Genomic DNA, 144,179 nt, shown 5'->3' with positions numbered 1-144,179 from the left:
ATCAAAAATAAATAAGTAGAGACATTTTTTCTAACCAACCCTGGTGCCATAATAAAGTAGAAAAAGAATGGACTTGGGTGTTTTTTTTTATATTTTCTTATTTGTAAATGGACACAATACCTTTATTTTATTTATTTTTATGTGGTGCTGAGGATCCAACCTAGTGCTTTACACATGCAAGGTGAGTGTTCTACCACTGAGCTCCAGCCCCAGCCCTGGATTTGAGGTTTCTAAGATCTGGATACTCCAAGCTCTACTACTAATAATTGAGTTTTATGGGATAAAGTCACTAAATTTCTCTAAGACTTCTTTCTTTTTTTCTTTCTTTTTCCCAGTGCTGAGGATTGAACCCAGGGACATTCTACCACTGAGCTACATCCCCATTTATTTTTTTTTTTTTTTAATTTTGAGACAAGTTCTTGCTAAATTGCTGAGACTGGCCTTGAACATGGGATCATCCTGCCTCAGCTTCCTGAGTGGCTGTAATTACAAATGTGAGCCACCATGCCTGGCTGAAATTCAGTTTTCTATAAAAATGAAAAGACTGGTGTAGATAATCTCTAGCTCAATACTTTTATTTTAATCACTTTAGAATAGAATTTACCAACAGGAAGCATAGTTAATTCAGAGGCATTTTTATAGAGTAATCCCAGGTTTTTGGTATAGGTTCATTTCATCCATAAAGTCAAGAGAATGCAATCAAGCTGTGTATAACCTCAGCACATCAGACCCATTTTCATAAGGGAGCTACATATTATATCCCAAATAGATAAAGAAATGGCAAAAATAGTAATGAATGGTTTCATCAGTGGATTATGACATTATCTGCTGGCAATATTAGTCTGATTGCTACTGATGCAATAAAGGCAGACAGCTATCTGTGAGAGCAATGAATCTAAGCAAAAATTGTGAATTGTTCTTAGTTTAAACATGGAGTAACCATCTTGCTAACCTAAGAGAAATCCATGCAGTAAATCACTTCAGGAGGAATAAGAATCCAGAAAATTCTGCTTCTAAAGGGTAAAGCATCATTTTCATTTTGAGACCTACTTTCAGATACTAAATTAAATTTTAGATGGCTTCAGCTTTTTTCCTGTTTCTAAAAGACCCAACTCACAAATTTGTCATGCCTCCAGTTTCCAAAAGCTGGCACTGGTAGTCTTTTCTCAGATGAATTCCAAGTCTCGTTCAGCTTGGCTAGTTAATTATAGTCATTATCATGAAAAATACTAGGTCACATTAGTTCCATTTTTTTTCTTTGCAGAAGAGAGTAATGTGTGAATGTTTAGTCAGGTCATTTTGTATTCAGCAACTAACTCTGGCTTTTATTACTCGGCTGTGACATTGGTAGAGGTCACCTGCAAAGCCACGGGCAGGCAGGATAGAGTAACCTGTGCAAGGAATGTGACAACTAAATAATGTTACAGAATTGGTTTGTATCTGCAACACAAATGCACTGAGATATTGGTTCACCTTTAACTCTGTCATCTGCGGAAAATGACTTGGTTTCTCTTTTCCTAAAATGTTCTATCTGTAAAATGGGGGTATAATTTTATTTCTTGAAGATCAATGGCTGAACAAAAAGAACAAGGAATAAAGAAAACATAGGAGAACAAAGAGTCCCCAGCTTCAGAAGAAATTGTGAATCAGGAAATGCATGGCCTTCCTTTTGGTCCTCAAAGCTCCTCTGAAATGACAGAAAAGGGATTTTTTTTTTAAGATAGAAACTTGAAAAGCTAAGTAAAATAGGAGATAATAGCAACAAAATTTGGAAGATGAAAAGCAGTCAGTGGCCTAGAAAACCTAAGAAATCTGAATTGTTAACTGCATAGTGGAAAGCTGTGAACCAAATAGCTATACCGAGCATCATGGGAAGGGCTTTAGGAATTGTTGGTAACAGTGAACCCTGGAAGTTGGGATGAGGGTTGAGCTGAAAGCAGAAGGATTGGATGAAATTGTGTATATGAACCATTTAGAGTCCATATCCCTTACCTAATTCTGTGCAGCATTTGACTGCCCTGCCTGCACTCTAGCAGCAATTGAAATTTGTTTTTTTGAAAGAGAATACATCAGGGGACATCTGAACTGGGGAACACCAGGTACAGTTAAGGTCAGAAGAGCTATATGAAAAATAGGGGATTAAGTAAACATTTAGACGAAATGCTGCTTCTCCTAGCCCTCTTCTTCTACTCTGCTCCTATAGAAATGACAGTCAGACTTGGGTCCCATGTTGCTAACCAAGGTATCTCATTGCCAGTTATTGAATTATACTTTTCCTAACTGAAAGGTTATGTTATAGGGAGATTCTGTAATTCCATCATGAGGCTCATAATGTCTGATTTTTTTGTCTTTTGTAAAATTGCAGACCTGATGACCACAGCCTGGATTCATCATATCATTAGAAATCAAGAAATTATAATATTCTAACTCTATCATGATTTCTTCATTTATGGCTAGAATACCTCTAAAACCAGAAAATTTCCCTCATCAACTATCTGCCTACTTTGACATAAATGTGTACAGGAAAGTCAGGATAAATGGTTGGTTCTTTCCCCTTATTACCAGTTTTCAAAATAATAAGTTGCTTTCCTGGCAAAGATTTAAGATTTTTTGATGTGTTTTAATTATTATTGTTAATATTGATGTCCTCTTTCTTTTTTATAATCATTTCTATTTTATATCAAAGCTATATATGCAGAGTATAGTCAAATCATTTACCCATTTTCCACCTTCCAAAGGGCAGCGATTTTCACTTCTCTTAGCTAATTAGCTTGATATCTCTACCAACCCATGCTCATTATTTTCTTTTCAGTTTTCAGCATTATCTACTGACTTTTCAATACTGAAAATGAGGATTTAGCTCAATTCTACCCTCCCAGCCTAACCCTAACCCTATAATCTTCATATAGTTATAGCATAATTACATTTAGTTCAGTATTAAATGTTTTTATTGACTGTGTAAATATTATTCATAACTGAGGCCCATACAACACCCTGATTATTCTTCCATTTTTGTACATTTTTTTATTTTACCTGGAGTTAATGATTGCCATTTGTTGTTTGCTCACTTAATTTTTTATATTCTTATTACCAATTCAGTCTCCAACTCTCCATTAGCGGCATAAATATTGCGTTAACACTTTTAATGTATCAGGTCCTCTTTCCATGTTGACACCTTGAATAAACTTTCTGAAGTTTTTAGACTGCATCCAACCAAGTCTTCTGGTGTAAGGATGTCATTCTGTGATCTCCCTCACCTGTAAGCTGGTGAGATCCTGTGACCTCTTCAGATATACCCACGGTTCCCTGGCTTCCTTACCTCTCTTTCCTTTGGTGGGTCTATTTCTTACTTTTGCTAAGAATCTGATAGGTTCAGGCATTTGAAAATTCATGTCCTTCAGTTATGGGGCATTTAATTCCCAATTCTTTAATAATATCTTCTCCATTTTCTTTGTCCTTTTTTTCTGAACTTATCATTGATTGGATGCTGAACCATCCAGTTGGTCCTTTAATTTTCTTACCTTTTCTGTATTACCACTTTGTCCTCTCACTCAGCTTTCTGGAAGATTTTCTCAGCTTTATGTTCTCAGCTTTTAATCTCTTTATTACAATTTTAATCTCCAAAAGACTTTTTTTGTTTGTTTGCTCTCTGTTCCTTTTACTGGCACCCTCTTCTTATTTCATAAATGCAATATTCTCTTTTCACTCTGAGGATATTAATGAAACCCTTTTCTTTACAATTTTCTTCTCCTTATAAACTTGATTTTTCCCCTCATTCCTTTAATTGAATGTTTGTTTGGTTTTGTTTGGCCTCCATATTTCAGACTAGAGGATTTCCTCAGAAGATTGCTCTCTTTGGTTTATCTGTTCATACTTAACAATGAAGTATTTAAGAGCTGGATACTCTGTGGAAGCAGGTGGGTTTTTGTCAAATTTAGCTGATATGGTGATGTGACTGGCATGTTCCTTTGGAGTAATCTCTGGTGTCAACATCCACAGTGAAGGGCTATTCAGACATTAGGAGCCTCATGGTGAAAGTACAGAATCTACCTATAAAGTGATCCTTCAGTTAAGTAGGGAAAAGATAAACAATCCAATAAACAGCATCAGGCAGTTGGTTAGCAACATGGGGAAAAACGAGTATGTACCTCACACCATGCACCACATTTTCATGCACTGATAACCAAATGTGAAAAGGCAAACTTTCAAAGTTATGGAAGGAAACTAGAAGATAATCATTTAAAAATTTTCTTTGTAGTTTGATGTAGGGAATGGGTTCTTAAATAAGACATTAAAATTTAAGCCACAGTGGGAAAGATTGATAAATTTAACTATATGAAAATTCAAATGCCTATGTATCCAAAGACACCACAACAATAAGAGGACTAAACCTAGACTGTGAAGAAATTCTTGTGACACATATAACTGACACTATTAGTTATCAGACCATATCAAACACTACTATAAATCAATGTCAGTTGGGGCGTGGTGGCACACACATGTAATCCCAGCAGCTTGGGAGACTGAGACAGGAGGATTGTAAGTTGAAAACCAGCCTCAGCAACATAGCAAGACTCTGTCTCAAAATAAAATATTTAAAAAGGGCTGGGAGTGTGGTTATGTGCCCCTGAGTTCAATACCCAGTACAAAAAAAAAAAAAAAATCAATGTCAGAAAGACAACCTAATAAAAAAGTGAGCAAAAAAATGAAAAATAGAAATAAGGAATACCTAGACTAGGAAAAATTATTGACCAATGAACAGACTAATGATATAATAATTCATCTGGGAGATGAATATTAAAACAACTACGAGATGCCTTGACATCCATCAGATTGACAAAACCTAAAAAGTTTGATGATACCATGGGTTGATGTGGATGTAAAGCAATTCAATCTCTCTGACTTTGATGGTAGTGATTGTAAATTGTCTCAACCATTTTGATTTAAAAATTGGCAATATCCAGTAAAAGGATATACCCATATTTAAGACCCAGCATTTCTGACCCTAAGCATACTCCCTAAATAAATTAATGTGTAGAAATGAGTAGATATTTACAGGATTAGTTTTGTAGGAATATAACTAAAATAGCTGTAATACTCATCAATGCAGAATAGATAAGTGTATGGTGATATAGTAGTGATATATGATGAAATACTATGCAGCTATGAAAATTAACCCACTGGGGTTACGTGTATCAATAGAGACAGATCTCAAGAGCCTATAATGATCAAGAATAATAATTTACAGAAGATAGGTATGGTATCATACTGTTTATATATAATCAACAGGCAAAATAAATGTATAAATTTTATATACATACATACACACATGAAGTATGATGCATTAATGGAAATAAACATCATATTTAGGCTTATGATAATCTCTAGAGTGGGAGGATACATAAGATCTGATAAGGGTATAGTCTTAAAATCATCCAGCTAAAAACAATAATAAGAAATGGCTATAGCAGCATTTTTGAAGTCTCATCACTGATTATATACATGAAGTATTCAGATAATTTTTAATGATGTGATAAAACCACCAACTGCTAGCCTGGATAAATTTTAAAAAGCCATCTCTAGCAGCCCTATCAAACTAAATAACAAGAATTACTGTTCAATTATTGCTAACAATAAGAAAGACTCCTCCTTCACACAACTTAGAGCAAAGCTGATTGTACTCTCTGCCAAATGCTATTTCCATAGCCTGGCTTGAGCTATTTTAAGTATCTGTCAGGTCTTGAGAAATTTCTATATATCTCTTTGGCAACAGTTTCAACATCCAAATTAGCAACTGGATGTTTGAATAACCAAGCAAGATAAAAAAATCATTATGTGAACTTTTAATCTAAACCCCATTTGTCCAAATGGAAAGTAAAATCTAATCCGCCAACACTAAATGTTCTTGTGTTATAGCTCATTTATAGAGTCATATAATTTTCATATCAAGGCCTCACTATAAATATTTGCTTTTAGAAATGAAAGAGACTGGCAGTCTAGTAAAAATTATTTAACTAGATTATTTAAGTTCTATAAAATGTGCTATGATAAGCCACTGATGAAGGAGGAGAAAGGATGTTATGTCTCATCTTCATTTATAAAAATAATTAAATGACTAAATTGGTTAAGATTTTTTTTTTTTTTGGTACCAGAGATTGAATCCAGGGGTGCTTAATCACTGAGTCATATCCTCAGCCCTTTTTATTTTTTATTTTGAGACAGGGTCTTGCTAAGTTGTTGAGGCTGGCCTTCTTCTTGTGATCCTCCTTCCTCAGCCACCCAAGTTGTTGGGATTACAGGTGTGCACCACCATGCCCAGCTAAATTGACTAAATAAACAATAGTAAAGGACTATAACCATTAAAATTCTATTTTAAGGTTTTATTGTTGTTGTTTGTTTCTTTCTTTTGGTGGTACCAGGGATTGAACCCAGTGATGCTCTTACCACTGAGCTATAGTCCCAGCCCTTTTTAGTTTTTACTTTGAGACAGGGTCTGGCTAAATTGCCCAGATTGGCCCCCAAACTTGTGATCTTCTTGCCTCAGCTTCCCAGATAGCTGGGATTACAGGTTTATACCACCATGCCCACCTTTAAGGTACTTTTTGTTAAAAAATATGACACAGTCACAGATACTGTGTAAATGTATAAAATATTATGAAAGGAAATATAGAAAATGTTATATTTCTCTAGGTGTTGGGATTATGGGTTATGTTTTTCAAATATTCTACAATGATGTGCTAATCAGCTTTGCATTGCTGTGACCAAAATATCTGACAAGAACAGCTTAGAGGAGGAAATGTTTATTTTGGGCTTGTGGTTTCAGAGGCTCAGTCTATGACTGGCCAACTCCATTACTCTGGGCCTGAGTACAAGCAGGATGTCACATCAGAAGAATGTGGAAGAGGAAAGATACTCAGCTCATAGCAACCAAGAAGCAGACAAAGAGAGAGCTAGGAGCCAGAGATGAAATATTATCCCCAAGGGTGACCCCAGTGACCTACTTCCTCCAGCTATGTCCCACCTGCCTAGAGCCCCCATCCAGTAATCCATTCAAATTATTAATCCAGCAAATGAATTAATCCACCAATCAGTTTACAGCTCTTATAATCTAATCATTTGACTTCTGAGCATTCCTGCATAATACAGGAGCTTTTGAGGTGACACCTCATATCCAAACCATAACAAATGAATACACATTGCTTTTCTAAATGGAAAAAAAAAATTTTTACTAAGAATAATGTATGTAAATCTTTAGAGGACACACTTTAATCCTAATTACTGAGTTATTAATGAAAGTCTGAATGATTGACTATGTAATATGAAATATCATTTGCATGTCTTAGTAGATTTTGTTTAAATTCATCTAAGTATTCTATTTTAATCAGAAGTGATAGTCCTTCCATTTTTCAAAATCATTTCTTTAACAAAATTATTTATCCTCTCAAGTGTGCTTCTCTGACATTTAAGGGATACTTGGGTCATATATCTGTGCATTTATAACTAACTGTGGTGGTTCTCAGTCTTTGTTGCTTATTAAAATTACTTAGGGAATTTTTTTTAAATTCCAGTGCTTGAGACACACCCCTGATACATGAAATCAGTATATGGGTGGAATCCAGCCATCAGTAGTTTGTAAAGCTCCCCAGGTGGATACAATATGCATCTAGTACTGAGAACCAGTATACTAAATAGAGTCTTATTACTCAAAAGTGTGGCCCGTCGCTCAGAAACTTAAGTATAAAATCTTATGCCCCACTCCACACTTATTAAATTAGAATCTGCATTCTGACAACACCCTAAGATGATTCACGTGCTGTTTAAGGTTGAGAAGCACTATTCTAGAGCGTTCAAATGAATGATTGAGGTTAATAGGATCAAGGTCATGAGTATGACCTTTGTTTCAACAAGTAGTTTTGCTGTGTTTGAGGCAGGTAGTCACTAACATTTGTGTTTACCCTTCTGTTTTTAAGGTCATGCATGCGGATAGTCTTTTGTGGTCATAGGTAGATGTGTGCTTGTAATGATCTCCCAAAGGCCAGGAGTGTTTCTGTTGCTTGTTAGCAGTTCCTCATTACCCCAGGAAATTTGTCAGTTAATGACATTAATTACTCTAGCGTCATTTTGAAACTTTATCCAGCAAGGCCCTTCACAATCAGATTCTACTTGCTATAGTCACATTGTGGCTGAACCCCAAGGTCTTTCACACCTCCATATTGATTTACATTTCACAGTTTGGGGCACAGAGGAAATCCTCAATAAATTTTAGCTGCTACTACTATTATTATTTTGGTGTTAAGGGTTGGAACCAGGGCCTCCTGTGTGCTAAGCACAAACTCTACCTTTGAGCTCCACTCCAGTCCAAAAGTCTTGCCTTGAATGGGAAAACTCCCTGGCTGGAATGTCCTTATGCTTCTTCCTCACCTGGCAAATGCAAACTTAGCCTTCAAATACTGATTTCCTGCATGGCCTCAGTCTTAAGTACTGCCATTCAAGGGAAACATCCTGTGTCACCTTCTCTGATTATAATTCCTCTGCAGTGTGTGCTGTAACCCGCTTCTCCTCTATGCACTTCTGCAGAAGAGGGACTATATATCCTTGAACTCCTAGGGCTCCTAGGTCTTCCATAAATAAGCATACAATGAATCAATGATTGCAACAAAAAACCACCTCCTCTCATGGAGACTTGCCAGGGTGCATGGCAGAGGTTTTACTAGGCAGAATAGAAAACCACTAGAAAGTGTCTGGTGTTGCAAATGATAGTTATGAGATGCATTTTTATAAGACATTTACTGTTTAAAGGAAAAACAATTAAAATGCGTACTTCAAAGTCCTGAAATATAGAGCCTCTTATTTCAACTGTGTGATTTCTAAGGAAAATTTTGTATTATGATTGTTAGACTTTTATCTGTTCCTTGTGCATTCATTCATGCATTCATTAGTAAATCATTTTAAATATCTGCTCTAAGACATTATATTTTTAAGCGACTATAGTAGGCTGTGACAATATGAAGGAATCACACCTTTGCAAGATTAAGTGAAAAGAGCATCATCATATGCTAATGTCTTGCAGTGGGAGACAGTGTCTGTTTTGTTATTAGGCAGAATACCCCATGCTTGCTGTAGAGGGCACAAGGATTCCTTTTTAGGGTTTCATATGTCCCTGCCTCATCTCCAACATGCTTGCCACAGCCAGGCCAACAGCTAGAGCTCTTCTTCAGGAGAAGGACTCCCTTTGGGCTATTGGAAATGCTTTGCAAAAATCATAGATATGGAATCCACACAGACTGCATGTGTAGGCATGAAAGCACAGCTTCTTTAATTTAGATTGGGACAACTCTGAAGTGTGACTGACATTCCAGAGTTTCCTCAGTAGACTTCCTATGTGAGACTTGGCCTAAAAGGGCACTCTTGTTTATTTTCTCTTTTCCCTTTCTTCTTCCCTAGTTCCTATCACTAGCCCCCAGCCCCATAAGCATATCTTTAACCAATCAGTTGTCTGTCAATCTTCTTCTTAGGGTCTGCTTCTAAGGATCATGACCTAAGGGGCTTATTAATGCTGTATTTCCATATCAATATATACATAAAAAGGTTTACATACCCAGCACTCTTTAATTCTTCTTTCATTCTGTCTTTATCAATTAGTCATCTCTACTATTTATGTCTTTGTATTTCCCACTGTGTTAAGGGGAACTATTTTATTCCTTTTGAATCACCTGTTCTCTCCTCTCCTCCCAATCATAGTCTCTCATAGACTCCCATAGATAATAAGTACTCAAAATTTTTGTTTGTGGTTTTTCAAACCAGACAGAATGCACACACATCTATATAGATGAATACATTAATTAAGAAAAGTCAAATGTGATATTTGAAGAATCTAAAGCACATGTTATTAAAGGATTATTTTTCTAAAGAGTCTGAACATATATTCAAAAGTCTATGACTTAAAATAACCAAGTGATTTTTTTTCTTTAAAATGAATTCATCATCAAAAGAGTTTTAAAGTAAGAAATGGTGAAAATAATTATATCCCTACAGAATCTGTCTTTTGGACCCTTGTATGATTAATGCCTACTAAAATTACTCAAATATAATCTGACACAGATTTTTCAAAAAGCCATAATTAAAAATGAAAGAGGAGATAAGAGGTTTCATTAAGTCTCTTTCCCTCACCATTCAAACCAGTCCTACCCAATTCCTTTTCATAAATTGTTTCCCTAACATCCCTTCAACTCAGTCCCATTTGGGACACACACATGCAAAATTCTGACACAGTCAAATGAGCTTGACAATGTAGCTGTCCTGCAAAATTCCCCTTCTCAAAATTGCCCAGCAGGGACAATCCCCAGAGTAAAGGAAGTGGTCCTTCCTGAGTTTGTTTGCTTTGACTCAGTTACCTATAATGCCTTGGAATGTTCTTCCTATCAAGCCCTTCTTGTACATTAAATTTCAGAAGTTGTCCTACAGAGATAAAATGGATCTCCAACTTCAACCAATTTCCATGCAAATTAGGCTTGGCTAAACATGTAGCCTGGGGGGGGGGGGGAAACAAGCTGTTGCAAAAATTCCAAAGACCTAAAGTGTTTTTCATTACTTGTCACATGTAGTAAAGGAAATCCATTTTTCCATGAGCTTTCCCATGCCTGAGTGGCTGCCTCATGGAAGCCCTTTACAAAGGTCCACAGTGTTTCAATATGGCTGCTGTTATGTTCATTCTATAGCTCTTCCTTCATTGTCATGATTGGCCCTAATTGCAGAAGCACCAGAAGGTGTTACTGGAGAACATATCCCCTAACATTAGGGCATGTAGATAAAGGTATAACTTTCTAACCCAGTGCCAAAAAACGATGGTGCCTCTGTGTCAGAGAAGTGTTTCTCATTTTCTGATTTTCATCTAAATCAGAATCATTTTGTTACAGAGTACTATTTGCCTGTGGAGTTGAAGCAATCTTGCCTGTGACCACCAGTTCTTGCAATCTTGCCTGAAGAATTTGAAGTGAGTCACATATAGTAGCTGGCAGGAGTTTATTAGAAGGGAAAAGAAAAGAGAAAAAGGAACATTCTTGTAAGGAAGGAACTGAACTAAGTAAATATAGAGAGAGGAGAGGTGGCTCAACTGTAACATAGATTTTTTTCAGGACAAACCTGAGAAGGGGGGGTCCCAGCAGAAGTTGGAACCTATCTTACGTTTACAATCTAGGAAAGTTATAGGGGAAAAAAGGGGTAGAGTGATTTTTGTGGTTTGGCCATTGCTACGGTGTTGTCAGGAAAGGGTTCTTGAGGTCATCACTATCATTATTTGTGGTGGTCACGGTTCTGTGTCAAATAGGGTGTTTCTCATAATATCAGTCCCAGTTAACAATTCTCATTATAGGATATTGTCTGGGGTTGAGGTCAGGCTGACTATAGTTCTGGGTCAGAGTGACCATGGGATGACAGTTGTTCTAAGGTGGAGCAAATGTTTCAAAATGGTGTTGCCTAAGTCAGGTTCTCCCTAACAATTCTCAAGGGAAAAAAGGATAGAGTGAGTCCTCTCAGAGAGTAGAGGGATGGCACACCTCACTTGTCCTACAGTTTTATTGGAGTTCCTAGGGAAGTTTCCAGAAAATTCCACCAACTCCACCTTTTGACTTTTGATTGATAGCCAGATTTTAAGTCCATACTTCATAGGGTCTAACCCCATGGAGCAGAAACTTTACTATTATAATGACATGCTAAGGATCCAGAGACAATTTGAGGTCACCTTGGCCTGCACTGACCGGTTCTAACTGAAACTTATTCTTATAGATTCTGTGGTTGGTGGACTTTGCTTCTAATTATCATGTTTCCCTAAGTCCTGAAATGTGATCTGTATAAAGGTCAAAAAGTCCCCCACTTCAGGTAACTTGTGTTCTTCTTATTGGAGACAAAGATTCTTTGGGGGGCTGGGGATGTGGCTCAAGCGGTAGCGCGCTCGCCTGGCATGCGTGCAGCCCGGGTTCGATCCTCAGCACCACATACCAACAAAGATGTTGTGTCCGCCGAGAACTGAAAAATAAATATTAAAAATTCTCTCTCTATCTCTCTCTCCTCTCTCACTCTCTCTTTAAAAAAAAAAAAAAGAAAAAAAGATTCTTTGGGCCTGCAGGTTAACAGGCTGTTCGCTGACTTAAGCCAGCACAGGGCCAGAGTGGCCTTAGGCAACTTGTTTTTTAAAAGGAAACATGTGGGGTGTCAGCACAGTAGGCCCAATTTATAGAATTATCCCCTTAACCTCATGTTCCTACCTTTCATGCCTCTGCTACCTATCAACTCAGGAAGGCTTGTTAAGCATGCAAATTCCTATAATACAACCTTTGAATCTAGTTTTCTGGAGATAGAACACTCCCCTTTAATAAAGTTTTATTTGACCATCACTGAATGGCCCAGGGCAAGCCCATTACTCACAGAGCCACTGAGAATTCTTAGGTATTTAAATATGGTGCTCCTGGACTTGAAGCTACATGAAGATAAGGAACTTTGCTTTGTTCTTTGGTGTATCTGGCACCTCGAATAGTGATGTCTATATAGTTGGAGCTTATTTGACCAAATTAATGCAGAGTGTCTCTCTTTGCTTTGATAAAAGAACATTTCTAACTATAAGGCAGCCATCTTCCCCTGTTTTCAAGAAGGACAGAATCAGAATGAGACTCTTCTTGCAATTCTTCTTGATCTTAAGACTCTTCTCAAGTTCCTGATTCTACTTTTCTCTGAAGCCTAGCTGTCTCCCTGTGATTCCCTTGATTTTGTGACCCAATAAATTGCTGAATTTATTGCTCATTCATTTGATTTAGGTTTCTGTCCCTTGCAACCTAAAACATTCTAATAAATACAGCCTGGATCTTATGATCTATTATTTGTAAACCATTTTATTATATTTTTACCACACCTCAGCCAATAGGCAACTCCTGAAATAAATTTAAAAATCTGAGATGCAAAGACGTAGAGAAAACTTTCCTAATGTGTGGAAAAAACAGGACTACATTTTTATTGATGTTTCCTTCTTGGTGAAAAAGAACAGATAGATCAAACTTGGCGGAGATTGAAAGCTTTGAATTGTTTTTACCTTTACTGCTTTCCAATCAGCTTAGCATTATAGCAAAACTGGTTCAATGATGAGGTAAGATTTCAGCCGCGAGACACTTGTAGAAATCTCATTCTACTGCAGACAGAAAATCTGATAAGTTCTTGTCTAGTCCCAGTGAATGTTTCATCTGTCAAGGAGAGAGTGAGTGTAACAAGGGAAACTGCTGCTCCGGACTTAATTATAACCACCAGGAAGAACTGGGAGTGATGGGAGTGATTTCCAAGTGTTATAGGCATTGTCTAACTTAGACCCTGGATATGTCTGGGTGCATATTTAGGAAGTTGAAAATTTAAAATTCTCACAGAAAAGACAGGAAGAAAGTCTTTGACAATTACCCTATAAATGTGAGAATGAAACATTAAGAACATTGGGAATGTTTTGTTTGCCCGGTATCCCCCATCCTTTGCCTTGGAATGAAATACCCTCATTTTCATTGTGGAATCACTTGTCACACATTCCCAAAACGATGTTTCCCACTCCCAGGTCATATTACCAAGCATGAGCTTGTGACCAAAGTCTGGTCAATCAAATTGGCTCTTGAAGAAACATGCACCCAAAACCAGGCCAAAGAGAGTCAGAATCTTAAGAGGAGTACTCGTTTTCTTTTAGGATTGCTAAGCTATAGAAAGAGTCTACCTGCAGTGGACTTAATCTGACCTAACATTCTTATGTACATATATGAATACACCACAGTGAATCTCACCATCATGTATATCCACAAGACACTGATCTAAAAAGAATCTATAAGTAAATAGCAGAAATATCAGTGGCAGAGGAAGATCAGCTAAGGGAACAGAGGGTGGGAGGAAGGGAGGGTTAGGGGAAATACTGGGGACTGAATTAGAAGGAATTATATTCCATGCTCTTATAATGATGTCAAAATGAATCCTATTGTCATGTATATTTATTTTTTTAAGAGAGAGAAAAAAAAATTTAATATTTCTTTTTCTTTTTTTTTTTTTTTTTTTTAGTTATCGGCAGACACAACATCTTTGTTTGTATGTGGTGTTGAGGATCAAACCCAGGCCGCCCGCATGCCAGGCGAGTGCGCTAACGCTTGAGCCACATCCCCAGCCCTGTCATGTATATTTAAAATGAACCAATATATGTATTTAAAAAAGAGTCTGTCTCTGGTGAGGAGGAGGAGAAGAGGGATTTAACATTATTTTAGCACTTAGTTCAAACCATGACAAGATCTTTTGGTTGTGAGCCTTTAAGTTCCCTTTTTGAAACCCAGCTTTGAGTTGGGTTCCTGCCCAGCACAGAGAGGCATCTGAAGAATCCAACAAAGTTGTGGAGAGAATTTGCCAAGCAACAAAGGTTTTAAAATTGCAAAGACAAGATGGGACCAACTAACCAAACACAAATATAAAGGAATAATATAAAATCTTAAGAATGGCATTAGGGAAGACAGAGTTTAGGATCACTAAGTAAATGTGCAAAAACAATGCACAATTCCTTTTTTATTATTTTCTAAGAAGATAAAGGAAGTTACAGGAATATTAGTTGAGCTGTAACAGTTGATGGAAGGAAAGAAAAACTATTTCATTTCTTTTATGTTTCTATTTATTTTTCCATTAAAAAATAATTTCAAATTGAAAAGGTTAGAGCAGCAAAGATCAGAAGAAAATAGAAACCCTGGACATTTATAGAGATTGGAGGTTATGTCAATCTGAAAACAACCATGGTTGATTCGAATAGAAAAATAATTTACCAAAAGGAAATTGGGTAGCTCATAGTTCTAGCCCTCTGGGAGGGCTAGAAAGCTGGGAAGAGGCGAAAGGCCAGGAAAAGTGACCTGAATCTCCCCACAGAACAGCCTATTATAGACTCTGCTGCCACCATTACTGTGTGGTGAATGCTATATTTTGTGCCTCAACTATTGGACACTGCATGCTGTTATAGGATCCTGTCTCCTTTGCCCTGGGAACTTGATGTTGACATAGCCGTACTTTGTACCTCAGATGAATCTACACAGCTACATATTTTTTGCACAGGTGGCTTCAATTCAAAGTCTGATTGTGTCAACAAGTGTATTTGGTTAGCAGAATATAGTCACATGGTCACATTCTAGCTTCAAGGGATGCTGGGAAAACTCTATGTGGCATTTTCAATTCTATAGGAGGAGACAGTGGTAAATCCTCAGAGAATGGAATTCAGCTAGTGTGTAGCTAAAACAACTGTGAAAAACCCTTCACAGAGGGCAGACCACACCTGAAGAGGTTTGTTCACTCTGGGGAGGGCTGATTCTTAAGAGGGTTATTGACAATTGAAATTCTTAGAGGGCTAGAAGCATCTTGAAACCCGTTTATAAGGAAAAAATTGAGGGAATCAGTAAAATTTAGTCCGAATAATCAACCCATTTCCTTTAGTTTTAGAATCCTAAAATGACAGCATTACTTTCCCCAGGGATGCTGTCCTGTGCATACTCCATATCCATCCATCACCTATTCTCTTCTTCCTTATTGGTCTATTGCTAAAATTTTTCTAGTAGACAAAACTGAGATAAGTGGAGCCTGCTCAATATAGATAAGACATTTTTAGCATATAAATGTCCTTTTGTAGAATGGCCTATCTTCAGATTCACAATGATCTCCATTTCCAGAGAAATGCGTCACAAAAAGGCTAAAGGTTTATAGCATGTGGCGCATATGGCAGTATATTCTATGTGAGTCATAGAACCTATCATACTGTCTTTTTCCCCATTACTCCTTAGTAGTACAACCTGACTTTGTGTACAGTAGCAATACGCCTTACTGTATGATTATTTTCCAGCCATCCTTAAGTAAGATATAGCACTATGACCGATCTGTGGCCAATTAGAACAAAAGAAATATTCTGTGGGATATAATATCTGTGGGATAGAATAAGAAGGCAACTTTTAAGGACTGACTCAGGTTAGAAAAACAACCTTTTTACCCTCCTCCAATTTTTCCCTTCTGCAAGGCTAGAATATAGCTTTTGTGACTGGAGCTATAGCAGCCATCTTCATGAAGTCCTTGTTGACAATATGGTATCACCATATCACACCTATCTCTGTACTTTGGGATTTTATTTATTGTGGTTTAAAAGAAAAACCAAACATGGAATCTACCCTCTTAAAAATATTGAAATATATAGTACAATATCATTAACCATAAATACAATGTGCTATAGATTTCTAGAATTTTTCATTTTTCATAACTAACTCTATATTCATTAAACGAAATAACTCTCCATATCCTCTTCCCTCCAGCCCCTGAAAAGCACCATTCTACTTTCTGTTACAATGAGTTTGAGTACCTTAGATATATCATACGAGTAGAATCATGTAGTATTTGTCCTTCTGTGACTGTCATGTATCACTTAGCATAATATCTCAAGGTTCGTCCATGTTGTAGCATATTTTCTTTATTCATTAGTCAATGGACATTTAGATAATTTCTGCCTATTGGCTGTTGTGAATAAATGTAATGAAGATGGAAGTGCAAATATGTCCTCAAGATCCTGATTTCACTTCTCTTGGATAAATACTCAGAATTGGGATTGCTGGATCATATGATAGTTTGGCTTTTATTTATTGGTTTATCTATTTACTTACTTATTTATTTTTTAAAGATCCTCCATACTCTTTTCCATAGTGGCGGCACCATTTTACATTCCTAAAATAGAGCACAAGGTTTCCGATATTTCCCCTTCCTCACCAGCATGTTATTTTCTTTCTCTCTCTCTTATTTTTTTTTTCCTGTATTGGGGATTGAACCCAGGGTACTTAACCACTGAGCCACATCCCTAGCCCTTTTTTATTTTTTTATTTTGAGACACCATCTTACTATGTTACCCAGGCTGAACTCCAATTTACAATCCTCCTGCCTTAGCCTCCCAAGTAGTGGAGATGATAGGCGTGCCCACCACACCTGGAAGTTTTATTTTCTTGTAATATCTTTTTCTGGCTTTGGTATCAGGATAGCTCCATAAAATAAGTTTGGTATTAATTTTTAATTTTTTGGAAGAACTTGAGGATTGACATTAATTCTTCTTTAGATATTGGGTAGAATCATTGTGGAGCATAATCTTTTTTTCTTTTTTTAACATTTTTTTAAAAATTTATTCTAATTTGTTATATATGACAGCAAAATACATTATAATTCATATACATATATAGAGCACAATTTTTCATATCTGTGGTTGTACACAAAGTAGAGTCACACTATTCGTGTCTTCATACATGTACTTAGGGTAATGATGTCCATCTCATTCCACCATCTTTTCTACCCCCATTCCTCCTCTCTTCGCCTCCCACCCCTTTGCCCTATCTAGTGTTCATCTAATCCTCCCATGCTCCCCCCACCCCATTATGAATAAACCTCCTTATATCAGAGACAATATTTGGCATTTGGTTTTTGGGGATTAGCTAACTTCACTTAGCATTATATTCATAAAGCATAATCTTGAAAGACACAATCCTGAATGCTATAATCATAAATGTTGAAATCCCAAAAGATCAAAATCTCCAAAGTCTCAAATACAAAATGATGAAATGTGGAAAGCTGAAAAAAACACAATTCTTACTTTTTTATTTTGGGAAACAAAAATCTATGTAGAGTAGAAAACAATTCTGGGAAAGGGATTAGTGCATTTTGGTATACACAGTATAGTCACATCATGTTAGGTGAAATGACTATCTAGAAACTTGGTAATGTTTTTGGTGTGTCTGTGAGCCTATGTTCAGAGGAGGTTAGTGTATGAATGAGTGGACTAGATGGATAAAGATCTGTCTTCAGTGTGGGCAAGCACCACTCCATTGACCCAGGCCTGGAGAGAACAGAATTGGAATCCATCAAAGTGTATTATCACACTGTTGACTTTGTATACAGGCAATGTGGGTGAATGTAAAAGCATTGAAACTTCCTTAGTAAATAAAGAGATATCCTTTGTACATTTGCATTTATGAAAAATCACATTTTTCTGATCTTTGTTCTTTGGGTGGATATATATGCAGTATTGATTTATTATGTTTTTTTGATTGATCTTATCAAAGACTTAGGTTGCCCATCTCAATATTTCAGATGGCCACAGTTATAAAGCTAGATGCACAAAATTACTAATCATAGTGATATGTGCTTATACATTTTGCTTTTTGACCTATTTCACTATGAATATGGTTCATCCAGTCATAACTATTATAGCTATTCAGCTCTCATTAGTATACCTGAGTGTTTATTCTTGCAAAAATGTTATTGCTTATTTTATTAGGTAAAATGGTATATGAATGTCTGTCACATTTTTATATGTTTCTCAAATAAATCCCTTTTAAAATGTAAATAAATGTCTTCTAAAGAATTTTTGAGCTGGGTACAGTGGCGCACACCTGTAATCCCAGCTGCTGGGGGAGGGGGTGCTAAGGCAGGAGGATTTTGAGTTCAAAGCCAGCCTCAGCAACTTAGCGAGGCCCTAAGCAACTCAGCAAGACCCTGTCTCTAATTAGAAATTATAAAAGGCTGGGGATGTGGCTCAGGGGTTAAGTGCCCCTGAGTTCAATCCTAGTTGCCTCCCACCAATAAAAAGAATTTTTGAAATTATTTTTTCCAGAATTATATTTTGTTTTGGATTTTAGACTTTAGGGATTTCAGTCTTTCAGAATTTCAACATTTATGGCTTTTGAGATTGTCTTTTAGAAATATGGCCCCAAACAGAGACATGAGTTGGGAGGGAAAGGGAGAGAAAAGGGAAATTGCATGGAAATGGAGGGAGACCCTCTTTGCTATACAAAATTACATATAAGAGGTTGTGAGGGGAATGGGAAAATAAACAAGGAGAGAAATGAATTACAGTAGATGGGGTAGAGAGAGAAGATGGGAGGGGAGGGGAGGGAGGATAGTAGAGGATAGGAAAGGTAGCAGAATACAACAGTCACTAATATGGCATTATGTAAAATTGTGGATGTGTAACCTACGTGATTCTGTAATCTGCATTTGGGGTAAAAATTGGGAGTTCATAACCCACTTCAATCTAATGTATGAAATATGATATGTCAAGAGCTTTGTAATGTTTTGAACAACCAATAAAAAAAATAAAAAAATTAAAAAAAAATTTTTTAAAAAGAAATATGGCCCCAATGAATGTAACAGAATTCAATTGTGAAGCCATCTGGTCCTGGGCTTTACTTTGTTGGGAGGTGTTTATTATTGATTTAATCTCCTTACTGGTTATAAATCTGTTTGCATTTCCTATTTCTTTATGAGTCAGTCTTAGTAGATTATATGTTTCTAGGAACTTATCTGTTTCTTCTAGGTTTTCTAATTTGTTGATGCATAATTGTTCTTAGCAGTTTCTTATAATTCTTATTTTTATGGCATCAGTTCTTAATTTCACTTCCTTGATTTCTTTCTTTTTTTGGTGGTGGTGGGGTACCAGAGATTGAACTCAGGGGTCACTAGCCACTGAGCTACATCCCCAGCTCTATTTTGTATTTTATTTAGAAACAGGGTCTCACTGAGTTGCTTAGGGCCTCACTGTTGCTGAGTTGGCTTTGAACTCATGATCATCCTGTCTCAGCCTCCCAAGCTGCTGGGATTCCAGGTGTTCACCACCAAGCCTGGCTCACCTCCTTGATTTCTGATTTATTTATATAAAACTTCTTTTTTTCTAGTCAAGGAAGTGTTTGCCAACTTTTTTGATCTTTTCACAAAACCAAAACTTAGTTTCATTGATGTTTTTCTACTGTCTGTTCTCTAGTTCATTTATTTCTGCTCTAATCTTTTAAAAAATATTTTTATTAGTTATTGATGGTCCTTTATTTATTTATTTGTTTATATGTGGTGCTGAGAATTGAATCCAGTGCCTCACCCATGCTAGGCAAGTGCTCTACCACTGAGCCACAACCCCAGCCCTCTGCTCTAATCTTTATTATTTCTTTCCTTCAGTTAACTTTGGACTTAATTTACCCTTTCTATAGTTCTTTGATGTGCAAGAAATAAATCATTTATTTGATATAACATGGGCATTTATTGCTGTAAAGTTAGCTCTTATTTTTGCTTTTGCAGCATCCCATAAATTTTGGTATGTTGTATTTAGATGTTCGTTTGTCTGAAATATTTTCAAAATATCCTTTTAATTTCTTCTCTGACCAATCGATTATTTAGAGATGTGTTATTTGATTTCCATATATTTGTGAATTTTCCTGTTTTCCTTGTACTATTGAGTAGAAGTACTGTTTTGTTTCATTCCTATGGTTGGAAAAGATGTGGTATGAATTCAATCTTCTTAAATGTTTGAAGACTTGTTCTGTGACCTAACACATGGTCTATGCTAGAGAATTCTCCATGTGTGATTGAGAAGAATGTATATTCTGCTGCTGTTGGGTGGATTGTTATATATATGTTGAGTCCATTTGGTCTATAGTGTTGTATAAGTCCTGTATTTTCTTTCTGAATACTCTGCCTGTTATTCAAAGTATAATATTAAAATCTCTTACTATTATTGTGTTGCTATCATTTCTCCCTTCAGTCTGTAAATATTTGCTCCACATATTTAGATGCTCTGATATTGGATGCCTATATGTTTATCATTGCTTTATCTTCCTGTTTAATTGATACTTTTATTGTTATATAATGTCTTTTTTAATCTATTATGAAGTTTTTGATAAAGTCTACTCTGTTTGATATAAATATTATCACTTCTGCTCTCTTTTTGTTACTGTTTCTATGGAGCATCTCTTTCCATCTTTTCATATTCAGCCTGTGTGTGTCTTTAAATATAAAGTAGGTTTCTTATAGACAGCATATAATTGGCTGTGTTTTAATCCATTCATTTTTTTTTAACACAGGATGCTTAACCACTGAGCTACATTCACAGCCCTTTTGGTATTTTATTTAGAGACAGGGGCTCACTAAGTTGCTTAGGGCCTTGCTAAGTTGCTGAGGCTGGCTTTGAATTCGAGATCCTCCTGCCTCAGCCTCTGGAGTTGCTGGGATTACAGGCATGTGCCACCACCACATCTGGCCCATTCAACTATTTTATGTCATTTGATTAGAGACTTTATTCTTTATTCATTTAAGGTAATCACTGATAGGTAAGAACTTACTGCCATTTTGTCAATTATTTTGTGTTTTTTTATAGCTCTTTTGTTACTCTTTTCTTGCTGGTTTCCTTTGTGTCTCATTTATTTATTTGCAATGACATGCTTTGGTTTTTCTCTCATTTTCTTTTGTGTATCATCTTCTATAGGTACTTTCTTCAGATTACCATGGACTTACGTAAGTACCCATAATAATAGTAATATTGCTGTTTAGCATTTTGAAATTTCAGCTTGAACAACTCCATTTAGCACTTCTTATAAGGCAAGTCTAGTGATGATGAATTCCCTCAATGCTCAATGTTCATTTATTTGAGAAAGTCTATCTCTCCTTCATTTCTGAAGAACAGTTTGCCAAATAGTATTTTGGTTGGCAGTTTCTTTCAGCACTTCGTTCGTGTGTGTGTATGTGGTGGGGGTGGGGTGGGGTATTTAATCATTCAACTTCTTTCTGGTCTGCAGAATTTGTGCTGAGAAATCTGTGATAGTCTTATGGAGATTTCCTTTTGCATGTAGTAAATTCCTTTTGTCTTACTGCTTTCAAAATTTTGTTTTTAATTTCTGATGATTTGATTATAATGTGTCTTGGCCCAGGTTTCTCTGGATTCACCTTATTCAATATCTATTGGCCTTCTATAATGTGGATATCTATCTTTACACAGATTTGGGAAGGTTTTGATATTATTTCTTTAGACTTTCGGTCTCTTTCTCCTCTCCTAAAATCTCCATGATACATTTTTTTTGGGGGGTCCACTTAATCGTGTCCCATAAGTCACTTAGGTTTTGTTCACTCATTTTCATTCTTTTTTCTTTCTGTTCCTCTTACTGGGTAATTTCAAATGACCCCATCTTCAAATTCACTGAGCCTTTATTTATTTATTTATTTATTTATTTATTGGTACCAGGGATTGAACCTAGGGACACTTAACCACTGAGCCACATTCCCAGCCTTTTTTATATTTTATTGGGGATAGGGTGTTGCTGAGTTGCTTTGGGCCTTGCTAAATTGCTGAGGCTAGCTTTGAACTCACTATCCCACTGCCTCAGACTCCTGAGCTGCTGAGATTACAGGCATGTGCCACCATACCTGGCCTGAGTCCTTATTTTGCTGTTGAATTTCTCTAGCAAATTTTTCATTTCAGTTATTGCATTCTTCAGCTCTAAAATTTCTGCTTGGTTCCATATTTTATATATATATATATATTTTTTTTTCTCCTTGTTAATATTTTCACTTTGTTCAGGTATCATTTTCCTGAGTTCATTAAGTTTTTCTGGGGAGGCGGGGGTGGTGGTACTGGGGAGTGAAGCCAGGGGCATTCAACCACTGAACTACATCCCTAACCCTTTTCTGTATTTTATTTAGAGACAGGTTCTTCCTGAGTTTCTTAGGGCCTTGCTAATTGCTGAGGCTGGCTTTGGACTTGTGATCCTCCTGCCTCAGCCTCCAGAGCTTCTGGGATTACAAGCCTGCACCATTATGCCTGGCTCTCATTAAGCATCTTCATGAGAGTTATTTTGAATTTGTTTCAGGTAATTCATTTCCCTCTATCTTTAAGGTCAGTTTCCAGCAGTTTTTGTTTTCTTTTGTTTTCCCTTAATTGCTCCATTTCCCCCTGTGTCTTTGGGCTTTTTGAAATTTTGTGTTGGTATTTTTGTATTTGAAAGAACAGCTACCTCTCTCAATTGTGATGGACTGGTGTCAGAAAGATTAAGACCTTAGCCAATCAGCATGGCTAGAGATTCTGGGGGCCTCCTTAAGCCTCTGTGGGTGTGTGAATATGACACTTGAGTGCCTGGATTCCTAAATTGAGGGATTTGCCAGTTTCTTTTTTTTAGGAGCTCATATGCTCTTCTCTGTGTTTGTCTGCTGTAGTACTGGTAATCTGAAGCCACAGCTTGCCATCCAGCCCCTCCCCCCTTTTCTTTTATTCTCAAAAACCCAAGACATCTAGAGTATGCTGGGCCCTGTCAGCTCCCTGAGTCAAGCTTATCTGAAACCAGTGTGTCAGGCAGCCCCCAAAAGCCAGATGTTGGACATATGCTCCAATCTTTTTTTCTCCCAGAGGGAGATGCTAGCAAGTGCTATCAGCCACTATCTGCTGTATAGCAAGTCCTGTGTAGCAACAGCATGCTGCCAGAAATTTTTTATTCTCACTATCCCTCAGGTATCTAGAGTATGCTGATTCCTATCATTACTCTCAGGCAAGACTTATGCCAGTCCCTCAGTCAGAACCCTGAAAGTGAAAACTTTGGACACATGGCTCAGTCTTTTTCCCTCCCCAGGGACAAGCCAGGAACTGGGAGCTGGGAGTTTCCTTCCAGTTAGACAGCAACCAAGGGCCAAGGGTACTATGGCTTGAGGGTGCCATAAGTTTTCCCACAATCTTTAATGTGACTGGTTTTGTGTTTGCATAGTGTGCAGGGGCCCCTTAACTAGTTTCTGGATTTTTCACATATGTTTTTTTTGTTGAATATGTGTCTCCACAGGAAGAAGGCAAGTTTGGGGTTTCCTATTCTGCTGTCTTGCTGGTGTTACTCTCTGTACCTTGTGTAAGGTCCTTGTTTAGCATCTGGATGGCCATCTTAAGTGACAGCCTCCATTTAAGAAAAAGTTTTTGCTTTCCCGCCCAAGGGCCTTTCTGAAAAAGCCTTACCTCTCCCTCATACAACCCCACCCTTAACCACCTGCATTAGGACCCACCTGGCTCTAATCCCTGAGCCTGCCCCACAAAAGTCTGGGAACCCAAGCCGGTATTGCCTCTCTCTGTCTGGAGAGATGGCCTTTATTTGTCAGCTTGGACAAATAAATTCCCATATGGGGCTGGGGATGTGGCTCAAGCGGTAGCGCGCTCGCCTGGCATGCGTGCAGCCCGGGTTCGATCCTCAGCACCACATACCAACAAAGATGTTGTGTCGCTGAGAACTAAAAAATAAATATTAAAAATTCTCTCTCTCTCTCTCTCTCTCTCTCTCTCTCTCTCTCAAAAATTCTCTCTTTCTCTCTCTCTCTCTCTAAAAAAAAAAAAAAAATTCCCGTATGTATCTCTGCCTGGTCTCTATCTTTCATTTTTTGCTTGTCCATCTCCTGGTTCCTCATTTTCTTTTCACCTTGAGCTTCTTTTTTAAAAATAGAAGACAGAAATAAAGCTACACTGTTTAGGACATGGAGAATAGGCCCCAGGACACTTCCCCTATCTACAGCTGTTCTCCTACCTGCCTTTCAGTCATGTGTTGGGGGGTGATGTCTGTAGTAAATTGGAGCTTAGAAGCCCAGGCCTCAGCAGAGGGAAGGCAGGAAGGGAAACTAAGAATACAAAATGAACTCGCACCTGGCCCCTAGCTGACTGAACCTGCTATCCCCAGTACAATAGGCCCAGGGAACTTCCCTACCTGCCCTCCTGCCCACACTAAATGAGCCCACCAAAGGAAATTGACCAACTCCTCCCATGACCTGGCTCTCTAGCCCTATAAAACTCAGCCCCTATTGTAGCCCCTTGGCATTCTCCCCTCAAAAATGTACCCCTCTATTGCTGATCTGTAGAGGTCTGCCTCCATTTCTTTTTTCATTTGCTTTCATACTGTGCTTAGATTTTTAAATGTATATTTATTTTTATGTGACTCAACCTTACCCTAATGGATAAAAAGAGATAGATGCCTGCTTTGGGTGGAAGATGATATTAGATGAGAAATTAAAATGCTTTGAAATATCTTTTATTTTTATTTGTTCATTTTTATATGGTGCTGAGGATCGAACCCAGGGCCTCATGCTTGAGAGGCAAGTACTCTACCACTAAGCCACAACCCCAGCCCAAAACTTTTTTTTAATATATATTTTTTTTTTATTTTTTAGTTGTAGGTGGACACACAATATTTTTATTTCATTTTTACGTGGTGCTGAGGATCGAACCCAGTGCTTCACGCACGCAAGGCAAGCACTCTATCACTGAGCCACAACCCCAGCCCAAGAGAAATTAAGACTTTACAAATTTAAGGTATATAAATCTCAGGATACAATGTAGTTTTCTTCTCTCAAATATTTTATGAGAAACAAGAAATTTTTTTTAAATAATGGGAATGTATACAAATATGCTTCCCAAGAAAGCAAATTCATATATATATATATATATATATATATATATATATATATATAGTTGTAGTTGGACACAATACCTTTATTTTAGTTATTCATTTTTTATGTGGTGCTGAGGATCAAACCCAGGGCCTCACACATGCTAGGTGAGCGCTCTACTGCTGAGCCACAACGCCAGCCCCTCCTCTTGATTTATTTTTATTTTTAACCATAGCAAAACAATTTGTTTCATGCTACTTTGGTTAATTAGGAAGAACAGAGGAAATGTCTAGGTGTGTTAGCTTTTGGGCTAACCTCAAACTCTGTATCTTCCTTTGGGCTAGATACTTAGCCTGTATCAGAAACCATAATTATCTTGTACTAAATAAATGGTCTCATTTTATTTATATTTAGTCATTGAGTAAATGAAATAAAGCTATTAGAAGAGATAATAGACTGCAGATTTAAAAATAAATATTGAGACGAGATAAATATGTCCACTTTTCCATGACATTTATCTGGCAGCAGGAGCCTATTAGACTGTCATTATGTTCTATTTCATTGACTTATCTCCAGGCTCCCATTTTTAGAAGGCCCATTCATTTTTTAAATGCTTTTATACTCATCACTTACATGTACTTACCTACATAGATCCTCTGCATCTACTGGTACTATATTTTTGAATTCCAATTTCATATGTGTCACACAAAACTCAAATCCAAATGTACAACATTCTTTGTAAGGTCAGGCAGTGGTGACCAAAAGGAGGCAAATTTTAAAAGGCCGCTGAAGGAGGCTTTATTGAGATTTCACTCTCCAGAGGAACTCTCACACTAGCAGAGTGGGTCTAAGAGAAGTGCAAGGGGCTCCACCAGACTGGAATTTTTACTGGGTTTAGGGCATTGAAGGGAAGCTTGGGACAGGAAAAGGGGTTTTTAGAGCCCCTCATCCTATTGGGGCTGGGGGGGGGGAGACTAGGCTGGCTAAGATCCAGGATTGGCCAGGAGATCCTTGATTGACAGGTGGTTCCCTCAGTGCCTGACCTAACATTCTTGACCCCCCAAAAGGAAGGGGGCTAAAAGTCACTATCCAAATAAACCACTACTTACAGTGGTAGCCTGGAGATTCAGCTCTGTGGAGGTTCTAATTGTGAATTTCAAGTAAATATAAGCCAGCCACCTATATGTTAATAGAAAGATAATGACTTTTCTAGAACTTTTTTTTTCTGGTACAGGGATTGATCCCAGGAATGCTTAATCACTGAGCCACATCCCCCAGCCCTTTTTATTTTTTATTTTGAGGCAGTTCTCGCTAAGTTGCTGAGGCTAGCTTTGAATTTGTGATCCTCCTGCCTCAGCCTCCTGAGCTATTGGGATTACAGGTGTGTACCACTGTACCCAGCTTAATTTTTACTTTTCTTTCTTTTTTTTAATATATATTTTTAGTTGTAGATGAACACCATGCTCAGCAGTTTTCTGGAACATTTTAATTGAAAAAGAAAATATAATTAGAAGCTGAAGAAACTCAATTTTTACCTTTTTTGGGTGGAGGGCGGTACCAGGGATTGAATTCAGGGGCATTCAACAACTGAGCCATATCCCCAGCCATATCCCCATATGGGGTCTCACTGAGTTGCTTAGAGCCTCACAGTTGCTAAGGCTGGCTTTGAACTCTGATCCTCCTGCCTCAGCCTCCTGAGCCATTGGGATTACAGGTGTGTACCACTGCACCCAGCTCAATTTTTACTTTTCTTTCTTTTTTTTAAAAATATATATTTTAGTTGCAGATGAACACAATATTTTTATTTATTTATTTTTATGTGGTACTGAGGATTGAACCCAGGACCTCACACGTGCGAGGCAAGCACTCCACCACTGAGCCACAACCCCAGCCCTCAATTGTTACTTTTTTTAAAAAATATTTTTTTAGTTGTAGATGGACACAACACCTTTATTTATTTATTTTTTTTTAAAGAGAGAGTGAGAGAGGGGAGAGAGAGAGAGAGAATTTTTTAATATTTATTTTTTAGTTCTCAGCGGACACAACATCTTTGTTGGTATGTGGTGCTGAGGATCGAACCCGGGCCGCACGCATGCCAGGCGAGCGCGCTGCCGCTTGAGCCACATCCCCAGCCCCACCTTTATTTATTTTTATGTGGTGCTGAGGATTGAACCCAGTGCCTCACAAAGGCAAAGCGCGCTCTACCACTGAGCCACAACCCCAGCCCTCAATTTTTACTTTTTAAACTAAGTTTAGCTTTTACAACTTCTAGCTAATAATGAACCAAGTTTCTCTCAGTTTTTCTAGAAGTAGCTCAAATAATTGAAAACCATAAGACATTTTTTAGGATTTTGTTTTTTTCAAAATTGGTAAAGTTTGGTAAAGCAAGGAGAAACTGGAAAGTTTCCAAAGTACTTAAAAGACTGAAAATGACTGAGTCAAGAGTCCTCCTCATGTCTCGTCTGCTTATCCTCTCTTTATAGATCTGCTCACCCACATAGCTTTCTGTCATATGTTTTTACCTTCCTGTCTACTTTTACTGCTGCAGAACCAGATAGCCTTGAAAAAGATTAATTTTATTCTGTCTCATGCATCAGCAACAAAATTTGTCAACTTGAATCTTTATTACCAGCAATCACATAAAAGCTGAAAAACCCAGCATGGTTTCTTTTTTCACCTTAGAAGTAGAATTTGTCACACTAAAAAAAAAAAAAAAAAAAAAGAAAGAAAAAATCTGTAGGCTTATAAATGGAACACATTTAAGAATCATTGAAAAAGAATAAGCAAAACAAACAAAAAGCAAAAACCCCATGACTTTTCTAAGGAGAACCAACTTACAAAGATGCAAGAGGTTAGGGGGTGAGAGAGCTGTGATAATCCATTTCTTAAAGCAACTTTATGCAGACTAATAAGGATTTTGGACAAATGTTGACATTTATTCAAACTAGACACCAAGTTAAATCATTTGCAGTCATTATCCTAACCATTCTCTGAGAAAGATTCCGTTATCATTGCCAATTTACAGATGAGAGAACCTAAATTAGGAAGATTAGATAACTTTCCAAGGTCGAACAGCTAGGCTTGATGGAGCAGGATTTGACATCAGGTGTCATTTCAATACCTTCACTCATTCATTGCCCAAAAGCTTATAGAGATTCTCTGTTCTCAAACTTGACTTCAGCAAATTCAGACATTTTTCTGGCTTTCCTCCATAGCTACCTAGCTTCCCCAAACAAATCACAGCAAACTACTTCAAATTGACAAAAACCTGAATAAATATAGAGCTCTTTATTTTGCAAGTGATAGCTACCCACTGAAGCAAAAAGGAGGAATATACAGGGTCTTTTAATTTAAAAGGCCTTCAGGTAAGGTTAGGTGCAGGCATTCTAACAATTTTATCAGGTCACACTTTTTGTCATCTATTTTTGTTACCCAGTTCAGCTTTCCTTTGTGTGGCTTTCTCAGAATGCTTTCTCCTTGCAGTCATAGGATGGCTACCAGTAGTTGCACGTTTAGTCCTATTACTTTAACACTCTTTCCCAATGTGTCTAGCCAAAGAAGCTCAGGATTACTTCTCCCTGGGCAAACCTAGGATTCATGCCTACCCTTGGGCACAATGGAGTGGTTTAGCTCCTTTCAGACCATATGTTCTTGGATTGGGAGATAGTGTTTCTCGAAGCAAACTCAAGCTATTGCTCTTAGGAAAAGGGAATGCAATCTGGGTAGGCAAACTTCCTCATTCTGAAGTCTAGCCTGCCTTTCCCCTTACTGTCCTTAGAGTGAGCCATTTCCAAAGCTCATCTCTGCCAGCCTTTCATAATCAATCTTACTGCATTTTTGTTTTATCTTCAGGACATATGTGTTGAAATTATGCCTATGTGTATGTATACATATAGGCATATTTATTTAAAATGATATATCTATATCTTTTTCTGTCATAAGATTGTAAAATTGCTTCCACAAGAGGTCTATATGCTGCCATTGCTGCTGCCACCATGTTTCTAGTGATCCCTGAAAAGTTCAAGCATATTTTCCAAGTACTCAACACCAACATCAATGGGCAGTAGAAAATATTCTTTGCTATCTCTGCCATTAAGGGTATGAGGCAAAGATATGCTCATGTGATGTTGAGTAAAAAAGATATTGACCTCACCAAGAGGGCTGGAGGACTCACTGAGGACAAGGTTGAATGTGTGATCACCATTATGCAGAATCCATGACAGTACAAGCTCCCAGACTGGTTCTTTTTTTGCTTTTTTTTTTTTTTTGAGAGAGAGACAGATAATTTTTTTAATATTTATTTTTTAGTTTTCGGTGGACACACATCTTTATTTTATTTTTATATGGTGCTAAAGATCGAACCCAGCACCCCGCGCATGCTAGGCAAGCGCACTACCGCTTGAGCCACATCCCCAGCCCCCAGACTGGTTCTTGAACAGACTGTAGGACGTAAAGGATGGAATATCCAGAAAGGTTCTGGCCAGTGGTCTAGACAACAATCTACTCAAAGGCCTGGAGCAACTGAAGATCGGGGCCCATGGGTGCTGTACCATTCCTGGGGCTTCTGTGTCCAAGGCCAGCATGTCAAAACCACTAAGTGCTGTGACCATACGTTGGGTATGTCCAAAAAGAAAGGAGTCTGTAGGCCTTCTCTTATAACAAATAGTTTATATGCCTGGGGGAAAAAGACTGTAATGTCACACTCAAGTTTCAAAACCAAATTAGCTGTTGTCCTTTCCTTTGTGCCCCATATCTATCCCCTGCCTGTATTCTTTGCCTTGGTGGATACACCTCCATTGGCCCAATTGTCCAGAGCAGAAAGCAGATGTAACCTTTGACTCTTTTCCTCTGTTATACCCATATCCAGTTGGCCATCAAACCCTGTATATCCTTCCTGCTTAGTATCTCTTGGCTCATTTCTAAGTATCTCTACCTTTCTTGGTATTGCCGTAGTTGAGGTTTCCTCATTTCTTGATTATTCTACTTACACTGACAAATCTGCCTCCATTCAAATATAGCTTTCAATTTTTGAAGAAAACAATCTTTCTAAAGCACAGATATGATTCTGTGACTCTCCTTTTTATATTCATTCAGTGATTCCCTCTAGTATGACCACCGTATGCTTCATTTCCTCATTGTTAAAGGAAAGGCTTAAATTGATGATCTCTTGGATCTTTCTAGCTTCATGATTCTGCAAATCCTTGCCAGTATAAAGCAGTTAGCTCTGTTTGATCACTGGTAATGGATTGCCTTTTAGATTATGGACTGAGACCCAGGTTCTTTCTGAATATTAACCCTTATTTTATCTCATAGAAATTCTGGGTCATTTTGAGCAGTTGTGTCATATTGAAAACAGCTGGAGAAGTGTGGACATGGGTATTCCAGAATCATAAACAATATTAGTTATTTGGGACATATGTGTTCTTTTAACTACCACCTCTTGCATTCCTTCACATGTTCTAGAAATGGACTATATCAGAGAATAAATTCTACTTGTATTTTTGGCATTGGAACTTTTTATAACACTGAGAACCACAGATGTAGAAGTGGAAATATTGGCTTACCACAAGACAAAAGGCAGGTGTGTTCACACATTATCATTACTAAGTTATTATTTAACAGCTGTTGAACTATATCACCATAGAGATTCTTAATCACTCCTTTCCTTCTAACATCCTGAATACTGGAGTAAACCTTAGAAATGACTACATGTAGAAAGCTGTTATAATTTTTAAGTTAAAGAATTTAATTAAAGGAACACCTACATCCCTACTTGCCAATTTATTGTACTTTACTCAGATTCATCAAGTTTAAATGGAGGAATACATGTTTCAGCAGTATCCTATATAGCAATGTACTATCATAGTACATTCAAATCACACATCCATACACATACATTGTAGGACCGAAAGGTATAACTGACATTTTTCTCATATCTGCTAAGCTAGAGTGTATAGTATTACTTGCTCTTGGCCAATATGACCAGTCAAACTGGGCTGTCCCTCCTTCAGGTAGAACAGTGAGTGCCAGTTTGCTTGCTTATTGCATCTGGTTTTTAATTTTGTGATTACATTATGTAATGGTGGTTATGATTGACCTATAATGTCTAACAAAATGCTTAAAGTTCATAATACGTGAGCTAGAGGAAAAAAGACAAGAATCAAATCCTATGTTTAAAATGCACATTTTTATGGCTGCTTGTGTCAGAAGAGTACAATCAAGAAACTGGTCAAGAAAACAAATAATAAAGTTCAGATGTCAATGAATAGATTTTGACATTATGGTCACAGAGATCCATAAATATCTATTGGGCACAAATTGTATGTCAGGCGTTGATCTAGATATGGGGGATACAGGAAAAAACAAGACAAAAAATTCCTGTCCTCATAGGGATTACATTCTAGTGAATAGATACAGATAAAAAAATAAATAAGTAAAACATATAATTGTTAGATACTAACAATTGGGGAGGGATTGTCATTTAAAATAAGAAGTTGGGGAAAACCACACTGAGAGATGTTAAGACACAGCCATGAATACACCTTTTGAAGAATAATCCAAGAAGAGGAAACTGTAAAGGAACTCTGAGTTAAACTATGACTAGTATGTTTGAGGAACATGAACAATGGTCATTATGGCTGGAGATGAAATAGCAAAAGCAAGAGGAATAGGAGGAGAGGTTCTAGAAGTAATAAGGGCCAGATGTCAGCAGGCCTAGCAGGACATCCTAAAAACTCTGTACCTTCCTTTGAGGGATGTGTGAAATATTGACATCAAAAAATAGGATCTGATTTTGTGCATGCATACAAAAAAATAGGATCTGGCTGCTGTTTTGAGAAGAGCCTGTAGGGAGTAGAGTATAAAGAGATAAGTCTTCAATTAATTTGTTAATCAGGGATGCATCCCCACAGAAGATATGCTATAAGAACTGGACAGAGAGCAACTCAGTTATTTCAACCATTTCCAGGATGCATCCCTAAAGAAGAACTTTGGGAAACTTTCTGAAGGCATTTTAAGGTGGTTTATCCAATAAAATGTATTAAACCTCTAGGGTGAGATTTGATAGTTAGGATACTACTGATATTTTTTCATATTCACCATTAGATAGTAATAATTTGCATGAAAAGAACACTTTGATTTTAATACTCTCTTTCTTGGATAGTTTTTGCATAATTTTTATGTGGTTTACTTGATGAAACCACTAAAACTATTTTCCATCCATAGTTTTACATAATCTGCATAATAAGGAAATACTGAGGAGAACTAGGAACTGAGCAATTCAGCAAGATCACAGAAAGCATGTGTTGGGAGCTGCCTGTCAGCAAATGCTGCTAGAAATTCTGTGAATATCAGGACAAATCTTGCAGATAAGGGTAAAATAAATGGCCTTGGCAAGATTTTGTATAGGTTGCACATTTCTTGTTGGGTCATTGCTACTTCTAAAAAAATTCAACTAGAATTATTCTTTTGGGACACAACTTTCTGGGTGCATGTGTACTTCTCTATTTTCTAGATTCTTCAGAAATACTTCTCTTTTCAACTGCTTGAGTGGACACTGTTGATTAGAAAGGACTTCTATGTCATTGAATAATAGGAAGCTAGCAGGATATTTCAGTTACCATTGCTGCATACCAAATTATCCTAAAACTAATCCTAAACCTAAATCCTAAACCAAAAGTAACAGTTTATTTTTTCTCATAATTTTGTGAGTCAGAAATTCTGTAAGGGCTTGTGATAGTGGTTCTCACTTGGAGCTGCAGTTATCTGAAGTTTCCACCTGGCTGGATATCCAGGGTGGCTCATTCATAAGGCTATCAGTTTATGCTGTCAGCTGGGCTGTTGACTCAAGCACTTTTAAATGGCCTCTTCATTTGGTCTGGGCTTCCTCACAATATGGCAGTGTTAGGGTAATCAAATTCTTACAAAGCAGCTCAAGCCTTCAAATGTGAGTACTCCAGCATGTAAGATAGAAGCTGCATCACCTTTTATGACTTAGCCTTGGCTGTCTTGCAGTGACATTTTCATCACAGTCTATTGGTTGCAAGTGAGTTACAAGCCTACCCAAAATCAAGAGGAGGTGATATGTACCTTCCTCCTGATGACAGGAACGTCAAGGTCACATCGATTGCAGAGGAGCATGTGGCATAGGAGAAATTGTTGTGGCCATATTTGGAAATATCTGTCACACAGGCTTAGTTAGTAAAAATAGAATGTGTGAAGTCACTGAATTCAAGGTAAAGTATAGAGGTCATCAAATCTCATGGAGAAAAAAATTTGGGAGGCAGAAACTGTGAATGTTTACATTTTTGCATCTATAAGAGCAATAGGATCCAAGAGCACTGCAGGAGGTTAAACAAGGCAGGTTAAGGTTTCAATGAAGGCCTCACTATGTAGTCTATGCTTCAGGGTACCTTAATAGTAACACTATGTGTATATGTGTGTGTGTGTGTGTGTGTGTGTGTGTGTGTGTAGGGGGTATTGGGAATTGAGCCCAGGGGTGCTTCACCACTGAGCTATACCCCCAATCCTTTTGTTTTTAATTTTTTAAATTTTGTAACAGGGTCTTACTAAGTTGCCCAGGCTGGCCTTGAACCTGCCATCCTCCTGTCTTAACCTCCAAAGTTGCTGGGATTACAGATGTGCACCTGCCAGGCAATAATAGCATTCTTAGGGTAATTCGTTTGTTTCACAGACTTTTAGTAATAGGTACATGTATTAGTAATAAAATAGTCAGGGACTATTTTAGGCTCTTGGTGCATATCAGTAAGTAAATGTAACAAAAAAGTCCTACCTTCATAGACAGTGTCTTCTAATGGAATAATGATATTAAAATAACACTGCTTGCAAATTAAGTCAATGACAATTAGCAGTGGGGCTTTGTGTGGTTTAAATAGCTTGTTCTACCCTAGAGGAAGTTTTGGGCTGGAGTTCTGCCAGGTGATTCTGCAGCAAAGAAGTGAGGTCTTTGGGGAAGCATTCTATAGGCTAAGAGTTCATTTGTCCTGTGAATTCAAGAAGGCTCTTAGATATCATTAACCTCTTGCTTCTCCCAAATCATTTGGGGTTTTTTGTTACCAGGGATTGAACTTAGGGGCGCTTAGCCACTAAGCCAGATCCCCAGCCCTTTTTTTGTATTTTATGTAGACAGCCGAGTTGCTTAGGGCCTAGCTAAGTTGCTGAGGCTGGCTTTGAACTCTTGATCCTCCTGCCTCAGCCTTCCAAGCCACTGGGATTACAGGCATGTGCTACTGCACCCGGTGTTCAAATCATTTGTTTTATATTCTTCTTATGACCCTAGTTCTTCTTGATGGCATCTTCTTGATGGCATACAAAAGAAATCTCTAGGAGCTCCTGCCCTGTATTCACACCTTTATCACATAACTTTGGAATTTATAATGAAACCTTGTTTCCTTACATGATGTACCAATAGAATAAGACAGAAAAGAGTATGTCAGTTTTAGACTAAAAGCTAAGAAGTCTTGCACATTTCTGCTTTTGCTCTTGCCCCTTTGCCATTGCCATGCAAACATGATGGGGTGGGCCTACTGGAGGACAAGGGACATGTGGATCAGAGCCCAGCTAGGTCAGTATCCCCAAGCAAGAGCCAGCCTACATCCAGATGCATAAATGAGTCCAGCCGAGATTCCAGATACCTGAACAATAAACTTATTGTTAGACCTTAGAAGATTTTTGTGGTTGTTTGTTATGAATCATTTGGGGCCAATAGAAAACTGCCACAACTGGGAAAAAGCAGATCTCCTTCTCTTGGTGACATGCTCACAGTAGTATTCTGAAATCAGTTACTATAGATTCCTGGCATTGCTGCTGGTGGCACCCCTGGGCTGGGATGTGTGGAAAGATAATCAGAGTCAGAATTAACAGTATTGCCTCTGGATTCCTGACAGGGAGAGGTACAGTTTCATTTCCTCCTTGTGAAGGCCTGTATTTTGTCTCTATGTCTGAGGGGACATTTGTCATTCCTAAAGTCTATTACAATTGTGGGATTAGGAAGAAAGCCTCAAGGCTAAACATTGTTTTTCCTCCTTTGATGCCCTTTCTTCCTTTAACTTATCAAGCTTCCTAGGTAAAGTGGACTTAGCTTTATTATTATTTTAATTATCAGTAAAAGTATACCCATTTTGGTAGCATTATAGGAAGATGATGGCCATACTGTCCCTGGATGTGAATATGATTGTCCTGGCAATAATTCTGGCAAACTGAGGTCCTTCACCAGACAACATCCAGCAAGGATAGAGGGGCAAACTATTTAATCATAACAAGTTCATCACGGCAATTAATGCTTCCAAACAAAATTGGCCTTTCAAGTAAATGAAGTAGCTGCTCCCTCCCCCCACAAAGTGCCAGAAACCTTTCTGAGTCATTTATTCTAATGTGTCTTGAACAATCTCTATCAAAATACAACCCCCACCCCCAAAGATGTGACCTCGTTAGCTTTCAAGAGTCAACACTTTGGGAAATTTTTTTACAAGAGCTGAACACAAGAAAAGCAACTAGTTTGTGTAATTGTTCATTTTCTGTCTTTCCCACACAACTGTAAGCTCCAAGGGGCCTAGGACCAAGTCTATGTTACTCATCCATCTATTTCCAGGTTCCAGGACACAGAGGAGACCCTCAATAATGCCTGTGGAAGGAAAACAGAAGGGAACAGAGAAAAGAAGGGAGGGAAGGAGGAAACAGCAGAATGATCAAAGGCCTAATTAAATTCTCAGTCAGCATTTGTCCTTGTATTAACTAGTTAATGACTCCCTGTTTAGTGGCCTCTTACTATATTCACAGGGGGACAGGGGAGACCTCATTCCCTTGTCGTTACCAGATGTGGTTCTTTTTTACTCCTGTATACTCCCAAAACAAAACAAATCAACAAAGCTCGGCAATCAAAGACAAGAAAAAAAGTTTCCCTATGGGGCATTTTACCTTTTAACGCATGAAACAAGATGTACTCAGACCCCACCAGTCTTTGGAATTGAAACATTCAGAGTGAGAACTCCATAGCGATCAAGATGAAAAACAAGCTCCCAGTCCCCTCCCAACTCTGCCGTACTTTAGTTCACAGGCTTCTTAAACTTTAATGTGCATGCGAGTCACCTACAGATCTTGCTAAATATTCAGATTTTGATTTAATAGGTCTGGGGTGAAGCCTGGGGTGTTGCGTTTTTAATATGCTCCCAGGTGATGCTGATGCCGCTGACCCGAGGAGCACACTTTTGAGTATACAAGGGACTCGGTGTCGTCGTCTCCGCTACCAGGTGTGCTAATGCCCAGTCTCTGCGTTCCGGATCGTTGTCCCGCACGTCCCTGGCCTTCCGCCGGGAGGGGAGGAGCCGAGGGCGGAGCGGGAGGAGTGGCGCGGGCCCCGCGTGGGTCCTGTCGGAGATCACCTCGGCCCCTTGGAGAGGCGGCCGAGCTGCGGCGGCGTAGGAGGGGGCGGGTTTGGCAAGGGCGCGGCCTCTGGGAGGGGGGCGCACGACGCGCATCCCCCGCGCTCGCTCGCCCGGGCCACTCCGGAGCCTCGCGGCAGCCCGGTGCCCCACTTGGCCATCCGCTCCGTGCTTCTTCTTTGCGCCCGCCTCCTCTTGTCACCTCCCGTCTCACCCTCTTGCTCCGTCCCCGCCGCATACATCGCCATCCGAGTGCCTCAGAGAACCGGAGGTGGTGCGCGGGGCTTCAGGGCGCGCCCTCAAGCGGTCCCCAGCTCGATATTGGGGGGCACGGGCAACAGCATGGACACCAAGCGCTGCTTCGCTAACCGCTTCGATGACTACCAGGGCAGCCTGCTGGCGGGCCAGTGCGAGGAAGCGGTGGCGCCCTTGGTCACCGCCACCATCGAGCGCATCCTCCAGGAGCTGCCCCCTCTTGGGGGCGGCGCTGAGGCCCGGGGGGCGACAGCCGGGGCCAGCGTCTGCCAGGGTGGGCTGTACAGCGGCGTGGCCGGGGTGGCCTACATGCTCTACCACGTCTCACAGAGCCCGCTCTTCGCCGCGGCCCGGGAGCGCTACTTGCGCTCCGCCAAGCGCCTCATAGACGCGTGCGCCCGCGCCGAGGAGTGGGGCGAGCCGGACGCCGACACCCGCGCTGCCTTCCTGCTCGGGGGAGCGGGCGTGTATGCTGTGGCCACGCTGGTGTACCACGCCCTGGGCCGGTCCGACTACGTGCAGCCGCTGGGCAAGTTCCGGGCTCTGTGTGCCGTCTGCGCGCCGGTCTCCTTCCTGGAGTGCGGCTCCGACGAACTGTTCGTGGGCCGCGCGGGCTACCTGTGTGCCGCGCTGGTGCTCAAGCAGAAACTCGCCCAGGAGGTAAGAGGCGGCCCCGGCCGCGGGAGGGCGCTCGCCACCCGCCCGGCCCTGCCCCGCCGCGCTTCCCCCGACTCCCCGACTCCCGCAGCACCGCCTCGGGTTGTTCCCCTGCATCTCTCTTTGTTACTCTTTGTCTGGCTCTTTCATTTCTTCCGCCTCTTGAGGTTTCTTTTCTGCTTTTGTCCGTCTTTCCCCCTCTTTTTTTGGCCTCTCGTTTGTTGAGATTCCAGGTCTTTACATTTTGTTCTTATTTTAAGCTGAACGTGGCTTCACCCCAGGTGCCTCTTAGCCCAGCAGCTTCCTGGGGGCTGACAGTGGCCTTTTTAAGTGAGATTTTGAAACTCAAAACCGAAGGGATTTCCTTTCTTTGACCCTGCTGTCAAAAGCTGAGGCCCCTTCGAATGTTAGAGTACTACAAAAGTAAAGGACCCAGTAGGGACTGATGTGGAGATAAGTTGTTTCAGAACCCCTGGATCTGTGACGGAGAATAAATGGCCAGTTGTAGGTCAGCTGTGCTTACTATGTTACTTGATATAATTCAGTACATCCTATGGCTCTCATTAGACGCATATTTGATGGGAAAGCCCTCCCTTTAAATACATTAATGTAGGCAAAAATGTACCCCACTGTGGTCAAATGTGCACATTTTTCATTTTAAAATGTGTACTTAGGATGATCAAGACCACAGCTTTCTTGACAGGGCAGCTTTTCTTGATGAATAGCTGCTGTTCAGTGGCTGCTGGATGGGAATTGGGGAGGTGTGTGTGTATGTGTGTGTATGGAGATAGATATATTATACCTATCTATCTCCATATATATATATATATATATATATATATATATATATATTCACTTTGAATACAGATATGTATTAAAAGAGAATGTGCCAGTTCCTGTGGAGCAGAGGTGGGGGGGGGGGGACTCTGAAAGATCATAGTAACTAGCACTGAAAGAGAGGCACTTTCATTCATAATCCACCCAAGCCACATATTGTTCTAGGAAGGAAGTGACACATTTTACTTGACTTTATTTGGGTGAGAAAACCGTTTGAAGAAAAATTAAAGGTATACAGTGTGTTTTTTGAAAGTGTAATTAACTTAGATAACCTCTACAGAAGCAGACTTCATTTTTTTTTTATATTTATAGCAGTCGAGGTTGATTCAAGTGAGAATAAAAAGATTACTAAAGAATGTGCAGTGTGCTAGCAGGGCAGCAAAGGTCTGTGTGACAAAGTTGTCTTGAAATAGTTCACTCTGCTTCTGAGTCACTGTTATCTGCTAGCAGTTTCCCAAGGGCCCTTCCAGTTGTATAAAACCCTTTAGAAGGCCACAGAGCTATTTACATATCATTTGCATTGCATTTGCATCTGCTTCTCAGACCTTGCAGTCTGGTGGCAGGCAATTTTCAAATTCTTTTTTTCCATTTGTTTTCCTTAAGCTTGCTTCTTTCCCTTCCCATGCCTTGGGTCCTCTTCTCCAGAATGGACTGACAGACTGGGAGACCCTTCCAGTCACATGTGGAAGCAGACCAGAAGAACTCTCTGCTTCGGAACTGGTGGTACAAGGCCAGTCTGGAACACTGCTCCACAAAGACACTTATTAAGACCTTTCTTTTGCCCTCCTGCCAAACCAGATATGTCTTTTTGTACTAATCAGGTTGAGGTGCTTTGGCCCCTGCTCCTAGGAGACAGAACAAGGTCTGAAGCTTAAAAAATAACAACAACAACAAAACCCTGTTAATCTGTTAGATCAGCCAGTCCCAGTGCTAGGCTCAACTTCAGCAATCCAGTTCAGGTATGAAAAGTGTAGGACAGGGGCTAATCAGGCTACCCTCACCCCAAGTCCTAGCTATTACATGACTTTGCCTTTGTGGATCAGTGGATGATCCACAAACCTTGATTAAATTGAATTTCCAATTTGTGTGTCATTTCTGTATAAATAATCTGTCATTATGTCCCAAGTTTCTTTCCTTCCAATGTCATTTTTATTCACTTTCATTTGGCAGTTCTCTTAGTTATCACCCTAGTTTTTAGATCCTCCTCATACCACTTGGCACATCTTTGCCACGTAATAAATAGTGAAACGAATGACTCACCATATACCGGGATTGTGTATGGTACACTCACTGAGCCATTCCTTCGAACTTTAAGAAAGCAATCATCTTAAAAACACTTTCCATTATGTCATTTCCCTGTTCAACAGCCTGCAGTGCCTCCTTATTACCTTTTCTCCAATGGCTTCTCATCTCAAAGTTAAAGCTACAATACTTAAAATGGCCGACAAAGCCCACATGATCCAGCCCCCTGCGTACCTACTTTACTTCTTGCTCACTCCTCTTCCACCACAGTGGATTCTTGCTGTTTTAGGCATTCTCCTGTCTTAGGGTGTTTGTACTTTCTGTTCTCTACTTGGAACACTTCCCCTAGATATTTTTATAGCTGACTCTGTGACCTTGTATAGGTCTTTACCTCCTCATTGAGGCCTTTCCTGTCTGCCCTAGTTAAAATTGCAACCCACCCCTTGGCTTTACCCCCTTTTCCTGTTTTTTTTTTTTTTAAGCTAAACTATGTTCACTAGTTAGAATGTAAGCTCCAAAAGGGTAGATATTTTTTATTTATTACTGTATCTTTAGCATTAACATGATGGCTGGCACATATTTAAATACCCAATCTTCTGATCTTTATTTCTTTTTCTTTTTCTTTTTTTGGTTTTGTTGCTCATATTGTCTGCTCTGTGGCTTGCTTTATTACTCATCTTTAATGGTCTCCCATTTGTCAATATTTTCCTTTATGGTGGTGCTTCTGATGTCATGTGTAAAGAAATTCTTTCCTACCACCAAGGTCTCAGTAAATATTTGGTGAATGAATGAATTATAGTTTTTTATGGATTTTGCCTCAGATCAAGCTGACCCATCAAGTCAGTTCTTCTTAAACTTAAATGTTCATCAGAATTACCTGCAGATCTTAATAAAATACAGGTTCTGATTTAGGCTTGGGGTGGGGCCTGAGATTCCACAATTCTAATAAGTCCCTGGGTGATGCTGATGTTGCTGGTCCATGAGTCATGATTCAAGTAGCAAGGCAATACAGTGCTATATGGGTTTTGGCATTATACCAGCCATGTCTATTAAGACATGCTGTAAGACTTCATTCTTTGAAGCTTGATATATTTATTTATAAGGCTATAGTTTAGAATGCTGATTACTGTATCCCACCATGCTTTTGTTATAAGGACCCACAAGAGGAATTTAATCTCAGAACTTAAAAATAGTTGTTCTCCTCCTGGTAATTGATTGAATTATTTTAATCTTCAAAATATATCATATAACTGATTATGTTTCTCACTTCATGTCGGCCACTAGGAAGTAAGTGGCCAAAATTGTGGGCCACCAAGATAGCATATAGTGCTTTATCACATGTATTTTTATATGTCAGCACTTACACCTGGGTTTATCTAATTTGTTACTGCCTTAGTTTACCTTCTTAAAATTTTTCTTCCTTCCATTTGATTTTCTTGTTGGTACCTATGTTTATAAGATTCACAGATGAAAAAAATGTGGGTGTATATGTAGAAAGACACAGACAGACAGACAAAATCACCCTATCTAGGTAATAGATATTCTTTCTTTTAGCTCATCCTTCCTAGAAATATTTGAGGGAAGTAGCTGCGGGGATTTGTTAGGCACATATCCTTGAGCAATGGGGCACTGAAATCCCAAGCAATCATGTCATAGAATTTGTATTAGGCCTATTCTGCTTTCCATGGGTTGGTGGAAATGTAGCAGAAAATGGTGGAGGGATTAAGGGGAGGCCTAGGACATCAGTTAAAATAATTTTGTCACTGAATGATTTTGGACAAATAATTCAACATCTTTGAGCCTCAGTTTCCTCACTTTTAAATGTGTTAGTAAGAATTTCTTCTTTGAATTATTCTGCCCTTTACATGTTCATTCAGTGAATTTTAGGTTTATCTATTGTGGCAGATGCTGGGATTTAGTATTGAACAACAACAACAAAATAATTCAGTTATGATAAATGATCTGAAGAAAGTAAACAGGAACTAACTGGGGGCAGGTGGGAAAGGCAGGGATGCTTCTTGGGATGGGTTGGGAGGAAGGCATCTCTGGAAGGGATGTCATGTCTCATTACGAGAGCATGAAAATGAAGTGGCTACCCCAAGAGCAAGCATTCCAGGCAGAGAGCAAAGAAAAAGCCCCCAAGGTGGGAAATGGCTTGGAGATCTCAAAGAAATAAGAAAAGGCTGGCATGAAGGGAGCAGAGAGTGGGAGACAGGAGTTCAGAACCACAGAAGGAGATACAAGCTGGCTAAGATCAGATCCTGCAGGGCCAGGTCAATCAAAGTCAGGAGTTTCATGTTTCTGTGAGGGAATATATTGATCTGGTTTACCTTTTAAAAAGATCTCCCTGGTTTTCTATTTGGAGAGTGGATTGACAATATTAAGAGTGATGAGAGGCTGGGGTGTAGATCAGTGGTAGAGTGTGTACCTTAGTGTGCACAAGGCCTGGGTTCAATTTCCTGCATCACACACACACACCTACATACACACACCCTGATCGTAAGGAGAACTGGTTATGGGGGTATAAACCTCTTGTGCCAAGGACTCCTTTTTCCCTTCAGGACCTCTTAGAACAACATTTTTAAATGCATAAAATAAAACACATAGCAGACCAGAGGAAGGCAATTATATTGCAATTCAGTTACCTAAATATTTTTGAAATGTGTGCTGCAGTAGCATGCCTGCTTTTTTATTAACACATTTAATAAGATTTTGCAATGAGCCTAATGATTATGGTGCTTTTGAGACAGTGATGAGGGGCAATGATATTTTGAGTTGTCTTCAACACCTGCAGTGTGATATGTATATGTCTGTGATTTCTTTTTTTTAAAATAACTTTATTTTATTTATTTATTTATTTAATTATTATTATTTTTTTGTGGTGCTGAGGATTGAACCCAGGGCCTTGCATGTACGAGGCGAGTGCTCTACTGCTGAGCCATAACCCCAGGCCTCTCTGTGATTTCTCTTTTTTAAATATTTTTAAAGTTGTAGATGGACACAGTACCTTTTATTTATTTATTTTCATGTGATGCCTCACATGTGCTAGGCAAGCTCTCTACCACTGAGCTACAACCCCAGCCCTCATCTGTGATTTCTACAGGTAACAAAGTCACAAGTACTGCTGGTGGTTGTGGTCTACACAAGTAATAAAGGGACATGTCCAGTTGTTTACATAAGGTGGAAAACATAAATGTGATTTTATTTTCCCAGCCAAGAGGAACTGATTCGGAAGTTGTTGTGACCAACCCTAGATAAAATCCCTAGTGTAGTGCTTGGCCTATAGTAGCAGCTTAATGAAGTCAGTGTTAGTCCTTTTCATTCCTACTAACAGAAAATCCAAGGTAATTCTGAACATCAGATAGAAAATGATACTCGACACAAGATTATCTATCTTCCTGCTGTGATTTTAAAAATCACACAGTTGTTAATTGGGTCCTTAGTGGATTTCTAAGGCAGGTGGTGAGCAGCTGTATAAGTGAGGATGCTTTTAGTGGAAGATAACAGAATGTCTAATAAAAAGTGATTAAAGCCAGATGTGGTGGCACATGCTGAGGAAGGAGGATCACTTGAGCCCAGGAGTTCGAGGCCAGCCAGGACAACATGGTGAGACCCCATGCCAAAACAAACAATCAAAATATGACTGAAATAGTGGGAACATTTATTACTTTGTCGAACAAGGAGTGTACAGTGAGGTGATTTCAGGATTGGGTCAGCATCTCAGGAGAGGTATCAAAACCCACACCCTTTCCAACGGCCTTCCCTGCTATTTGGATATGGGAGCTGGATCAGCCTTCAGTATTCAAGATGGCTGCTACCATTTCAAGCATCATCTTCCTATATGACTGAAGTAGAAAGGGAAGGTCTGCAGCTTTTTTTCCCCCAGCTTCTCTTTTTATCATGTAGAACGCTGTATCCCAGAAGAATGCCCCTTCTGACTGATTGCCTAGCACTTGGTCTCTGGCCAGTCCTAGTTTCAGAGAAGCCTGGGAAGGATAGTGACTTTCATTTCTAACCTTTAGAATTGGACATGGATTCTGATAAGAAAGAAGAAAGGGAGAGAGAAATGGCTGTTGGGAGGTTACCAAAGTGTCTGCTCTTTGACATCCCTTGGCAAGATCTGTCTGTGACCTTCCACCTCCTTTATCCATTCACTTGTCCTCCCTTTGGTGTTTCCTTTTCCAGGTCACCTCCATGTCCCATAGCACCTGTAAGGTGTCTTGTTTATGTCACCACCTAGTTGTCAATCAAATAAAAGCTAAGGTATCCATTTTATTAAAATCTAAGCTAGTAAATATTGGAATATATTTTATGGTAGCAACTGTTTGCATTTTCATGGTTTTTCTTAAAAATTATTATAGTCATTATACTCACAAGGTAAACTCAAACAGGATACAAAGTGAGCCTTCTTAGGAATAAATAGTTACTAACTTTTGTTCTTTTTAAAGAAATAGAGTATTTTTAATCCACTTGCACAAAGGATGATATTATATGTATACTCCACAGTTTGCTTTCTTGCTTAATGTACCTTGGGCATCTTTGCACCTTTTGCATACAGAGATGTCCCTTTCTTTATCCTGTTTCCATTGAATGACTATAGCATGATTTAACCTTTATCAATGGCCATTTAGGTTGATTCATTTTTTTTCTTTTTTTTGCCATCACAAATAATGCCATAAAGAATATGATCACCTACACATATACTATACATATATACATATGCATATACATAATGTGTATCTACTTACATATGTCTTTCTATATATTATCTTTGCCTACTTTTGTGAGTTTATGTGCAGGATAAGTTTTTAAAGACACAAATGCAGGGTCAAAGTTCACCTATATTTTTTCATTTAGTAGAGATGATCAAATTGCTTTCCAAAAATGTTACATCAATTTCTAGTTCCTCCACAAGCGTTTGGGAATTCCTACATTCTAACATTTTTTTTCTTTTGTGTCCTTCTCTCTCTCATAGTACTGGGGTTTGAAATCAGGGCTACCACTGAGCTATAACCCCAGGCTCTAACATTCGTTCAACAGTGCATTCCATCAGACTTCAGTATATGTCTAACTGATAAGTAGAAAAGGAGGATGGAGGTTTCTAGGGTACAAAATGAGTTCCTTTATTGTTCATTTTGATTCAAACCCCACTGCAAAAAAAAAAAATGCATTTGGGGCTGGGGTTGTGGCTCAGCAGTAGTGCACTTGCCTGGCATGTGTGAGGCAATGGGTTTGATTCTCAGCACCACATATTAATAAATAAAATAAAGGTCTATCAACAACTAAAAAATATTTTTTTTAAAAAATGCATTTGCAGGATTTCACTTTGTTTTTAGATTCGAGCAGTCCCCAGATTTTAAGTGGGCATGGGTTACACACTGTCTACATAAACCATGAAGTTTGGCTTGAAATGACAGCAGGGTTAGGGAAGCTGGGGTTTTATAGATTTGGTTCAGTTCCTCATTGCCTGATTATAGACCTGCCAGAAAGTGGGACACAACTATAAGCTGCAGCTTAGATCTTTTATCACTTATGATTCAGAACCCTATAAATGCTAAAAGGATATAATAGGAACTAACAATGATTGATCATTTATTTCCACTCACTATTGTAAGCACTTCACATGTATTATGTTACTTTTTTATGTACTTAAGCGTGTCTTTATTTTGTTAATTTTATTTTTGATTGATAATAATTTCATATGTGTATGGGGTACAAAGTGATGTTTCAATACATGTATACATTGTTGAATTAGCAAATTAGGCTGATTAACATATTCATCACCTCATATGCTTACTTTTCAGTCCACTTTCAGCAATTTTGGAATATACAATACATTATTATTAACTATAGTCACCCTGCTGTAGACTAGATAACCAGAATGAATTCATCTTGGCTGACTTATTTATTCTCCCCTCTCCCCATGCCTAGTAACCACCATTTTACTTCTATAAGTTTAACTTTTTTTAGATTCTGCATATATGTAGGTTAATACTACCAACAATCTTATGACATAGGTGCCATTACAATGTTCATTGTACCCAGTGAGGAAACTGAGGCACAGAGAGATTGAGAAATTAGTTCCAGATCACATAGCTGGTCAGTGGCAGAGATGGGCTTCTGTCGCCAAATCTGTACTTGCAATTGGTATTCCTCACACTTGAACATGCATGTGAGCCCTGGGGGATCTTGCTCAAAATCAGGTTTGGGTTCAGTGGGTCTAGAATGAGGCCCCAAATTCTGCATCTCTAAGCCTCCATGTGATGCTGCTGCTGGTCCATTGAATCACTATTTTTCTCAGTTTCATGAGATTTCTCAGAAAAGTTTGACCAGTCCTCTCAACTTCATGATTTTCATCTTGTCCTTGTATGATGGATGACTTCTTCCACAGCTGCCAGAATATCAGCTTTCCAATTCCTAGTTTATCCTGAAGGAAAGACTCACCACTTGGCATATCTCCTGGCAAGTTTTGGGATTCTATTAACATGTTGAATGAACGAGTGGATGCATAGATTGGTTTTTCTTACTAAATGTAATCTTGCAATGTATACAGGAGGCTTTTAGAATTTCTTTAAAGGCCCAAATCAAAATCAACCATGTTCCAGCCATATATATATATATATATATATATATATATAGGATTGAACCCAGAGGTACTTAACCCCTGAGCCACATCCACAGCCCTTTTTATATTTTTTATTGAGAGACAGGGTCTCACTAAGTACCTAGGACCTCGATAAGTTGCTGAGGCTGGCTTTGAACTCATGATCCTCCTGCTCAGCCTCCCTAGCTGCTGGGATTATAGGCGTGCACTACTGTGTCCAGCACATTTCAGCATTTTAAAACTATTTCATGATAATACAAGAAGAGATGCTTTAGTACATCATTCCCTGATCAGATAGAAAACTTGAGCTTGATACTACTCCCATTTTAGAATCATTCAGTTAAGTTTACCTGCATCACATAAAGTAGTGCTTCTCCCCAACCCTAAACTAATTTAGATTGACAATGATCAGACATTGTCCTCTTGATTTTTAAATCTTTTTCTGATACAGTGATTTAACAAATTATTTATTTATACCTTTTCATCTATTAATGCATATTCCACTAAAACCCCAAGATATAATTTGTATTGGAATTATTTGAAGAAAGCATGATGCATTATATTCTTGTTACTGGATAAATAAATTGGGGAAGTAAGCATGGTAAAAATGCTTTTAAATGTCCTGAAATATTTTACCAATAACTCCCCGAGTTCTCTAAGAAGGTTGTTTTAATGGAATTTATTATATTTATTGACCTCTGAATGTGAAAATGATAAGTTGTATTAATTTCTTATTAACTTCTTGGCTAATTTCATTTTTGCTGGTTAATTTAACGAGTGACATTTATTATGTGGCTGGCTGCTACACAATACACAGTGGATTTCTTTCAAGTGGCAGGGAGGTCCTTTCATATTCCTTCATGGAGTGGAGATGGTCTCTTGGTAAACCAACCCAACAGTCTCAGATGTGTCCAAGTAAGTGTTTCTCTTCATGATTCAATTTCACAAATTGATCTCTGACCTATAGTCTTTAATTAAGTACAATGCCTTGAATGTTCAACTTGTCTCATAAAAACATGTTCTCATGCATTATTTATATACATCTAAGTACCACTTATCTCTTCCTAATTATTTTCTTTATGGATTTCGTTACTAGGGAAACCTACTAAGTTAACAGACCCCTTATTCTTGGGGGTACTAGCCACTTGAACAAACTCAATTTTCAAGAAATCATTTAATCCGTTCTTTCTTTTTGCAAGCTGAACAAGGGAGTGTTTTGTTTACGATCTGACTTCCCTTTCTGAATAGCTTTAACCATTCAACAACTCAGACAAATGAATGACTGACACGTTGAAGTATAAGTATTGCTATCTGGGCCATAAAGAAGCTGTTTTCCAGATGAGAGAGAAAGTCTTACAGACTTCACTGGCGAGAGCATCATCTAAATGAGAGGTGGCAAAACAAATATTGACCATAGCATTAATGTGCAGTTAGATGTTACTGTGCCCATCTGCCGGCTCTGGTTGCTTTGCATGGAATGGATTCCCCGTGCTCAGTGGTGTGTTGAAATCTGGTGTCCATGGCAACCAAAGCATCACCCATCTCAAAGCAAGCACTGTGAAGACCAGCTGAATCTCCACTCACACAATGACTTTAGGAAGGAGCCACATTCCTAAAAGACTTTACAGCTATCCAAGGCAGAAGAGATCCAATACTCAGCCAGAAAGGAGGTATTGTCCTCATGCCCATTTCAGCAATGCAATTTTGCTTGTCAATCTGGTTTATTCTTTCCTTGTGAGGCAAAGAGAATTGCACACATAATACAAATCGCAACTGTTGGAATAGGTTGGGAGTCTCAAGGCATTAAAACAGGATGGTTCAATAAATCACACCTTTATATATAATAATAATGTGTTAATTAAAATGATGATGATGATGATAATAATAATAGTAGTAGATGGGAGATCCTCAGAACAAGGAGAGGGAGAAGGGGAAGGAAAGGAAAGGTACTGGGGAAGGAGATTGATCAAATTATGTTATATGCATGTACAAATCTGGCATAATGAATCTCACTATTATGTATAGTTATAAAGCAGCAAACAAAACAAGGTGGTTAAAACAGACCTTTTAGATTTGAGTAGCTTTGGGATGGAATCCTGGCTCTAGCTCAGTGACTGGTTGACCTTAGGCAAGTTACTTAGCATCTCTGAGGCTTCATTTTCTCACCTGCAAAATGCAGTCCAGTAGCACATATGTCTTAGGTGACTATGAAGAGTCACTGCAAATGTGCACATGCTGTGTTTTAGCAGAGTGTCCCCTAGGCACCCAGGAAGATTCTGTATGTCAGCTTTCATTATTATGCGTATTACCATTAATGTGAAGTGAAACCCTGCGTTAACTCGGTAGCATAGGTATGATTTTTGGACTTTTGGCCAGTCTGTCTAATATTCCCTGTGGTGGTTTTTGTAGCTGCTGTTTCTAATGGCATCAACAGAACTTTGAGATTTTCACACAGAGGCCACAAAGAGCTGGAGAGAAATATCCTCTGCTCTGCCATGCAGGAGATTAAGCTGAGCTGCTCACACAGCTTATGTGTCAAAGCAAATTGAGTGGCTTGATGTCACCCCTGAAACATAAACCTAAGTGAGTTGCCCTCTACACTTCTTCCAAGAAAGGGCTTTTCTTTTTTCTTTTAAAAATTTTAGGCTCTTTGCAGACTTAATATAGGAACTGGCTTCCCTCTGACTCTGATTTGCACTCCTAAGAGTAAATAATCGGATTGGCTTAAATCTACTGTAAATAGCTATGCAAAAGATATTGGAATGTTTATTTCTTACTCTGTCCTCCCTCCTGTATTCTGAAGTGGCAGAGTCAAGTTCATTCTTGCTCTGAAGTTCTCTTCTTTGCTCCTAAAGATCATTTGCTTGCATGACACGAACTCAGAATTTCAGAGAAATATCAATAGTTGTGACTGTGTCGAAGTGACAACTTCAAATGAGCTTTCCTCCACAAGTGTTCCAGATCATGTACAATTGGTAGCTTGTTTCAGAAAAGTATTAATACAATTAATGAGTCTTTCAAGTGTTTCTTAAGCTTCTTGGGAACAGAAATTATTTTGTCTTGTATTAATGCACTTTCCTATTTGTACTTGAAAGCTATGTGGTAAAGGCTCACTGTAAATTTTACAAACTTAAATTTGCATTTTTCTCTTTAGTGCCTAGATATTATTTATATTCTTTTATGACATTATGTTCTTAATATTAACAACTATACTACTCCAATAGTCTGTAATTATGATTTTCCCTTATCTGTAATCAGTGAGATTTCATATATATTTATTAGTTCTGCTTATGATCTTGAATACCACACCAAGTAGGTCTACGTTTTGGCTTTAATCTCCATGTTGGTCTGGTATATTTTTCTCTGAGGCCAGTGCTTCTCCTACTTGAGCATGCATTAGAATCCCTGGAGTACTTGTTAAATGGATGCATAGGGCTGGGCTCTTCCCCTAGAGTTTCTGATTCAGTAGGTCTATTCTTGAGCCTGAAATCTTGCTCTCTTAAGTTTTCAGTGCTGCTGCTGATGGTCTAGGGAATACACTTTGAGAACTACTTCCTTAGCGTATGCCCTTACCCTCAGCCAAACATCTCCAAAATATTGGAATTAGATGAGGGCATATGTTGGTAGTACCACAAACTTATCATCGCCAGAAAATAAGTCAAAGGATAGGACTTACTATATGGCAGACAATCTGATAAGTATATTTTCCATTGCAGATGAGAAAATTGTGACATAATGAGGTTCAGTAACCCATCATCACATAGCTGGTAAAGTAGTTGAACCCATATTTGTCTAACTATAAAGCTCTTTAACGTCAATAGATTTAAGTCAGGTAAACTGTCTTCATGATTTTCTACTAAATCACCTCCTCTTCCTCCTTGTTTCCTCCTCCTCCTCCTCCTCCTCCTCCTTCTTCTTTTCCTCCTTCTTCCTTCTTCCTTTGTATCAGGGATTGAACCCAGAAGTGCTTAACCACTGAGCCACATCCCAATCCTTTCTATTGTTAAATTTTGAAACAGGGTCTCACTAAGTTGCTTAGATCCTCACTAAGTTGCTTAGATCCTCACTAAGTTGCTTAGGGCCTCACTAAGTTGCTGAGGCTAGTCTCAAACTTATGATCCTCATGCTTTAGCCTCCCAAGTTGTTGGGATTACAGGTGTGTACCACAGCACCCAGCTAAAATCACATACTTCTAAGAGGATTGTGAACTTGTACTCTAATACATTTAAAAGAACAGCCTAAATTCAACTCTTATCAAAATCAAAGTTTCTGAGATGGCCATTAAAATTGAATAAAAGTGACAATACAAGAAGATGCTCTTTCTTTGTTATAAATTTCCAGAAGCCTTTTTGTCTCAGTTTTCTGACCACTGGATAGGTTCAGAAATCAGATGGTAGTAGGGATGTAGGTCAGAAAACAGAACTAGTTGTGACTTTGATAGAGAAGTAAAACTCCTGAACCCTTTCCCAAATCCAAATGATGGTCTTAGGCCACATTTCTGAAAGGCTGACCTGAGATGTGAATTCATATGGAAGTGTTTGTTCAGGAGATGCTCCCAGGAGAAGCCAATAGAAGAGTGGGTGAAGAAGAAAGCAGTCAAGCACAGGAAACCAAGGTTTTAGACTAAAATTGTAGGCTAAGTCCCAGCCTCTGCCTCATCCTGTAAGGGAACTCTGGAGTGAAAATGATACTCTAGGCTAAAGGTACTCTCTTATACAAATAATTAGCTCCAGGTATGGGGAAGTCAGGATACATAAACTTTCATATACTACTAGCTCTCTTGGTGTTTTGCCAAAGTGACTCTTGTAGCCCCGAAGTAGGGCCCTAGATGAGGGCTGTACAGGAAAAATAGTTAGAAGCAAAGCACATGGACACTTGGACATGGAGTCAGAACCAACTAGAAGTAGAGGAACATTTGTTCCTCTACTCAGGCCCTCCAGACCTTTCCAGACAGACTAAATCAGAGAAACTCAACTTTGAGGCCCAAGGCACAGTCAAGGACAGAGATGGGGTGGCTCATTGAAAAGTGGAGGATTAACTGGGTACAGTGGTACACACTGTAATCCCAGTGATTTGGGAGGCTGAGGCAGGAGGTTCACAAGTTTGAGACCAGCCTCAGCAACTCTGTGAGACCCTGTTTCAAAATTAAACAATAGAAAGTTTTGGGGATGTGGCTCAGTGGTAGAGCGCTTGCCTAGCAAGTGCAAGGCCCTGGGTTCGATCCTCAACACCACATAAAAATAAATAAAATAAAGGTATTGTGTCCAACTACAACTAAAAAATAATTATTAAAAAAATAAAATCAGGATATTATTGAAAAGAATGTTCAGAGAACAGAAAAGAACTCTCAGAAATTAATAATGTGATAGCAGAAATAATAATAATTCATTTGAAGGATTAGAATATTAAGTTGAATAAATGTTTCAGAAAGTTCAACCAAAAGACCATGAGATTGATAACAAGAGAAAAGATTAATTAGAGGAAGTCTGTCCTGTGTCTAGTAATCAATCCCAATTATTTAAAAAAAAAGGTAGATGAAGAAGAAATTATGAAAAAAACCAAGAATATTTTTATCCATGAAAGACATGAGTGGCTAGATTTAAAGGGCCCATTAATATGCTGAATAGAAAAAGGATAAAGAGATTATAAAGGCATCCAAAAAGAGAACCCAAACTGATTCCCTGCAAGATTTAGCACTAGATTTCTCATAGCAATTAAGGAAACTACAAGATAATAGAGCAAGGCCTCCAAAATTCACAGAGGAAATTATTTCTCAACTAGAATTCTGTAGTTGCCAAAATTATCAATCACAAAAAAAAGTATGAGAGTAGCAAAATATCTTTAAACATCCAAGGTCTCCAAAAGAATTAGGGTTGTTTTGTTTTTGTCCATCCAAAAGAGGAAATGAACCAAGAAATAAGACAATGTGGGAATCACAAAACCTGGGGATCCATATGGGTGGGGTCACAGGAAACTTCTAAAGTGATAGTAAAGGACAATCCAGTATGACAGTTGGATATTAATGACAAGGAGGAAAAAGTAGGAAGAAAGGAAAAGGTCATCATTACACATCATATTGCCCAGTGAATATTGATTTAGTCAAATATTGTGATGAAACTATTGTGGGTGAGAAAGGAGAAGCATATATGGAAAGGTTATAAGAGAGCTAAATTTTCATCTTTCACATTAGCAGATCAATACATAATGCATAAATGAAAAAATCAAGAAACAGATGTATAAGGATGCCATTTTTAAAATATGGAGGTAAGTTATTAGAAAACTATACAGTTAAAAATATTTGAATGATTTGCCTCCAAAAAATTGGAATATGGCTGGAGAGAGGTGGGGCAGGGACCCACTATTATTTTGGATAACTCTTGACTTTTAGATTATCCACATATATTTCTTTGAGAAATATCAACATTCAAAGACACTTTTTCTTAATTGACCTTGTCTGTTCTTTTTGGCTGTGATTTTTCCACAATCTGTTCTGTCCTTCACATTTACCCTATGCCTGCCCAGTAATTTTTAAAATAAATTTTATTGCATATAAGTAAGGTACATAACACAATGCTATGGGATACATATTGATAGTAAAAGGTTACAGTACTAAAGAAAATTAATATATCCATCATCTCATAAGTTTTGTGTGTGTGTTTTTTTTTTAATGGCAAGAACAGCTAAAATCTAGCACCAGGCAAGGTGGTGCATGCCAATAATCCTAATGACTCAGAAGGCTGAGGCAGAAGGATCACAAGTTAAAGGCCAGTCTCAGCAACTTAGTGATGCCCTAAGCAACTTAGTGAGACCCTATCTCAAACTTAAAAAAAAAAAAAAAAAGAAAGAAAGAAAGAAAGAAAGAAAGAAAAAGAAAAGGGCTGGGAATGGCCGGGCGCAGTGGTGCACACCTGTAATCTCAGCAGTTTGGGAGGCTGAGACAGGAGGATCACGAGTTCAAAGCCAGCCTCAGCAAAAGCAAGGTGCTAAGCAACTCAGTGAGACCCTGTCTGGAAATAAGAAATACAAAATAGGGCTGGGGATGTGGCTCAGTGGTCGAGTGCCCCTGAGTTCAATCCTGGTACCAAAAAAGAAAAAAAAGAAATAAAAGAAATTAAAAGGGCTGGGGATGTAGCTCAGTGGTAGAGTGCCCCTACATTCAATCCTTAGTACCCCCCAAAAAAAAAACCAGGTAAAATCTATTCATTTAGATTTAGCTTAGATCTCAAAATACACTTTTTATTGTCTATAGTCCTCATGTGCATTGGCTTTCTAGACTTGTCCATCCTACATATCTTCTCCTTTGTATCTGCCCAATGATTAAACAATGTTCCTAGAGAATATTTATGAAATAATGTGGTTATTTATAGATCAGTTTTGTCAACAAATATTTCCTATCAGAAATATGGCTTGATATATCCCTTATACCCTTATGAGAATGGCTCTCCATCACTTTATTTTTTAATTTTTAAAAATTGCTTTTAGTTATACACGACAGTAGAGTGTATTTTGACATTTCATACATACATGCAGTATTACTTCCCATTCTTGTGGTTATACATAATGTGGAGTTACACTGGTCGTGTATTCATATATGAACATAGGAAAGTTCTGTCCAATTCATTCTACTGTCTTTCCTATTCCCATTCTCCCTTCCTTCCCTTCATTCCTCTTTGTCTAATCCAGTGAACTTCTATTCTTCCCTAACCATCTCCCCACCGCCCTGCTTATTGTGAGTTACCATCTACCTTTCAGAGAGAACATTCAGCCTTTGGTTTTTCGGGATTGGCTTATTTCACTTACCATGAAGTCTCCAGTTCCATCCATTTACCAGCAAATGCCTTAATTTCATTCTTCTTTATGGCTGAGTAGTATTCCATTGTGTATATGTACCACATTTTCTTTATCCATTCATTCGTTAAAGGATGCCTAGGTTGGTTCCATAGCTTAGCTATTATGAATTGAGCTGCTATAAATATTGATGTGGCCGCTTTCCATCACTTGAAATCTTTATGTGGTTTAACTTAAATGGTTGTGCCTTCTTTAGAAAATTATTGAGTGAAATCATGAGAATGAGAACTATATTAAGCTTCTACCCAGGGAGGAGGAGGAGACTACCCTGTTAAAACAAAAATGAAAAGATAGATGGTTCAACAAAATAAAGAATGGTTGAACCATTTATACAAAACAGAGTATGAGCACAAGTTTTTCATGGTAGTGGGTCTGAGATGCTCCAAGATCCTAAAATGTTTCCAAATCATTCCAACTGATAATAACTAATAATTATATAGAGCATTGAGTTGCCAGGTACTTTTTACATGAACTGCCCTATTTAATTCTCACAAGTATAGTCTCAAAATCTCTTCAAGTTGAGATAGTATTACTGCTTTCATTTTCAGAATGGAAAATATTACAAAGAGGTTAAATAACTTGCCCAAGAAAATATATATTTGAGAAATGGGAAAATAATAACATTTATTTCCCATGCAGCATACTTTTGACAGGCATCTACCAGTTGGAAATCTAAGATAACAAGAAATCTAAGGTAACTTGCAAACCAAGATTTATCACTAAGATTTGTGGCCCTCAGTTGATAAGGGATTGAGCCTAATACAGAACCCAAATTCTCCTCCAGAGTTGTGATTTTCTTGCTGCTTTGGTCTGGTGGTACCAGGAGTGTTAAAACGAAATTCCCCATTCTTTAAATATGCTAATAAACAATGACCAAATGACATAATCTTTTCTGTTCATTGAGAGACCCCTCCAGGTTCTATGCACAGCTTCTAAAATCGGCTTGGGGATTCAGGACTGAATTAGTTGCTCAATTTTATGACATACCAAAATACCTTGAAAAGTCATAGATGGGGAGGTGTCTGGGAGGCATTCAGGTACAGGTAAGAGATTTCTGAATAAAACAAGGCAAAAGAACTTGAAGCACAAGGAGGAGACAAGCATGGATGGTTAAGTGTGTGCATTGAAATTCAATGGCAAATAGTAAGGTAGATCCGTATGCAGAAAGTTTATGACACCCACCTTTGTTCCCCGAGTTTCTTTTGCTGTTTTTTTCACAAGGCTTTTTCTTTCTTGATCCCTTTCCCTGATGTCCCTGGCTGCCCTTTTGGGTGTACTGTTCACTGCACATATCATATTTGTTTTCATGCTACATGTTTCCTAGGGAGCTTTTCCTGCAGCAGAATTGGGACAACCCCACACCCTTTATTGCCGCTGCTGTTTTATTGTTTGTTTGTTTTAGTATTACTGAGCAGAAAGGTGGGCTCCCTCCTGGTGAACAAAAGATCCTCAGTGCATATTTACTGAAGGAAGGAACAAAGACAGATGAAATGTTTTTAATTTCGTGAAGCCAAATAGTTGCCTTTAATTGAGGCCCAAGTATAGCCTCAAGAAGGGACAGCCCACATTTTACAACGAAGTCTTTACAAGCTCCTACCCAAATGTGTTTTTGCTTTTATGGCTCTGACAGCAGAGCCACTTAGGATTATGTATTTGATGGACAGGATTCTTGGTTAGTTGTGAGCATTGTCATATTTTCACTCACAAACAGCCTTTTGACAGCCAAAGGATGGTGAAATTCTACCACTTTTACATTACAAAATGGGAAATATGCTTAGCTTGTGACAGGGCAGAATGATCCACTTATGCCTTCCGGTGCTGACAAAATAGAGCTCTGTGATTGTTAACATTAAAGCTGCCTTTTAGGAAACTATAATTTTGGACTTGTACAATACCTTTCATCTAAAAAGGTTTCTCTTTGCTTTTAAAAATAATCCCCCTTGCTTTTATATTCATGCAGGTGATAAAATCTATGTTTCTGGACCTTTATCTCCTTCTGTTTAAATCTTGCATTCACTCTCAATAAATTGAACATGGACAAATCTGAGCACTTAATCAGCTATTAGACTTTCTTGTTTGTTTGCTCTGAAGGACTCGTGAATTTTTCTTGTAAAGAAGAAAGGAGGATTTACAATAGAACACTATCACTTTAATTCCATATTAAAATACTGTCCCTCCAAACAGTTGTTAAATATTTATGAATCCTGTATGTATAAGATTAAAAGAATCAAAGCTGGTTTGCAGCAAGTTTACTTTTACCGTAGCGAAGAAATGAATACTTAATCACATCCTTCCCATGGTGAATAAACAGTCTAAAGAGATAATTAAATCAGAAGTTGAAAGGAAAAATGGACCTTCAGATTTTTCTGAAGCACACTCTGACTTAATATTTTTCCATTTTAGGTAGCATGAGCTGTTAATTAGCATGGTGGCATCCTGTATGGTACGACTGTTTCTGATTTAAGCTGTTGACCAATAGGTAACTCTCCATCACTAGCACCAGTAGTCAGAAAAATGTCCCTGATTCCTTCCTTTGGTGCAGGTTACTTCTTTGTGGTTCTAACTAAAACTGCTGTGTCAAATGGCTTTTATCATTTAGCTTTCAAGCTTGAGGAATTTTATGTTTTCACACCAGGCAAGCCGTGTTCCCATCCTGACAAACCAAATGTGAATCAAAGGCAGAACAATATTGTTTTGATTTCTGTTACCATCTAGTACTTTTTTTTTTTTTCCTAGAGATTTCAAGCCAAGGGGTATGTTCTGAGTCTTCTTTTCTTCTGAAGTTCTGTTCTCTTGTCAGTTAAGATACTGTAATGTACTTTTGCTTTTCTCAATGCCCTCTGAATTTTAATTGCCAGAGATTTCTTCGGTTTGGCTCTCTCGTTTCACTGTGGTGTGCCTGATGTAGATTTAATTTTTTAAAAAAATATTTATTTTTTGGTTGTAGTTGGGCACAATATATTTTATTTATTTATTTTTATGTGGTGCTGAGGATCAAACCCCAGGCCTCGCACATGCTAGGTAAGTACCCTACTACTGAGCCACACTCCAAGCCCCTGATGTAGATTTAATTTTAAAAACCCTATGTTGTGTTTCTTGTGTTTGCAGATTTGTCTTTATTCAGTTCAGGAAAATTGTCAGCCATTGTCCCTTTAAATATTGCCTCTTTCTCCATTTTTTAACAACTTTACTGTGATATAATTCATATCCCATACAGTGCACTCACTGAAAGCATACAATTCAGTGGTTTTAATATGCTCATAGAGTTGGACAACCATGACCCCAGTAAATTTTAGAAGATATTCATCACCACAAAAAGAAACCTTGAAGTGATTAGCAGTTACGTCTCTATTCCTCTCAATCCCTTCTGCTATCCGTACTATTCTAGGAACAACTAATCTAGATTTATCCCTACGGATTTGCCTTTTTTGCAACATTTTGGAGTGGGATAATGTAATATGTGATAGGCTTCTTTCACTTAGAAAAATGTTTTCAAGGTCACTTCATCTTGTAACATGTATATTAGTACCCTATTCTTTTTTTTTTTTTTTTTTTTTTTTTTTGGTACTGAGGATGGAACCAGGGGCTTTACCACTGAGCTACATCCCCACTCCCATCTCTTTTTATTTTATTTTATTTTTTTTTATTTTGAGACAGGGTCTTGCTAAATTGCTGAGTCTATCCTCAAACTTGTGATCCTCCTGCCTCAGCCTTCTGAGTCACTGGGATTACAGGTGTGAGCCACTGTGCCTGACTCCATTCCTTTTTACTGCCAAATAATATTTCATTGTGTGAATGAATCACATTTTATTATCTGTTTGACAGATAATGGGAACTTAAGTTATTTCTAGGCTTTGGCTGTTGTGACTAATGCTTCCATGGTCATTTGTGTACAATTTTTTGTGTGGACATGTGTTTTCATTTCTTTTAGGTATAAACCTAAGAATCACGTGGCAAGTCTACGTTTAACATTTTGAGAAACTGTCGTGCTCTTTTCCAAAACAGCTCTACCATTTCTATCCCTGCCAGCAATGTATGAGGGGTCCAGTTTCTCTATACTCTCATGAACACTTGTTATTGTCACACTTTTTAAACTATAGTCTTGTTAAGTAGGTGCAAAGTGGTATTTAATGACTTTGATACACATGTTCCTAATGATAGTAATGTTGAGCAACTTTTCATTAGCTTAACATTCCTTTGCACATCTTTTGAGAAATGTATATTCAAATATTTTGCCACTTTTTTGGTACCCAAGATTGAACCCAGGGGCACTTAACCTCTTAGCCACAACTCCACAGCCCCTTCTTTATACTTTATTTTGTGACAGGGTCTCACGAAGTTACTTAGGGCCTTGCTAAGTTGCTGAGGCTGGCTTTGAACTCATGATTCTCCTGCCTCAGCCTCCCGAACTGCTGGGATTAGGCCCAGCACCACTTTTTAATTGAGTTTTTCATCATTAGTGTTATTGAGTGGTAAGAGTTCTTTATATATTCTGGATAGGAATTCTTCTCAGAAGTATGATTTGAAGATATTTTTCCCATCATGTGGATTGTCTTTTAACTATTGATGTTTTTTTTTTCAAGCACGACTTTTTAATTTTTATTTGCTTTATCCAATTGACCTACTTTATATCTTGTTACTTGTGCTTTTGATGTCATATCTAAGAGGATCTTGTCTAAATCAAGTTCATGATAGTCTGTTTTTTTGTTTTTTTTTTTCTTTGTTTGTTTTAAATCAGTGCTTCTCTACTTTGGCTATACATTAACATCACCAGGGAACTTTAAAAATTCCTTAAGCCCAAGCCGTACTCAGGATCAATTAAATTGGAATATCCTACAATAACTGAGAAATACTGTTGGCTAAATTATATTGTTATATAGTGTGCATGTATGAATATGTAACAACAAATCCCACATATAATGCACAAATCATACATATAATGCACCAATAAGAAAATGGGTGAAAAAATTGGGAATTTCCAATCTTGAAAAAAACATCAATAGTTTTAAAGTTCCACAGGCAATTCCATTTGGCAACCAAGGTAGCACCCTCTGTTTTATATCCCTCTAGGATTCCAAATGAATATATATTACAACTTTTTAATTACTTTATATGGCTCTCTCTCTTACATTTTCCAGCTTCTTACAGCTTTGTGCCACATTCTAGGTAACATCTTCAGATATATCTTCCAATATGCCAGTTCTCTCTTGATCAGTGTTTCATCTGCTGTTTAACACATTCATTAAGTTTATATCTATCAATTGTAGTTTTTTTTCCTGCACTTACAGAAAGTTCCTGGTGATCCTTTTTCCTGGTTTCATATTGTTTCCTAAGTTCAGTGATTTTTATCATTTTTTTCTTTGCAGTATTGAATGCTTTTTTTAAAATCCCCTGTCTGATAATTTCCATATTGTAAGTTCTTGTTGGTCTAAATTTTTGGTCATTGTTTCTATGGACTGTCAATCATAATGGCTTGTTTCCCTGGGTCCTAGTCTCTCACTGTGCACACATATTTGGTTAGGTTGAAAATGTGGTGCCTAAACTGAGCAAATTTCCCTATGGAGAATATTTGTGTTTGTGGGTTCTGGGAGTTGGGGACAATGCTAGGGACCCCTCTAGTATTCTTCCTGGTTCCCAGTTTGATGTAGGGATATCAACGTTTGCCCTCAGGGCGGCTATGCTTTGCTTATCACATAAACTTCTGCACAATTTTTGTTTTGTTTTCTTTAGTATGGAACCTTGGGGCTTCACTTTTTTTTCTCTCTCTCTCATATAATTTTTTAATGTGTGCATTTTGATACTGGAAAATTGAACCCAGGGCCTCACAGATGGTAGGCAACACTCTAGCACTGAGCTACATCCCCAGATTTTTTTTATTTACTTTTGAGACAGGGACCTGCTAAGTTGCCCAGGCTGGCCTCAGACTTGAAATCCTCCTGCCTTAGCATCTTGAACTGCTGGGGTTACAGAGCATATTTTCTTAGAACCTGTTTTCTTAGAACCTAATTATATATTGGTAAATAAGTTTTATAAAGGATATATAATATTTAATTGATTATAATATTTTGTCCATTGTAAGATATATTTTTATGTACCAGTAAAAAAAAATAAAATAAAACACTGTCAGTTAAATGGACGAGTTACTTTTGTATCACTTTAGGATTTTATACTTACTGAAAGATCTCTTTTAGAGTGATTTAGACATTGGTTGTTGTCATATCACTCCTAAGTATACCCAGTGGAAAAATATAAACTAAATAAATTGGCTAAAATATTTACAAAATGTTCTCATATTCAGGCTCCTACAGTCCCAAATCACTTTCTCCTCAGAGTCACCAATGTCCATGATTTTCCACAAAGTATCATCCTTTGTGCCATAAAAAGCAGTGGTGATGCAGCATTTTTTTTTAAATGTTCCACTTTGACTCTGGAATTTTTTTCCACGTGGTTAACATCCACTTTTAAGGTTTTGATGCATGTGCACAGACTGTCAGAGCTAGGTTCTGTTGCCTCCTGACTGATTGTGATTTTTGAGGTGCATTCCAATTTCAGAGATGTTAAGTCGTAAAAAAAAAAAGTGCATCACAATAGATAAAATTATGTACTATGGTTATTTTGTTTAGGAAAAGACCCTCTCCGTTTGTAGACCAGCACTATTTAGAGGGTGGCTTGTAGTCTTGTGTAATTGTGAAAGTATGTTCCTTGTCTATGAGGAAATTGGAAATAAGCATTGAGGATTTTTTTGAGCAATTAATCTGAGTAATTTTTTTGTCAGTTGAGTCTAATAATACAAAATTGGGACTGGTATTTGGTATATCTCTTTTATGTCATTTTTCTGGCAATGTAACAATATGTTATTTACAAAAGTAGCAGTCCACAATGGACTAGAAATATAGTGAACAAAACAAGACTAGTTCTTCATCAATGTCAATCTGAATAGTGCTGACATTCTCAAATACTGGAGGAATTATTAAAACACAAGTTGCACCTGGCGCAGTGGCCCATGCCTGTAATCCCAGTAGCTTAGGAGGCAGAGGCAGGAGTATCACAACTTGGAGGCCAGCCTCAGCAACTTAGGAAGGCCCTAAGCAACTCAGCAAGACTCTGTCTCAAAATTAAAAGTAAAAAGGGCTAGGAATGTGGTTCAGTGGTTAAGTACCCGTGGGTTCAGCCCTGATACAAACACACACATACACACACACACACACACACACACACTCACACACACAGGTTGCTAGGCATTACATAGGTTATGGAGTGGGAGGATTTTCATTTCTAACAAATTCCAAGGTGATCCTGGTGCACTGGGGACCACAATTTAAGAACCACTGTCCCAAGACTACCATACTGCCAGCTGCAGAAATTTTATGCCAAGAATTTCCTGTTTGGTTTATAGGACAAGAAATTCTGATGCTCTCTTGGAAGATTTTCTACTTCCAGCGATTACTCTTAACCTTTAGTGAAGTTAGAGTATCTTCTCTCAACCTTAGTTTATTTAATATTTTCTTGGAGCACAGTTCAGAACACCACTCACTTTCAGAACTGGCACAATCAGTGTAGGCTGCAGAGTATATATGATCTTGTTTGATTGGAGGTTCTTCTTAAAAGAGCAAAATGTGTGTTTTACCTCCCTAAGGAACAGGTGCCGTGATTGGGTATAAATAAGCTTCTGGTTCTTCTGAGAATATTATGGACAATCTGTTGACAGCATTCTCGAGTTTCTGACTGTACAAGTGCCACAAAAGCCCAAGGTATGCCTTTTTTGTGGTTTAAACCAGACGACCTATCAAACTTCTGAGATATTTGCACCCTGCGAAAGCAAGTGACAGTAGGTAGATTCTTTGTGAAAGATCTGCATTGCATATCCGCAGTATGCTTTCCAGTGGCATCTGTTATAATTGTCATCTTCAAGAGACAATGAAGACCTTGATAAAATGACCTTTAGGAGAAAATTCATCATTGATGCCAGAGCAGAGTAACCTTCCTCCATGTCCCCATGGCAAATGCTGCAATTTTTTGTAATGTCCATAGGCAACATCCACAGAATGTTAGATGATGCCTGCCTTTCACCTGGTTGGAATGATTAGTGCCTCCTAATTCCAGGTGTTAAACCTGCTAGGAATGAACGCTCTTGGAGTTGTAAAGCAGTACTTTTCAAACTCCAGTGCACTTGATATATCTGGAGGACTTGTTAGAGATCTAGGAGGGGACCTGAGATTCTGCATTTCTTTTAAGCTCCTTATTGATGCCACTGTTTCAGATCTGAGAACCACATGTCCAGTGGCAAGATGCTAACCCTTTTGAACCAGCTGCTTTCACAGGGCACTCCCTTTTGAGAACTAGGAAGAAGGACACTGGTATGCCCTTCATCAGAAATTTAGCCTGGTCACCCAAAACAGTTATTGTCTACATCCTATGTTCATGCAGTTAAACATTTGGCATTCTGTATCATTTGAGATCCTTTTACCTTTGTTGTTACATTTGTCAAATTTAGGAACTGCAGGTATAGCTCAGAGTAGGGCACATGCATGACCCTGCATTCAATCCCCAGCACCACCCCCAAAAAATTATCAAATTTATTTCTATCAGTAATGTTGTTGATGATACATGTTATAGCTGTGTAATTCACAATAGGCAGGTGTGAAACCAGCCCAGGTGCTCATCAACAAACGGATAGTGATACGGCTGCATCAGTATTTATTGTAGCACAATACACAATAGTCAAATTATGGAATCAGCCCTCATGCTTGTCAGTAGATGAATGAATCAAGAAAATATGGTGTATATAGACAATGAAGTTCTATTCACTCACAAAGAAGTATGAAATGATAGCATTTGGTGGTAAATGGGTGGAACTGGAGAACATCATGCTAAATGAAATAAGCCAGACTTAGAAAATCAAGGGTTGAAATGTTTTCTCTTATTTGTGAAGATTAGAGAGGACGGGGGAGAATAAGAAAGGGATCTCACAAAAATAGAAGGGAGATCGATAGAGTAGAGGAAGGGGGTCAAGAGGGAGGGAGGAGGACAGGGCACAGGAAAGTACTGGGGAATGAAATCTACCCAATTGTGCTATGCCATGTGTGAATTTGCCACAACAAACCCCACATCTTCCCCTCCATACACACACACACACACACACACACACATATTGTGTGTATGTATATTTATAATGCACTTATTAAAATAATAATCGCAGGGGCTGGGGTTGTGGCTCAGTGGTAGAGTGATTGTCTAGCATGTGTGAGGCACTGGGTTCGATTCTCAGCAGCACATACCAATAAATAAATATTAAAAATTTAAAAATTCATCAACATCAAATAAAAATGTTTTAAAAATAAAATAATAATAGCAGTAATAGACAGGAGATCAGTAAAGTTGAGAAACTAATATGGGAGAGAAAGGGAAAGTACTAGGGAATGAGAATGATCAAATTATGTGCATGCTCAGATATGGCATAATGAATCCCACTATTATGTATAATTGTGATGCACCAATTATGAAAAGGAAAGAAAATGCTGTTGGGGGAAAAGTTGTCATGAATATAATATTGACAGTAAATCCATAGCATAGTATGAGAGAAAACTTCCCACAATCTGAGGAAAAACACAAGGTGCAGGGTCTATACTGTGCTGCTTAATGACATCCTGAAGAAGGCAGAAGCTTTCACTTGTAAACTTCAACTTGTGATCATTGATCAATGTTGCATGAGATGAGTTCTGCTTTAATAAGTGATAACTTCATTGTTTGCTTTGGTCTTGGATGAAACAGGAGTGCTGAGAGATATCATTAGTGAGTTTGTGTGTGACCCTCATGCACTGTGAGACCTAGTGTGTTTCTATTCCCAAGGAGTGGATTTTGTAAAGTATCAGGGATGCTTTTAAACAATGAAATCAACTCAGATTTGAGGGTCAATGCTGGATTCCTTTCATAGCCAAATATATCAGTTAGCAAAGCTTTTAGCTGCAGGATTAGAAAATATGTCTTATAGTGGCTTAAAATAGGGTGATTTTTTTCTAACACATAAAGAAGTCTCGAAGTAGCCAACTGCTGGCATTTGTTCAGTGAGTTGACAATGTCAAGGCCAGTGTCTGCACTTCACTGCCCCTCCTGTCTCCTGGCTGTGTGGAAGCTCCAGATACCATGTCTTTATTCAAAGGCAGGAAGAAGATGGAAGGCTGGGAATTTACCAAGCTAGTCTGAATTTATTAGGAAAGCCAAAGCTTATCCAAGAAATCTCCAGCAAATTCTCCTTAGATCTAAAACCAGAATTACTACATGACCACATAAGGGAGACTGGGAAAACTTGCATTTATCTGGGTTACCTTGAAAAAATTAGCTTTTAAGAAAGAAAGCAGAAATGGCTTTGGGGTATGAAACTGTGTGCCACACCAAAAGTCACTAGAAATAGAATTTCCCTTCCTGGTGTAATTCAACTTTGTTCTTTTCTTTCCAAAATGCAGTCTTTATTAGTGGGAAATAGTGTGCTTGTATGGCAGTAGGGAGGTTTGGTAGAGGGAAGAAGCAAAGGTCAAATAACTTTTCAATATCCAAACTCCATTTTCTTCAGTCAGATATACATACATATGGGGTTCTAAAGGCACAAATTCTACCTGAGATCAAAAAGAAAGGCAAGTGGACCTCATAATCCTGCATATGGTGCATATACAGCAGTCTGCAAATTCAACAGCAGAATTTCCAAAGCCATAATTATGGTGGCACCTCTTATCCTGCAGTCTTTTTTTTTTTTAAGTTCAAGTATTAAACAGCTTGTGTTGTCAGTTTAATGAATCCCTAATGATCTTGAAAGAAAACCCTGTACTATTAATTATAATTAGAATGTCTCTTGGGTGCTCCAAGATTCAGTTCTTGATAAGGAGCAATCAATAAGGTCTTTAGATAAAGGATGAAGCAGCATGGAATTGGGGAAATCTTGGGAGTATATTCCTTTCTAAAATGCCCTTTGTACCTTGACTGTTTGAATAATAAATGTTCTCCTAATAACATTGGTATATTTTTGCTTTTAATTTTTAGATGACCTTCTGCAGCAACTAAAGTTAATTAGACCTGCATTAGACTAGGATTTTCATGCTGTTGAGCCTGGGAAACTGTTTTTGTTCCCTTCATCTTCATCTAACCTTATTAAAATAATTGAGTCACTAAGAGTTAACTCCTCTTTTGAAATTGAAGAAAAATGCAATTTTGGTCAGAGAGGCAATCCCCTCACACACACACACCTTCACCTTTCTCAATTAAAAACAGTATGTACAGTCAAAATCAGGCTTTTCAGCATGGCTTTGTAACATTTTGAAGGTGATTGCCTTGTTTAATCCTCTTTCTCTGTGCTTTCTGTCTTTGAATTAGCTCATACATTTTTATCTGTGGTCTAGTTACTGGATGAAAAGAAACGATTTCTATGTTGCACAGATTTTAGAATTTGGGGAGAAAAGTGAGATAAAAGACAAATTTTAATTTTGTTTCCCTCATCTAAAGGAAATAGAAGCGTTTCACAGGTTCCCATTAAAAGAGTCTGGCAGAGAATGGTGATTGTGAAAAGATATAGCCAGGCTCCTTTGATGTATCTTGAATCCAGAGATCAGTTCTTCCTAGAGAACTCCCTTTTCTGCTTCCAAAAGAAAGCATAAAATACCTTGTGCCAGGGTCTAGCAGATGGACAGGGTCCTAGCAGGATAGTGAGGCAGAGATATGAAAACTAGCATTTCAGGTGATTTTGTGCAGACCTCAGAGGGAGTGAGCTGAAATCACAGACCCTGGGAGATGTGACCATTGGAATGGAATGCTGTGCTCATCAGTGTCCCTTTTCCTGTTGACATGCTTGTAAGCTCTGCTCCCCCTCTTTTATATCTGCACAGAAAACTTGGAACTTTCTTCAGCCATAGCACTTGGTACTTTGTGTCCTGAGCTCTGCCTGGGCTGAGAGCTCTTTGAGGGTAGATCTAAGACCTCAAGCTCCAGGAGCTGAGGAGTATGTTCTGTCTTGCTTACCACCATCCTGGATGCCCATTGGATTGACAAATAAATGAAAAACCTTACTATAATTCTTAGATTTGAATTTTTATCTCATTTTTAACATCAATATTCTCATTGTCTGCTTTCCACTGTTCTTAATCAACTTGTGTTGAGAGACTTCTCAGTATGACTCAGAAAAGTTCTTAAGATATTTTGACCTTTTCTTTTCAGGACACAATAATTAAAAGAGACCACCCAGTGCAGCAGTAAAGGGAGGAAAGGTAGGGGGAATGGGGAGAAGGAAAAAAATGTTGAAGATGATCATCTTGGGCACATTCAGGTTATAAATTACCTTTACACATTTTTGCCTAAGAAACAAACATCAAAATAGACAACTCTGCTACTCTACTGAGATGAAAATATTATCTCAGCTCTACAAAATGAGGCTGTACATTGAAATGATGCCAGCCTCCCTGCTGCCAGCCTGCTGACATTTCACCCAGGCACTGAGTTCTTCCTCTGCTACTCCAGCGTCTGTGCCCTTCCTGCTGTTCCCCACTTTGCCAAAAGCTCTGCCTCCCTGAGCCATGTGAGAATGTGCCCTTTGTTGTACTTGAGCAGAGAAAGTTTCCAACATTTCAATTGCTCTTCTCCTGGTGAGCTGGAGAAAGAAAATGAAGCAGCGTGACCAATGCTGGACTCTCGAGCCAAAATTGTAAGGACTCTTCTGAAGTGAAGCATCCCATCTTTGAAGTTGGTGACCTCACTCTAAGTGCTTCTGGCTTTGAAGTGGTAGTCAGATCTACCTTTGTCCTAAAAGATGTTGTGACACAGTCTGCAGAGGTTTTAACTTTGAACACTTTGAACTCCTGTTACGAGTTATCTGGAGAACTTTTTCAGAGACACTCAGGCCTGGACATGTGTGTCAGTTATCTCTGGCTGCAAATCAAACTATGGTGAAACTTAGTGGATTGTGTATTATTTATTATTATTTCTTACAAGTCCACAGGTCATTTGGTCGTTCAGCTGAGCTGGGTCAGGCTTGCCTGATCTTGGCTGGATTTGCTCAGGTATCTGCAGTGAGAAGAAAGGTCACCTGACAGTGGCTGGGCCAGAATGGCTTTACTCATATGTCTCTCAGTTGGCCAGCGGGTGGCTGGGGTGTTAGGGTAGGGGTGACTGAAATTCAAGAGTAGTAACAGAAAGAAGCATGTAAGGCATCTTGAGACTTAATTCTATTGAACAAAGCAAGTCATATGGCCAATTTGATTTCAAAAGGTGATAACTGGACTCTACCTCTTGATGGGAGGAATTAGAAGGTGGATTTCCAAGGGCAGAGAGGGAAAGACTTTGTGCCGGTTTTGCAATCTGTCACAACATGTGACAGTATGAAGTAGTGTGTTGGGTATGGATGTGTGGATGTGCTCTCAGGGTTCTAGACTTCTAGGAAGGGTGAAAAGATGTGTCTGCTGGAGAAGGGATGTGGCAGGGATGTGCAAAACAGTTTTGCATCCATCTTCTCTCATTAGGGCTGCTGTAAATAATCCCAAACAGCTTTCTTCACTTCATAGGTATCCTGAACCATTTACCATTTCCTCTCCACAGGGCTGGCAATAGGTATTAACTGTATGTAACTGCAGAATAAGGCCAGAATGGATGCAGTATTGTTCAGTAATGTGCATTTACTATTTACTCTTCATGTGAAAAGCAAAAAATGGATGGTGATTATTCGGACCAATCATTACACTATTATGTTGTAGCATTTGACATTGTTCCAGCTTTAAGATTGAAATAGTATGACGGGATACCTGAGATTTATCCCCTCAGATCAAAACATTTAATGACAATGAAGGTCAGTGGCGCATGTCTTTTGTATATTCACCTCATCCTCGATGTTATCTTAGTTATCCTACTCTCATTTTTTTCTTTTTTAATATTTTTTTTAGTTGTTGATAGACCTTTATTTTATTTATTTATTTATATGTGGTGCTGAGGATCGAACCCAGTGCCTCACACATGCTAGGCAAGTGCTCTGCCACTGAGCCACAACCCCAGCCCCTCTTACTCTCTTTTTTACTTCTTACTATCCTCAAGATAATCTACAGGACCTTAAATAATGGGCAACAGCCCTTCCTCCTTTACCTCTCCTATCTCATCTCCTGCCTGTCCCTTCTGGCTCCCACATTCCAAACCTGCTGGCCTCCTTACTCTTCCTCAACACACAGGTACATTCCCACCTTAGGGCTGCTACATGAGCTGTACCCTCTGCCTAGAGAACTCTTTCTACACATGTCACCTTGGCTAATGTCCTTGCCTCCTTCAGGTTATTATTATTATTATTATTAATTAGTTGTTCATGGACCCTTATTCATTTATTTTTAAGTGGTGCTGAGAATCAAACCCAGTTCCTCCCACATGTGAGTCAGTCATTCTACCACAAAGATCTAATTTATCCCCACTATCTCCCACCCAAAAATCTCCCTGTCTAGGGAGCCTGGGCTATAACCCCAACCCCTCCTTCAGTTCTTTGATGGGATAAGAGGACCTATGCTGACCTTCCTATTTAATTGGCAAACTACCACCCCTCAACCCAATATCCCAGTCTGCCTTCCCTACTCTATATTTTCCTTTTCCTTTAACACTGATCACCTTTTGGTATATTTGATCATTTATTCACTTATAAACTGCATATTGTCTGTGTGTGTTGAGAATCTCCAAGACCACCCCAGCATCAGTGATTCACTGGGAGAGCTCCAAAGATTCAGCATAGAGTCATAACCACAACTATGATTTATTACAGTGGAAGGATACAAAGCAAAATCAGCAAAGGGAAAAGGTGCATGAAATTAAGCCCTGGAGGGGAACAGGCACAGGCTTCCAAGTGTCTTCGCCCAGTGGAGTCAAAAAAGATGAACTTAATTCCCCCAGCAATGAGTTGTGACAATGTGTGTGAAATGGTATCTACCAGGAAAGCTCGTTCGAGGGTCCAGGATTTGGGTTGGGGACTGATCACATAACCTCCCGCTCTGCCCATCACACTACAGACTCTCAGAAGAAAAGCAGGGTTTCCATATAGGTCACATTGTTTGCACAAACAGTTTAGGCAGGTTGAACCAATTTTACCAGTATAGGGAATGTCGATCCCCAAATCCAAGCTCCCAAAAACGTTAGCCAAAAGCTAAACTTACAGAGCAAAGTCTTGGAGCTGCTTCTCACACAATACAAGAATATAAGCTCTTGGAGGATGGAGATCTTTGTTTTTTTCCATGGTGCATCTCTGAGAACAGTGCCTGACACATGGTAAATATTTGTTGAATAAATAGCCAGGACCTAGACCCTTGGGTGAACTTTATGGTAGGAATACTATGCAATAAAGGTCTAATTTATCCCCACTATATCCCACCCAAGAATCTCCCTGTCCAGGGAGCCTCAAACCAGCCCAGCTGCCACACCCTAATCTAATTCTCTGATGGTTTCACATATAAGTCTATCTTCTCAACAAAGTTCCAGACCCTTATAGTGGAATCCTGCAGCATCAGACTTGAAAGGACCTTTCCCCCTCCATTTTCTCAGGAGTAACATGGCCAGTGTACCCCAGTTAGTGGCTTAATGAGGGTCCACTTGTCTTGATTCTGTTTTCCTCTTTACCACATTTATATTTTGTCATCCACAGTGTCTGACACAGTGCTAAGTAAATGTTATATTGCCTGTAAACATTTCTTAACTTGTTTGGACTAGAGACTGGCCCAGATGTACTGTATGACTTTACCTGAGGCTGGTTGTGACATTCATACCAGCAATGTCAGTTTCTTCTTTAGAGTTTATTTTCAAAGGCAAAAATGCCCTATTAAAGGATTTTTCCCTCCACGTAAAGTACATTTCCTCCTTTTTCTGTTTCCCAGTCCTGAACCATTTTTTCATTGTGATCGTGTAAGCTCTTTAGTATACCTATTATTTTTGATTTTTTAAGGTAAAAAAAAACCTTCATTTTTCATTCCCTACTCCCTCAGTAATAGAAAGACTAAGCTAATTTCAAAACTACTTGAGTCAGGATTTCATCCCATTTGGAAAGTCTTTCTATATCATTGTAAGTTTGCCTGTCACATTTTGAAGTTTGACAAATTGATGGGATGAATCTCTTATTAAAATTCAACAAAGTGCAGCCCCCCATACTTTGCCTCTTCTTAATATTGGTCTTAGCTCAAAAAATACTGAATTGAATTTATCAACATGAAAAATGAATGGTTTCCAAAATAAATGTCCAATAACCACCTTAAAATATAAAATAAAAATAACATTTGTCATCAAAATTAAGTTTTGATATTTTTGCAACAATGTCTTAATACATTACTACCAATAGAATATGCTAGGTTGGCATTTTAATAACAATTTTAACTTAGGCTGAGTCATTTTTGTACAGGGATATCTTATGAATGAAAGGGGGATTAGGAATATATTTTGGGGTCAAATAAAAATAATTGCATATCAGAATTATTGGACTGATTATGAATTAATATTTCTGACTGAGATATGATAAATTCTGTGAGAGATAAATTGTCAGAGAGCATTCACCAGCAACTTGAACAAATGACTTGGTCTTGACAGAAATGTTTTAAATACAGCTTCTAGCTGTTCAAGGTATTTAGTCATTTTGACAAGATTGAGATAGCCTTTTCACAAATATTAAAAAATCTGACATGAGCCAGGTGTGGTGGTGCAAATCTGTAATTCCGGTGACTCAGGAAGCTGAGGCAAGAAAATTCACAAGTTCAAGGTCTGCCTCAGAAACTTAGCAAGATCCTGTCTTTCAATGAAAAATAAAAAGAGCTGGGATATAGCTCAATGGTAAAGTGCCCCTGGTTTCAATCCCCAGTGCCCTCCCCCACCAAAAAAAAAAACTGACATAAAAATATGGAATCATGTGCCAAGATACTACAGTACTTGGCTAATGCTTTTGATAATGGTGACTGTTATTTCCTATAACTGTTAAAAATGTTAAATAATTTCTGTCCCAAATTCTTAATTTCAAAGATGAGAAAACAGGTCCAGAGAGGTAGGCAGAGTTGAAAGCCATACAATAAACTAATAGCAGAGCATAGAAAAGAACTAAGGTCTTGTGACTTTCAGGTCATTGTACCATTCTGGTCCAATTATATTCTAAATCAGTGGTTCTCACAATCCAACAGACATCTGAATTACTAGGACAGCCTGACAATATAGATTTTTCAGGCTGTGCCATGGAGTTTTTGTTTGCAAACATCTGGGATAGGACCAGAGAATTTGCATTTCTATCAAGTTCCTAAGTGATATGCTCATAGCACTGGTTCAGGGACTCCACGCTGAAAACCACTGGTCTAGAGAGTAGAGAGAATAATAAGAAACTAAGAATCGGTTGTAGAATTTCCTGTAGGGGCAGAGGAAATGATTGATTGATTGATCAATAGATTGATTAAAGCAAGTCCTGAACATCTTAGTACTTAGGGAGTAGAAGAGTCTGTTAGTAAATTTACTTTGTCTGTCATCCTTGTAATTATTACTAAATAAGGTTCCTGCTGTCCATTATAGAAACCTTGTAAATTCCTTACCCAACTCAGAATTGTGTCCCATTAGGAACATGGATGGTTTAGTCAGCTTTTTCACAACTGTGACCAAAAGGCCTGATAAAAACAATTTTAGAGGAGGGAAAGTTTATTTGGAGGCTCACAGTTTAAGAGGTCTTAGTCCATAGATGGCCCACTCCTTTTCTGTGGGCTTGAGATGAGGCAGAACATCATGGAGGAATAGTGTGGCAGAGAAAAACAGCTCAGTACATGGGACCATGAAGCAGAGAGAGAAAGTAAGCTCCATTCTGCAGGGACAAAGTATATTCTCAAAAGCATACTCCCAGTGACCCACCTCCTCCAAACACAACCTACTTGCCTGCAGCTACCACTGAGTTAATTCATTCAAGTGGATTAATGCGCAGTTGGTTAATGCTCTCATAACTCCATCAATTCACCTCTGAAATTTCTTGCATTGCCTCACACAAGTTTTGGGGGGACACCTAATCTAAATCATAACATTGGGGAATGAGTAAAGGGACTATAGAGAACCAATGCCCAGGGAATGAAATCCCAGACTAGGAGATAATGTTAAGATAAAAGATAATGCTTAGGGCTGGGGATAGAGCCCAGTTGGTAGAGTGCTTACCTCTAATGCACAAGGCCCTGGGTTCAATCCCTAGTGATACCTCTGGTTACCGGTTACAAGTTCTGCTCCTTCACATGTTGAAGTATAACATTTAGAGAAGCATGCCAAGGTGAGCATACAAAGCAGGGCTTATTTTAAAAAGGGTAACATAAACTTCTCTCAGGAGGGAGAAGGGGGCCATAGCTGGTATCCTGGTATTCCAAGAAGTGAGGGCCTTCTGCCTTTTTATATGTCTTAGGCTTCCTTTGTTCTCCTACTCTCTTCCCCTTATCCCTCTCCTTTCTGCATATGTGATTAGGCCCAGGAAATGCTCAGTTCAGATGGCCAAAAGTTGAGAAGCAGATGGACAGGGGGAAAGGGATGGAGCAGCCCAGGACACATTAATTAACAACTTTTACAACTTCCCATAGGGAGGGACAATTCTGGTTACCTTAGCAATAGGTTTGAGCAGGGGCAGGTTCTTGATAAGGCTGGAGGAAGGGCTCTGAAGGAATTAACAGTTCAATCCCTCAGGGGCCTTCTCCAACTTCCCAGACTCACTCAAATTGGCCTCCTTGATCCAACCTGACTTGATTTACCTGTCTGTACTGACTGACTGTCTAATTCTGGTTTATTCCCCCTCTAATTTAGGAACTTCTTACTGCTGTAAGGAGAAGGGGCCATGACTATTCTGGCTGTTTTGAGCTGAGAGTGGACAACATGAGGTGGGGCAAGCAGTTTGGAGTTTCCTTTTAGAAGTCGGGTCAGATTGAAGTCTGGTTGGGGAAGAACAGGTTATAAAATCATCTGGGGGTGGGTGCTGCTATGAGAGTAAAAAGACATCAGTACTGGAATGAGATTAGTACAAAATAAATGTTGCAGCATCTGGAACATGTCAGTATCATGAAGATAATAGAAGTTTTCTTACCTGGATGTGTGAGGGCTGAGAAGTTGTCCCCATAACAAGGCTGGAGAGGACAAGGCCTTTATTTGGGAATGTAAATCTTTAACATAGTCAGAGTTATCAGGAATGTAAACACAATTTTTAATTTTTAATGCCACAGATGTCCATCCTAGCAAGATGTAGTTAAGCTATTTAATGTCATCTGATTTTATCTTTTTTATATCTTTTTATTGTTATGACCTCTGTGTTTAATAGAGATCCCTTAATTCTGGTACTTAGGGCTAGATAATTATATTAGCAAACATTAATCCAACCTGTGTAGGAGATTAGGGAGATCTGTAGGCCTTAAACTGACTAAAAACTTCTGACTCTGGCAGTTTCTCTTGATAGTTATCAGGCATTCCTTCCTAGGAATCTCTCTTTTGTAGCCTCCAGTCTTACTCTTGAGGGCTAACACAGTGTATATCTTAAGTTACATTTAACTATTTTTTTTTTTTAATGCTCAGGAATGGTTGTGTTTTGGTTTAATTGTTTTTGCTAGGAGTTTAAGATCAAGCTGATCAAAATTAACTTTGTTCCTATCTACTGTTAAGTCAGCTGAGTTCCCTTGGGATTCACTCTTGGGGAACTTGAGAGCAGCTTCTTAGCCCTGCTAGTTCCATTTGTGCTAGGACGGGTCAAGGTCTTACTGACCATGTGGCTTCCCTTGGAAGCATCAGGGATGTCTCCGTTCTTCAGTGACCCTCCTCTTCATAGCAAGTGCACCAATTGGCTCTTGGGTCTCATTAATCTCCCTGATCTGCAGGTTATGTGTTCCGGAGTTGCAAAGCTCTTTAGAAGTTCCCTGTCCCTGGATTCTGACTGACTCAGAGGGCAAGAGCCAAATATTGGTTTTCTTGGCCCTTTTAATTCAACTTTAATTTTTAAATCTTGATCTTAAACATCTAGCAAGTCAGCCTCACCAGTTTTAAATTAAGAGTACTGGGGCTGGAGATGTGGCTGAAGCGGCAGCGCGCTCGCCTGGCATGTGTGCGGCCTGGGTTCGATCCTCAGCACCACATACCAACAAAGATGTTGTGTCCGCCGAAAACTAAAAAATAAAAAATATTAAAAATTCTCTCTCTCTCTCTCACTCTCTCTCTCTCTTTAAAAAAAAAGATTACTGTATAACCTTAGAGTCATTTATCCCTTTTATTAATTGGGGTCTGTATTATCTTATTTGTCCCTTAGGTGATGGCTTATTATCTTAAATTAACCCAGGTTGTGTGTTCTTGAAGCAATACCTCTGCAAAACATTAATAGGCAACAGTTATAGAGTTTACAAGGAAAATACAAAATGAAATTAACAAAAATGAAAACATGTTTAGTTTGTATAATACCTACCTTGAATTTTGTCTGAGTCCAAGAAAACCAATATTTGGCTCTTGTGCTCTGAGTCAGTCTGAATCCAGCACCACAAAAAAAAAAAAAAAAAAAAAAAAGGTTAATTGTAAATACCTCTTCAGAACCCAAATCCTCACCAGGAAGTTCTTAGGTAGCTTTTATTCATTTTGAATATTCTCATTAGCATGGGGAAAAAAGAGAGCCAGAAATGCCTGGAACAAATAACAAAAAATGGGTAATTGAGTTGACAAAGAAAATTAAATTTAAAATAGAAATTTAATCCCCCCAAATTTTGTTTGTCCAGGCCAGTTAACAAATTTATTGTCAGAAATGTACTTTAGGCTTTCTGATATTAAATTAAATCTGAGAGCTAAATCCTTAGAGCAGAGTCTAAGCACCTCTTTTTATTAACATACATTTTATATTCACTTATTTATAGTTTTTTATCTTTTTGTCAATATTCATTAAGTGTTTATATTCAAATGGATGCTTTACAATATATATGAAGACAAATCTGTAGGTAAATTGGTGGTAGTAGCCTTCCTTCCCACCTCCTTCCAGAAATCTTCTACCTTGTAAAAAGAAATCCATATTTGCTGGCTCAGAATCCCTCTTTACTGTCCCTTTCATCTTTCTAGATGGAAAAAAAAAATCCTTGTTGGTGTAGAGGTTTTTGGAGAAGGGGACAGAAAATGGGGGGAGGGAGGGGATGTCAGGGACACAGATGGATTCTGGGTCTTGAAAAAGCATTGATGTGTTAAAGGCTTTGAAGCAGCTGTGAGGACAAAGGAATTGGAGAATGGAGTGGGGGGGCCTATGGAAGTGTTACTGGGGGTGTGGATGGATCTTTATTATTGTACTTTGAGAGACAAGCAAAGAAAGAAGCTGCTTTTTGATTCTATGTAGCTGCTAAAAGAGACACTGCTCTAAAATTGGGCCGGCCACATAGGTACTTAGATTTATTAAGTCTACCCAAGTACCTAAAACTAAAATCTCTACTTTAATAAAATTTGTTTTCCAAAAAAAATCAAGAAAATTCATGGAAAATTAAGTTTCTAAGGAAACCAGAGTGCATGGGATACCAGGAATGTCGTGCTTACTAAAGATTAATCATCATTTGAAAGCTTTTGTTGGTGAGATACAAAACTCCCTGTTGATATAGCAGAATTAGTGAAAGAGGTAAAGGCATACAGATTCAGGGGGAAGCTTGACTACAGGCTTCAAAATAGGGCAAATATATTATGGCTTTTTGGTAAAAACTCAAAGAGTTAGCTTTCCATTCTTGGGAAACTAGGTATATCGGTTATTTATAGCTGCATAACAAACCACCCCAAAACCTAGTAGTTCAAAATAAAAATAATGATTTATTTTAAATATACAGGTTGGGTAGGATTCAGCAGGCCTACCTCTGCTCCTTTGGTTGTCAGCCAGAGGGTCTCCACTTGAAGCTCTCGGAGCCATTTTCAAGATGCTCATTCACCCGGTGGCAGGCCTGTTCTGGATGTCTACTGGGAACTCAGCTGGAGTAGGAACTTTGTTTTCTCTCCAAACTGGCCTTTCTGCTTCCAAAGAAAATATGACAAAAGTACATGACACTTCATGACCTAGCCTCAAATATCATATGATGTCACTTCTGCTGTAGTCAGAGTAGTCACAATGATCATAGAAGCTCAAGGGGATAGGAAGTGGCAAGTTGCTAGAAAAGCATGTTACATGGGTTATTGTGAACATTTTTGGATAAGACAAACTGCTACCTAAGGTTATCTGTGGCACATTTTAGGTTTTATTCTTTTTATTTTTTTTAAATATAGGACCTCACTATGCTGCTAGACTGGCCTTGAATTCCTAGGCTCCAGTGATCTTCCAGCATCAGCCTTCCAAGTAGCTGGGACTACAAGCATGTGCCTCCACACCTGGCTACATGTTCTGGGTTTAAAATTAGGGTGTACAACAGCCAAAGAGAATGCTCAGTGTTTCTCACCTGGCTTCCTTTTCTTTATCCCTGTAGACAGAATGCTTAACCCTTACTAAAAGGTCAGTTCCAGAAGCAATCCTGATTTTTCCCCCTCATCTTTGTTTAGGAGGTCGGTGTTGGCTCTCTTAAGATATTTCAGGCTGCAGAGCTTGTAAAGAAATGGTCAAAAAAGAATTAAAGAAGTGGAGCTGGGATATAGCTTAGTTGGTATAGTTCTTACCTTGCATGCACAAGGCCCTGGGTTCAATCCCCAGCATCATGAAAAAAAAAAAAAAAGAATTAAAAAAGAGAAATGGAAGTTGGCAAGTATTAACCATTGGTATTTCCAGCCAGCAGTGGCCTTCCTTGGCACACTAAGAAGTTCACCAAGTTTAAAACTTCACTGTTTATTTATTTCAGATATTGGGGATTGAACCCAGGGATGCTTTACCACTGAACTACATCTGTAGTCCTTTTTATTTTTTTATTTTGAGACAGAGTCTTACTAAGTTGCTTAGGGCCTTGCTAAGTTCCTGACACTGGCCTTGAACTTGTGATCCTCCTGTCTCAGCCTCCCAAGTCACTGGGATTACAGGTATGCACCTTGATGCTTGGCCCTACATTTATCATGTGTACGCTTCATCTTAATTTGGGTTCCTCCAAAGTACACCTGGAGACAAGGATTTGAAAACTTGTATTTTATTTGACAGGTAATCCCAGGAGGGATAGAGAGGGAGTAGAAGGAGCAGTAGAATGAGGAAGGAAGCCAATAAGTAATGTATGTGATAATAAGCAGGTTACCTCTGTGGGCAACTGGGCATCAGTCCCATGGAGTGGGGACCTTGATAGATGATGTAGAACACACCCAGAGTTGTCTCCCAAGAGGAATGAGGAAGGTAGAATATTATTCACCACTTCCTGTCCCTCATTAATTAAAGGTGCCAACTCTGACACTTTCAGCCTGCTCTAGGCCAGGGTTAAATGCACTATTGAAGACAGAGAAAGTCTTTGGCTGAAGAGTGCCAAACTTTGCATTGTCTCCCGCATGATCCCCCTGGACAAGCCAAGACAGTGAAGCAGATGCTGATAAAGTCCCTTCTCCTACCGTTCTCCCTTGGCCATCTCTTCTGTTCCACAGCTCTGGTGGTTTCTTTATTTGTCTCCTATCCCAAATCATGGTTTGAGATGCCTTTGCTTACCTAACTTACTCTGATTTGTATTATATTCCCTCCTTGACATAGATGTGGGCCTAGTCATCCTGTCTTTTCAAACCTGGAGGATAGGGCCTGTAGTCCCTTTCTGATGTGGGAATTAGAAGTGTTCCCTGAATGTTGAGGGCCAATGTTACATTAGTCATAGATTGGAGATGTAGGAAGTGAAGGAAAAGACTGATATAGGCCAGTGTTTTTAACAGTGAAGCTCCCAGGCCACCAGCATAACTGGACTGCTTAATATAAATACATTTTGAGAAACAATAGACTGAGGGGATTTAAAGCATAGATTTTTGGATCCAAGAGTACTCAAGTTTGAATCCCAGAGCACCTTACTAGTTGTATGACCTGGGAAAATGACCTGAGCCCTCTGTACCTCGTTTTCCTTATCTGTTAAATGCACCTGTGTCATATGATTGTCTTGTGGATTTGATTAAATAAAACATGAAATGAATTTAGAATGATGATTGCCAATTACAGAGTGCTCAATAATGTTAGTTGTTTTATTATTGTTATCATTATTATTACTATTATTTTTGGAATCAGGGATTGAACCCATGGGCATTTGACAACTGAGCCACATCCCCAGCCCTTTTTATATTTTATTTAGAGACAGGGTCTCCCTGAGTTGCTTAGGGCCTTGCTAAGTTGCTGAGGCTGGCTTTGAACTTGCAATCCTCCTGCCTTAGCCTCCTGAGCCTTTGGGATTACAGGCATGCACCACCACACCTGGCCTTTATTATTTCTTAGTCCATATACTGAACCTAGTGGATCATAATCTCACAGGATGGAGTCTCAAAAATCAATATTCTAACCAGGCCCCTCCTCCCCTGCATGAGATTCATATACATCCTGAAGTTTGAACACCACTGCTCTAGGCTGACAGGCCGTGAGAGAAGTGAAGCAATGTCAAGACAAGATCAACTGGTACAGTAACACTTCATTTCTCCAGAATCTTTGGGAAATGAGGAGTTTACTGCAGGTCAGTTCTTCAAATGGTTGAGACTCCCCTCTTGTTTTAAACACCCAAAAGTTAAAAATTGATATATTGTTAAACCATTTTTTTTGAGGGGGGTACTGAGAATTGAACCAATGGGCACTTAACCACCGAGCCATGTCCCCAGCTCTTTTTTATATTTTTATTTTGAGACAAGGTCTTGCTAAGTTGCTCAGGACTTGTTAAATTGCTGAGGCTGGCTTTGAACTCACGATCCTCCTGCCTCAGCTTCCTGGGTTGCTCGGATTACAGGCGTGCGCCACCACACCCAGCATATTAATTATTCTTAACTCAAAATGGTAACACATTCTTACACAGTAAATTCTAGAAATGGTAATGTGATATTTTAGGGGTGACTCAGCATCATCAGAAAGCCCAATAGGTGGTAAATATTTATTGACTACTTTGCTAGATCTCCTCATTCTGGACGGTGCTAAAGATACAAAGATGAACAGGAACAGATCCCTCCCTTCAGTAGGCTCACTGTCTAATGTAAGAGAGGCCAGAAAGTGGTGCCAAGACTTTAAAAGATATGAAGAAACAGAAGACTGTTTTGAGCTTTATCAAAGAGATATCCCGAAAGGCTTTTAAAGTGGGAAGGTATGTTGCCCTCCTGCTGAGCTACTGGGTGCTCCAGCCTGTTAGACTCTAGTTCCTGTGTCCTTCCTTTGCTGTTAATTGACACTCTTACCTTCTATCAGGATGTCTTCCTTCAGATGACATTCCCATCCTCATCTAATGCACTCTTCTAATTTGCTGTGGGCTGGAAACCAGATACTCTCAACTAGCTGGAAAGTTGCCCTCTCAAAACGGCCTTCTTTGACCTTGTCATCTAAAATAGCATCCCCCACCCATACACAAACTCTGTACTCCTCACCTTGCTTGGTTAGCCTTTGTGGTACTTATTACTACTTGACATCATGTGACATGTTTGTTTCTCTTCTAGGGTCTGCCTTCTGCATTAGAATACAAGTGCCAGGAGGGTCAGGCTCTGTCAGTTTAGACCTCAGTAACCTATAACTAGAATGTGACCTGGCTCACAGTAGACTTTTCAGAAATGCTTATGGAATGAGTGACAACCGATAGTGAATAAGTTTCCTTTTTCTTTATTTATAATTAAGGTATAACTTGCATGTAGTAAAATATACCCACCTTAAGTGTTCAACCCCACAAATATGGTGATGGATGCACGTGATAACCCCCACCCATACCAAGATAGAGAGCATTTCCACCACCCACCCAGCAGATCCCTCCCGGTCAGGACCTCCTCCAAGAGATAACTACTCACCTGACTTCTATTGTCATTGATTAATTTTGCTGATTCTTGAACTTCATATAAATGGAGTCATGTTGTTTGTGCTCATAAATCTTGGCCTTCTCAACATTATATCTGTGGGATTCATCCATGTGCTGTGTTGGAGTAGTTCCTGCTTTATCGTTCTAAATTTATAAGATCCACTGGGTGAATTTACTCCAATATATCTAATCCATTCTTTCTGCTCACACGTGGGTTGCCTCCAGATTTGGCTATTACAGAAAACAATTTGGAGAAAGTTCCTGCAAGGCTGTGTAAATAAAGGACATGGATTTGAGGGCAACTATTTTGGATGGTTTTCCTGTTCTGCTAACTCCCTCCATTAACTGGGGACACCTTTGGGTCTAATGTGTTTTATAGCAGTGGTTCTCAACCATGGCTACACTTTATATCACTTGGGGAACTTTTAAAAACACTCATGCCTGGGCCCCACTCCAAAGCAATTAAATCAGCATCTCTTGGAGTGGGACCCAGGTATTAGTATTTTTGAAAATCTTTCTGGGGATTTTAATAGGCAGCCAAGTTTGAGAACCATTGCAGGCCATAGCATATCCTAGAAAACAATGCCAACATGTAGAATTGACTTACTCCCTTCTCCCCATTGGGCAGAGCAAGTTTGTTTGCATACATTTTATCAGATGGGATTCTTTTCAATACTGCTCACTTTATAAATCTCAGGGAACAATTTATATGAAAACTGCTTAGAAATTGGAACATCGAGGAATGTGGCTTTTTCATCTACCATGTTAGTCATTTCATGGTGTCTAGATCAGTACTAGTTAAAACTGTCATGCATGACAGTTTAGATCCCTCGTGTAAACTCCCGGCTTACCTACCATTGAATAGGTACTTCTGAAAAGCCGTTGTACTCTTTTTACGGTGAACACCACATATAAGCAGAGTTTGCTCTATTAGGTTATAGTTAGGAGGTCAGAGTTCATTTTGGGAGGGTAGGATACTGGGAATTAAATCCAAGGGTGCTTTACCACTAAGCTATATCTCTAATCGTTTTCTCCTTTTTTAATTTTTTTGTTTGTTTGTTTGTTTTTAAAATTTTGGGACAGGATCTCACTGAGTTGCCAAAGGTCTCTTAAAGTTCCCTAGGCTGGCCTTGAACTTGTGATATTCCTGCCTCAGCCTGCCAAGTGAGTCCCTATAACAGGTGTGCACCACCATGCCCAGCCAGGGTTCATTTTTTAAATCATCTTTTTTCCTAACAATGCCCAATTCTATTCTGTCTACCACAGCTAACATTTACCAAGCACTTTCTATTTTTGGTATTTACTGCTCAGCATTTACAACTCAGTCAATCCTCACTATAACAATAGCAGTCTGCGCATTTCTCTGTTATGCTCTGTTGAAAGCTCTTTAAATGTGTTCATTTATTTACTTCTCTCGACAACCTTATGAGTTGAGCTTTTTTTATTATCTCCATTTTTTAGGTTAAGAAACTGAGGCACAGGCCCAGTATGTGGCCCATGCCTATAATCTCAGCAGTTTGGGAGGCTGAGGAAGATGCAAATTCAAAGCCAGCCTCAGCAATTTAGGGTGGCCCTAAGCAACTTAGCAACACCCTCCTTCAAAATAAAACATAAAAAGTGCTGGGGATGTGGTTTAGTGTTTAAGCGCCCCTGGGTTCAATTCCTGGTACCAAAACAAACAAACAAACAAACAAAAAACTAGAAAGAAATGGAGGCACAAATTGGTTAAGTACTATGCCAAGGCCTCACAGATAAGTGGTAGAGCTAGGATTCAAGCAGTATAGCCCAGAGGCTTCCTTATCACTTAACCCAAGCTTCTCAAATTTTAATATGATAAAAGCCACCTGGGGACTCTAGTTAAAATGCAGATTCTTACTCAATAGGTGGTGCGGGGGTTGGTCTGCATTGTTCACCAGCTCATCCGTGGTGTGGATACTGCATATTGATTGGCTATATTTTGAGAAGCAAAGACAAAGCCTATGAAATAATTGCTATTATTGTCCTTATTTTCAGGTGAGTATTCTGAGGCTCAAAGAGGATAGTGAGTTTACCAACTTCTCACAACACATACAGTGTAGCTGTGTTTAGAATTTCTTCAGTTGGGTTTCAAAGATGATTGCTTAACTACTATGTTAGGGGGCTTGGTAAATGGCTAATGAATGAATAACTAAACTGACATTTAGCCCCACACCCAATGGGCCACCATTGTATAGTCAAAGGTGATGAATACAACCCAAATATATTCCTTTCATCTGTACTTTTTTACAACTTGGAATTCAGTCTAATAGCAACCACTCTCTTCACCTTGGTTTCTTGCTGATAGCCTTAAACAGGTCATTTGACCCTTGCTGTTAGGAGGGAACAAAAAAGAACCAGCTCAGCAAGTTTTTGTTAGGAATATCATTCTGTGTGTCTGTTTACACTGCCTTTGCTTTTGAAAAAGCAGCACAGACTTGGCATCCTGCTGATATGAATATTTCCTTTTCCATTGTCTGAACAGCAGTACCAATAGAGAAGTACCAATATTTCATTCACAAATAATTCCACAGCAGTACCAATATTTCATTCACAAATAATTCCACAACCAAGTTTTTGGCATCAGCAAAAAGATTTTCCACTTTTTGGACGAAAGCACAACATAATTGTACAGTGCGGTAGATTCAGGTTCACAGCACACACACACACCTGCATGTGTCCTAAGGTCACAGATTTCCTGGGGGGTAGGGGCTTGGGGAGGCTGGGGGTTGTGTAGGGGGGAGGTTGGTGCTTCTGGAGAACAAGACCCATCAAAATAAATAAAAATTAAATGTCAGGTTCTCTGCAACAGTTCAATCAAGTATTCCAGCACGATTGCCTGGCTTGCTTGAGGCCCTGGGTTTAATCCCCAGCAACACACACACACACCAAAAAAAAAAAAAAAAAAATTCCAAGGAAGAACTCTACTCATTCCCACCACTCTGGATAATGTTTTCCAATTAGATAATGTACATATGTGACAAAGAGTCTTTGCCTAGAAAATAATTTATTTACTTATTAGATTATTTAAAGAGACACTTCTGGCTCAGAGAACTGGAGGGAATAAAGTGTGTAATATAAAATATGTAACTCCTAAAAATAAGTGCCTTCACCTAACAGAAATCAGGAGTGAAATCCTAGTGTCTCTATGTTGTAATGGGATCCAATATTAAGAAAAGGACTTTTGGCTGGATATTACTCTCATTTTTGAAGCTGTTACTTTCTCTGCAGAAATGTCAGGGAGGTACTGACTTGTCTCATTTATCACTTTTAGGAATAACAAACCGATCTGGCTGTATTCATTTCATGAATTCATTCATTCAGTTACTCAGTAAAGTTTTTTATTTTTCTTTTTGGTGCTGGTGATTGAACCTAGGGTTTTGCACATGCCAAGTACATACTCTACCACTAAACAACATCCTCCAGCCTTCAGTGAAGGTTTTTGAATGCTACTGGGCTAGGTACTCTGGGGCACCAAAGGGCTTGAGATATGGTCTCTGCCCTTAAGGAGTTCACACAACTACTGGGGATTCAATACAAACAGGAACGAGGTTACCAGTTAGAGATTCTATGTGACAAGGATAATACAAATGGTACATGAAGTCATAGAGCAGTGTTTCATCAGAGAGTGACCCTTGGACCAGCCCATAAACATCATCTGGAGACTTACTGAATATAATCCCAGCAACTCAGGAGACTGAGGCAGGAGGATCACAAGTTCAAAACCAGCCTCAGCAACTTAGCGAGGCCCTAAGCAACTGAGTGAGACCCTGTCTCCAAAAAAGTTAAAAGCCAGCCTCAGGAATTTAGCGAGGTCCTAAGCAACTCAGTGAGACTCTGTCTCTAAATAAAATATTTGAAAAGGCTGGGAATGTGGCTCAGAAGTTAAGTGCCCCCGAATTCAGTCCCTGGTACAAAAAAAAAAAAGTTTCATCCTCATGTTCTGCTTGAAGAGATAATTGTGTAGAGCAGCATAAGAGAAGAGACACTGGAACTAAACTATATGCCTCTATTTAATCTGGTGCATGAGATTCTGAGTTTGAATTAAAAAGAGCAGAATCAAGACTGAATAATAATTATTATAATTATTACCAGTATTACCATTTATATAGCACTTGCACACAAATTCTCATTTGGAAGTACATTCCTCTCTGCTAGTGATCAAGATCCCCTTTGCATCTGCTTTTGCTCTATAAGTTCTCCTTGAGGATGTTTCCTGAAGAAATATAAGATGGAATTTAAAATTCATAATTCAGTGTGTTGAGGGAGGGCTGTCAATGCACTTACAAGTATGGGTTTAAAATTTAGCTGAATTTTAGAGTACATGGTCATAATTTGGTAATATACCTTATTATTAAATGCAATCTGGTGCCAGGGATTGAGGGATTGAACTCAAGGGTCCTTAACCACTGAGCCACAACCCTGGCCCCCAATGGTATATATTAAAAAAAAAAAAATTTAACCAGAGATTGAATCCAAGGATGCTTAACCACTGAGCTACATCCCCAGCCCTTTTAAGTTTTTATTTAGATATGGGATCTCACCAGGTTGCTTTATAGCCTTGCCAAGCTGCTAAGGTTGGCTTTGAACCTGTGATCCTCCTTCCTCAGCCTCCAGAACCACTGGGATTACAGGTATGAGCCACCACAGTCGGCTCACAGTTTGCCCTAGATCAACTGTTAAGACTGTTTCCTTGCACTCAGTGGAAATTTCCTCTTATCCCATTTTCCCTGGAAATGGAAAACAGCTGCACAGAACCTCCATTCAGCACTCAGTGTTCTCAAAGACTCTTGTTTGCTACATCGGACTCCTTTTATCTCATTCTATCAACACGTTCCATTCATTTCTTCAGAACATTTTCCTCCCTCCGTGTGGATTCCCTTGTCTTCACAAAAGCACTTAGCAATTGCTCACATTGTCACTCCTGCCTGAAATGCCTTTGCTTCTTTTCTGCCAAAATGTATCCACTTTTCTGCCAAAATGTATCCCTTCTTTCTTCAAGACTTGACCAGGGAGAGAGTTCTGGAGCTCACACCGGAAGGTCTAAAATGGGGAAGCCCCTAGGAAGGCAGGTAAACAAAGCCTCAGGTGACACAGCCTGCTTTTCTCTTCCTGTCTCCAGAACCCCCATAGTCTGCCATCTCGAGGTGCTCATCATTATTGACCAGCTGTAGTTTTCTGGAACTGTACTTCCCTAAGACCCAGCTGACTTCTAAGGTAAAATACAGAATATGGAAGTCTCCAGTGAAAGAAGGCCCGGGACAAAAGAGCAGATGACTCTTGGGGTCACAAATATGGGAAGGCAACTGGTACCCCTTGGCTGCTGGAGGATGAAACTGTTTCTAAGTAAAAGGAGACAGATAATCCAGCCTCTGAGAGAGGCAGTGAATTCCAAATACCGAGATACCAACTGGTCTGGGGAAATGGAGATCAGCTAGGAGTCTGCATGATTTTATAGAAGCTGAGCAAGTTGCAGAGAAGTTCCAAAGATTTTTAAGTCCATCGTGGCTTAGATTTGGGGTATTACTCTGGTTCAGACTCCTCCCTACATGATGCAGTTTATTTTATTTATTTTATTTATTTTTAAATTTTTTAAATTTTTGGCAGGGATGGGTATTGAATCCAGTACCTTCCATATGCTAGGCAAGTGCTCTATCACTGAGCCATATCTCCAACCCCAACCATGGAGTTTTTTTTTTTTTTTAATTTCTTTTTTTGTAGTCGTAGATGGACAGAATGCCTTTATTTTATTTATTTCATTTTTACGTAGTGCTAAGGATCAAACCCAGTGCCTCACACATGCTAGGCAAATGCTCTGCCACTGAGCTACAGCCCCAGCCCCCAACCATGCAGTTTTAATTGCTGATGGTCCCACTTCCAGAGCCAGAAATCCCAGCACCCTGTGGCTATTTTACTTCCCATGCCTTGGTGAACTTGGAAATAGGGCCTAGACTGTAGAACTGACCATGAGAGCATGATCAGGACTGGAAAGCTCAGCCACTTCTCTCAGTACTTTGGTCCTGTCCCAGAGATGACAGCCACATGGAACTTAGTAGTGAGGTCTTGGCTTCAGAACATTTATCTGGCTTCTTTTCTATTCACTAACATCGAACCCCACATTGCTGGCTTAGAGGGATGTCCCTTCCAAAGCTCAGAGTCCCTTTCCTATCACGTGCACTCTTCTCTGCCTAGCACACTCCTGGAATAACCCAAAGGATTGGGGGAAGTGACAGTAGACTCTCAGATCACAATTGCTCAGTGCAGATCACAGCCTTGTCACCGAAGCATCCATAGTGCCCCCATCTCATTTACATCCAAATTAAGAAACACTTAACACAAGAATTCATCCTATCCAGATTGGACAAATCCAGATTTGCATATCTTTTTCTTATCCTTTTCCTGCCATTATTTCCCTCCTCAGGAAACCTGCAGTGTTTGTGTGGCTCTGTCCCTCTTGTCCAGATACATACCCCTTGACATGCACTGGTTCTTCTGTTTGTTGGTTTTTCAGAGCTTTACACAGCATCTGCTGGACACACACGGACTATTGCTTGACAAGTGATTTCAAGATATTTGGTAGATTCTGAAGGACATCAGTTCTGAAGTCTTTCTGTAGCTGCAAGCTTTAAGTGCCAGAAAACCCCCCTGCTAAAGAAAATTCTAGTTAAAGGTCACCTTTATGGGGGAAATAAGTGTTGGCAGATCAATGGCAACCCATTACAAATATTTTTACATTCACTGAAGTAAAACATTAAAAATGGCATTCTAAATAAAGAGAATATCAATAGCATTTTATCACCTTAAATTGATAATGGATGGTTATTTTTTTCTATTCAGCTTCCTTGAGAATTGCCTTTCTTCCCTGCTATTTCAATGAAATTATTGGTTTGGTTTTGTGCACAAAATATTCATTTGTGAAAAGATAACGTCTCCGTCCAGATGTTCAGTCTTTCTGGTTTTATTATGAGGTAGTTGACCTTGAACTCCAAGTGGTCGACCTTTATGAACCACCATACCCCAGGGATGTGAAGGCACTTAGAAGCTCGAGATGGAATGAGCTATGCTGATTCTGATCCAGCTTAGCTTCTGTTCCACCTCACTTAACTGGTAGCATACCCTTGACCCTGTTCCCATAGCTTAGGTCAAAGCACCTACTGTAGCTCTTTTAGTATGTGCCTCTCAGGTACACCCAGAACGGTTTACAGTTCTGAAGCCCAGGCTGAGTCTTATCTTCCTTCATCTTTACCAAGACACCATAGCGAAGCCTCTGTTCTTCTTTGCCATCTGTCTTACCTCCTAATTATCAGCTCCCTCCTTTTCTAAGTGCCTCACTATCCAAAAAATTGCCTTATCCCCACTTGGTGTTTTCTGAAATCATAATTTTTTTTTTCCACCTCCTCCAACCCCAGTACTTGGGATTGAATCCAGAGGCCTACTACTGAGCTACATCTCCAGCCCTTATTATTTTGAGACAGGCTTTTGCTAAGTTGTTGAGGTTGGCCTCGAACTTGGGATCCTCCCTCTTCAGCCTCCCAAATTGCTGAGATTATAGACATTTATAGGCATAATTTATAGGCATAATTCATTTCTTTGTCTCCCCCTCCCCACCGTGTGTGTGTGTGTGTGTGTGTGTGTGTGTGTGTCTACCAGGGATTGAATTGCATTATGTTCATGGCTCCTCTTCAACTGTAGACACTGAAGGAATGAGACCCTCAGTGTACACCTATAGTGTGGCTGGTCCAGGAGAATTAGTGTTCTCAGGCACTGAGCCATTATGAAATTCCAAAGCACTCACTTCTTGTTGAATTACGCAAAATAAATCCTGACCTACATCAACCCCTGACCTACATCAACCCCTGACCTACATCCCAGTCCTTTTTTATTTTGACACAGGGTCTTGTTAGGTTGCTTAGGGACTCACTAACTTGCTGAGGTTGGCTTTAAACTTGCGATCCTCCTACCTTAGCCACCCAAGTCTCTGGGCTTACAAGCGTAGGCCATGGCACTTGGCCCCAGTCATAATTCTTACAGTGGTGAAAAGGTGTCAGAATTAGGCGTACATGGGAGGAGCTCAAGTTGAGGAGAAACCTGTGTACTCATAATGAAGAATTTCCAATGTTTTCATGTTGCTCTTTTAACTGGATTTACAACCCACAACTTGTAAATCATTTCCTTTCTCTGAAATCAGTAAGGATTCCCTGTTCTCTCTCTTTCTCTGACATCTCCCAAAGAAGAATGTCATGTTAATCATGATTTTGCCAGAAGATGGACTTTATGTCACATATTTTCTTTGCAAATTCTAACCAACTCTTAGAAGTTCATACTACACTGAGAAATCCTACATTGAAAAAAAAAAAAACAACTTAAAATCGAGTATTTCCCAAGTATTTAACCACAAGAACCTCTGTGTCCTTTCCTCCCCACTAATTATCTGTTATCATCTGGTATGACAGAATTTTGTAAACACATGATTAACATGTGAATTGTATACTTCCTCATGTCTTGCAAGCCTGTGGCAAACTAGACAAGTTTCTCTATTCAGCCTGATCATTCTCTCTCTCCTTCACAACCTCATGTGCTGGTATCCATTTGCTCAATTTGAGGCGCTCCAGCCTTTGCACATACCATTTTACCTACCTTTTACCCTTAATTTTAGGCATGGCTTATGTTCCAAATCTTGTGTGAAGCCTTTTCTGATTTTCCCCTTCTCTGACTGCCTATTCTCTGTCTCCAGTGCCACACCAGATTAAGACCAAATGTTGTCCTCACAAACGTACATTCCCATAAGGCATGGCCATATCCCATCAACGGTGCTATGTCTTCTTAGTTCCTTTCAAGGATATAAAAAAAATTCACCAAATAGCCAGGTGTCCTGGCACATGCCTGTAGTCCCAGCTGCTCAGGAGGTGAGAGGTTCGACTGAGTCCGGGAGTTCAAGACCAGCCTAGGCAACATAGCAAGACCATCACCTCAAAAACAACAACAAAATTATGGAACCAATCTAGATGCCCTTCAGTAGATGAATGGATAGGGAAACTTTGGTATGTACACACAATGGAATGTTATTCAGCATTAAAAGAGAATAAAATCGTGGCATTTGCAGGTAAATGGATGGAATTGGAGAATATAATAATGCTAAGTGAAGCAAGCCAATCCCCCCAAAAAAACCGAAAGGCTGAATGTCTTCTTTGATATGAGGATGTTGACTCTAATGGCAATGGGAGTGGGTAGCATGGGAGGAATGGAAGAACTTTAGATAGGGCAAAGGGGAGGGAGGGGGCAAGGGAGTTGGAATGATGGTGGAATGAGTTAGATATCATTACCCTAAGTACATGTATGAAGACATGAATGGTGTGAAAATACTTTGTGTACAATCAGTGACTTAAAAAATTCTGCTCTGTATGTGTAATATGAAATGAACTGCATTCTGCCATCATGTATAACAAATTAGAATAAATAAATAATTTAATTAAAACAACAACAACAACAAAACTAAATACCTCTTCATTGATTCATGAGCAACAAGAATGTTTAGAAATAACATCTTTTGACAGGCATTTTTCTGCATTGAGTGTGGTTTCCTTCACAATGTACCATTCAGTTCTTCCCTGAGAATGTACCTATGCTACATTCACCCTCCCCCCTAAAGTCCAATACATTTATTTCTACTCTGTTTAGTTTTTTCGGTGCTAAGGAAAGAACTCAGGGTCTTATACATACTAGGCAAGCACTCTAACACTGTGCCACATCCCCAGCACGAATGTTGTGGATTTATTTTGTCTAATTCAACAAGAAGTGACTACTTTGGAATTTCATAATGGCTCAATGCCTGAGAACACTAATTCTCCAGCCACACTATAGGTGTACACTGAGGGTCTCATCCCTTCAGTGTCTACAGAAGAAGAGGAGCCATGAACATAATGCAGACTTATCTTTCCTGTGTCCTCAGAGTTATGTAAAGAACCCTACTTCCTTTACCAACTGAAAAACTGTCATCAGTTTGCTTTTCAGGTCATTCTCCATCCACTGAGTGAAATTCAATAGTCCTTGAAAATTCAACCTTCCACAGTCTAATCTCTAGATCATTGTTTTAAATAAAAGTTACTCTTTTAAAAGCATCGATTTTTCAAGAGCAATAGGAAGGCTATTAGGTTTGGGGTTTATTTTCCTGTGTACCTTTGGGACTGTCCAGTCATTTGTTTATTATGTGATTTATTTTTTTAACTGGATTTTCATTTTAAAAAGAAGTGCGTGCACTTGGTAAGAACAAAAACAAAAACACACTCAAATGTACAAACAGATATAAAATGAGGGGTAAGACTTCCTGGTGCCTTAGATTCCCAGTCTCCAGTTCATCCCCCCAGGCAACCAATTTAACCTACTTCTGAATCTTTCCAGGAATGTTCTAAACATATCCATGAACATGCATGTGTAAATGGAGCATGCAGTGTGTGCTCTATGCACCCTGTTTTTTATCTGACCATATGTGTATTAGGGATCTTTCCATATCAACACATATAGATCTATAGTCTTTGCATGACTGACTGTTTCATTGTGTGGATGCACTACACTTCATTCAATAAGTCCTGTATCAACAGGCATTTTGGTTGTTTCTAGTCTTGTCATGCTATATAACACTGCATGTGTAAGTCATCTATCTTTGTATGCTTGGTGAAAAATATTCACTGGAATTATTAAGAAAATTTTTAGAGAATTCTTTTTAGTTATACATTATGGTAGAGCATATTTTGACATATTTATATAAACATCGAATACATCTTATTCAGATTAGGATCCCAGTCTTGTGGTTGTACACAATGTACAGATAGTAAGATAATTTTTGAGCTAGGTGTGAAGGCGCACGCCTGTAATCTCAGTAATTTGGGAGGCTGAGGCAGAAGGATTGCAAGTTTGAGGCAAAAAAAAAAAAATTATTTTGATGAATGTTGCCAAAATGCCCAAAGAAGCATTACCTACTTCCTCTCTCTCATCAGAGTATGAGAATGCTCATTTCCCTACCAGTTACCTGTGCTATAAATTTAACTTACCCATTTCTGCTACTCTGCACATTAAAAATACTATCATTTGTGTGTGTGTGTGGTGCTGGGTATTAAACCCAGGGCCCTTGTACATGCAAGGCAATCACTCTACCAACTGAGCTATTTCCCTGGCCCAAAAGGCTACCATTTTAATCTGCATGTTTCTGATTACAAAAATAATTTTTGCCTTTTGCATATCATTACATGCACATTCTTTGAGTCTTTTTCCATTGATTTGTTACCCTTTTTCTAATTAGTTTGTGATATTTTAAATATTAATTTCATCTATTATATATTTTCCCAAAACATATAAAATCATTCCTTTGTGTTTTCTTCCATTACAACCTTTATGGTTACTTTTTTGATGCTTAATATTTTATCCATCTGGAAATTACTTTATTACACTAAATTAGTATACAAATAATACCTTTGAATTCATTTTAGTTCCCATAAAAAATGGAGGCCAGGTTTCCTTGGGGGCCATTGTACACTTAGTATCTAACTTATTGATTTAGTATCAGCTGTGGTCAAATATAATCAGTAGCACATTTACAACATTTTCTTTGCTCTCCTTCCCAGCTTCCTCTCCGAAGAGTCTCTAACCTGCCATTTATGAGGTATTAAGATAATAGATTGTACTGCACTTTACCACAACATCAGCAATTGGCTACAGTGGTGAAGATGATGGTGGTGGTCAGCCTTGACCCTGGTCTACACTGCTTCCTTTCATCATGTTCAACCTTGGAACACTAGTGTTCAGACTAGTGTATCTGCTCACATTCACCACCTTCCTGGGGTACCCATGTGAGGTTTGGCCATCTTTCACTATTTCCATGTGGAGAAAAACCCACACTATTATATGCCAGTCAGGCTGGGGGCACTGAGAAAGAATGCCATAGAAAACTAGAAGGTTCTTTGATTAGTAGTGGCCACACAGTATCATGTGCAGAGACCCCTGAGTTGAAGCTCACCTGTACCATTTGTTTGGAGTCTAGAATTGATAACTCCATGAGACTGAGTGAACTTCAAAACATTGTTATTACTTTTGTTTTACTGTTTATTTGTTTGGTACTGGGGATTGAACCCAGGGGTGCTTAACCCCTAAGCCACATTCCCCAACCCTTTTTATTTTTTTTAATTTTGAGACAGGGCCTTGATAAATTGCTGAGGCTGGCCTTGAACTTGCCATTTTCCTGCCTCCACCTCCCAAATCGCTGGGATTATAGGCCTGTGCCACCATGCCTGGCCTATTAGTTATTTTTAAATACATATGAATGTCCTTAAATCTCAGTGACTTACAACAGCAAACATTAATGTTTTTCTCATTCATGGGGCAGCTCTGTGTGGATTTAGGTGTGTTCTCATTCTCTTGGATCATTGTTGCCTGAGTCATGTTCTCATGGCAAATGCAGAAGCTCCAAATGAGAAACCAAACCATAGTACCAGCTGGGCATGGTGGCACATGCCTGTAATCCCAGCAGCTTGGGAGGCTGAGGCAGGAGGATGGTGAGTTCAAAGCCAGCCTTAGCAACTTAGTGAGGCCCTAAGCAACTGAGTGAGACCCTGTTTCTAAATTAAAAATGAGAAAGGGCTGGGGATGTGGCTCGGTAGTTAAGTGCTCCTGGGCTTAATCCCTGGTACTACCCCCCCCTCAAAAAAAAAAAAAACCCAAACAACAACAAGAACATAGCCCCATATGGAGCTCACCAAGGTCAAGTTGCTTTTTGCTTGTCCATAATAGAACATGACATAGGCAACATAGGTTACTAGTAAACATAATAGGCTTAGGAACGTGACAACACTGTAGCAGACACTGTTGGATTCTTACTAAAAAAACATTTATCTCCCCTTGCTCCCATGGTGGTGGACCCCATGCCCACAGTAGAGGCTCTCAGTGCCAAGTGTTTTTCCATCTTCCCTTACAGCTGGAGGGAGCCATGTCCCACAGTTCTGGCCAATCAGATGTAAGGAGAACTCTTCTGAGTACCCTTGGGAGCTTTCAAACTTGATTTCCTGTTTGATCAAACCACTTAACTTCTTAATACCTCAGTGTTCTCACCCTACAAATTGGGGCTAAGTATTATTCACAGAGTTGTTGTAGTTATCAGTTTTTTGCTTTGTAACCAACAATCTCAAGTCTCAATGGCTTTCAATAACAAATATTGAATTTTCTTGCTAATTAGGTCTGCAGGTCATCAGGGGTGGCTCTGCTTCAAGATATGGGTAGGTTTCAGCTCAATTCCATGTGCTTTAGGACAATACATATGTTACCAGCTCTTTTGAAGCTCCTTATGTGACTAATGTTCCTTTGACCAAAGCCATTCACATGACCAATACCATCAGCAGGGGACAAATAGATGTTCCAGCTACAATGTGAAGCACCTTGGTTACATGGCAAAAATGTGGCTGTATAATCCTATTACAGTAGAACAAAGTCATTGAACAATTTTCCAGCCTCTCACCTTCTAGATGTGTGAATCTAAGAAAGTCACTAGCTTCTCAGAACCTTAGTCTCTTCACATTCAGGATGGCAGTGAGCCCTTTTCTCCAGTTTAGTGTGAAGATTAGTCATAAGCCATCTGCCTTTGGAGACCCTAAACAAAAGGTAGCCCTCCACTCCCACCCAAAAAGTCTGATTGTTTACTAAATGAGCTTCTCTCAGAAGACAGTTGTATGATTTAATGCTGGCATTCCTGAGGTTGATGAGTAGATGGGAAGTCACTGAGACAATGGCTCCCTGGGGAAAGAGGCAAACCATTTATTCACTAAGCGGGTATTGATTGAATACCTGGAATCATTATTTCAAGGTCATTTTCATGCTTTCATGCTTCAATAAACTGTATTTTTTTTCCTCTTTTTTTGGCAAATGACCCTTAATTCATTCTGACAAGATCAGGGTCGATTTTGACTTACAGGCTCCCTCTGCTGGAACAAATGAGCATCTTTGTTCTTAAGACTTAAAGACGCTTTGCCTTTAATTGAAAGCAAATGTAATAAACAAATTGCTGCATTGCTAGACTGTCTTCGTATAATGTTTCTGCTGCTGTGTCCTAAAGTTACCGTCACAGAAGTATAATACCAACTTGGACTTTGTATTTTTTTCAAAACAGAGCCTTACGAAAGGCACCGATTTTAAAGAATTTGCCAGAGATGTGAATTGTTCATAATAAGCAGGTTCTTGGTTCCTGTGAGTAATGTCCTTGTTACTTCAGTTCTAACCTTCTCAGTTTTAGAACATCTGGAAGTACTATGGAAAGACTGTGATGGGCCTATTTAGAGGTGCTTGCTGAAAGGAAATTATCCTGAGTCATCAAGGTTCGTTATGTTTTGTAGGTGGACTATAATTTTCCATAGAAAAAATAAGGATGAATGCAAAATCAACTCCTCCCCTGCCATGAGGAACCGCCTGCTCTCTGGACATTCACATCCTCAAGGCTATCAAAATGGGATTTCTTGTTAATTTACAAAATAAAGTCATTATTCATTGTTGAATGTTCATGGAGTTTCACTATATTTCTGGCTTGGCAGCCTGCCATGTATATCTGTTTCTCCTTTCCTACCCCTTCATTTTTTTTTCCTTTCTCTTTTCCTTTTTGGATTTAAATGACTTGTTAGGTTGTTCAGTGAATTCCGAATTGACCAAGTCAAGGAAACATCTATCTGATGGTGTAGAGGGGTCACAATAGCACTCACTCCAATAAATGTGAATTCATGGTAGCAACTCCATTTCAGCCATAGCCAAAAATGGTGGTCTCCAACAGCTTTGGAACACAAAGGATGGTCTGAATCATCACCACTGGTATCACTTAGGAACTAGTTAGCAATACAGAATCCCAGGCCAAACATCTGGCCTACTGGATCAGATGCTACACTCCAACAAGATTACCAGGGAATTGACATGCATGTTACAATTTGAGTAGCCCTGGTTTAGAGAAAGGAGAAAGAACATGGTAATGCCAACAATAAGGTAGGCAATAGTGCTGACACCTCAGACTGCTATAGCCAGGAATGCCTTACTATTGCATTCCGCTGAGGTCTATGAGTAATACCCATGGGCGCAGGGCCAGCCACGCCCATTAGCTTTATAACACTGGGCACTGAGCCCACAGCCCCTGCCCTGAAATCAGAGCTTGCTATCCTTTAGGCTGGAGCTTACTGACTTTGACCTCATGGACTCTGACTTCCTGCACCTACCTGTCTACCCCTCCATTGACTTGGCTGACTTATCTGGCTTCCATAATATTTTTAACTTATTGGCTGGTTGTCATTGGTCCAAACTCCTAATTTCTGGGCCTTTCCAGCTGGCATACAGCCAGGCTTAAGTGATGACACATCTTACTGTTGAAGCTGTGTTTTACCCAAGCCTACAGGTCTTTAGTAATAAAAGCCTTAGATTAGTCACAGCCTTTCATATCCCAGGCAACAGAGATTCAACTTAAAGTAGCTTAATATCAAAGAAGGGGTGGGTAAGGGTCACCAATATGGGTCAAATATCATGTCCCTCCGAATATGACATTGCACAAAAAAAAAAAAAGAGCATCACTTTAGGGTCTTCCTGCCCTGAATACATAAGCTGAATTGAATCATGAAGAACATCCAGACTGAGGGATATCTTATAAAATAAATTGCCCATACTCTTCAGAAATTTCAAAGTCAGAGGGGAAAAAAAGAAAGGAAAAGCTAAGGATCTGTTCCAGATTAATGAAGTCTGAAGGTACATGAAAATGAAATGCATTGTGTGATTCTGGATTGGGTAGCTTTTAAAAAGGGACATTTTTAGGATTATTGGAAAAATTTAAAGGTGGAAATTAGATAATGGCATTATATCAGTGTTAAATTTCTTGATTTTGATAGGTGCACTGTAGTTAGGTAAGAGATTGTATTTGTTTAGAGGACAATACTGAAGTAGTTCTGGATAAAGGAGCCTCCCAAATAGAATGAAAAGCAAATGTGGCAAAATGTTAACAAAAGATAAAGATGGGCAAATGGTTTATGGGAATTTTTGTACATTCTCATAAGTCTTTGGAGTTATATTCTAAAAAATGTATAAAAATAAAATGGGGAGTTATTATCAGACTACCAGGAAACTTCACAGAAGACTCAGAGTAATGGAGGGTGGGAGATGTAGCTCAATGGTAGAGCGCTTTCCCAGCATGCACGAGGCCCTGGGTTTAATCCCTAGTACCACCAAAAAATAAAATTAAATTTAAAAAAATAATAAACATAGGGTGGTGTGGGAACTTTCTGAACCAGAAGTGAAGACTTCATGCTACTGGAACAAACTAGATTTAAATATGCTTCTTTGGGAATAATAGCAACATGGAACTTTTGAGCAGGAAAGGATTTTTAAGGTCCTTGAATATTTCCACGTCATGGATGAGAAAACTGAGCTTTATACAGCCAAAGTAATTTTCCCAAGGACTCAGAGCTAATTAATATAGCTATTTAGGACTCCTTTTCATACTGGCTTATAAAGGGAGTCTGAGGTACGGGTACAATCTGGTAGCACCTGGTACTTACATAAAGGGATCCCCAAAGTTTATTCTTTTCCTTACACTTTTAAGTTAGACTGTGAGTTGAAGTAAGGACAAAATTAACATAAATGATAAATATGCCATAACATGAATATGTACTCTATGAACAAATATCTAAACATCTCCCCTCAGTAGCATGGGCTTCTCCCCAAATTTTGCCCTTAAATGTGCATATGAGAAATAAAATGTTTAAATACATAAAACATCAGTAATTGTCTTTCAGTCTTCAACCCATATATAAAAATCAGAAGATTTGAATTTCTCCTTGCTTCATCTGAGTGGGCTCATTCTGCCTTTTCCCATGGCATTTTTCTCCCTTCATAGAATACAGTGACTCTTGATTGAAAAGGAACACTAATCTAGACTCAATTCTTGGAAATGTCCCTCATGATTTGGAGAGACCGTGATTGCAGTCCATTTAGAAAGTGCAATATCAGGCAAGGAGGGGCACCCAGAAGCCATCTAGCCCCACCCATTCCTTTTAAAGGTGAAGTCTGCCTGCAGTTGGTGGCTTCAACACTCCCCCTTCATTTCTTGCACCTGTTTCACGGTAAGGAAGAGACTTAAACTGGAGTCCTATCTATTTGCATATATTGAAATCATTATCATTAGAGCACTTCTGAAATAACAGTATATTTAGAGAAAGCTGAGTATCCTTTAAATACACTTCCTATAATCCTCTATTACTTTGGTAGAAAAGGCATTTGTGTAGTGGTTAGATAGTAAGGTTAGAGCCGAGAAACCTGCCTGCACCAATTACCTGCACGACAGCTTTTGAAATAAAATGCAAATCCTAGGCAAAGGATCCTAGGTGGTGGAGCGCAAAATTGAATATATAGTGGCTTAGTGTGTGGTGAGAAGCAATGAATTAAAAAAAGAATTAAATGTGCCTTCCATCACCTGGGTTCAGACACGATCCCGAATAGCTAATGTAAATTTTCTGAGAATATGGATTCCTATAGTTGAGTGTGATGACACACATGGTTACCTACAAAGCTCCATTTTTCACATTGCCAGCACTAATGAAACCCAGGTCTCACTTGGTGTTACAATGCTTGATGATAATTACTTGATTTTCCAACTTCTAAGCTTTGACTTGAGTGGCCATCTCAAAGAGAACTGCCAACAGTAGTGTAAGTCTGCATGGGGGTTCAGGCTTGCTTTTTTTGTTGTTGTTGTTTTGTACCAGGGATTGAACCCAAAGGTGCTTAACCACTGAGCCACAACCCCAGCCTTTTAATTTTTTTTTTTGAAATAGGGTCTTGCTAAGTTGCTTAAGGCCTTTATAAATGCTGAGGCTAGCTTTAAGCTTGTGTGCTATCCTCCTACCTCAGCTTCCCAAGTTGTTGGCATTACAGGCATGTGCCACCACAACTGGTTCTGACTTTCTTGATAAAAGAGAATGCATATGGCTGGTGGCTGCCCTTTCCTATTTTTTTTTTTTTTTTTTGCTGCCTTGGATGTAAAACATAGTATCTGGAGTTTCAGCAGCCATTTTGTGCCTAAGTGCCAACATGAGGGAAAGAAGAGGGAATTGCATCATCTTGTGTCAGATATCACAAGTCACTAAACAAGATCAGCAGTTGACCACATCAAGATTTGTTATAAAAGAAAAATGACATGTTTTTTGAGTAAGCCAATGGAAGTCCTATTTTCTATCTAATATTTCTATTCTGGAAACAAATACTTCTGGGGATGCCCTCCCAGCTCAAAATAATCTCATTACTCTGCAAAATGTTGTCCCACTCCTTCTCTGGGTCTTGGCATCCATGTTGAGCTACTTGGCCCTGTTCCTTTGGCTGGAGTTATTACAACTGGGTAAATACACCTGACTGAACCAATTGGATTATCTCAGGATTTTGAAGTTGTGTTTCAGTGGGTTTCTGGTTAATACTGCAAGTATGGTGAAAACTGAGAGGCATGTTAAAATTTGGAAGGTGAGTGAATGAATGTCATTGTGTGCATGTGTCATGTTATGATGGGATGTCACCTTCAGCCATAGAGAAGTAGAGAAAATAAACCAGTTGAAGCGAAAGAAAGGCAGAGACCTCTGTCATCAAAAGAGAATGCTACCTGCAGCCTGGTGGCTTTCTGGCTTGCTCTCAGATCCCTGGAGCTTTTTCCAGCTTCCTTCCAGAAGTTGGGGCAGCCTTGGGTGGTTGGTAAGGTTGTGCTGCACACACAGGCCAAAAGGGCCGGGAAAGTGAAATCCTGCTTCCATGTTCTGGTCACTAAACTCTGACCGGGGGCTGCATTAGCCCAGAGGTCATGTACATTTCTATGTAATTCATCCATTCAGAGGGAAGCAACCTTTTTCTATTTCATCCAGAGGTATAAGAAGGCCCCTCTTTGGGACAGCTAGTAAAGTTGGTGCCTCCTACTTACAGCCAAAGGACCTTGACATTCACACAAATGCATTAACAAGCCAGCTAAACCCTTTGCTCTACCATTTAATAGATATAATGCTCAACACCCTGCTCTATTTTTACTTAAAATTGAAGTATCATTTACATATAGCAAAATGTACAACTCTTAAATGTATAGCTCAATGATTTAACTGCATAATTAATATAATTATTACCAGATCAAGATACAGAACACTTCCATCAATCCAGAGGGTTCCTTCATCCCAATCAATGTTACTCACCCTTCCCCACCACACACACAAACTTTGTTTTCTGACCTCCATCATCATAGTTAGATTCTGCCTGTTCTTAAACTTCACATAAATGAATCATGTAGCAGAAACCCTTTTGTGTCTGGCTTCTTTTGTTCAACATGTTCATCCACTGAGATTGTTGCCATGTATCAGTAGTTTGAGGTTTTTGTATCTCTAAGCAGTATTCCATTGTATGAAAATACCACAATCCATTCATTCATTCACCTGATGGGGGACATTTAAAATCTTCTCAGGTTTTCATTTTTTTATGAATAAAACCACCACGGACATTCTTCATTCTTTTCTTCAATGCCAGGGGTTGAACCAAGGGCCTCATACATGCTAGGGAAGTGCTCTACCCCAGTGGACATTCTCTTCTTTTTTCTTTATTATTATTTTGGTACCAGGAACTGGACCCAGGGGTACTTAACCACTGAGCCACATCCACAGCTCTCTTTTTTTTTTTTTTATGTTTTCTTAGAGACAGGGTCTCGCTGAGTTGCTTAGGGCCTCGCTAAGTTGCTAAGGCTGGCTTTGAACTCATGATCCTCCTGCCTCAGCCTCCCAAGCCCCCAGGCCACTGGGATTACAGGCGTGTGCCACAGCGCCTGGCCCTATGGACATTCTTATACAAGTAGATACTTCGTTCCCTTGGACACTGATATACTGTAGTAGAAGTCCAAGCTAAACATGTTTATCGTATATGTAAATTATATGTACATAGACATATACACACTTCATTACATGCACATACCTAGATAAATTTTGTCTTGATCTTGAGTTGTTACTTCATAGAATAATTGAAGAATACAAAGTACTTATTTTGTAAGTACTTCTTCATAACTATATACATATTTTATGTACCTGTGCCGTTTACATATAAAGCATGAGATTACTCTCCCACTATCGTGAAGAAGCATGCTTTTGTTTATTTAAAGAGTGGTAAGTGATCCAGGCAAGGTGGCACACCCATAATCCCAGAGGCTCAGGAAGCTGAGGTAGGAGGATCAAAAGTTCAAAGCCAACCTCAGCAACTTAGCAAGGCTGTAAGCAACTTAGCAAGACCCTGTCTCAAAATAAAAAATTAAAAGGGTTGGGATGTGGCTCAGTGGTAACTCCCCCCAAGCTAAATCCCTAGTACCAATAAAATAAAGTGATAGGTGGTCAGTAGTATTCTGTGTAACAATCATTGAAGCAAATTTATATGGAGGGTACCTGGCATTTATAATTAAGAGTCTAGTCTGTGACTAGGAATAAATCCAACCAAGCTACGTGAACCACATAAGATTAAGCTGAGTTCCTTGTTCCAACCACCTGTGCTATTTGCAATACTAAATAGTGCTGGATTTGCAATGCAAAGCCCTGTAAAACAGTGTCCATGTCCCAGCAACACAAATGGAGTTTTTGTTGTGTTTTATGAGTGTTCAGTCCTACCCGACCCCTCTGAAACTTTGGTCTGGAGCCAGGCCTCCATTGCTGAGAATTTCCATGTAATTATGTGCTGTTATAGCAGCTGGCCACTTCTTTGGTATGTCCATCCTTAAAATTCTGGTGATTGCCCTTGGTTGAACGTTGAAGACTGTGACTGGGTTTTATCTTCTGTTAAACTTTCCCTGGGCAACATGACATGAGGCCAATGATTCAGTTAATGCTGATTTCTTTATAAAGACAGCCCCATTAGTGCTGGGTACAGTGGTGCATACAAGTAATCCCAGTGGCTCTGGAGGCTGAGGTAGGAAGATTACAAGTTCAAGGCCAGCCTCAGCAACTTAGCGAGGCCCTAAGCAACTTAGTGAGACCCTGTCTTAAAATAAAACGTAAAAAGGGCTGTGGATATGGCTCAATAATTAAGCACCCCTAGGTTCAATCCCAGGTACTAGGAGAGGAAAAAAACATTAAAATAATAGAAAGTTATGAGGACTGTCAGAATATGAGATATTTAGGGAAATAGAATATGGAGTAGGATATGAATTTATTCAGACTGTCCCACTAGATCACCATGATAGCAACAGTTTTCCTCTCTTGCTCACTGGTGTTCTACTGAGCCACAGCTGGGCTCAATAAATATTTATACACTAAATACTAAGTCTAAGATGAGAACTTTAAGATACTGACTTCCCAGTTTATAAATCTTGCTTTGCTTAGTGCTGGTTATATTTTCCAGCTGCTTACCCCAGCCTTTCTAAGCACCAGAAGCTTCCCCAGCTTTGTTCATTTGAAAAAATCCACTTAGAACTTGTGAAAACTCAAATCTAAGAAAGAGTCCATGGGGAGTTGTTGCCCTTAACAGAGTGAAGCTGTCAATTTACAACTCTTCTCTCCTCTTTAGTGATAGAGCCAGATCCTCCTGAAGTTTTCTATTCCTTTCTCCTTCCCCTAGGCACTAAAACTAGCCACAGAGGCACTTTTATTCATTATGGCTGCCTGGCCCCTCTTCAGGGGACAGTGGTGGCAGCTCCTTCAGCATATCTTCATGCTCAGGTCACCTAAAATCTCCTTTTCCAATATGTCCTTTATGTAGAAAGTGATTATATCTGAATTTTATAGTCTAACTCTATCCTAAAAATCACTTGCTAGTGGGGCTGGGGATATAGCTCAATTGGTAGCATGCTTGCTTCACATGCACAAGGCCCTGGGTTCAATCCCAGCATCACCATTCCCCCCAAAAAATTACTGGCTAATACTGTTTCATAAAACAAAAAAGAATAGTTTTCCCTTTATTTATTTTTCATTTTTTGGTACCAGGAATTGAACCCAGGGTTGCTGAACCACTGAATTAGACCCCTAGCCCTTTTTATGTTTTATTTAGATACGGGTCTCACTAACTTCTCAAGGCTGGCCTTGAACTTGCGATCCTCCTGCCTCACCTCTCTGTGCCACCATGCCTGGCATAGTTTTCCCTTTAAAGTGTCAGAAAACATAATGTAAAAATAGCAAAATTGCTTTGGACAGGATCACACAAAGAACAGATTACCTACAATACTTAAATGAATAAGAGAGAAGGAATGGAATATCTGTATATCTATAAATCACTTAACTCAGGATGATATAATGACAAAGCTAGAAGTTTGCAATTTCCCAACCGTGAATACCCAACCCCTGCCCTCCCTGCAACAGCTTTAGGTTTCATTTTGCACACGGAGAAATTTTACCATTTGTGGTCAAATTAGCACTGGATCACATGGCTTCCCCTAATCTGAGGATTATATTTATTAAAATGTATTTTAAGGTACCAGGGGTAAAAAGAATAGAAATGTAAGCAGTTTTAAAGAATCTTTACTTCCCCTTGCCCATGTCTGAACTTCAATCCCACAGGCACATGCCAAAGAGCATGGCAAGCCAGATGTGGTAGCGCACACTACGATCCCAGCAACTCAGGGGCTGAGGCAGGAGGATTGCAAGTTTGAGACCAGCCTCAGCAACTTAGTGAGGCCTTAAGCAACTTAGTGAGACCTTGTCTCCAAAAAGAAAAGACAAGACTGGAGATGTAGCTAAGAGCACCCCTGGGTTCAATCCTCAGTACTTTAAAAAAAAAAAAAAAACTCAGCAAAAGAAATCCTTTCAGCTGGTTCTGTTGAAAGCATCTAGGTGAAAGAGCTATTGAAATTTAAGATGGTGCAAATTGTTCAACTATTGTTCATCTAGGACCATTTTACTGAATAGCTCTCTAAGGTGATAGAGTAGGCAGTATGTGATATAGCCACTTAAGTCAAGGAGACAGCAGTTGCTTCAAAGGAAGATAATTGCTTCACAGTACTTGTTGCCAGGACTCTATGGCTTTGAGGATTTGAAGATCCACTGTCATGAAGGCAGCTGGAGAATGTCCATTGTGTGTGACCTGAAGCAGTGGAACTGGAAGGAATAGAGAGGTCATCCAGGACAGTGGCAGCAAAGGTGATGGCGTGTTTTCCATCCTTTGTCTCTGGGCTCTAGGATAGCACTTAATGGGAAAAATAAATCACAAGTCAAGACAGAATTGGAAATGTAGTTGTGAACTTTCCCACTCAGGTAGTCAGCCCCACCATGTTAAAGAGCTCCAGAGCTAAAAGTTTCTGTGGAAACAGAGGTGCACATGGGCAAAGAAAAATTGCTTTGCGGGAAAATACAATGTTTGCAACGTTGTTAGGTTGGCACTTTATGGCTGTCCAGGTTTGGCTATAACCCAATGAATAATGGCTTTAAAAAAGGTATTGCATTTTCTTTCGAAGCAAGAGTCTGGAGACAGGTGATTCTGGCTGTGTTACAGATGCTTGATGACGTCCACAAACCCTAGGATCTTCTCTCCCAGCCTCTCACCATGGTTTAGTGAATGTTGACCTATCGTCCACATGCTAATTGCCTCAGGATAAGAAATGGCTGGCTACTGTTCCAGACCTCACATGTACATTCAAGACAACAACAATGACAAAAAAGGAAAGAATGGTAAGGGTGGTAACGGCCAAATTCATCCATTTTTTTTCCATTTATTATGAAACAAAAAGCCTTCCATGTATTATTCAACATTAAAAGAGAATAAAATCATGGCCTTTGCAGGTAAATGGATGGAGTTGGAAAACATTAATTCTAAATGAAGTTAGATCCCAAAAAACCAAAGGCCAAATGTTTTCTTTGATATAAGGAGGCTGATTCTTAATGAGGTTGTGGGGGGGGGCATGGGAGGATTAGATGAACTCTAGACAGGGCAAAGGGGTTGGAGGGGAAGGGAGCAGGCATGGGGTTATTAATGATGGTGGAATGTGATGATCATTATTATCCAAAGTACATGTATGAAGACATGAATGGTGTGAATATACTTTATATACAACCAGAGATATGAAAAAATGTGCTCTATATGTGTAATATGAATCGTAATGCATTCTGCTGTCATTTATAACAAATTAGAATTAAAAAAAAGATTCAACAAAAGACCTTCCATGAAGTTCTTGCAGATTTATCCATTATTCAAAATGAAGTTGCATTGCTAACCCCCTACAAACAATAGGATTGACATGTTTGGCTAAGGCTGATCACTATAACTTAGGATTGGCTCTGTCACCCCAATAAAATTGAGATTTGGTTAGCAAGGGATAAGAAGAGAATGGATGTTCTCACCAACAAAGTCAGCCACAAACATGTACTTAGAATTGGCCTTTCCAAATAAGAACATTTACTATTTATCTGGATACAAGCAAATACTTGCCTCTATATTTCTATTCTCTCTAGCAAAGTATTATGCACCCAGCAGGCACTTGAAAAGTTAAACCACAGTAGTATAGTTTGAGAATACTGTAATGGCATACTGATTCAAAAGTGGCTTATAGGAGGGTCTGTAAAATGGTCAGCTTATACATCTGGGCTTATAATGTAATCATTTACTTTGGGGGCATCAGAAGACTGGTAACTCCTGATATTTAAACAACTGATATCAAGATGCTAAAAAGAGTTCTGGTCTTGCTGGACACAGTGGCAAATGCCAGTAATCCCAGTGATTTGGGAGGTGAGGCAGGAGGATCACAAGTTTGAGGCCAGCCTCAGCAACTTAACAAGACCTGTGTCAAAATAAATAAAAAGAGCTGTTAATATAACTTAGTGGTAAAGTGCCCCTGGTTCAGTCCACAGTACCCCACCCAAAGAGTTTTTATTCTTTAATCTTTTGACTAGGAAGAAAGTATTTAAGAAATAAGTCTCTTGTAAAAATAAAATGTTCTAGAACAGGACAAATTAAACACATGATATAATATCATTGTAAAGGACTTTTTACCTACTCTGTAAGAAATTAAACCACTGAAATGGACTATCACGACTGCAATCCAAAAGTCTAGCCCAAATATGAATATGTAGATTTGCAAAAATTTGCCATAAAATATCAAATTACTAAATAACAAAATGCTAAAGCCAAAGGCACATTAAAGACCACATCAGCTGAACTCCTTGTTTTTTTTTTTTTCAGATGAGGAAACTGAGGTCCAGAAAGGTTTCTTGATTTGTCTAAAGTTACATAGTTAGTTAGTGACAGAGACTTATCTAGAAATGAGGTAAACTTGAGAGGTATTTTGAAAGAGCAGAAGAACGTGCTTTTGGCAAAAGTTGGGACATTGAAGGCTGCAAGTGTAGTGATGGAAAATTAAAAGTAAATGCATAGACATGAAGGGCTTTGCCTTAGTAGTTTATGAATTACAGGTTACCACAACTTAGGAATGCAGGAGGCCATAGCTAGTCCTTGGGTGGAGGATGAGGCAAGGAATGTGGGCAATAACAGGGTTCTTTTGTGAGAAATCCCCTGAGCTCAAACCTCCAAGGCTGAACGGTTGGAGTTGAGTCACTACTGGACTTCAGATGTCCCTTTTCTCTAGAGCTTGCATGTGCTTTATGGCAGGGACTGCACTAAGTGTCTTACATGGAGTCATCACAGCAACTCCATAAGGCAGGTCTTATTACCACTGCTTTTGTAAAAAACGAGAAAACTGAAGCTTAGAAGGGATAAGCAACTTACCCAAATCCACACTACTAGAAAGTGGTGAAGCTAAGTCTGGGAACTAGGTCTCTATCTAACTCCAAACTCCATGTTTTTGATGATTATGCTACGCTCTTATGTTCAAAAGCTAGACTCCTCCAATACCTTAGAGAACCTTAGAGTTTGGAGCCCAGAGAAATCTTAGAGGTCATCTACTACAGAGCCACCTATGAGGTTCTTCCCTAACAGCATCATCTGAAAATTTGTTAGAAATGGCAGGATCTCAGATCCCATTCCACAGCTACTAACCCAGAATCTCTGAGAGCCAGGCCCAGGAAGCTGTATTTCAGCAAGCTCACTAAGTGATTTTTAGACACACCAAAATTTAAGAAGCACACTGACGTAGCGAACAGATTCTAGCCCAGTCCCTTTATTTTATAGATGAGGGAATAGATCTGATGACTTAGCCATGGTAATGGTACCAAAGTCGGATTTTCAAGCCCAGATCTTCTGATTCCTAGTCTAGTACATTGCCTGCTGTGTTCTGTGGTTTCTCCATTACCCTCCCACAAAATATGCATTGGTGGGCTGGGATTGTGGCTCAGTGGCAGAGCACTTGCCTTGCACATGTGAGACACTGGGTTCGATCCTCAGCACCACATAAATAAACAAAATAAAGATATCATGTATAACTAAGAAAAAATTTTTAAAAAGTGCATTGGTGCCCAGATTGGAAATAGAAAAGTGTTTAATGGACCTCTGACCTAACTCAGCATGTTCATTCATGTGCACATCCGGTATCTCCTTTCCATTCTTCCATGACTCTCACCAAAGGCATTTCTCTATACCCAGGATATCTTTTGTTTGTTCTTCCTTTAGCCCTCCTTTTCTTCTTCATCGTTGTCATCCTTTTCCTCTTCCTCCTCCTCCTCCTCATCTTAATTATATGATCACTTTGCTTTGAAAAACTATTGTTGTACTTACTATTTCATGGCAGTAGCTTCTCAACCTTGATTGCAGTTATAATCACCTGAGGATCCAGAAAGTCGGGTGTGTGGCCAAGCCATCAGGATTTCCCAAAGCTCCCCAGGTGACTGCAATGTGTAACCAAACATTGGGACTCTTTTTCCTAGAGTCTCACCACCACTTGAAGACAAGTACTCTGATCCCTTTTTGTAGATAAGGAAGCTCAGGCACTAAGACTGTTGGGGTCTCAGAAGAAGGAAATGATCTAGTGCTACTCAGAGAGTTAGCAGGTGCTTCTAATAAGTCCTTAAAGTCAGCAGTCAGTTTGCAAGAATGGGGTAAAACCTGTTTTTCTTTTCTGGTTTCCATTGTTTTCTTGGCTTTTGTTTCTGGACATGAGGAGGGAAAAGAAACAACAGTGAAATGGTATCTGGGACCAAATGTTTATCGTTGAAATTCCCTACTGGCTTCCTTTAATGACTGAACGATGATCATCAACTCAACAACCTGTCCCCATTCCTCATAGCCCAGCATAATAATGGTCAGGGACCATCAGGAAGACCAGATGGAAAAGACTTGCTCATTCTGCACCAGCAACACATGCCCCATTTGGAGACTAATTAAGAAGATAACAAACCTGGCCACATTGGCTAAGAGAGCTCCCCACTGGGGTTTGTAAATTTGGACATGTTTTCTCCTGCATGCAGCATATTGGTAGAGAATTTCCCATTGTTGCTGCTCTCCTTTCTGGGGCATCTAATCTTTTAAATTATAGTGTGTAACATCCTTGCCTGGTGCTCCTTCCTGCTTCCCTGATTGTCTTTGGGAACTTCCTACAGTTCCTTTGATCTAACTTCTCACCATTCCCTAGAGAAATCATTTACTGTAGTCAGTTTCTGTATTCCCATAATCCTTTGCTACTTCAAGTGTGGTCTGTGGACAGCAGCCTCAGCCTCAGCATTATCTGGAGGAGGGGGGCTTGTTGAAAACTAGAATCCTGGCCCCACACTAGGCCTAGAGAATCAGAATCTTCATTTGTACCAAAAGCCTCATGTGATTCCTGTACACATTGTGGTTTGAGAAGCATTGTTCTAATATAGAGTTTTCTCTATCATCTCATAGTTTAAAAATCTTCTCACTGCTTTCGTTTATCCACTTCCTACTCATCCTTCAAAACTCAGTTCATATATCTTTTCCTTTGTGAAGCCTGCCCCCAATATTTACTGCCAGCATCTTACTCCTATAGGTCACTACTTTTAAGATTGAAATGAATGCTGAATGTTCATTATTTAAATGGTTCACATTTTTACTTAGTCTAATTATTTAGAATACATGTACCTCCAAAGTGCCTCTCACAAGCTTTGCACCTAATACTTAAGATTATTCTGTTTATTAAGATTATTTCCTGCTTGAACATTTTCACTTAACCTTATTTTGCCTCTCTAAGCTTCTTCAATACTTCCTCTGCTCCTGATGTTGTGCTTTAAAGTAGCTCCTCCAAGTTTCTGTCTTCTTAATGCCTTGGATAAATCTCCACCCACACTAGAGATTTCCTGAAAGGTTTGGCTTTTCCCTGTAACCTAGTGAGCTCCCAGTGAACTACAGCCCCAAAGAGATATTGAAAATAAAAATCTAACCACTTGTGAATACTGATTTTGTAAAAAAAAAAAAAAATGTTTTCCTTAACATTATTTTAGTGTGCAATAATTTAGACTGGGAATTTTTAAAAAATTAATGTATTTAGGAGGATGGGATATTATTCTACTCTACCCTGGTGCCCACAAAAAAATAAAGGATTATCTTGAACTCTCTCATGTAGGACAAGCCATATGATGATACTTCTTTTACTGGTCCCAGACCCTGAGACAAAAGATCAGCCTTTGTGACTGCCATCTCCCAGAGTTCTGGGAAAGGGATGGGGGGAAGTACATACATCCTAACTACCTATAGATCTCAAACCTATCTGAAGAACTATAGTATTTCTTCTAGGGTTTGGCACAAGAAGGTGTAGGTAGAGGAGCAGGAACTCCATGTTGATTTTCTTTCTTTTTTGGCAGAGAAGTGAAGGGGGTAAGAGGTTTATTGCTTTGCTAGCAAAGAAACACAGGGGACTCCTGTCCCAGAAACTGTGATTCCACATTGATTTTCAACTTCTCAGTTTCCTTTTCAAGTCAACTCCTCCCACCTTAAACAGTTTATATATCTTGATTCTGCATATCCTGCAAGTCTATTGTTATGCGGTATCAACTTGAAATCCTAAAAATACCCAGGCTCTTACAGCTGAAAAGCCTTTCTCTCAAAACTATTGTGCATGGATATCAAGAGTTGTTATGATGTTCATCAGTGGTCAAATGGCTTCTTTATCTGAACAGAAGCTTTCACAACCACCAGAATGGAGAGACAAAGTATTGAGATGAAATAAATTGCTTGAGGAAACACTTAAGCAAATAGCAAATTCTTAGTCTGTTACATGTGTGTTTGGCGTGATATTGGAGTGACTTTCTGTGTTCTATGTAGCTGGGCACTTGGAGCATTTGGGGACTATTGCATGATAATGTTGGTGGCAGTTGAGCATGATCTGGTGTGGGAAGTCTAGAATCTCCTGACCATTTTTTTTTCAGACTCAGTAAGGATTGGCTGCCAGGCTAGCTTGAGAGCTATAGTTCAACACTAATAATTCATATGCCCTGAATTGCCACCCCAAGACACCTAGTCCCTATATTGTAAAGATCTTTAGTTTTGTTCTGCCTATTTCAAAAAAAAATTAGGGTGGTTTACAACAAAAATGTATAAAGACAATGAAACCATTAATCATTCAACTGATGATTAAGGCTTCGGAAGAAAAATATTTATAGGAAAACCTCTAAAGAAAGTCACTGCAAGGTGCTGGGAATATAGCTCAGTTGATAGAGTGCTTGCCTAGCATGCAGAAGGTCCTGGGTTCAATTCTGCTTTCATACATAACAAATTAGAATTTTAAACAAAGTCACTGCACTAATGAACTCTGGTTCTTGGCCTTCAAGATTAAGACAAAACTCTTGCTTGTCTCACTGTGAAAAAATAAAGTTTTTCAATTTGTTAGGTGGACTATGAGAGAAGCTCATCTCATGGGCCTTTTTATAGAAGTGTAACAAAACTGTTAGCAATATTTTCAATAACAGTTTAGCAAAAATTTGTCTATTTCATCTATCAACCTTTCCTTCATACAGAAACCCAGGAAACTCACAGTTAGAAAAAGAAAATCTATGGGAAGTCATATTTATATGGTCCAAATATACATTATTATTGGGACCTAACCTAATATTGGGTAAATTTAATAATTCATGGATAGCATTTTTAATACAGTACTTCTTAAACTTTAATGTGCATGCATACTTCCTGCTGATCTTGTTAAAATTCAGTTTCTGATTCACTGGGACCGCGGCGTGGACATCTACTTTTCTATCAGGCTCCTAGATGTTGCTCAGGCTGCTGGTCCGTGGACCACACTTTGAGAAGCAGATGCCTCTCAGATCTCAGATATCTCAATGGGGCTTTTGACAGAGGTTTGAGGATAAGTAATTCAAGATTGGAGTACCTAACATGGACCTTAGATGCAGGTATCTTTATTATTTGAGCTGAAAGGATCCAGCACAGTAGGTAGCAAAGCTCCTGTGTTTATGTGGAGTGTGGAAGAATGAAAAAGGGAAGTGTTGACTTTGTATCTGAGCCTGTTCTAGTTAGGCTCTTATTACAAAAACCAACAAAAAACAAAACAAAAATAAACAAATGAACAAAAACCCTTAGGCTTTATCAAATGACTATGGTAAAGGGGAGGGATAAGAAGATGAGCGTGTGTGTTGTATGGAAACTTGGCAGGAAGCCCTCAAGGAAGTAGCCCTAAACTGTCAGTAACTAAGGAAGCAGTAAGAACCAGCTTCCTTTCTCTAATTTTCTTTTAGTATCTTTGTTTCTCTTAGTATAACTTCCCAGGTCTCCTTTCACTTTCACTGTTGGTTGACTTATTCTGTCATTCCCCCTCATAGCTCCTACTTAATCCCACCAAACCTCAAATTTGCACAATGCACCCAGCTCCACCTCTTGACCTGCATGCAGCATCAGCTGTGATTGCTGACAGCTTCTTTCTTTTCTTTCTTTCTTTCTTTTTTTTTTTTTTTTAACACTCGTTTCAAATTGTTGAGAAAGGAATTTGACTGGCATAGTATGCCTTGGGATACTGGCACACCCAGGACTTGGCGGCCATTATCTGTGCATTCAATCAGTGCTGATCAGAGAAGAGCAATAACTATTAGATATGGAAAATGACAAACCCCAAAAGTAGTGAGACCTGGGGAAAGAGGAGTGAGAAGGAAAGCCACACATTGGCAGCATTGATCCTTTCCCGATACAGTCTTTCCCAGTGATAAACAAACCCTAAGGAAGAGGTGTCCATCAAACCTAGAAAAGCAGTCTCTGGGAAGAGGCCAAAGCGTTGATCCTTCTGTAAACAAATCCTTTCCAGATACCAACCACTGACCCCAGACTCTCCATCAGGTTCAGTATAATAAATTCCAGAAACTGACCACTGACCTTAGACTCCGTCCCATTTCACCCCATAAAACAGACCCTAAATTGCTAAGCACTAAAACTAACTCCTTCACTGATTGACAGAATAAACTCCAAATTCCTAGGTTTCCAAAGAAAACTGATATGCTCACTAGACCACCTCTCAGAATAACCTATATAAGCCCAGGCTCTTTCTTTGTTTAGGAGCTCATTTTCCACTAGGAAAGTGGGTCCCACCATGGCATCATTTCATCCCTGCATCCCCTGATCCTGTGTGAAACTTTGTTCCTGAATAAAGTGCTGAGTTGATTTGTGAAGTTTGCATTCATCCCAGTCTTTTTGTGCTAACAGCGTCAGTATGTAGGTATTTGGTGCCTAGAAAAAGAAACATCGTTTGCCACTTCCGAAGGACTGTGGGTAGGACACTTGTCTCAGGAGGGGATCAGCGGTGAGGCCAGCTTTCCGTGGCTTGGTCCATTTTATTCATTTCCTTAATGAAGGTCAACTCTTCTCTGCATGGAGGTGGTTCAGGAAGGGCCAAGAAACATACTTGTGCTTTATTGCTGTGTAGGTTCTTCATACTTAGAGGTCAGCCTAATAGAACTAGTTTACAGGGTCAGGTACAATAATGAAACTGTTTAAACCAAAGCACCATAGATTGGCTTTATATTTTTGAGATATCTTAATTTAGTTTAATTCAGTACCAAAAAAAAAAAAGTTCTAAAGAACCTAATCTATCCAAAATATCAACACATGGATAGACACAGGAGATGAGATTGAGGTTTGTTTTGGCAAAGGGAGCTCGCCTCTGCCATCCACAGTCACTTTTAACCTCCAGGAAATGCCACTCTCTCATTCAGAGTGAGAATGAGATCTCAGAGTGTGTAAAAACAGGGAGGCCATCTTCTTGAAGGGAGTGGATGTGCTCATGTGCAACTTCCTGTGGGCTCTGAACAGGAAATGGAGGGATGTTTGAGAAAGCAGACAAATGAGAGAACAAGATCCAGCCCCTACCCCTAGGTCTCAACTCCATTTTTCTTTCTGTACCATTTGTTCAGGAGGGAAAAGAGGGGCACATTTTTTTCTCAATGTTCCCCACACACAGACTTTTAATGAGCACTATTTTCTGTTCTTATTCGCTGATCAATAAACTCAAGGGTAGGTCTTGTCTGTTCCCAGAGATAAAGAACTGCATGCATAACTGGTCTCTATCCACCCGAACAAGCACCGGTTTCTCTTTGTTTTTCACAGTGTTTCTGAGAGATAAGAGGAAACCACCCAGACATGATGCATGACCAGAGGAGGTTTTGAAATAATATTTTATAAACTCATTCCCCATTCTGAGCTGTGCTTCAGGGATGGAGAGAATTGGGGAGGGCACCACATAATAACAAGTTGATTTTTTTTTCTGGATTAAACATAAGCAGGCAAACACACGAACATGGAAAACATATGAATAAATGTTCAAGTGAGGAAAGAACAAGCCAATTTTCAGTTATAGGCATGAAAGTCAAATAGAATTTTAGTAATGCAAATGAGTACATCCTGAAAATTCAGTGACTGTTTCCTACTACAAACACTGCCTCTGTCATATGGATTCAAAATCAATATCAGCCAGGCAGGACCTGCATACGGTGGAAGAGGAAGCTATCTGCCCAAAAAAATATGGGATGAAGCCAGGATAGAATCCTATTAAGTGAATGTCCTTCAAGGCTCTGGCAGGTTTCTACGAGGTTATACAAGATGGAAGGGTTGATTTGAAATTAATGATGCAAGATTTTAAGTAGGGTAAGACTAAATGTAAGATGAGATGGTGCTGATGAAAGCACAGTGAATAAGTGTTTTCAATAGCAAATGAAAATTTGTTAGGAATTTAAATGAGCAAAGGTAGGAAATCGTTTGGGAGAAATTTGCTATTGGGCTAAGGAAAGACTTGGGATTGATTCGACTTGACAGTGAGGATATATAGGAAGCTAGGATCTTCAAGAATGGTAAGCAAAAGAAGAAAAAAACAATGTTAGCAAACGGGATGTGAAGGTGCATGTATCTAATCCCAGTGACTAGGGAGGCTGAGGCAAAGGATCACAAGTTTGAGGCCAGACTCAGCAACTTAGTGAGGCCCTGTCTCAAAGTAAAAATCTTTTTAAAAGGCTGGGGATGTGGCTCACTGAATTCAATCCCTGGTACCAAAAATAATAATAAGAAGAAGAATGGTAGGTGGAAAACCATGAGACACTTGTTTCTGAGCAGACAAAAACTGAGGAGAAAAATAAAATGCTGGTTGAAGTTGAGCAATATTTCATTGTCCAGGTTAAATACCATACATTACTGTTTCTTTCCATATCTAGGTTTATGAACTTTAATTCCTCTGTTTTAGAAGTTTATCTATATTTCATCTCCATCAGTTCCGTGTGTGTGTGTGTGTGTGTGTGTTGGCAGTGGTGATGGGAGGGTAATGTGTCCCCTGCTTTCTACAAGTTCCCCATAATACCTAGGACGGGGTCTTATTAGAATACTAGCTCAATAAAAGTAGTTGGAAGAATTAATTAATGAATCATTTCCTCTTCAAGTAATTTTTTCCCAATCAAGTGATACATTTGAAGACCAAAAAACTTGGATATTTTACCCTTTTAATATTAGGTAAACTAGAAAAGCAAGTTATGACTTAAATCATTAGGGTCTTATTTCAAAAGGAATTGGTGGTTCTAATGCCAAATTTCAGATAGGAAAATGAGATGTGTACATCTTAGGAGAGAGGCCACAATCCAATAGACTTTTCCTTGATCCCAGATTTATTCAATCAAGCTGAACTGTAGGTGATTTTTTGTCTTTCTGCTTAATCTGATTAGTACCTTTCCTATGTGAGTCTGACTTTGGGGAAGGTTGATTTCATGAGAGCAGGGGTATTCTCCATCATGCTCATTGTTGTATTACCAATATCAAGAATAGGCTTTTGGGAAATAGAGTAGGGGCTGAAGAAATATTTGTGGGCACATGGAGGTGCACATCTGTAATCCCAGTGACTCAGGAAGCTGAGGCAAGAGGATTGCAAGTTGGAGGCCAGTCTGAGAAACTTAATTCGGCCCCAAACAACTTGGCAGGACCTTGTCTCAAAATTAAAAATCAAATCAAAATGGCTGGGGATGCAGCTTAGTGGTAAAGTACCCCTGGGTTCAATCCCCAGCACCAATAAAGAATGAATGAATGAATGAATAAATAAATAAATAAATAAATAAATAAATAAATAAATAAATAAATAATGAATGATCATGGAAAGAGGGAAGGAGAGAAAGGATCAAGGAAAGAAGATGTAGGAGGCATCTGCTTTTTATACCAATTAATCTGGCACCTACTTATTCACTCATCAGTTGCCAACAGTCCCCTCATGTTCTGTGTTAGATACAAAATGATGAGATGTCACAGTCTGCTCTCAAAAACCCGATCATCTAGTGGGAGAGACCTAACACAGCAGGTGGTAAGTGCTTCACCAGAGCAAAAGGCCTGGTGATATGGGAGCTTGCCAAAGGGAGCGTCCAATCTGCCCGTGAGGAAGGGCAGGACACAGAACACAGTACAAACCTGAGCAGAATCTTAATGAACTCCATGATGCTTCGAAGACTTGAGAACATTTTAACCTCCATAGTCCTAAAACTGGCTAGATGGAAACAAAAAGTGGAGAGCTGCAGGTCCTCGAATTTTAGCCATTTTCTATTCCATCCTTTTGATGTTAGAAGTTATTTTGCCTTGGCACCTTTGGGCTCTGGTTTCACTCAGGGAATGCAAATGGCTGCAGTGAGTCTGTCATGCAGCAGCTTGTCATGGAATCATAGCTTTATAATCACAGTGGTCCAAATGACATAAATTGAAGGCCTGATGTCTGGGCTAGACCTGAACCATACTGTATCCAGGAGGAACAGCTTTGTTAAGCATGATCCATTAACACCACCGTTTGTTCTTTTCTGGGCAAATTCTTGTTCCTGTGACGAGGATTAATGATATAACAGCCATCGGGTGGTCTTTGCATTTTCTAACAACCTACAGAGTAAAGGTGTGTGTTTTCCATCGAAACAGCAAGTTTTCTGAAGAAGGTAGATACACTTAACCTCAAAAGGAGAATCACTGGCTAAAAAGTAAATAAGTTGTAATGGTCTGAGTTTATTTAGGCATAGGAAAGACTTTGGGGGTATGATGATGGACTTCTGAAACAAGAAAATCTAACGTCTGAGGGGGGGAAAGGATCCTGATTTGACTTCTGCTTTTTGATTTCCTTAGGTGCTGACCCCAGCACAGATCAAATCAATTTGCCAAGCAATTCTGGACTCTGGGAAGCAATACGCTACAAAGAAGAGGAAACCATTCCCCCTGATGTATTCTTACTATGGAACCGAGTACTTGGGTGAGTGAGGATGTTGGCACAGGCCTGTGTAGGATAGAGGGCGTCTCTAATGTTGACACTGGATATTTTTGTTTTTGCCCTAGGCTATCACTAGATTCATTAACAAGAAATACTTAAAAATGTCATTTAAAAGCAAATGTCCTACCCAAAGGACTTTAAAAAATCAGCATACTATAATGACATGGCCACATCAATATTTAGAGCAGCCCAATTCACAATAGCTAAGCTATGGAACCAACCTAGGTGCCATTCAACAGACAAATGGATAAAGAATGATATATATACACAATAGAGTATTACTCAGCCATCAAGAAGGATGAAATTATGCCATTTGCCAGTAAATGGATGGAACTGGAGACTAATTGAAATAAGCCAATCCCCCCAAAACCAAAGGCCAAATCTTCTCTGTGATATGTGGATGCTAACTCACAATAAGAGAGGGTGAAGAGGAGAATAGAAGTTCATTAAATTAGTTAGACAAAGGGGGATCAAGAGAAGGGAAGGGGATGGGAATAGGAAGACAGTAGAATCAATTGACATAACTTTCCTATGTTCATATATGAATACATGACCAGTGTGACTCCACATCATGTTCAACCACAACAATGGGAAGTTATACTCCATGTATGCATAATATGTCAAAATACATTCTCCTGTAATGTTTACCTGTAATGTTTAAAAAAGCAAATATCAACAAATATTACCAACCACAACTTAATATTTGCTTTCATAGTTTGCCTGAAGCTATTTTAACAATTACTTTCATCCTAGATTCAAAGGCTCTTCAGCCTTTTTTTTTTTTTTTTTTTTTTTTTTTGAGACAGGGTCTCTCTACATTTCCCAGGCTGGCCTCAAACTCCTGGGCTCAAAAGATCTTCTCAGCCAGACGTGGTAGCACATGTCTGTAATCCCAGCAGCTCAGGAGGCTGAGGCAGGAGGATCATGGGTTCAAAGCCAACCTCAGCAAAACTGAGGCACTTAAGCAACTGAGTGAGACTCTGTCTCTAAATAAAATACAAAATAGGGCTAGGGACATGGTTTAGTGGTGGAGTCCCCCTGAGTTCAAGTTCAATCCCAGGTGTGCCACACACACACACACATACACACACACACAAAATCTTTGTTATTAATTTTTTGGAAACAAAGTTTCATTGCAGTCACTAATTTATGCAGATATTAAAAATTTACATATGGCTTACAAAAATTACAGTGAATTGGGCTGGAGATGTGGCTCAGCGGTAGCGCGCTCGCCTGGCGTGCGTGCGGCCCGGGTTCGATCCTCAGCACCACATACCAACAAAGATGTTGTGTCCGCCGAGAACTAAAAAATAAATATTAAAAAATTCTCTCTCTCTCTCTCTCTCTCTCTCTCTCTCTCTCTCTCTCTCTCTCTCTCTCTCTCACTCTCTCTTTAAAAAAAAAATTAAAAAAAAAATTACAGTGAATTGACTTAATTTTATTCTTTGCTTATTTGATTTGTTAATAAGTAAATTTATGTGTGTGTTGATATGTACACTTGTGTAATATATTTATATAATTTGAAATTTTTAGTACTCATTGATTAATAACAGACTACTGAATTGCAGGGAGTAATTTTGAGCTCTGAGCCACCTAAGGAGTAAATTAGTTACTCCCCTTTAGAGTTCTTGCACTCCTGAGCAAGATTTGTAAGGTAGACCACCAGCCTCTTTCTCCAGACTCAAGCTTTATCTCTTCCCTCCAGGTTCTGTGCATCATAGTCTCTCACATACAAAGTGTCCTCATATTTTTATACCTTTTACGTGTTCCTTTTACCTAGAACACTCCACTTCCTCCAACCTCTTCATCTATCTGTAATAACCAGACTTCAAGACTCTGCACCAACGTCATGAGATCTCCTGAGGTATTTTCTCTGCTTCAGGAGAAAGGGGTGTTGAAAAACATTCTGGAAAAACATTCACGTCTTTCAGGTTTTCCCCTAAGGCAAACTGGGTAACATCATGTCACCCTGCCCACACTTTTATTGGAGAGCCTCATCACATTACACTTAATTAGTGGCTTACCAGTCCAACTGCCTTAACGGGCTTTGTGCCTTTTTTGGATAGGGACTTACTTTTGTTTATTTTTGTGATCCCTAGACCTCTGCCACAGAGCCTGCGCATACCAAGGATACCCAAATGAATAAATGAATGACTAATGAACCACTTTAATGAGAGATGCCTCAAGAAAACCTTTAAGTTCCTAAGTTTGCCTGCAATGAGACCCCAAGACACAAGGATTTGAGTATAAAAGATTTATTTGAAAGATGATTCCAGAAAGCATAGATAGACAAGTGAGGAAATGAGACAGTGGAGAGAAAGAAGCAACTGAGTGTGTAATAATGAGCAACTGTGGACAACTGAGGCTCAGTTCCCTTGGGGATTCTTAGAGACTGTATAGACCAGGCCTCTGAAATTGTCTCACTGCAGAGTTGAGGAAACTGCTATTCATCTACCAACTCCCTACTTTATTGTCAGTTGCTCCAAATGTGTTAATTCCCTAGTATTTCTGCCCTGTTCCCCGTGAGCTGGGCATACCCCTGTGGCCAGAGAAGGTCTCAGGCAGAATGATAGGTGTATCAAGTAGGAAGGGGAGGCAGGTGCACTTGAATGGAGAGTCACTGGCATTGTCTGTTCTAGTCCCCTGATAGAGCTATTCCTTTCAGTTTTGAGATTTTTGTTTTTTAGAGAAATTAGCATTCTGGCCCTTGACATAGAGAGCACAAACCAGATTCCCATCGAATGCATAATCATTTTCCCAAAAAGGAAACTTTTTCGTAACAATTCCAAATCCAGAGAAAGAAAGGTACTTTGAAACTTCATGACCAAATATTTTTGTTTTATTTTGTTTTGTTTTGCTACCAGGGATTGAACCCAGGGGCGCTTAACCACTGAGCCACATCCCCAGACCTTTTTATTTTTAATTTACATGCTTATTTTCTTATTTAGAGATTGGGTCTCACTGAATTGCTTAGGGCCTTGCTAATTTGTTGAGACTGACTTTGAACTCACAATCCTCCTGCCTCAGCCTCCTGAACCACTGGGATTACAGGCATGCACCACCACAGCATGACCAAATTTTAAGAGCAACAGAATTTTTGACAAGATACAACTATAAGAATGTTTCTGGGGCTGGGGATAAAGCTCAGTTGGTAGAGTGCTTGCCTGGCATGCACAAGGCCCTGGGTTCAATTCTCAGCACTGCCGGGGGTGGGGGGCTGTTTCTGGAAAGTTCCAAGTATGTAAAGTGGAAGATGCCTGAATACAAAGAAAAAGTTTTATAATTAGAGAGTTGAGTTTTAATAGCAAGTTCTTGGAATATATTAACCCCAGTACCACTAATTAAGACTCTATGAATTCAGAATGAGTGAAAACTCCTACAGGGACTGGGCTGCCTTCTCCCTTTGTTAAGCTAAATCCTTTTCCAAACATGGGTTCAGGCCTTTGCTAATTCAGTATCCTCTGTTAGAACTGTCAGGAATTCAAGATTTTGTTCAGATGACACCATCTGTGCAAAACCTTCAGCTCCCCCTCCAACCCTGAGGCCACATTAAGCTCTCCTTCCTGGGTTCCCTTTTAGCTCCTTGTGTTAGTCAAAGTTCTCCCGAGAAATGGATTGTATATATCACTTGAGCTAATTCCTTTTAATAATTTGTGGAAAGGAATTGGCTCAAGAGGTTATGGAAGCTGAAAAAGGCAGTGTTGTAAATTATAGTCTACGTCCAAAGGGAAAAGATTAATGTCCCAGCTGGAGAATTCTTTGTCAGCCTTAATGTTCCATTCCGGCCTTCAGTGAATTGGATGAGGCCCACCCACACTGAAGAGGGAAATCTGCTTTACTTGATCTATAGATTCAAATGTGGTTTTCATTCAAAAACACTCTCACAGACACACCCAGAAATAATTTTTAACCAAATATTGGGCCAACATGTGACCCAGTTAAGTTGCCACATAATATTAATCATCACACTCCTGATACACACCTATCATAGAGCACTTAACACCTCATGTTCTAATTATTTGCAAACCTGATTCTCTCATTGGATTAGATGAGGAGGTCTTCAAGGGTAGGGACAAACATATCCATCTCTCTATCCCAGGACAAGACATTGCTTAATACACAAGTATAAAATGTAAAGAATTTAAAAAGTTAAGGCTAATTAATAATGCCTACCAAAAAAAAGATTTATACTGTTTTATTCACTGATTTATTCTCAGCACCTAGAATAGTGTCTGGTGCATAGTAGATGCTTAATACTTAGGTAATGAATAAATGAATGTTCAGGATACCTAGACCAAATTGTGGTCAAGTACTTTAGGAGTATTTTTGTAAAGGCTATTGATATGTTAATTGCAGTTTTTAAAAAAATCTCTGAAGTAAGATAGTCAACAATTTTTATTCTTTTTCAGAAATTTTTTATTGGTGCATTATAGTGGTACAGAATGATGGGATTTGTTGCTACCGCTGCAAACAACAAACTTTTTCTATGAAGAACTGGATAGTAAATATTTTAGGCTTTGGGGGTCATATGATCTCTGTCAAATACAACTCTGCTGTCCTAACACAAAAATAGCCATAGACAATATGAAGTGAATGGCTCTGGCTGTGTTACAATAAAACTTTATTTATAAAAACAGGCAGTGGGCTAGATTTGGCCTGCAGACCACAGTTTGTCAGCAGCCTAGTTATTCAGCAACTCAGTTGTTACAGTACTGTATGTTCTTTCAAGTAATATTACGTGTATGTGTCTGTGTGTGTGTGTGGGTGTGTGTCCTCTCCTCCCTATTATATAGATAAATTGTACTTTGTTTGTCCACACAGGGGCAGCTCATGGCCTGTCATCCATTCTGCAGATGCTTCTTTCTTACCATGAGCACCTCAAGCCCGCAGATCGGGAGCTGGTGTGGCAGAGTGTGGACTTCCTCATGGAACAGGAACAGAATTGCAACTGGCCACCTGAGCTCGGCGAGACTATCGAGAGAGAGAATGAGTTGGTCCACTGGTGCCACGGTGCTCCAGGTCTCGAACACACTGTTGTCTGAACACATGGCTTTTCATCTAGTGTAGCCAGAGGGAAATTCCTTTTCTGAGACGTGAGGGTATTGCTCATTAGGTCATTATTATGTAAGATAAAAAAGGCAAAGATGAAATTTTTCAAAACCAAAATTGTCTTCATCTCTAAAAGAAGTCTGGAAATAATTCTGTATTAAAAAAAAATTATAATGAACCAGGCTTGATGGTGCCTGCCTGTATCCCAACAGCTCAGGAGACTGAGGCAAGAGGATCACGAGTTCAAAGCCAGCCTCAGCAAAAGCAAGGCACTAAACAACTCAGTGAGCCCCTGTCTCTAAATAAAATACAAAAGAGGCTGGGGATGTGGCTCAGTGGTTGAGTGCCCTGGGTTCAATCCCCTGTACCCCCCCCCAAATAATTATAATGCGTATTTCTTTAAACTAGCACTGTCCAATAGGAGTATACTATGAGCCACACATGTAATTTACATTTTCAGGGGATTTGATTGTAACTCAATGGTAAAGTACATGCTTAACTAGCTGAAGGTTCTGGGTTCAATCACCAGTGCCACTAAAAAAAAGAAAAATTAGTAGCCCTATATAAAAATGTAGAAAAAAATGAGTACAATTAATTTTAATGGTATATATCATATAATCCAATATGCCCCAAGTGTTATCATTTCAACAGGCAACCGATTTAAAAATTGAGATAATTTACATTTTTAAAAATATTGAATCTTTAAAATCCAGTGTCTATTTTACATTTACATCACATGTTAATTCAGACCAGCCACATTTCAAAAACTCAATGGCAACTGGGTGCACTGGTACACACCTATAACCCCAGTGGCTCAGGAGGCTGAGGCAGGATGATCACCAGTTCAAAGCCAGCCTCAGCAATTTAGCAAAGCCCTAAACAACTTACTGACTCTGTCTCAAAATAAAAAATAAAAAGGGCTGGGAATGTGATTCAGTGTTTAAGTGCCCCTGGGTTCGATCCCTGGCACCAAAACAAAACAAAAACTCACTAGCTACATTAAACATGCAGATCTAGAGCCTGGCAGCTCATACTGTGGCCCTGGCCTAGTAGCATGGACAACTGAAAGCTTGTTAGAAATCCAGAATCTCAGTCTCCACCCCACTGAATCAGAATATGCATTTTAACAGTACCCTCAGTCAATTTGTGTGAATCTTTAAGATGCATGTTTTAGAATTCTTTTTCAAATGAGGAGTCTAGTAGTACCTAATAAAAAGTCTTAAGAAATGAAAAGCCATCCCTATTGAATGCTGTGGAATTGAGTCTATAAACTTTTCAGATCCCATTACCTACCTCCTCTAACCACCTTTTAAAAATCCCATTACACTTCTAATTAGGCCTTGGGAGATAGGGCAAATTGAAGTAAGTTAAGTTCAAATAAATCAATTAATTTTGGTAAGTTGACCAGGGAAGAGAATAAAATACACAAAATTTTTAGATTACAAGTGCATTTAATTTTCAAGGCTATATTTCAATCCCGGGCACAGCTTTAGACTATATTTGCTTTCCCTTTACGTTGTTACCTGATTGTTACCTCCTTTCCCCCTTTATTTTCTTTCTTTAATTCAACTGTAATTCCATTTTTCCTTGATATAGCTTGAGTTGATGAAAAATAAGTCACAACATATTGCCATATTTCCTCTGCCTGCAACATTTACCTATGGAAGGAAATTCAAAGTGTGTGCTTATATCAGTACCAGGACATTGTACATTATGTCCATGCTAACTCCTGCCAACTCTAATTTGTGCCTATTTCTTCTCACTGTGACCTTTTTGGGAAAAAAAGCATAACAGTTATTTACAACCCTGGAAATTATATTTCTTCTTGTTATGCTCAATACCTCCATTTCCCATTCCCCTTAATCATTCTCAATGATGGTCTCTGGATCTCCTCCAACCATCCCAGGATCCTTGAATTTTGGAGATGACCCAAATTAAATACAAAATATTTTTAAAAGGACTCAATGTGCTAGTAACAGCCTTTAATAGAGTGGGAAGATAATCTACTAAAATGAGTGAGTGAGCCAGTTAATTGATACAGGTGTCTTGAAGGGTAGTTATTCCATCCTTTCTGTACCAGATACCATCTGTCTCTGCAAATCATGGACCATAGCAGAACAGCATAGGATTCATCACATTGGGGACCTTATTTATCCTCCTTTATCATTTATATTAGGTATCTTGAGAAGATTAAGCATAGTTTTCAATGCAAAGTCATTTAATCCCTGTACTCACTGCCCAAAACAAATCAGTTCACAAATGAAAAAAACAAAAATAAAATGGGGCCCATTATTTCTGCCAATCCCCACTCCCACCCACAGGGCATTGCTCTTCCTTTTAAGAGATGCTCTACAAACAGCCTCAAGAGTGATTAGAAATCTGATAAGTGCAAGTCAAAGATGATCAAGGTCTAGCTGAAGTTGGCAACAGTCAACTCCCCCCAAATTCTCAAATAGGAAATAGCTAGAAAAATAATTTCATTTGTTTGAGGAAAAAAAAATTTCATAGTAGATTTATGAATAGCACAGATGGTTTGGAGCAGCAGACAAATTCTGTGATGAAAAACCTGCCAGAGATAATCCACAAGGTGGAACTTCATTAATGCTACGTTATCGTTCCCTTTGTTTGTTATTGACTTTCCTTCAACTCACCTCTACAGGTGACAGCCCTAGTTATCATTTATGCAATGTAGAAATAGTTCTTGACTCCAGGTTAATAACTCTGAGTTCTAACTGTAGCTCCAACACTAACCAGCTAGGTGACCTTGAAAAAGTCATTCTGTTTCATCTGTGAAATGAATTTGTTAAGAAGAAGTTGTGAAACTCAATCTTTTTATCACCATGGGCCCCTTCTCTCCTTGGACCCTTGCCATTTCTGAGGGATATGTCCCTGATGCTTTGCAAACACCCACATTTGTAAATACCTACAGCGGCATAGAGCTTTTTCTCACTAAATGCAATAAAGTATTGCAGGAAGGTTATATGACCCTTTCACAGCTTTGATGACTCTGAAATATAGGACGAAAGCCATTTGCAAAATCATTAAAACAAATGCTGAGGCTAAAATAAACTCCCAACTGCATCAGGTTACATCATTACTGTGGTGACACTGACATTGCATTTCCTGTACTCTGTGAGTGAAACACAGGTGCGGGCATTTTCTAAAAATTCATTTCATGAAGGCTCTGGGGTAGGTGACTTTGAAAGTGGGTACGTGTGTGTGTGTGTGTGTGTGTGTGTGTGTGTGTGTGTGAATGCACGTGCATGTGTGTGTGTGTGTGTGATTCTGAGAATTGAACTCAGGACCTCATGTAGGCTTGATAAGCACTCTCCCATTGAGGTATATCCCCCAAGCCCAAGTAGGTGACTTTATTAATAAAGAACACAGCTTTTGAAACACAGGCTGGTCACTAAGCTTTGTAGTGCCTCAGCAACATTATACATCCCAGAATAGACCCGAGTGCTGATTATCCCGTGTGTTGAAACAACATGCCCTAAATGCAGTTGTCACAAGTCTCTGCTGGATCCCATGTTTACAAAGATTGTTTCTCAAACCATCTTTATTAAGTGATAACCAGGTCCTTTCCCCAGTTGTATTTGGCAAAGACATAATTGTTGCTGAATTTGGTTTCTGATCAATTCACACTAATTAGTGTTCCCATGAAGAACTTACATGGTTCCTACCAAAAATCAAACTCAACATTCCTTCTTTTTTTTTCTTTCTTTTTTGAACCAGGAATTGAATCCAGGGGGCACTTTACCAGTAAGCCACATCCCCAGCCCATTTTGTATTTTATTTTGAGACAGGGTCTTACTAAATTGCTTGGGGCCTCACTAATTTGCTGAGGCTGGCTTTGAACTCACAATCCTCCTTCCTCAGCCTCCCCAGCCACTGCCATTACAGGCATGCACCATGGTGCCCAGCCCTTCCTTTTAGATTAAGTAGCCTTATCATGGATTCCATTAGGTCAGGTTAAGAGCCAATAAATTTAGAAGTTTTTCAAGGTTCCTTCAATGTACCATTCTGTGATCCAGGTCCTTTCATTTCTCTGGCTGGAAACATAGGATCAATACCTCTTAAGCTGTCTGGGGGTAATGGCCTGGTATAGCAATTACACCGACTCAGCCCTTCTTTCTTATACATCTCTCATCTACGACTCAGCTCTGTCAGCCTCTGCTGGGGTGAGAAATGAGGCATCATGGGGTTAACCCACATTTATGGATCCCTTGCCATGTGCCAAAACACCATGCCACAGATGATGGGACCAGAAATGAGTAAGATACAGTTCCTGTCCTTGGGTGATTTGTACTGTTAGGGGAGTACATGTAGAAATAGATCATTTTAGTCCTATTCTGTATGTGCTAAGATTTGTATAGGGAGCGATGGGAGGGATTCCTGGTGCTGTCTCCAGGCTCAGAAAAGGCTTCCTGGAAGAGGTTATGCCTGCAGTAAGTTAGGCCGAGAAAGAAGGGAAGCTAGTTCCAAGAGTGAACAACGCTGGCATACAGAGTCACGGAAATGCTGTGGGTAGTTTGGTTTGTACTGAAATGAAAAGCCTCAAGCAGAGAGTGGAGGAGAGGAGGGGAAGAGAGCAGGACTGGATCACAAAGGGCTTTCTGTGCCATACTGAACCGCCCCCCCCCCCCCCCAGGTTACAGAGAATCACCTAGTTTGGCCATGGCTGGAACACCTCACTACATGCTCTTTGCTGGACATCTGGATGCAGAGCCTGCTCTTGGGAGGAACCTAGAAGCAGCAGGGAAGTAGGACAGGGAAAAGGAGAAAAGCCGGGGGGCGGGGGGGGGGAGCATGGCCCACCGGGAGACCAGCTTCTCCCTGATCCCATGGGAAGTTAAGAAGCACAGATTATATCAAAACTCTAGTTTTGTCTTGAGGCAATGGAGATGACCTTTTTGTGCCCCTATATGATTAAAATCAGTTGTGGGATGGGTGCAGAACATAGCCTTCCATTTGGCTGTGGGCAAATCTCCCAAGAAGGGGGCAGCTGTGAGCTTTAGTAGAAGCCAGTTCTCACAAGAACTGGGAGACGGTGCAAAGCAAGGTAAAGTGGATCTGGTCTGGGCACCAACAGCATTGGGTATACCTAACACATACCTCCCCAATCCCCAGTGCTCAGATTAGATGTGTCACTCTTTCTAGTAGGCCTTTCCTACCATCTACTGTGAGTTAGGGACCCTCCTGTGTGCACCTCTATTTTTCCTCACATAGCCTAATTAATACCTCCAGTTAAGTTGTAAATGCCATGAAGGTAGGGCCTTTTCAAAACCTGTGCTTGGCATATACTAGATGCTCAATTAGTATCTAAACTGTGAGGTGACTCTTGTTAGCTTTATTTTTATCTTTCTGCCAGCATAATTAGCTTTGAGCCATCCCATTGCCCTGCAGGCCCTTCCTAAGAACACTACAGGGACCTTGCGTCTATAAGAATGATCAGACCATTATGCAAAAATAAAAGCCAACCAATTCACAACAAAAGCACTTCTAGTAGTTCTGTATTGCCCACAGGATGCAGTCCAAACTGCTTAACTGGACTTATCAAGCCATCTTTAATCTGAGCCCAATCTATTCTTCTACTCCACTGGCCTGTCATTTAGGACACTGCCCCCTGGCTTTCATGTGGCTTATACTTCCTGGTTCTGCTTCTTTGCTTTTATCATCTTGCTCTCCCTGCCTTGCTTTGAGCCTGGAATTTCCTATGCATACTACAAGCCCTAGAAGTCTTACTCCATTGCAGGCCTCCCCCAATGGTCCCCCTCAGGAAACTTCCATCTTTCTGATCCCTCCATTATCATTGATACTATCAATCATTTTATGTCCCATCAGCATTGTGACCTGCATATCTTATTACATATCAATCATGTTTACATATTTTTATCTCCTTTTTTTAGACAGTGCTTTCCTGAAGGGCAGAAGTCAGTTTTAGCGTTTATTTTCTACCATCCGGGGTCAGAATTAGTTACATAATTTGGGGAACCCCAGTGCAAAATGAAAATGCAGGCTCTTTATTAGGAAAAAAAAACTATTGAGAATTTCAAGGCAGTAACAGCAGAGCATTAAACTCACCATGGGACCCTTTAAGGGGTGTGGCCTATGGGCACACCCACATTGCAGACAGATGGCATGCCCAGGAAGGGGGGGCCTTGCTTAGACCTATGCATATTAGAGATAGTCACTGACCTCTTTCAAATGGATGAATGTATAATTAAATACGTTCAGTTCTTTTAAAAATTATCCTTTAGTTTGTGAAGGTGTTTGTTCTTAAAACTGAAGGAAAATGTTGTGGATAAACCCTGTCAGTCCTTGGTTGACTAGAAAGCATCGATTGAGCAAAGATCCTGTTGCTATATGTAAGTGTTAATCACAAGGAGGGTTTCAGGATACATTTTAAGAGCATAAAATCATGGCTGTCACATGAATATAAAATGAACATATATTGACCCTCTGGGGGAAATTGGGTACTAAGAATTGAACCCAGGGGGCACTTAACCAAAATTGTGCTACATCCCCAGCCCTTTTTATTTTTTATTTCAAGACAGGGTCTTGCTAAGGTGCTTAGGCCTTGCTAAGTTGCTGAGGCTGTCCCTGAACTTGTGATCCTCCTGCCTCAGCCTCCTGAGTCACTGGGATGACAGGTGTGTGTCACCAAGCCCGGTATATCAATCATTTCATTTAACTCATTAATGAATGAGAGAACCAGAAAGGCATTAACAGCTGGTTCAAAGGAAAGTCCAAAGAGCAGATATATTTATAGCCTATTAGGAATGCAAAAATGTATTTGCTTCATAGATGGAAAACTGGCTTCTCCTGTAGAGGTGGAAAGAAATCAGATCAACTTCTACTGGCAGAATGTAAGCTTCTAGGGATAGGAATTATGTGCGTTACTATCAGTTTTCTACAAGGTAATTTCTATCTCTACAGAGTTATAAAATAGCCTGTTCAAAGAAATGAAAGGCAGAGATCACCCTGATGGATGAGCTAGTTAAGATATCTAGCTTTTCTTGTTTTAAAATATAATTGTGTGTGTGTGTGTGTGTGTGCGCGTGCGCGCTGCTGCTGCTGCTGCTGCTGCTGCTGCTGCTACTGCTGGAGGTTGAACCCAGGGTCTCTGACATGCTAAGCAAGTACTACCACTGAGCTACACCCCCGGCCCTTACCCACTTTTTATCTAGGGTGCAGGTAGGCTATGCAGAAGGAAGAATGCTCAGTAACTCAATTTCTAACCTCCTCTCTGAATATAAGCACCCAGAACTTGGAACCTGGGGGAAAACATTTCTATTAATAGCTGTTGCTTCTCTTGTTTCTGTTCCTGCCTTTGATACTACCTTTGTTGACAAGTTTTGAAGGAACATTTCTTTCCTTTGAACAATGAAGTTGGGAAGGTCTCAGATCACAGCTGGAGTAGAAGTCTTGGCTTAGGTTTTTTGTGAGCTTGTTGTTCTTGGAAAGACTCCCAGTTTTGCTCTTAAGAAAAGGTTTACTGTTGTAAGTACTTAAACATTGCATATTCTGACCTTCTATGGGTAAGCTGTACAAACAGCGCTTCCAAATAGCCAGATGTGCATAATGCCTATCAGAGTACGTGCATCATTAAATATTAAGCCATTTGTAAACTAAGTTATGGATTTGATCAATTGATTTGCTTCGATTAAAACATTGCTCTTTCTCTAGGGACCAACCCTATAATATAATTTTTAAAACTTAAGCTAAATCCCACAAGGGGAAAAAAGAAGACTCCCTTAAAGAGCATTCTATAGCCTTGCTACTCAAAGTGCGGTCCCTGGAAGGATGCTCGTTATAAATGCAGTATCTCAGGTTAAGGATGTAGTTTAGTAATAGAACGCTTGCCTAGCATGCTTGAGACACTGGGTTCCATCCCCAACACAGAAGAAAGAGAGATGTAGTATCTCAGACCTACTGTGTTAGAATCTGTGTGGTGATTTGTAAAGCTTTTATATTGGAGAAGTTCTGCTCTATAGCATAAGCTCTGAAAGTCACCTCTTATGTCTTTGATGTTTTCACAGGAATTGCCTATCTGTTTGCCAAAGCTTATCTGGTTTCCAAGAAACCACAGTACCTGGACACATGTATCCGTTGTGGGGAGCTCACATGGCAGAAGGGCCTGCTGAAGAAGGGACCGGGGATTTGCCATGGTGTCGCTGGCAGTGCCTACGTGTTCCTGCTGCTGTACCGGCTGACCGGAAACTCAAAATACATCTACCGTGCCCAAAGGTCGGCCATTCTTCTTATGTTTTTTTTTTTTTAATTTTAATCTTTTTAATTTTCTGAATAGGTAACACAGTCACATAGTTTTAAAAGTACAAAAAGAATTACATCAACACTGCCCTCCAGCCATTTAATTGACTTCCCTGACACTATTATCATTTTCTTGGTTATCTGTCCAAGGACATTCTGTGTACATGTAAGCAAATGGGAGTATATGTAAAATGTTGTCCTTTTTTTATTTTGTACAAATGATAGTGCCTTGCTATCTTACTAAACATCCTAAATCAATACATCAAGGACTTCTTCAATCATTTTGTTAAATATTTTATTGTCATTAAAATAAAAATATTTATTTGGATTGTTTCCAGTATTTTGCACTATAAATAGTGCTATGATGAATAACCTTGTACACAGGAAAATCATTTATAACAATGCCAAGAACCTCATAATTGCAATGTAAATATTCACTGTTATTACTACAATTTGAGTTTTATCTTTCCAGACTTTTTCCATGCATAAACAAGTGTGTGTTATTTTTTGTGTGTATTGTATTATTTTGCATGCATATGGGTATATCTAAAAGGTAAATTCCTAGAAGTGGAATTACTGGACCAAAAGATGAGTGTATTTTTAATTTTGACAGATAATGCTAAGTTGTTCTTTATAGTTTATTCCCTGAAAGCCTGATAAAGATAAAACATCCCTTGTATAATGGACAACATTGCTTTAATAGAAGTAAGCCCTTACTGATAAACTGAGTAAATTGGACCAAGGAGTCTGTGAATGAAGTATAAATAACCTGATAGAAAATATAAGTAGAGACTTCCCTGAATGCCAAGTAGCATGAAACTGGCATTCCCTTCAAGGGACTTGGAGCAGTCTATGTCCATAAGTTGTTATAAAAGGTACTGATTTTCTGTGTGGCACTTAGGTCTTCTAAGCCTGGGAGCCTTTCATCCTCACTCATGTGGTCTGATACCCTTGCATCTGAGCTGTCACTCGGTGGAAGTTCAGGAATAGCCACCGGGCTATTCTGTGAACATTTCCATCAAAAGGAATGCACCTGATGATTATCATATTGGCTGTGTAACCTTTAACTAGACATTTAACTTGCCCTGTGCTCTTCAGCCACAACACGTGGGAAATAGTGCCTTGTGCATGCAAGGCAAGCACTCTACCAACTGAACTATATCCCTAGCCCCTGGGAAAGGTGTTTTTAACCATAACACAAAGTCCAGGAATCTTAAAAGAAAGATGGACAACTTTAACAAGAAAAAATTCTTAAAATTTGGGTATGATGAAAGACCATGAACAAAGTTGAAAGAGAAATGATAAAGTAAAAATATATTTACAGCACATGGACAGAGTTACAATCTTTACTATATCTTTACTACTGTATCTTTACTACCCAATACAATCAGCAGTATTGGGTAGTTTATTTATTTATTTTGGCAGAGGTGGGGGTACCAGAGATTGAACTCAGAGGTACTCAGCCACTGAGCCATGTCCCCAGCCCTATTTTGTATTTTATCTAGAGACAGGGTCTCACTAAGTTACTTAGTACCTCGCTTTTGCTGAGGCTGGCTTTGAACTCACGATTCTCCTGCCTCAGCCTCCAGAGCTTCTGAGAATATAAGCATGTGCCATTGTGCCCGGCTAGTAGAATTGGGTAGTTTAAATGAGTTAACCTGTGAAACTTATATAAAGCAATGCCTGGCACATAGTAACTGCAATTAAGTATTCCACCATTGTTATTACTACAAAATTGAGTTTTATCCTTCCAGACTTTCATCTGTGCATAAATGTATGCTTATATATCTGGGAGTATGTGTTTTTTTTCCTTGTGTGTGTGTATATTATTTTTGGTGCTGGGAATGGCACCCAGGACTTTGTATAATAAGCACACACTCTGCCACTAAACTATAGTCTCAGCCCTATGTATATTTTAGTAGGCTCCTGCTGTTACATACGTGCAACAATAGTATATATATTGCTTTCAACTTATAATTTTAAGTGAACAATTTTTTAAAAAATATCTTTAGTTGTATATGGACATGATACCTTTATTTTGTTTATTTTTATGTGGTGTTAGGGATTGAGCCCAGTGCCTCAGACGTGCTAGGCAAGTGCTCTGCCACTGAGCCACAACCCCAGCACCTAAATGGACAATTTTTCAGGGACATATTTCATTTCATTTTGCATAGATCTAGCTCATTGCTTTAACTAACTATATTGTTATTTATTATTGATATACCATAATTAATTTAACCAATCTCTAAATGTACAATCTTTACTAACACAAACAAAATTGCCCCAAATATTCAATATATACATTTCTGTGCACTTGTGTATGCATTTCTATAGAAGAAATTTTAGAATTGAAATCATTAGTTCCCTAAGTATTTCTTGATCTATATCTAGCCCATCTTTATTCTTTCCCCATTTTTTCCTACTGCAATGCTTATAGTAAAGACTGTAACTTTCAATGTGCTGTAAATATATTTTTTACTTTATCATTTCTCTTTCAACTTTGTTCATGGTCTTTCATCATACCAAAGTTTTAAGTATTTTTCTTGTTAAAGTTGTCCATCTTTCGTTTAAGACTCCTGGACTTTGTGTTATGGTTAAAAACACCTTTCCCAGGGGCTGGGGATATAGCTCAATTGGTAGATGCATGCCTCACATGTATAAAGCCAAGGGTTTGATCCCCAGCACCACACACACAAAAAAACAACAGCAGCAAAATAATACCTTTCCTATTCCAAGATTCCAAAGGATTAACTTACACTGATATTAGTACCTTTATGGTTTTATTACCTCACATTAATATTTTTATTTAGCTAGAACTTACTTTTATAAATTGCTTTTGTTTTTTAAAAACATGACAGTAGAATGTATCACAATTCTTATTACATATATAGAACACAATTTTTTCATATCTCTGTATATAAAGTATGTTCACACCAATTCATGTCTTCATACATGTACTTTGGATAATGATATCCATCACATTCCACCATCATTGCTAACCCCCTGCCCGTTCCATTCCCTTCCCACCATAGAACTTACTTTTAAAAAATGGTGTTAAATGGGTATCTATCTTTGTTGACTGAAAAGCAGAATTTTCCAATAGCATCTGTTGATCAATTACCCTCATCATTTAAAATTTGAAATTACACTTTGATCATAAACTGAATGTATATAAATATATGGTTTTGTTTCTGAACTTTGTTTTGTCCCATTTATCTAGTTCAACATTTCATTATTTATTATTTTTAAGTTTTCTTAGCTGCTCTCTCTCATTTATTCTTCAAATGTATTTTAGAATCAATTTGTCAAATTTAGCGTGGCAGGGTGGCACATGGAGCTTCAAACAGAGGACTTACATATTTAGTATTTTTCCTTCAGCGCACACATGCATATATCATAAAGGATATTTTATGTTTTGCTATTTTTTTGGTACCGGGGATTGAATTCAGGGGTGCTTAATCACTGAGCCATATCCCCAATCCTTTTTCATGTTTTACTTTGAGACAAGGTCTTGCTAAATTGCTTAGAGCCTTTTTTCTAAGTTGCTGAGGCTAGCTTTGAACTCTTGATCTTCCTGCCTCAGCCTTCCAAGCAGATGTATGCCACTGCTCCCAGCTTTTATGTTTTATTTTAATATTGAATATTGGATAAATTGGCACTGGACTTTTCTGGGGAAAAAAGAACTGAATGACTTTTACTCAAAAAGCTAGGTGCCAGGAGATCAATGTGGAAAGTAAGCGCTACAGGTGGAGGAAATTAAAACTTGAAGGGACTTAAGGTGAAGTGTACTTGGCATCTTAGTGGAATCACAGGGAAGGCACTGTGGTAGAGAGAACCAGGAGAAAGCCAGGAGATTAGATCAGAGAGTTTGTAAAGACAGGCTAGTTGCCGTGGACCTTTCACTCAGACTTTGGCCTTTACTCTGAGTCATATGGGAATCCATTGGATTACCTTGAATAAAGGAGTGTCATAAACTGACACAATATTCATTATATGAAGTGAATATAAAGAATATAAAGATGATAAGACAGAAAGCATCCCTAAAAAGAAAAAAAAAATCAGCATAAAAGCAAGGATATGGGCTGGGGATGTGGCTCAAGCAGTAGCGCGCTCGCCTGGCATGCGTGCGGCCCGGGTTCGATCCTCAGCACCACATACCAACAAAGATGTTGTGTTCACCGAGAACTAAAAAATAAATATTAAAAAAAAAATAAAAGCAAGGATATTTGAACAAATAGACTAGGACAATTTGTTTTGTTGGATTCTTTTGATTATTATGATTTTAGTTTTTGTTTATTGTTTTATATCGGAGATTGAACCCTGGGATGCCTTACCACTGAGCTACACCCCTGGACCCATTTATTTATTTGTTTATTTTGAGACAGGGTCTCACTAAGCTGCTTAGGGCCTTACTAAGTTGCTGAGGCTGGTTTTAAACATGAGATCCTCTTGTCTCAACCTCCCAAACTGCTGGGATTGCAGGAGTGCACCACCACACCCAGCCTATCTCTTTTTTATGATAGTGAATATATTTCTACAAAACTATCAGTTCATTGGATTTTTCAAATTTTTTTACATAGAGCTTCAATCGTATAGTTCTGTAATATTTTTAATTTCCCATATCTGTGGTTTTATACTCTTTCTCATTCCGAGTGCTTTTCCTTCTTGATCAGACACACCATCATTTTTTTTCTATCTTATTCGTCCTTTCAAGGAACTTGTTCTTGGTTTTGTTTATTAATTCTGTTTTTCTCTTTTGCTTCCTACTTTATTACTTTCTGCCTGTATTTTGGTTACCTCCTGTTTTTTTTCTATTTTGTTATTTTCTAGAGTTTAAAAATCCTTAATTAGATAATCTTCCATCTTCCTATTATTAATAATAATAACTCATAGATCTAAGAATTTTCCTCTTTGTTCAGATTTGGTCATAATTAGTATATTTTGGTATGTAATGTTCTCAATCTCATTCTTTTCAGCTTCATAATTGCCATTCTGACTTCTGTTTTGACTGAGAATGTTTCAGAAAAATGAATTTGCTAATTTGATTTCTGCATCATTGGGTAGATTTTTGAAACCATCTTTTCACTTTCATATCAACAACATTTTCCGGAAATGTTAATGCATGATTATGTAAAAACAGTGGAATTGCTGCTCTTATATGTTGCTAGTTCTCTTATGAATTGCTGCATGGCATTTAGAAATTGTTTTGAAAAGCAGAGAAAATGATTTTCATATTATGTTTAAGTAACAAATGCAGAATATTAAGTGATAATCACTTTAATAATGTGTAGTATATGATATCTTTAATCTCTTCAGAAAATTCTGTGCCACTATACAGTTTCAGTATTTTTAGGTTAAATTTAAGAAATGTGCATATCTGCTGGACACGCTGTAATCCCAGCAGCTCAGGAGGCTGAGGCAGGAGGATCGCAAGTTCAAAGCCAGATTTCAGCAAAAGCAAGGCCCTAAGCAACTCAGTAAGACACTAACTCTAAATAAAATGCAAAATAGGGCTGGGGATGTGCCCCTGAGTTTAATTCCTGGTACCAAAAAAAAAAAAAGGGGGGGCGGGAGAGGGATGCATATCTATCTCAAATTTGTATATCTATCTCAACTCCAAAGCTTTTTCCTTCTCTTTCTACTATACCAGGTGTTCTTAGTCTGGAGTTTGTAAACTTATTTAAGAAAAAAGATTACATCTTAAACTGAAATGAATGATTTCTTTCCATCAGAATATAGACAATAAGTCACAGAATTATCAGCAGTAGCAGAAATACTATATATTCTTGTATTAAGCCATTTTGCTCTATGATCCCAGATATGGAACACCTATAAAAATTTAAATTGGACAACAAGTATACCACTTATGGTAACTTTGAAATAATTATAGTTTTAGAGGTGGGTTCTTTTGAGAAAAGTAATAGATGATTGATTATAATGTTTGATTATATATGTATATGTGTGTACAAATACATATGCTATACATATATGTATACATACATCTACATATTTGTTTACATATATACACAAACACATACATGTTATGTATAAGGCATAGATAATTATTTCCAACCCATTTTATTGTACCTATGCCAATTTCATTGAAATAGTTACAGAATTGAAGACTTGGGACTTAATGGGTTAAACTGCTCTTATTACAGATATTGTGAAATAGATTTTATTCTCATCACTACTTAGAAATGTCAGAAATTATTAACCCCCCTACTAGATCTTGTTGTTTAATATTTTAATGAAGAATACATATGTTATTGTATTACAGCTTTGGTTTGGTTTTACTTTTTTTTTTACTTGGACTTAGGGTGTATGTAGCTCAGTGGTAGAGCATGCACTTAGTATGCACCAGGCCCTGGGTTTGATTCCCAGCACACACAGACACACACACACACACAAAAGGAAAGATGAAAAAAGAAGATAAATATTTCACTTATGGTGTTTTTAATAATATTAATTTTCTTTGTAATCTTATGTATTTTATTTTATGCATTTGAAAGCTTTTTTGAGATATTCAGACTGCCAAATGATCCATAGCACTAAAAAGATGAAGACCCTCTCCAAAACTATACCACAATGCCATCTTTATTATATAACCATAAATTTTGAATTAATTCTTAAGGATGCCTTATTATTCTACTTGTTTAGAATATAAAATTCCATTTAAAATTGTTGCATAGTCAAGAAAGCAGTTGATAGAAAAATTGTACCAGACAGAAATGCAGTGCTCCCTGCTGATTTATTTTAAGCTACCATCCATAATTCCAAGAGCTCTAAAAAGATAAAATAAGTAATTACTCTTCATAGGACCCCTGGTGTAGTAGCAATAATGTAAATTTATGGCAATATCAGCTCTCAGGTCTTACCAAGCTGTGTGTTCCAGACTCTGAATTGTTGATTATTTTTGTTGATGAGAATGAGTAGAGAAGGTCAGTAAAATAAATAAACGAATGAATAAATAACATAGATGACAGCATTTTAAAAGCTGTAAATTGCTAGCTGGGCATGATGTCACATGCCTGTAATTCCAGCAACCCAGGAGGCTGAGGTAGGAGGAACACAAGTTCGAGGCCCTAAGCAACTTCGTGAGAACCTGTGTCAAAATAAAAAAAAAAATAAAAAAGGCTGGGGATGTAGCTCAGTGGTAAAGCACCCCTGGATTCAATCCCCAACACCAAAAAAGAAAAAAAAAAGAAAGTTAAAGCTCTAAATTGCTTTTTAAAATGTTGTTTGCTATCCATAATCTGAATAGAATTTGTGGCAAATATAAGCAAAAGAAAAAAGGTCCTTCGTAGAGAATTTAGAGGCCAGTGGCTTTTTTAATGGGGGTGTCTTAAACATAATCTGTCTTGTAGCTGAGTCTGCTATTGATGTCATCATTATAAAAGGTTGCTTGCCTTTCCCCATTCATCTTCTTCCTTTGTTTGCCCAAAGCACAGATTGTATAAAATCTTGCCCATTTATTTTCACAGTCTCTTCTCTCTGTCACACATAAATGAATCCTAGCTCAGAAATAATATGCCTGCAGAAACAGCATATTTACTTGTTTTTAACAGAACAGCAATATATCAGTTTGCTTCTATTGAAGATAAATAAAAGTAGGTCAGTTTATCTGTCTTCTTTGCTTTTAATTATTGGATGACAGACGGAACGAAATCCTCAGAAAACACCAAAGTACTTTACTTTGCAGACTCTGAAAATAGTTGGATTTGCTTGCCAACACAATCTGTTGTGAAACATAAAACAATTATATAACGGATCCTCTTAATTTTTTTAGAGAGAATGTCTTTCTTAAAATACTTAATTACATAACTCTGGAAAGAGAATGATGTGGCAATGCCAGCCTCAACAACTTAGCAAGGAGACCCTGTCTCAAAATCAAGGCAGCTGGGGATGGGACTCAGTGGTAAAGTGCCATTGGGTTCAATGGCCTATACCAAACAAAACAAAACTTTAATTCAGCAGAAGAGGAGGAAGAAGGCAAGGCCAATATGGAAACACTGATGTTGTAATTGTTCATATTTTCTTCTTCTCTTCTTCTCCTCTTAGGTTTGCTCAATTCTTATTTACCGAGGAATTCAAGGCCGGGTCACGGGTCCTTGAAAGCATATACAGCTTGTATGAAGGCTTCTCCGGGACCGTGTGCTTTCTGATCGACCTGCTGCAGCCCAATCAGGCTGAATTCCCTCTCTTCAGCGTCTTTGTTTAAAAGGTTCCATCTCCCACTGTGGCCCTGCAGAAGTCCCCTGAGATTTCCTGAGCCTGCCGAGGCAGTTTCCACATAAGCCACATTCAATGGTATCATGACCATGAGCCTTAACATTGCCGCCGGAAGGATGGGAGCAGGAGGGGAAGGTAGCATGGTAGCAGACTGGAGAGAACCTACAAAATAAGACACCACAACTCATCTAAAAACTGTAGCGAATGTATGTTTCAGGGAGTGGATGTAAAACTGGAGATCAGAGAGAATGGGGAAAAGAAATGATCTGTTTTTCAGTTGATAACACAAGAACCAAAACAGAGAGGGGCACTATGGCAATAAAATGCTAGTACTTTCCCAATTGGAGAGAGAATCTGGCCCTCTGTGGGTGTTTTCCACCCCTAAATTCAGAAATACAGACAATCAAAACTTAATTTGCCCCAGTGAAAACTGCTGGCAGGGTTGAAATGTCAGGATGAAGGACAAAAAAGAAAACCTTTGATTGTCCTAAGCCTTTAATTATTGAAATTCATGATTTTTACTGAATGGAGATATTTGCATATGAATATTTTTTATCATTGCCCTGGGCACTTTAAAGACATCATATCATAACTTAAACACTGAAGTTCCACATTTCCTTAGGCCTTAGAATATCTCTTTTCCTAGTTCCTTTTTCTTTCCTAAAGCTCAATTAGAATAGTAAAATTCAGGCAGGGCTGGCAGGTGTAACTCAGTGGTGGAATGCATGCCTAGCTTGCACAAGGCCCTGGGTTCCATCTCCAGAACCACAAATAAAGAAGAAAAATTCATAGTCTAGCAAATACTGTAGCAAGTGTTGCTTTCAAGTGTTTTTCTGAATTTCAAGTGTGAGCTGTGTATTGTCTATTGTTGGTAATTTTTAAAATGCCTTTATGTATGCAATCTCTATGAAGCTATTAGTCAAACTGTAAAATTTGCTCTTGGTAAAAATCACTCATCTCAAAAATCAGGGTATCCACTACAAAGCTGTGTCATTCTGCCTTTGATGTAATACTGTGTCCCTTGGGACAGACAGACAGGCTAAGAAAGGCACCAGTTGATTGTGGAAGCAATATTGTTTGACTTTATACTATTAGTTTAAGAGATGAGTGAACTCCCTGGCTGGTCACCTTACCTTCCAAGACACAGGGTCCACTAGAAATTGGTTACAATACCCATTGAACCAAGTTATCATATTAAATTAAACCCTGCTGTAAACACATAGAAGTTGTGAAACTGCTTCAAATAAATAGTGGTTTACAGAACACTATAGCAGCATCTGTCACTTTAATATGCAAAACATGCGTTTACCCCTATCCTGAAGTTTGATCCTGGACATTTTCATATTTCACAGTAAGGAGGAAATTGTACTGTATAGGACTTAATTATTTAAATAGTCATTAGATATTTGGATATATATGTATATATATGTACGTGTGTGTATATATGCTACATCTACCCCTATGCAAACCTAAGCACTTATCCTATAGTTTGGTAGTTCCTAATCTGAGTCATTGGTAGATTTTGAGAGGAGTTAGGGAATACTCTGTTGCCTAAAAACATTTGTATGTATGTTGGTGTGCGTAGGTGCACACACCTAGGTGTGTTTATGTGTGTGTTTGTGTGTGTATGCGCGCACACATTCAGCATGTGCTCCTCTTTGGAGGGAAAAGACTTCTAGTATTCAAGAGATTCACAAAGAATCTTACCAAAGAAAGGTAAGAATTGATGTTGTATATTTTGTGACTCTTTGTACGTTTGCACTAATCAAAACAAAATAGAATAGTCAGTCACGGAGGCACACACCTGCAATCTCAGCTACATGGGAAGCCGAGGCAGGAAGATCACAAATTCAAGGCCAACCTGGGCAACTTAGTGAGACTCTGTCTCAAAATAAAATAATAAAAAAGGGGGGTGGGGTGGGGGGACTGGGGATGTAGCTCAATGGTAGAGCACTTGCCTAGCATGTGCAAGGTCCTGGGCCTGATCCCCAGTACCAGCAGGGAAAAAAAACCTAAGACAGATGATTTGGAAAAACACACATATTTTTCACTTATTCCATTTTCACATCCTCAGATTTAAGCATATAAAATTGGCCTCAATTGTTCATCTGTGAAAATTCTCAGTTTGAGGCAATACCACATAAATAGCAGCTTTCAGATCTCTTCCAAAATGGAGTTCCAGAAGTTCTTTCATGAACAGACAAGCACCTCTTGGAGAGCCCTAAGGCAAGATGCCTTCTACAAAGTGGAGTCTCCTTTTGGCATGATGGTGAGGCTTGTTTTTTGCAATCTCATTTTAAAATCATTGTGCGTGGTCCCTATAGGCTGAAGATAATAAACACCCAACTCTCTCCTCTCTCTCTCCTCTCTCACTCTCTCTTTAAAAAAAAATAAATAAAAATAAATAAATAAATAAATAAATAAACACCCAAGATCAGGACTTTATTAAAGAAATATATGTTCTTTTCATCATCCAGTAACCCCTTGAGTTTTGTTAGGTGATTGCTCCAAAATCTCATAGTTAGAAAGGAGCTGAACAGGCTGGATGGGGTGGTGCACACCTGTAATCCCAGCAACTCTGGAGGCTAACGCAAGAGGATTGCAAACTCAAAGCCAGCCTCAGCAATTTAGCAAGGCTCTAAGCAATTCAGTGAGACCTAAGGGCTGGGGGTGTTGCTTAGTGGTCAGGCCCCTGAGTTTAATCCCTGGTACCTGGGGATATAGCTCAGTTGGTAGAGTGCTTGCCTCATATGCACAAGGTCCTGGGTTCAATCCCCAGCACCCCACAAAAAAAAAAAAAGGAGCTGAATAAAGATTCAAACTCAGGCTTTCACTTTCCAAGTTTATTTATTCAGTATTCTAGAATGATTTTGGAAAAACAGCAGTGAACAAAATCCCTTGTATTTTCTATTTGCTGATCCTTCCACCATTCATCCTTGAGACCTAAAACCTAAAGGACAAAGGAAGCCAGACTCTTGCTCATCCTATCAGTTCCATTTCTAGGAACTTAAGAAAAACTGGACATCTCTTCTGTTTGCATCCCCTTTTAAGATCTGATAGGGTGACTGTGATGTTGCTGTACTGACCTTTGTGAAAAAATAACCCTTTCTCTGTACCAGGACCAAACAAAGGTCATGTTTTTTGTTTGGGTGTTGTCTTTGAAATGACACTTATGTAAATTAGGAACAAAGGTAAAGCTTGTTTAGCACTTAGACATTGTTGAAACTTTTCATTTTCCTAAGGGAAAAAAATTGTAGATATAGGAAGGTATTCAATCTTGTTTTCCCAAGAAGGGGTAAGAAAGACCTTTAAGTTGTAGGAAAGTGATATGCCACTTTTTATTTAATTATCCAGCTTATCCACTTCTAAGGTAGTAAGATTGATTGATTGATTGATTTTTTGTGTGGTGCTGAGAATTGAACCCAGGGCCTTGTGCATTCTTGATGTAGCATGTTGCTTCTTGAAGTCCCTAATATATAGTAGAAGTAGTATATCTTTATTGTGGGATGTGGCTTTTTTTTTTTTTTTGGTGGTGGTGGTGGTACTGGGGATTGAACCCAGGGCCTTGTGCATGTGAGGCAAGCACTCTACCAACTGAGCTATATCCTCAGCCCCCTAATATAACTTTAATATAATTTACTAGATATGACCCAAAGAATTATGAACCCTGAAGATAATTATGGAAATACTGGAGGATATATTGAGTCATTCAACAACAGAAAGACTGCATTATACTTTGATGACAGGACATTTTGTAAACTATTATAGTTCTGTGTTTTGCTTCATTAACACAATTACATGCCTTCTCTTCCATACATCCCCCAAATATTATCTATATTTTACTCAATCTCATTTCACTCATCAGTTTTTTACATTTTTGTTCAACTCTTTTTTTTTTTTTTTTTTGCTTCCAGGGATTGAAGGGGGGTGGTGCTTAACCCCTGAGCTACATGCCCAAACCTTTTTATGTTTTATTTAGAGACAGGGTCTTGCTAGGTTGCTCAGGGCCTTGCTAAGTTGCTGAGGCTGGCATTGAACTTGGGATCTTCCTGCCTTGGCCACTGGGATTATAGGCATGCGCCACTGCACCCAGTCTTTGTTCAACTCTTGATATTTGAGAACAGAAGTTTGACAGCATATATTTCCCTGTGCTTCCTTCATGTAATTGACTGTGTTATTAAGATAATAGTATTCATTTACTCATAACTCAGAAAACAAATAGGATCATTTTCTTGGTCTATGCTTAATCTCAGCTCTCCACTGACAACCTATTTAACTTGATTTAACATGATTTAAGATTTTAATCAAGGTGGTATGTAAATTATTTCAACTTCTGTAGAGAGCATATCAATAATTTTGGTGCAACAAATAGAAGTTTGTGATTTATATCCAAGTTGAGAAAATACACAGGGCTGGGTTTGTAGCTCAGTGGTACAGTTCTTGCTTAACACACACAAAGCTCTGGATTCAATCCCTAACGTAGGGAGGGAGGAAAGGAGGGAGAGAGAGAGAAAACAATTACAAGGAAAAAAATTAGTTATGCCAAGAGTCCTTATTTGGAAATTTCAAAGCCTTTTCCTGACACTTCCATAGACCACTGTAGTATAATAATCACCCTATTCATTTCACAGGGTTTTCATGAGGGTCACTGATGATATAATGGATATAGGAGAGTTTTGTAATACGATGCTATATTTTCATACCTACTATATGCATAGAAAATCATGCTCAGTTGACTCCCAATAGCATTTCAGCCACATGGAATGTCTATATGTGAATGTAGTTCTTGAGATCTGGATCACTGGATAGGTAAAAACCAAGTGTACATTTTTTATATTTTACCAACAGTCTGGACTATAGCATTTGTGCCTCAGAAGTTTCTGATTTACCAGGGCTTACTACATAGGGATAAGATGGTCTAGCTCAGGAGCTCCCTTTTAACGTAAACATTTATTTTGCTTATTTGAAACAAAGGGTTACAGTGCCAGTTACACAAGAAAGGGAACAGGCAGTCCAGTTCTCCAGAGCAAAAATGAACTGGTAAATAGAGTAATTTTGGATTGAGTTTGATCTGCACTTTAATTTGGGCCTCAGAGCTGGTGACATATAAGAATGGAAACATTCTCAACAGCCTATGAGGCCTTCTTTGGGGGACCTGGGTTATTTATTCAACATTGTCTCAAATTAGTAGCTAAAACTATGAAGACTCAAATTTGCCAAGGCCCTAGGATATTGGGCATGAACTTGGCAAGGAAAGCAATGAGAAGACAGACAAAGGAGTGTGTGGTGGTGGTGGGGAACTTGCAGAAGCTCAGCATCTCAAAGTGGGTTATGGATGTACATTTAATGGCGCAAAGAGCCAGTGCAGTCTTACCCATGGATTTTACTCCTTCCTGGGACCTGTAATCCTAAACCTCATTCGATGCCTCTTGTCTTCCTTCTCCTTTAAATAGCTCCTTCTGATGTTTTTTCCTGTGCCTGCTTAATCATGTGACCTCCTTTCTCATGGGAGGGAAGGTTTTCTCCTTATCTTTTCCTTCCATGTCTGTTCTTAGCTAAGAGCTCCAGGCTCAGTAGGGTTGGACTGCCCTCTGGACAGAAGGGCTGACCTCAAGGTCATCAGGAGCTGGGCCTATTCTGTATTCAGATCACAAGTCCAGGACTGCCCACTACAAGTGCGCCTATGCATAAAAAATAGGATGGTGGCTGCATTTGTCCTGCTTCCCCTTCATATTTATTTATGGAGGTCATTTTATTTTTACTGTTGTAAAAAAAAAGCCAAAGTTGATGCTATATTACATGTTTAGGCCTCATCCATGATGATAAATCTTATACTGGAAGTGCATTCTCTCTCATTGTTTTAATTGAAAGTACTAATGAATTGCAATCTGATGGATGATGCCTTTAGAATTTAAAAGAGTATTTGTTTTCATTTTCTTAAAGTATAGAACTGGGTCTTTTTCTCCTAGACTTCTTTACAAACGGTGAAGTCCCTTCTCTGCAGGAGTCCCTGCATCTTCTTTTGCCTTTGTGCATCTGTTATTTACCCCTCTGAATTGAATTTGAAAAATCATTTAAAGTGAAAGCCAAATCATTGACGTTTTTGTTCTGCGCTGGGGTGGGGGGAGGGCTGATGCTTTGTATGAGTTAAAAGAACAGATTACCCTCTCCTTTATTTTTATTTGTAGTTAAGACATATTTGAACATATTTATGGAAGATAGTACAATAATTCAATCGTTGTATTCAATGTATAATGATCCAATCAGGGTAATTAGCATATCGATCTGCTCAAATATTTATTATTTCTATGTGTTGGAAAACATCTATCTCTTCTAGTTATTTTTAAGTATGTCAAAATTGTTGTAGACAATAGTGACCCTACTGTGCTATAGAACACTGGAAGTGATTCCTCCTATTTGTCCTCATTTCTTGCCTTTCTCCTCCCTGCATGATACTGAAGAAAGAGAGGGAAAACATAACTGTCCAGGGCTATGAAATGGTTTGCAAGGACTTCCTGTGAGCTTCCTCTTTGGTTTTTCTTAGTCCCTGTGGAAAACAGTTTCTCCCTCTCTGCCTATCTGTCTCTCTCTCACTCTGTGTGTAACCAGTGTAGGGAAAAAAGAAACTGGCTTAAGAAGACTGTCACTTATAAAATAAAATCCAACATTTAGCTATTAGAAATGCCTGAGGAACAGATAATGTTCAAGCATATATTGTTTAATGAATGGGTCTTAACTTTGAGCTAACTGCTCTAATAAATTTGCACACAATTAACAAGGACCCTAGTCACACTCCCAGTTGTCTGTCTTAAGCTTTCCTTTTTATTAAAACTTAAAGATTAAAGCCATTAGTTTCCATCCATCAAAGATAATAGCCATGAATTTCACAAATACAGCACCAGTGTCCAACACAAATATAATGTGAACCATAAATGCAAACCACATATGTAATTTTAAAACGTTCTAGTAACCACATTTAAAAAGTAAAAAGAGTGAAATTAATGTGAATAATGTATTTAACTAGGCTTAGTATATCCAAAACATTATCATTTCAATACAATTATAAT

General features: G+C 38.9%; 1 protein-coding gene, 2 non-coding genes and 1 pseudogene across 3 annotated transcripts; 3 read left to right on the top strand and 1 right to left on the bottom strand.

Annotated features, from left to right (window-relative positions):
* Nucleotides 1-29,222: 29,222 nt before the first annotated feature.
* On the top strand, nt 29,223-30,416 carry LOC113181897 (small ribosomal subunit protein uS13 pseudogene; annotated as a pseudogene).
* Nucleotides 30,417-36,968: 6,552 nt separating this feature from the next.
* On the top strand, nt 36,969-137,722 carry Lancl3 (LanC like family member 3). The gene is made up of 5 exons (XM_026387580.2): nt 36,969-37,541; nt 115,416-115,539; nt 120,379-120,576; nt 128,649-128,856; nt 136,942-137,722. Exons 1-5 carry the CDS (start codon nt 36,969-36,971, stop codon nt 137,099-137,101), a joined length of 1,263 nt encoding a protein of 420 aa, XP_026243365.1. The 3' UTR covers nt 137,102-137,722.
* Nucleotides 137,723-139,826: 2,104 nt separating this feature from the next.
* On the top strand, nt 139,827-139,900 carry Trnam-cau (transfer RNA methionine (anticodon CAU)). The gene has a single exon. It is a non-coding gene; the product is annotated as a tRNA-Met (tRNA).
* Nucleotides 139,901-140,648: 748 nt separating this feature from the next.
* On the bottom strand, nt 140,649-140,719 carry Trnav-cac (transfer RNA valine (anticodon CAC)). The gene has a single exon. It is a non-coding gene; the product is annotated as a tRNA-Val (tRNA).
* Nucleotides 140,720-144,179: the final 3,460 nt, after the last annotated feature.

Source organism: Urocitellus parryii, chromosome X (genome assembly GCF_045843805.1).
Source record: "Urocitellus parryii isolate mUroPar1 chromosome X, mUroPar1.hap1, whole genome shotgun sequence".
Taxonomy (NCBI): Eukaryota; Metazoa; Chordata; class Mammalia; order Rodentia; family Sciuridae; genus Urocitellus; species Urocitellus parryii.
The sequence above is the reverse complement of the archived record's forward strand: the minus strand, read 5'-3'. Positions and strand labels throughout refer to the sequence as shown.

Bases quoted from the DNA above. Each gene is read 5' to 3' on its own strand.
- Lancl3 (XM_026387580.2), top strand. From the start codon at position 36,969: ATGGACACCAAGCGCTGCTTCGCTAACCGCTTCGATGACTACCAGGGC. The intron at 120,577-128,648 runs GTCTCGAACACA...ATGTTTTCACAG, and splicing joins CTGGTGCCACGGTGCTCCAG to GAATTGCCTATCTGTTTGCC. The intron at 128,857-136,941 runs GTCGGCCATTCT...TTCTCCTCTTAG, and splicing joins TACATCTACCGTGCCCAAAG to GTTTGCTCAATTCTTATTTA.